Source organism: Leucopleurus acutus, assembly GCF_964270905.1.
Source record: "Leucopleurus acutus genome assembly, chromosome: 13".
NCBI classification, from domain to species: Eukaryota; Metazoa; Chordata; class Mammalia; order Artiodactyla; family Delphinidae; genus Leucopleurus; species Leucopleurus acutus.
Genome location: NC_139155.1, coordinates 1,166,331 through 1,308,495, shown reverse-complemented (window position 1 = coordinate 1,308,495; position 142,165 = coordinate 1,166,331). Strand labels below are relative to the sequence as shown.

The 142,165-nt window shown below is 52.9% G+C and overlaps 3 protein-coding genes across 5 annotated transcripts; 2 read left to right on the top strand and 1 right to left on the bottom strand.

Annotated features, from left to right (window-relative positions):
- Nucleotides 1-11,530: 11,530 nt before the first annotated feature.
- Nucleotides 11,531-67,490, top strand: KCNG2 (potassium voltage-gated channel modifier subfamily G member 2; the record flags this gene model as incomplete). Its single annotated transcript, XM_082853058.1, has 5 exons — nucleotides 11,531-11,610; nucleotides 20,583-20,748; nucleotides 23,700-23,918; nucleotides 35,101-35,814; nucleotides 66,690-67,490. The coding sequence occupies 5 exons, from the start codon at nucleotides 11,531-11,533 to the stop codon at nucleotides 67,488-67,490; spliced, it is 1,980 nt and encodes a 659-aa protein (XP_082709184.1).
- A 4,007-nt stretch (nucleotides 67,491-71,497) lies between these two features.
- On the bottom strand, nucleotides 71,498-119,614 carry SLC66A2 (solute carrier family 66 member 2). 3 transcript variants are annotated; one of them, XM_082853477.1, is made up of 5 exons: nucleotides 119,312-119,614; nucleotides 114,056-114,189; nucleotides 106,578-106,628; nucleotides 84,166-84,382; nucleotides 71,498-72,442 (listed from the first exon to the last, which is right to left on the bottom strand). In XM_082853477.1, exons 1-5 carry the CDS (start codon nucleotides 119,512-119,514, stop codon nucleotides 72,235-72,237), a joined length of 813 nt encoding a protein of 270 aa, XP_082709603.1. In that variant the 5' UTR covers nucleotides 119,515-119,614; the 3' UTR covers nucleotides 71,498-72,234. The 3 variants fall into 3 exon arrangements, with proteins under 3 accessions (XP_082709603.1, XP_082709604.1, XP_082709605.1); XM_082853478.1 differs by lacking the exon at nucleotides 106,578-106,628; XM_082853479.1 differs by lacking the exons at nucleotides 84,166-84,382; nucleotides 106,578-106,628 and having other exon boundaries at nucleotides 72,250-72,442.
- A 16,353-nt stretch (nucleotides 119,615-135,967) lies between these two features.
- HSBP1L1 (heat shock factor binding protein 1 like 1) lies at nucleotides 135,968-138,420 on the top strand. Its single transcript, XM_082853791.1, is given in 3 exon segments — nucleotides 135,968-136,069; nucleotides 137,038-137,115; nucleotides 138,119-138,420. Coding segments are annotated over 3 exon segments (231 nt in total). The 5' UTR covers nucleotides 135,968-136,018; the 3' UTR covers nucleotides 138,221-138,420.
- The last annotated feature ends 3,745 nt before the right edge of the window (nucleotides 138,421-142,165 follow it).

Sequence of the window (142,165 nt, the reverse complement as noted above, 5' to 3'; positions counted from 1 at the left end):
CGGCCGGGGGGGGGGGGGGGGGCGGGGCGCTGGCTTAGGCCCCGCCCCTTGCTAAGCAGGCACCTGCCGGACTCCCTGGTCCCGGAGTCCCACCCGCACAAGGGTGCCGCCGCCGGCCCCTGGGGCAGAGTCCCCGTGCGCTGTCTGAGCCCCCGACCTCCAGGCCAAGCTGATTTCAGATCGTCTCCCTGAACAAACAGCGGCCCAACCGGGTCTGGTAACAGCCAGGAAGAGGGTTCCCTTCCTTTCCGGGGGTCGAGGAGGCGTGTAGATTAACATGGGAAAAAGTGCATGACAAGTGTTAAATCCGTATGTTTTATGTAACATCATAGCAATTAATGCAATGGAGTGTAACGCTTCAGTGAAATAAAACGCATTAAAAATTAATGCCCGTTATGTAGATTAGCTACTTAGTCTTGGGAAGGGAACGGTCTTGCTTCTCAGCCTCTGATGTTTGATTGTGGTGCTGTACTGTTGTGAGGCCCCTTTCTGGAGAATTTAGCTAGTTCACAGTTACTTCAAGAAAAAATGACCGCTTCTGACTGTGAACAAATTTCCTTGATTTTTTTTTCCACCAAAAGAAAAAACAAAGACATATTTTAGATGAAGAAAGATAGGAAATATGTATCGTTGGCTTCTTGAATACTCACCAAATTGGAAGTAGAAAAATTCTAGAGTCTCAAGAAAACGCAGAGATGTGCGGGGCAACGAGCACGACGAACAAGGTGGCTTTTCATCTCCTGGAATCCTGACGTGTTGTTTTAACAAGAAACCTACAACTGGGGGGCGGAGGCCTGGCAAGTAAGAGGCTTCCGAGGGGCTGTCACTCCCGGCAAACACCTGCTGGCCGGCTGGGGGCCGCGACGCATCTGAGCCCACGCCTGGTCCCCGGGGAGGGGGGTGCCCGGTGCGTCCACCGGAGCAGAGCTGCAGGCGGACAGGCCGTTGGGAGGGAGAGGGGCCCGCTCTGCTCAGCGGCGTCATGGGTGGGTCACGTCTGGGCTGACGCCCTTTTATGTGAAGAGATTATTTCACACCGAAGGGAACGCGAGCAAAGAGAAGCTCGCTCCAAGCCCGAGGAGCAAGTGGAAAGGTGGCGCCTCGTGTTTCCAGATACGACAAATGCGACTAAAAATACCTGCTGTTTCACCATGAAAGAAGTACATTTTTATCATAGAGGAACTGGAAACATAGATTAAAGAGAAGCATAAGTTTAAGAAGAAGCTTGTGTAATTCCACTCCTGGAGGGACCGGCTACCGATTGTTAGGATATGTCCAAGCTTGTGTAATTCCACTCCTAGAGGAACGGCTACTGATTCGTTAGGATATGTCCTTTCAGGGTTTATATACAGAATTACCACCCACAGGCCCACGTACACACACTCTCACACAAGCATTTGGGATCATCTTATGTCTTCATGTTTTCACTTGTTAAAGTGAATATTTTTGGGTGGATTTGTCAAAATGTGTTTGTGTTTCCTTCTGTTGTTGGCCATGTGTGTTGTTTCTCATTTCTCAATATTCTATAATAGACATCTTTATCTTCGGAGGCGTTTCATTTGGTCACAGTGCATGAGCTCTCAGACTTTTCATACATGACGCCAGATGGTTTCTCGGGAAAGTTGTGCTGGAGTTCCCTGCACATCACCTTGACTCTCATCACATTTCGAATCTTAATCTCTGCGTTTCCAATGCCAAGGTCTTTCTGTTGGAAGGTACCACGGGGTCGTTACAAAACACTCGTGCAGGAGAAAGTGTGAATCGGGCCGTGTGTTGCCACCGAGCTGGCCGGCTCCTGGGCTGTTTGTCACGCATGTCCCTGCATGTCCCGCACCGGGAGACGCCTGGTTTCCTGCATGTGTTTTCAGGGGTCATTGCTGCCTCGGTTGTCCCGTCTGTCTCCCAGGAAGGCTGTGCTTCTTCCCCCGCTGCCTTTTCCTCCTGTCCTCTGTTTCTCTGTGGCGGCCTCGCTTCTCCCGTTTTTGGCGTGTGCTTCCTCCCGGACCACCGTTTGCCCACGCTGTTTGCATTTACTTCCAGCCCTGCAGTGGGCCACCAGCCGTGCGAGCACCAGCACTTGGGCGCCCACCCTCTGGCCTTGGCCACATGGCTGTGTCTGTGCTGCAGGGCCCAGCAGACGTCTCTGAGTGTTCACAGTGAGCTGGGTTCTGTGCTGAGCATCTGGAGTCCAGTTGTGGAGGAGGAGATGTGTACAGATACAGGAGGATGGACGCAGCTACACACACATGCACATCCATACACACGTGTACACACCCACATATACACCTACACGCATGCACATTGACACACACGCATACATGTATACACACATACATACCCACCCACATGTGTACACACCCACATATACACACATTCACACACACACGCATGCACAAGCCTGGCGGGCAGGGGAGACCCTTAGAGAAATCTCCAGGCAACACCCCGTGAGCCATGCGGCCTGGAGACCTGGAGTGGCGCCCGGGGTTGGGGGCTCTGAGCTGGGTGGCCCGTGTGCGCTTGCGTGGCTCACAGACCTCTTCTTGGTGTCGGTACGTGGGGGGAATGTAGGCGACTTTGAGACGTGTCCCCACTGAGTGGCGTGCGGCCGTCTTCAGGCCACACGCCTGCCCTGGGGCTGCCCCCCGTCCCCCTCCACTCCGCACCCCAGTGCAGGGAGGCTGCCCAGCGAGGCCCTTTGTCCGCGCTCGGTACTCAGTCGGCCTCTCACTGCACCTGCCCTGCAGCCCGTGCGGCCCTGGGCCAGGTGCGGCCTGCCCTCCCACCGCCGCGGCCCCGGGGAACAGGAATCATTCTGTCCGCACACACAACGCGCCGCCCAGCTCGGCCTGGAGAAGAAGGGCCCCAGAATCGGACGTCAGTTGGCGCCACTCACGGCTGCGGGGAGGAGGCCTTGGCGCGCGGCTCCCCCACCCCCGGCCTGTGAAGGGGCGTCCCGCTGCCCCTTTGGTGGTGAGACCAGAATAAGGGCTTACAAGCCCCGCTTCAGGCAGGTGAAGGCGATGTTAATGGAGGACAAACAGGACAGTGTGGGCATCTGTTTGCAAAACTGTCGTTGGCTCGGGGCCAGAATGAGAAGTTACTGATTTGAGCTCTGCAGCATTTCCTTCTTCACCCTCCCCACGGGTCTAGGCTCCGTGTAGAGTCTCAAGGCTGAACTCCCTCACCTTTTTTCACGTTTAAATATTAGAATTAGCCCCAAACCTGGGCCACTTGAGACTCCCAGGTGTTGAGCTGGAAAGAACTCGGGGAGACTCGCCCCAAGGACAAGGAAACTGACCTGCCCGCGATCAGTCACGGCCCTGGGCCCAGACCTTGAGTTTGGGTCGGCGCCTGGGGTCTGCAGGCGGCGGGCGGCCGTCCTCTGCTCCCCCAACAGCGGGGCCTCTGGGGGTGTGTTTTGAGAGGTCTGTGCCCCCGGGGCTTGTCTGTCCTCACTGTCCATGTGACTCCTGCGTCTCGGGGCTCCGTCTGCCTAGGGATGTCATCACCCAGATGTCCTCTCGCTGGGGGACAAGCCCTGCCACCAGAGGTCCTCGGGCGGGTCGTTTGCGCCATTGGATGACGAGAAACATCTGAGCGATGAGCTCAAGGCCACACAGCTCCCGACTGAGGGGCCATGGCTCACATTTTCGGACTCACAATCCTTTCTAGCCTCCGTGGTTGTGAGGCCCCAGACCCGGGCTGGAGTCTGCGCTTGAGAGCCTGGCGTGCGGCCCCAGCCCCACGCAGACACCCCGGCACACGGGCACCTGACGGGGCATCCCTGCCATCCCTCCCTCACAGCAGGGCGGGCACTCGGACCCACTGATGACACCTCCAGATGGTACCTCTAGGCGTCCCAGCCTAGAGCAGAAGACTTCACTTCTCCCAGGCACTGTTAACAGGAGTCTCGCCGAATGCCCGCCGACTTGGGGCCCAGCCTCCCTGCCTCTGTGACTCACTGCTGTGGTTTCCAACCCCTCCTCCTGCATCATGGGCGCCCAGCCTCCAGGGGTTGTGAGGTCGCTGAGCTGGCGGCCAGTGTCCATGTCACTCAGGCACCTGTTGCCGGGTTCAGTCTGGTCCCCCACTGCTCACACGACTGCTGTCCCTGTCTGTGGCGTGGAAACAACCCCCATGGCCTTGCAGGGAGGAGAGCAGGCAGGAAGCACTGTCGGCACCCAGGGTGGAGCTTCTTAGGTAAAAGGCCTTTCTGTCTTCGGGCAGAACCTAGTATTTCAAAAAGAGGAGGAACTTGGAAATAGTCTAAAAGAAAAAAATCAAAGTAAAGAGGGACAAAAAGAGAAACTTAGAAAGGAAGCGTTGGGAAAGAGACAGGAGAGGCTGGAGAAAGACGCCCGTGTCGGGAATGTGACAGTCGCGATGGGGCACAGGCTCTCCTGGGACATGGGGTGGGGCTCCATGGCACTGAGGGAGGCTCATCCTAGCACTCCAGAGAGCAGGGCAGGCTGACCAGGATGCCGGGGCCATGGCTCAACCAGTAAGAGGAGACCGACTTCAACACCATTCAATACCAGATACTGAGTAGAGGCAGTACATGCGGAAAGCAAACATTTTAAAACAAGCTAGAAAAATCTGGAAGTTACTATTTAAAGTCTCTGGAGGGACAGGACTTTCCAACCTCAGAAGTGGTGGGTGATATCCGTCAGCAATGACTGTTATAAAAACAAACCAGAACTTCAACAACACTCAAAAGCTGGTTGTGTTTCTATACACTAGCATTGAACAATCTGAAAAGGAAATTAAGAAAACAACTCCATTTATAACAGCATCAAAAAGAATAAAATACTTAGGAATACATTTAACCAAGGAAGTACTTGTACGCTGAAAAATACAAAGAAATTAAAGACCTGAATAAACGGAGAGACATCTTGTGTTCATGGATTGGAAGGCTTAATATTGTCAAAGTGTCAGTACTCCCCAAACTGCCCTACAGATTCAGTATGCTCCCTGTCAAAATCCCTACTTCCTGTTTGCAGAAATGGCTGGTCCTAAAATTCATATGGAATTGCAAAGGACCCAGGTAAGTAAAAAAAATCTTGAAAAAGAAGAACAAGGTTGGAGGACTCACACTTACTACTTATTGAAACTTACTTCAAAACAACAGTAATCAAAATGGTGTGGTCTTGGCATAAGAAGAGATGTATAGATTAATGGAATAGAGTGGGGAGTCTGGAAATGAACCCCAAAATCTGTGGAGGTTGATTTTCAACAGAGGAGCCAAGACCATTTAGTGGGGAAAGAATCATTTCTTCAACAAATGGAGCTGGAACAATAGGATTCAACATGCAAAAGAACGTCCAAAAGTATCTCTGATACAAAAAAAAAATCGCTCATCATACCAAGAACCAGAAATATCAAAACCTGACTGAAAAAGACCATCAGTAAATGCTGAGATGAATCAGATGTTGGAATTATCTGACTAGTCTTCTAAAGCAGCCTTCACAAAAATGCTTCACCAAGCAATTATGGGTTTTCCTGAAACAAACAAACAAAAAAAACCCAGAAAATTTCAGCAGAGAAATGCAAGTTATAAAAAAAATACAAAGAAATTATAGAAGTGAAAAATACAATAATTGAATTTAAAAACTTGCTGCATGGGGTCAAAAGTAGAGAGGACATAACAGAGGATAAAATCAGTGAAACTGAGACTAATCAAAACTGACCAGTCTCAACAACAGAGAGAAAAAAAAGACTGAAAATAAAAATGAACAGAGTCATAGGCACCTGTGGGAAAATAACAAAAATATCAACATTTTTATCATCAGGCCTCAGAAGGAGAGAAGAAAGGGAATGGGACTGAAAAAGTGTTTGAATAAAGAATGCCTGAAAACCTCTCAAACTTGACAAAAAATACAAACCTACAGACTCAAGGAGCAGAGCAGAAAAATGACAGAAAAATCTCTAAATTCTTGGGAATTAATAATACGCATAAACAATTCATATGTCAAAGAGGAAGTCTCAAATTTTAAAATATATAGCACTGAAAGGAAATGAAGACACAACAAATCAAAACATGTGGAATGCAGCCAAAGCAGTGCTGAGGAAAATTGATAGCACTAAAATGCTTATATTAGAAAAGAGGAAAGATCTCTATATATGATACTGTATCAATAGTATAACTTTTAAATTTGTGTTAATTCTTTAAGAACTCCTAAAGAAAAGAAATCTCCAGGTCCTGGGGGTTTCACTGGAAAATTCTACCAAACATTCAAAAAAGAATTAATCCTACCAGGGCTTCCCTGCTGGCGCAGTGGTTGCGAGTCCGCCTGCCAATGCTGGGGACACGGGTTCGTGCCCCGGTCCGGGAAGATCCCGCATGCCGCGGAGCGGCTGGGGCCGTGAGCCATGGCCGCTGAGCCTGTGCGTCCGGAGCCTGTGCTCCACAACGGGAGAGGCCACAAGAGTGAGAGGCCCGCGTACCACAAAAAAAAAAGAATTAATCCTACCAAACATTTAACAAAAAGGAGGGAACACTTTCTAAATCTCTTTGAGGTTAGCATTACCTGGAGACCACATTAGACAAAGACAACACACAAAAAAGAGAACTACAGATCAATATCATTCATGACCTAGGACACAAAATCCTAAACAAAATATTGGCACTTTGAATCTAGTGATGCATAAAGTTACTGGACCAAGTGAGATTTAATCCAGGTATGCAAGTGTGGTTCAACATTCAAAAATCAGTCAGTATAATTCACCTTATCAACAGAACAGATATATAATCACATCAACTGATGCAGAAAAAGCATTTGATAAAATACAACACCCACTAATAATGAAAACTCTCAGAAAAGTAGAAATAGATCCTCAACTTGATAAACAGCACCTGAAAAAAACATACAGCTAACATCATACTTAATGGTGAATGGCTGAATGTTTTCCCCCTCAGATCAGGAACAAGGCAAAGGCGTCTCCTCTCAACCTAGTACTGAAAGTTAAATAAAGCAAGAAAAGGAAATAAGAGGCACACAGTTCAGAAAGGAAGAAATATAACTACCCCTCTTTGCAGGTGCCATGATTATCTGTGTAGAAAATTCCAAGGAATGTACCAAGAAACCTCCTAGAACCAGTAAGTGAATACAGCAAGGTCACAGGGTAAGATATTAAGACACAAAAATCACTCACATTTCTGTATACCAACAATTCATGTGTGAAACCAGTTAAAAACACAAGACCATTACAGTCACTTGAAAGAAAATTAAATACTTAGGTATGAATGATGCAAAACACTTACAGGGTCCATATGCTGCAGTTTATAAAATGCGGATGAAAGATGTCAAAGAAGACCTGAACGATAGAACGGCATACCGTGTTCATGGACTAGAAGGCTCTGCACAGTACAGTTGAACAATAGAACGGCATACCATGTTCATGGACTAGAAGGCTCTGCACAGTACAGTTGTCTATTCTCCTCAAACTGATCTATGGGTTTAATACGATTTCTATCAAAACCCCAACAAGAATTTTTGTAGACATGTACAGCTTATTCTAAAATTCATATGGAAAGGCACAGACTCTAACATAGCTAAAACAATCTTGAAAAAGAAGGATAAAGTGGATAATTACTCTACCCAATATTAATGCTCACTATATAGCTCCAGTAATAAGACAATGTGATGCTGGCAGAGGGACAGACAGATGCATAGAACACAGAACCCAGTAGTGGACCCACACAGGTACACCTAACTGATCTTCAACGAAGTTACAAAACCAGTTCAGTGGAGGAAGCGTAGCCTTTTCAACAAATGGCAGTTCAGTTGGTCATCCACAGGAGAAAAAAAGAACTTATCCTTAACTTCACACCTTCTATAAAAATCAACTCAAACAGGGGCTTCCCTGGTGGCACAGTGGTGGAGAGTCCACCTGCCGATGCAGGGGACGCGGGTTCGTGCCCCGGTCCGGGGAGATCCCACATGCCGCGGAACGGCTGGGCCCGTGAGCCATGGCCGCTGAGCCTGTGCGTCCGGAGCCTGTGCTCCGCAACGGGAGAGGCCACAACAGTGAGAGGCCCGCGTACCGCAAAAAGGAAAAAAAAAAAAATCAACTCAAACACAACACTGTAACTTAGTTATATTTCAATAAAATACATGTTTTAAAAATTAACTCAAAAATGGATCACAGACTTTAACGTAAAACTGTAAGACTTTTAGAAAAAAATAGGAGAGAATCGTCTGGATTTAGGGTTAGGCAAAAAGTTATTAGACTTGACACCAAAAGCATGGTCTGTAGAAGGTAGACTTGATAAATTGGACCTCATCAGAATTAAAAACTGCTTTTCCAAAGACCCTTTGAAGAGCATGAAAGGAAAAGCTACAGAGTGGGAGACAATGTTTGTAAACCACACATCCAATAAAGGACCCAAATCTGTAGTATATAAAGGATTCTCAGAACTCAATAGCCAACAACAACAACAAAACCAAAAATATCCAATTAAAAATGAGCAAAATACATGAACAGTTATTTCACTGAAGAGGATATAAAGATGGTAAATAAGCACGTGAAAGGTGTTCACCATCGTTAGCCACTAGAGAAAAGCAAATTAAAGCCACAAAAGGGTTTCACTACACACTTATCAAAATAAATTAAAAATATACACCAAATGCTGACAAGGACGTGGAGAAATGATCTCTCGTACATCACTGGTGGGAATGTAAAATGGTACAATCACCGTGGAAATATACACCAAATGCCGACAAGGGCGTAGAGGAATGATCTCTCGTACATCGCTGGTGGGAAGGTAAAATGGTACAATCACCGTGGAAATTTGTTTGGCGATTTTTTATGAAATCGATTATGCAACTACAATATGACCCAGCGGTTGCACTCCTGGGCATTTATCCCAGAGAAATGACAACTTCTGTTCACATAGAAGCCTGTACACGACAGTTTATTGCAGTTCTGTTTGTAATAATCAAAAACTGGATACAACCCAGATTCTTTCTGTGGGTGAACGGTTAACTGTGGTCCGTCCACACCATGAGATACTACTTGCAATAAAATAGGAGTTGGCTATTGATACACGCGCTAGCTTGGATGAATCTCCGGGGAATTCGCTGAGTAAAAATGCTTTTTACAATGAAAAATCTATTTATGTGTTAGTTAGTAATATACTTTAATATATATTTCTATTGGGGGTAGGGAAGGCTTCTCAGAGAAAATGACTTTAATAGGCAAAGGGGTGTTCTCTGCAGCCTTCATACAAGTGTCTAGCTGTAAAGTACCAGTGAAATAGTGTCCAGTGATAGGGCAGTGCTGAGGGAGGGTAATGGCCCATTACCCCTCCCCAGTGTCCACCCACACGGTTACAGGCAGTCAGGAGAGCTTAGGTAGGACTTGGAGTGGCATCAAAGGAGAGCCAACGTCCTATTTCCATGGGGTTCCCGGTGCCAAGGAGAGAACCACGATTTAGCGAAAATGTGGGCATTTCCCTACAGCCCTCGCTGCCCACCGACCCCGTCCCACCAGCCAGACCCCTGCGTGGAAGCCTTGCTCAGCCTTCCTGTCTGACTGGGAGGGTGCAAAGAGGAGAACTGTGTAGTCTGAGGACGTGTGAGCTCCAGTGTTCCCCCGGGGGCTCTCTTGCCTCTCCTGCTGTGGACGCAGGGCCTGCAGGCACCCACCCGTCCATCTCCCTCCCCGCCGGGCACCATGCCCACCGCAGCTGCCAGCAGCCGGAGGTCAACTCAGCCACCTGTGTCAGAATACGGAAAGAACGTGGGGGCGGACCCCCAGCTCTACGACGGCTGTCAGTGGTGATGGGATTAAAGGTAGTTCTTCCTTCTATGTTATCGCACTGTCCAATTTTCCACTTTTCCCATGGCTTAGTTTTATACTTGGAACATTATTCTTTATGAAGATGAACTTCTAAGACTCATTTATGCAAATTAATGTAGAGATGAATAAGAAACATCAAAACATATCCTTCTTGTGGCTGAAAAGAAAAGTGTTGCGTCCGTGGTGGGAAGTCTCATCCCACGCCTTTCTGACAGACCTCCTCCTCTGTATCCAGCAGCTGACCAGTGACACCTGGGGCTTTTGCAGGGTGGACGAGGCACAGCTGCCTCCCTCATTGCTGGGAGCTGGGTCGCAGTGGGATCGTAGTGCTCTGTTTGGGCGAAATTAACCCTCTAGTCCCGTCGAAGCAGCTGGATCGCATGGGGCGGGTTGGGCGGGGGCTCAGGGGCGGAGCGTGTCGTCTCGGGGACTCGGGATGCTGGGAACCACGTACATTCACATCCTCCCGTGAAAAGTTCGGAACCTCCTTAGGACCCTGCGACGCTCAGGATACCACATACCCGAGACAGGGTCCGGCAGCCCTGCGTGTCCCCTGGAAGGCGGCCACTGGAAAGGCCCAGTGCTGGGAGGGCTGCCAGGAAGCTGCTAGGATCAGGCTGTGGGCTCTTCCCTGACGGAAGGTTCTGGCGGGAGCGGCGCACAGCCCCCTGCCCCCTCCTGACTGGGGCTGCTCCGAGAGACCTGCTCACTGCCTCTGCCGCACACCCCCAGGAAGACTTGGGCGCTGCTTGGCCGTCATCCCAGTCGTGAGTGCGAGGGGCAGTGGACCCCCATTTGTTCTCCCACCCCAGGTCCATCCGGGCCGCCCTACGGAGGTGCCGACGGAACCCGCTGGGTGGGACCCACAGGTGAGGCGCCCGGGTGGTGGAGTCCCCTCCCTCGGGGCTGCCCTGGGCCTGTTGAGCCGCGCCCTGCTTCCTCTTCATCCCCGCCCCCCCACCAGCTCTCCCGACCTCTTAGAACAAGTGTACGTTGGTAAGGTAAGAAACTATTTGGGGGCTTCCCTTCCCTGGTGGCGCAGTGGTTACGAATCCGCCTGTCAATGCAGGGGACATGGGTTCGAGCCCTGGTCTGGGAAGATCCCACATGCTGCGGAGCAACTAAGCCCGTGCGCCACAGCTACTGAGCCCGCGTGCCACAGGTACTGAAGCCCGCACGCCTAGAGCATGTGCTCCGCAACAAGAGAAGCCACCGCAATGAGAAGCCCGCGCACCACAACGAAGAGTAGCCCCCGCTCACCGCAACTAGAGAAAGCCCGCGTGCAGCAACGAAGACCCAACGCAGCCAAAAATAAATAAATTTTAAATATATATATATATATATATATATATAAAAAGAAACTATTTGAACCGAAGAGAAAATGTTCTTGAAGCAAGTGGCACAACTGTTTATTTTGGGGCCTCTGTTAACAGCAAGCTGTATAAAAATTAAATGATACCAGTTCACCCCAAGTAGATCGTCGTGTGCGGCAGCCCCTCCCCAGTCAACAGAGTTTCCTGCTGTGCTTCCACACAAGCCTCGCCTGATCTGGACGCCTCATTCAGAACTGGCCCTAGGGCCTGGGTACCCCTGGGCCATCGGAGAGCGGCTGCCCGTTGGCAGGACCTGCCTGCAGTCCCACAGGCAAACACGAGGGCTTTGTTGTCATCGTAGAAACGGTCACATCTGGGCTGCAGGAAGGTGATGGCACTGCCTGAAAGGAACAGCGATGGCCTCGCTGGTTCCCTACCCGGTGATACGGGCGCCGTCACTGCCACTCGCCGTCGCGGGTGGAGAAACGGACACAGGGTAGGCAGTCGCCTTGCGAATGTCACATAGCTCTCGAGGAACAGGCCTCGACCCTCGGACCCCAGGCTGGAGGCAAGAGCCCTTAAGTCTTTCTTGGCTGGGTTTCCGGAACCGAGCGGCAGGTGTTGACCTTGATGGGAGGAACAGCAGGTGTGACGCCTGCGGAGCTGTGGCGGCCCAGCTCTGGGAGCAGACGGAGGGTGGAGACTCGGGGCCTCTGGCCTCTGTGGCTTCATCAGCTGCGCTCCTTTATTATTTACCCTGAATAATTTCAGAAGAACAGGGTGCTTGTGGTCTTGTCACTGATTAGTTATTCAGACTGTAGGCATCGTGGTGAAGGGGCTGACACGTTCATCTGTGGATAATCCCACAGGTTAAAGCTCAAGTATCTGGACAGGTGCCCGACCCTGGCAATTCCCCAAGGGCCCCTGAGCACAGCCTCAGTGGGAGCAGGAGTGTGACCTGGGGAGGGGGACACAGCTGGGAGGGGAAGGAGGGGGTCTCGGGGTGCAGGCCAAGGAGGACCGGAGCTGAACCTGTCGGCAGGCGGACCCATGCGGGAGACCCTGAGGCCTCCCAGAATAGCCTCCTCTGTGCTGAGTCCAGGTCAGCCTCCAGCCCCGGTTCCCACCGCCTCCTGGGAGAAGTGGCACAGCTGCCAGCTGTGGTCCCACGGGGACACCCTCGCGCCCCTGAGACGCCGCAAGCTTGCGAGGCCCCCAGGAGAGCAGCTGGGGGTTCCCTTAGGAAGGGGGTAGTTGTCAGTTTCTGGGAAGGCTGAGAGTCCCTGCTTGTGACCTCACAACACAAGACAGCGGGTTTTTCCAGGAATCTTGTGCGCATCACTGCGAACGTGAACTGTGCAGTCTGCTCCGGGTGTTCCGAAGCAGTCTTCTGAGAGGGACATTTTAGCTGAGGAAAAAGAATGGAAATAGGAAAGCGTGAGGAACCACCGGGTGTACCAAAAGGAAAGTACAGATGCCACGGCCAGGGTTCCTTAAACATGACCAAAGTTTCATGTTTTGGGCGTCTAAACAGTGCTTTCTTCATGATCCCTGTAATCTGAAAACTAATCAGTGATAAGATCTAGGCAACTACATGGCTAATTGCAGTAAACTATACGTAACGTAAAATTTACCATTTTAACAATTTTTAAGTGTACAGTTCAGTGGCATTAGATGCATTTGAATTCTTGTGTAACCATCCCCATCTCTGTCTCCAGAGCTTCCTCATTTTCCAGGTGACGCTGTCCCCGTGAAGCACTCACTCCTCCTCCCCTCCCCCAGCCCCCCCTGCTTTCGGTCCCTGAATTTAACTCCTCAAGGGACCTCCTACAATGTTTGCCCTTTTGTGACTGGCTTCTCTCACTTAGCACGGTGTTCTCAAGGTTGGTCCACGTTGTAGCGGAATTTCTTTCCTTTTTATAACGTAACCTTATAACATTCCCTGTGTCTATCACCACCTGCTGCTGACCCACCCGTCGGCTGATGGACACCTGGGTTGCTTCCACCGTTGGCTGTTGTGAACCACGCTGCTGTGAATGTGGGCGCACAAGTATCTGTTTGAGTCCCTGCTTTCAATTCTTCTGGGTAGATACACAGAACTGGCATTATTGGATCATACAGTGACTCTATTTTTAATTTTTTTTTTTTTTTTTTTTTTGCATACAGATATCCAGTTTTCCCAACACCATTTGTTGCAGATGGTCTTCCGCATTGAACCGTCTTGGCACCACTTAAGCACGTATTCGAGGGTTGATTTCAGGGTTCTCGATTCGTTCTGTTGGTCATGAACCATCTTTGTGCCAGTGATGTACTGTTTTGTTGGCTACAGCTTTGTAGTAAGTTTTGAAATCAGGAAGGGTGAGGCCTCCACCTTTGTTCCTTTTCAAGATTGTTTTGTCTATTTCGGGGCCCTTGAGGTCCCGCATGAACTTCAGGATGGCTCTCCTATTTCTGCAAAAAACCTCATTGGGATTTGACAGGGATTGCACTGAAGCTGCAGATCGCTCTGGGTCGTGTAGATATCATAATCATATGAAGTCTTTCAGTCCATGAGCATGGGATGTGTTTCCCATGATCTGTGTCTTCTTTCACTCCCTCTAGCAGCCTTTTGTAGTTCTCCGGGAGCGGGCCTCTACCTCCTTGGTCGGGTGTATCCCTAAGTACCTTGTATGTGGAAGTTTCTTTCATTTACAACGGCCGGGCCTGGATACAGCCCAGCTTGTAAAGCAGGGGCCACACCAGCAGCCCTTTCAGGCACTGTGCCCCCGCCCGCGCCCCCATCCCCGGCCCTCCCCACACACGCCCCACCTCCTGGGGCCCTGCTGCTGAGCCTCCGCCCGCTGCTTCTGCCCGGAGGTCCTCTGGGCTTCCACTGAGGATGGAGCCCCGCTCCGCCTCTGGTCCAGCCGTGTCCCCGGTGAACCCTGTCCAGTGAGGTGGGACCACGACTGGGACACATCCTTACTGCTAGTGCCCTTTGCCTCTGAGGAACTGACTTCCCAGAGGAGAAAATGTAACCAGCACAGATGTTTCCCAGGAAGGGGTCTCCCATCACTGACTGATGCCTGGTCCCTTCAGGAGCCTCATGGCTGGTGTCCCATTGAAGGGGGGCGCACAGGGCCTCCACGTGGCAGGGGGCCCTCGTGACTGCAGGAGCAGGATGTCAGTTTTTACTTATTTTGACCCATTTTTATCTATAGCAGCTGTGGATAAAGGAGAAGGGGGAAAAAGTCGTCCCATTGCTGACAGGAAGCAGCATTTCTTCTAAAAATGTTGTTTTCTGAAGCCTGAAGTCACAGCGGGGGCTCCCCCTCAAAATCGCTTAAGGGCTGCGAAGGCGTCTCCTAAGGGGTCCTAATTACGGAGAATGTGGGCTGCTGCCAGAGCAGCTAAGTCATCACCTCTGGGGACGTGCGATGCTGACCCAGCCGGAACCTGCAGAGCCTCTGTGTCCCCAGACAGAACCTTGTCCTGGAGACTCCGGAGGGCTGGCGCGGTGCTCTGCGTGCCGCTTGCAGGGTAAGCCGCTCCCAGGGAGCAGAGGTGGGCGTCCAGCAGCCCGAGGTCTGGCCAGGCTGCTGGGATCACCTGTGACTCTCGGTCCAGCCCCTCGGAGCCCAGGGCCCAGCCCGGTGCCTGGCGATATAGCACCTCAGTGACCATGTGTCAAACAAGAAACTGAGGCATCTGCAAATACTCAAGAGATGAAAGAAGCAAAGTAAGAAGAGCAGAGAGCTCTGCCATGGCGGAGGGGGCGGTAGGTGAGACCCCCTTGACCCGAGCCCAGCGAGGGGCAGCGGCCACGTGGGGAGGCCAGCGGACGAGGCCACATGCCCACAGGGCACTGGCTATGGGAGGAGCCGGCAGAGGGACGCTGGGCAGGACAACGCAGGCAGGACCCCGCGGGCCATGGCCCCCTGGGACGGCTCCGCCGCCGGCACTGCCTGGCTGTCCCCGGCACCTGCCCTGGGGCAGGACACTCGGCCTCACTGTCCTGGGATCTTCCCTGGTGGCCGATCGGGTACAGCTGGGGCTCAGGCCGCAGCGTGTGAGTAGATGGGGAGGGCTCCTCCATGCACACCCCAGGCCCCGTCACTCACGGGTGTGGGTCCGCACCGGGTACCACGCTGAGCGCGCGGTCTACACGTCAATGTGCAGCTGGAGCCTGCTGTCTGCTCTGGCTGGGCCGCGTCGGGGCCGTGTCACCGGTCAGGGTCACGAGTCAGCTCAGGCCACAGCTGGAGGCTCCCCACCGTGTAAAGCGTAGAGTTGGCTGTTTCAACCATTTTACATTGTACTGTTGTGGCGTTAACTACACTCACCATGTTGTGTGACCATCACCACTATTTTCAGGATTTTTTCATCACCCCAAACAGACCCTGTGCCCATTAAGCAATAATTCCCTATTTCCCCTCTTCAGCCCCTGGTAACTTCTTTTTTTTTTAATTTATTTTTATTTTATTTATTTTTGGTTGCGTTGGGTCTTCGTTGCTGCGTGCAGTCTTTCTCTAGTTACGGTGCGCGGGCTTCTCATGGCGGTGGCTTCTCTTATTGCGGAGCACGGGCTCTAGGCCTGCAGGCTTCAGTAGTTGCGGCTCGTGGGCTCTAGAGCGCAGGCTCAGTAGTTGTGGCGCACAGGCTTAGTTGCTCCGCAGAACGTGGGATCTTCCCGGACCAGGGCTCGAACCCGTGTCCCCTGCGTTGGCAGGCAGATTCTTAACCACTGTGCCACGAGGGAAACCCCATCCCCTGGTAACTTCTAGTCTACTTTCTGTCTATACAAATTTGCCTCTTCTAGCTGTTTCATACAATATTGGTCCTTTTGTGTCTGCCTTATTTCGCTTAGCACAACGATTTCAGGACTTATCCATGTTGTAGCAGGTGTCGGTACTTCATGTCTTTCTGTGGCTGAGAAATATCCCCTTGCGTGGGTGGACCGCATTGTTTATTTGTTCATCTGTTGAGGGTTGCCCCCAATTTGGCTATTGGGAATAATGCTGCTGCAGACATTGGCTGACATATAACTGTTGGAGTCCCTTCTTTCGATTATTTTGGTATATACTTAGGAGTGGAATTGCCAGGTCATATGGTAATTCTGTGTTTACTTTTTTGAGAAACCATCAAACTGTTTTCCACCGAGGCTGCACCATTTTACATTCCCACCAGCGCTGTGTGGGCGTCCAGTTTCTCCACATTCCAGTCAGTGCTTGCCACTGTCTGTCTGTCTGACTAAAGTCATCCCCATAGAATCTCACTGTGGGTTTGGTTTGCATTTCCCCAGGGACTAAGGATGTGTGGCATCTTTTCATGTGCTTTTTGGCTGTTTGCCTTCTTTGGAGAAATGTCTATTCAAGTGCTTTACCCATTTTAAAACTGGGTTGTTTCTCTTTTTGTTGTTGAGTTGTAAGAACTCTTTATATATTCTCGATATTAAACCCTGATGAGGTATGTGATTTGCAAATATTTTCTCCTGTTCTGTGGGTTGTCTTTTCACTCTGCTGATAGAGTCTTTCAATGCACCAAAGTCTAATTTTAATCAAGTCCAGTTGATCTATTTTTAGATTTTGCTGTGTATGCTTTTTGTGTCATATTTAAGCATTGCCAGATGTAAGATCGTGAAGATTTGACCCCATTCTTATTTCATTTTTACAGTTTTAGCTCTTAAACTTAGATCACTGACCCATTTTGAGTGAAGTGTTACATGTGGTGTAAAGTAGGGGTTCAAGTTCATCCTTTTGCATGTGACTGTCCAGTGTTCCCAGCACCATTTGTTAACAAGACTGTCCTTTCCACATTGAGTGGACCCGGCACCTGTGTCTAGATCAACTGACTGTGATTGTGAGGCTTTGTCTTGGGCTCTCGATGATGCCCATGTGCCAGGACCACCCTCTTAGTTACTGCAGTTTTGTGGTATGTTCTGAAATCGGAGCGTGAGTCCTCCAACTTTGCTGTTCTTTCGTAAGATCGGCTGTTCGAGGCTCTGGTGTTTCGTGGGAATTTTGGACGGTTTCTGGTTTCTGCAGAAAGCGTCGGAGGCCACGCTGGAAGTGGGCTGAGTGTCTGGGGGTTTGGCCTTTGAGGAGATCCCAGCGCTGATACCTGGGGAGGGGGTGTGAAGGCTGAAGTGCAACTCATCAAGTTCAGACTCAAGGTGCTTTTCATTCCAGTGCCTCAGGGTTTAAACAGAAAAAAATAGATTAAAAAAAACCTTCTTATTTGAACTATTTTAAACTTCCAGAGCAGCTGAAAAATTAGCACAGAGTTCTCCTATATCCCCACCAAGCTTCCCCTCATGTTAAGATCTTCTGCAAAAACACAGTGAAACCAGGGAATCAACGCTGGTCCTGCACGGTGACCGCGCTGAAGCCCGTTCCGGGGTCTCCCGTTCTCACTTGTGCTCCAGGACGCTCGGATCCCTCCCCACGTCTGGGTTGTGTTTCTCCTTCATCTCCTGAGTCTGCAATTCCAGTTTTTCTTTGCATATCGCGTTGCTGACACTGCAGAAGGATGTTCTCAGCCTGAGAGTTTACCTGCTCGGCACAGCCTTGCACGCCCAGCTCTTTTGTCTGTGGCCTCACAGCCATCAATGCTGTTTCCCACGGCTTCTCGGGCGGGTTCTCTCTTCCTCCCACCCCTACGGTGAGGCTCGTACTGTTTTCTCTCCCACCTGGCTGTTGGTCGTTGGTGGCAAAGGGAACGTGGAGCGTGTGGCTCTGGGAGCTCAAGGGACGTCCCCGCCCTGTCCTCCCCACCTGCCCAGCCAGGGACCAGTCCCTGTGGTTTCTGCTTCTCCTTCCTAAATGTCTCCTGCACAGGCAGGCCCTGTGCATGTTATATGCCTCTGCCTCACTAGACTGTGCGTCTCCAGATGTGCCTCTGAACACACGTCCCGGAAGTCATCACGCCCGGCTGCAGACATCTTCCTCGTTCTCTTTGCAGCAGCTGGTCGCTCACTGTGTGGACCGTGGTAGTTACTCGGTCACTCTCCTCTGCGTGGGCAGTTAGTTGGGGTGTTTCTGATAAATTGCAGAGACACCGCGCCGAACTGGAGAGAGAATTTCTGGTGCGTGAGGTCTTCACAGTGAGGCAGTCGCTTCAGACTTGGATTGAAGACTTATTTCTGCAGAGAGTAGGCAGCACCCCCTCTCCTGAGGTGCGCTACTCCTTCCGTGAGGGGTTCGGAGTGCACAGGAGTCCCCTGCTGTCGGGACACCCTGGAGAAGGTGACAGCACAGCGGTGCCCCACAGCCTCGCAGGGGCTCACACGGAGGTCCAGTTACGTGCATCACATTCTGTTGCAGAAGGTGTGGCAATGATTACTTGTTTAATAAAATTGATTTGAAAAAGGAATTACCAATTAAGAATTGTCCTGACTAAAAAGTAAAAATTCAATTATCTAGAAACTTTGCTTTGTTCACTTCCGGCTCAGGGAGCTGAGATCTGATGTTTGGAGCCTGTGAGGAGGCCGCCTGCTCTTACTGGGATCACTGGGGGCCTCTGGTCTTTTATGGGATTGCAGTGGAAGCCTTGGGCCTCCTTCTGGGGACCAGCCTGGGGACCCTCACTTAAGGCCACAGAGAGTCCAGGGGCCCCGGAGCTGGAGTTGGAGGGTCTGGGGGCTGGTCTGGGCCAGCCCTGTGCCCTCAAGCTGCAGCCCCTCCTCTCAGGTGCCAGGGATACTGGACCACACAGGGACGCCCCCCCCCCCCGACCCCTGTGTGATGGGCAGAGAACGGTAGCGGGTAGCAGCCGTGACCCATGAGAATTTCAAACCATCATCTTTCCATTCACTGCAGTTTCAGTAGCTCCGTCCTGTACAAACGTCTGCTCTGGGGTTGGTGTCCAGGGCCAGGCTGGACCGCAGGCTCAGCCTCTTAGCTCAGGAAGCCCCCCGGGGCCCAGCGAGAGCTCAGGCCCCCACCAGCGGGGCAGGGCCAGGGGGCTCGCTAGCTCAGGACAGCGGCTCTCAAACTCCGCGGTCTATTTTAGACCATTCAAGAGCTTTCATTATGTGGGTTTAGAAATTGATAGGGGTGGGGACAAACCCACTGGGGGCCCCTTGACACACTGAGGGTGCTCAGGATGGATTTGGGAAATGCTGCAGAGAGACAGAATGCCAGTGTGAACCCCTCCCTCAGGGCGATGTTTCCTCCAAATCACAGACTGGAAACCAGGAATCCACGCGTAAGGGATGGGGCAACTCCCTTCCCCCTGCTGGTGCCGCAGCTCCGAGGCTGGGTGGAAGCCCCCCTCCTCTGGGCTCCAGAAGCAAAAGCACCTATGCAAATAGCTATTTCAGAGAAAACAATGGATGTAACAGACATCTGCATACAGATGTGCTAATTAGAATCCTCTCAGCTATACCCTGAAGCAGACTTAGCAGTTACAGTTGTCCTGGAACGCAAGATGCTCTTCCAGCCCCTAGGCTCACAGGCACAGGGAGACGCACTGAAGCCCATAAGGAGGTTCATGCTGAGGGTCCAGAGACCCTAACCCTGCTGAGGGTGAGGCCCAGGCGCCTCTGAAGTGATCGTTCGTCCTGTGAATCACGCAACAGTGCCCGGGGCCTGGGCGCGCCCAGAGGCCTGGGCCACGGGCAGGTGCTGCAGTGCACACACGGGTCAGCTGGGCTCCGGGCGGCTGACAGTGGTGCGCAGGTGGCCTGAGCCCTGGTGACCCCTGGGCTTCTGCCCCAGCGGCTCCTCCACTCGGGGACAGCTCACTTACAACGTGCAAGGGCATAGCTCACGGTCGTCCAGGAGGGCGTCGGGCCTGTGGGGGCAGCGGGGCGAGCCGGGGAGCCCCGGGTGGGCCCAGAGAGGGGAGGCTTCCAGAGGGACGCGCTGTTCATCCCCCGAGCGCTCTGTGGGGCCGGGGCGGGTGCGCGCAGTGGAGACTCTCACCCAGCAGGCAGGGCCGGAAGCGGCTAGCACTGGGGGCAGGGGTGTCCATCTGTGAATTGCTCTTCTGCTGATTAGAAAGAGCCCACGGGGGGCCTTGGAAGAGGGAATAATTGGGGAGGCGAGGCGGGATGAGGGCACAGGACACACACTGGCCTCCAGAAAGAATCCTCTCCCTGAAACAGGGAAGACGTGGTCAGGGGCCTTGCGTTTGAGCCTGGAGGTGACAGTTCTTACATTTATAGAGCGGTACGCCGACTGTCTGTCTGGGTCGCTGATGGGAGACCGAGAGGAGATAAGAAAAGAACAGGTTCTGAGAAGCTATTATGTTTCCATCTGTCTTGTCAAAGCCCTGCGCTCAGAGTATGTGCACACCTTGGAGATGCACGTGAGAACGTTGATTGGAGCGAAGTACAATGACCATCACGATGTCGTTAAGCAGGTAATTGGAATAAACATGAACATTCCCCCGGGACCGTGGGGCCCTGTGACCACGGCAGACTTCAGAGGGTCCTCAGACCCCCAGACCGACCGTGTGCTTTATGAGGCAGTGAACCGTGTTTCCCAGATTCTGTAAGAAGTCCGTGACCAACCAACATCCAGACACGGCGCCCCGAAGGAGGGCCGACCTGTCGTTTCAGGGGTTGGAGAAGCACCGGCAGACGGCCTGGGAGACAGCAGCTCTGGAAGAGGGCTCCCTGGGAGGAGCCCTGACGCGGGGAAACCAGCCAACGGTAAGAGGGTCCTACGTGTGGCCCAGACGCCCCCGGGGAGAACGGGCTCATCGAATTAAAACCATCGCCTGAAGAGTCTCAACATGTGGACACCTGAAAACAGCGATTTCCTCAGAGGTTAATGCCCAAGAGGGAGGAGGACAGAGATTTGGGGAAAGAACCAGCGGCATGGACTGGCCACTCGGACGCCTGTCCCCATCGGACAGCTCCCCGGAGCCTGAGGCTCTGCTGGGGAGGAAGGAGGGAGACAGAGACAGAGAGAGAAAGACAGAGACAGAGAAAGACAGAGACAGAGACAAAGACAAAGAGAGATGGCCACGAGGAGCTCTGAGTAGAGAAGAGTGGAGTGGTGGCAAAATGAAGAACTCGGGGCCCCCAGAGAGCCTGTGTCCACTGTCCCCTCCCATCCTTGTCCCCTGGGTGCCCCAGGCTCCAGCCGACCTCATTCTCCTCGGGGCTGCCTCACCCCAGGACACGGAGGCCACAGAGGAAACATCATTTCGTCCCAGGACCCGGACTGAAAGTTGGGCTGGTGGTCGAGGGTGCTAACCCCCCGGTGGAACTGTGTCTACCTGCCGCCAGGTGTCCCCCACCTGCCCAGGTCTCTCTCTTCTTCAGGCTTTGCTGCTACTGCCCCCCTCCATCCTCCCGCTCTCTTTTGCTTTTTTCCAAGAGGCTAGGCTTTCCATCTTTTCCACTCTTATCTGGTATTTATGGACCTTGAGTCTGGAAGAGGCCTAGGGATCATCTCATCCAATCCCTTGATTCACCGACCGGACCCTGAGACCCTGAGAGATTTTAAGTAACTTTTAAGTAACTGGCCCCGGCACCTGGCTTCTGGCTCCGTCCCGGGTTTTCCCGCCTACATGCGGGAATCTCGCTGTGCGCAGCACCTGGCAGGCTTACGAGGTGTTCACACATTTACGTGTGTTGTTTTCAAAGAAATACAGTCTTGGCTTTGTCCCCGCATTGCAGCACACGCCGGCCCTGCGAGAGCTGGGCCGCTTCCGCCTCACCTGCTCGCCTGCCAGCTGGCGCCTCCCCGTCGGTGTGGCAGGCAGAGGCCCGACTTCCCTTAAAAACTGGCCGGGAAGGATGTTGTATAACTTTTCTCAGTGTTTCTCAAGCTTATAATGAATGGAGGCTCTCTCGCCACGTAACCTAAATCTCTCCTGCTGCCGTTGGATGTGACTGTTATGGTCCTTGGGAATTTCCGTTGTGATTCTAATTGCTTTTCTTTCGACACCTACGGTGTGAGTGATGTTTGCAAAGTGAGAAATTAGTAAGGACGAGTTTATAGAACAAAACCCAAATCTGTGGCCACAGTATCTTAAAAGAAACAAACTTTTGCAGAACTCCCCGCGGACGGGCAGGAGCCACTGGGAGTAGGTCAAAGTGCGCTGAAAAGTGAATGAATGACGGACAAGCCAATATGTGTAGAAGGGTCGTCTGGCCCACGTGGTCAAGACCAGCGTGGTCGGTTCTGAGTGATGGTTCTGCCTGAAACAGCACAAAGGCAGATCGACACAAGCAAAGCTGAGTCCTTGACCGGGGCCTCTGTGTCGGAGGGTGTGCGGGCTCTGTCCTAGCACAGCTGGCAGACGCCAGGAAGGGAAAGGAAGGTGGGGTGACCCACAGCCGACGTAAGCTGCCAGCCCAGAAACGCCACCAGCAGCAGGAGCAGGGACCCGGCGTCGGGCGTCGGTGGAGGGGGGAGGGGGACCTTGCAGGGCCGAGAGGCAGCGGGCTCGGCTACATAGCAGGGTTTGTGTCTTTAAAAACCTTCATGCTAAGACATAAGATGTAAGACACCCACGTCAGGGAGGGCAGTCCGCTTTACTCTACAGATTAGATGTTAATCTCATTCAAAAACGCCTCGGCGGAAAAACCCAGAAAAGTGTTTGACCAAATATCTGGGCACCCCGTGGCCCAGCCCAGCTGACAGCATAACCATTATTAATGTTTCCTTCAATAAAAATGGAGGCGTGTGTTGCTCTGCATCCTGCTTTGTGAGGAGAAAAGTAATGTCATTAGAATCACGTTTAGTTGGTTTTGGCCGGGGGCTGCTTTTTCCTAGCTCCTTTTTAAAATTTATTTATTTTATTTTATTTTTGGCTGCGTTGGGTCTTCGTTGCTGCACGCGGGCTTTCTCTGGTTACCGTGAGCGGGGGCTACCGTTCGTTGCGGCGCGCGGGCTTCTCACTGCAGTGGCTTCTCTTGTTGCAGAGCACGGGCTCTAGGCGCGCAGGCTTCAGTAGTTGTGGCTAGCGGGCTCAGTAGTTGTGGCGCACGGGCTTAGTTGCTCCGCGGCATGTGGGATCTTCCCCGACCAGGTCTCGAACCCGTGTCCGCTGCATTGGCAGGCGGATTCTCAACCACTGCGCCACCAGGGAAGCCCCTTTCCTAGCTCTTTCTAAGTGAAAAATTTCAAGCATAAAAAGAAGTTGAAAGAGTAGTACAGTGAAAACCTAGCCATCTGTGTGGAAGTATATATATATATATATATATGTATGTATATATATATATATATATATATATATATATGAAATGTGTGTATATTTATGTGTGTGTGTCCATATATATATATGAAATGTATGAACCATTTGGAAGTAGTTTACAGAAACCAAGACAATTATCCCTGAATAGTTAAGCATGCATCTACTAAAAATAAGGTCATTCTCTTCTGTAACCAAATTCCACTGTAACACCTAAGAAAGTTAACAACAATGAATGTATCAGGTCCAAATTCAGATTTCCCCAGTTGTCCCAAAACTGTGTTTTGTAGGTTTTTTGGATAAAATCTAATCAAGGTTTATGTACTTCATTTGGTTATGTCTCTTGATCTCCTTTACCCCACATTCTAGAACATCCCTCCCACCTTTTATTTTCCCTGGTCATTGACTCTGAAGACCCCAGTTGTCTCTCCCTCTTCCCGTATCCCCCGGACACAGGGACTTGGGTCTGCACACCTGCTGGAGCTCGTCCTTGCCCAGGGCAGAGCCGGACGGCTGCTGGAGACTCTGACCGCTGCACCTTCACCACAGCCCAGACCCTTGGCACCAAGTTCGGCTACGGGATTAGGGGTGGACATGGTTCGCACCCGTCGTGAAGCCCGCCCCCCTCTCGATGACCCGGTAGCCAGCACCGTGCGGATGTCTTGTGTTCCGACGGTGAGTTGACTTTTCTCTTTCTTCCTCTCTTTGTCACTGTGTATACTGTATGTACCATAGACTTGAGGGCTTTACTTACTCGTGTGTTAAGTCCAGTCACTATGTATTTAGACTTTCAAAGTGTGCCTGAAGGAGCCCTTCTGGGCCACCCTCGACCTTTGACGCATGCCCTTTGACACTGGAGCTCTGCTTTGCTTTCTGGCACACGGTGTCTGACCTCACGTTGGGCCTGGCCTGCTCCCATCAGAAATGAGCCGCTTCTGGTGAGAAACGGTTCTTCAGTGGAAAGACGTGGCCCCAGGTGGTGAAGTGCGATTGCAGTAGAAAGAGAAAGCGCTCAGCTGTGCGAGCCCGCGAGCTATGCTGGGCGTGTTCATGCCCACGCTCCGAGCAGATCGGATACTTCTTTCCTATTGATTCAGCAGAACTATCTGAGCTTAATAAACACTTAGAGGTAAATTAACCCAGTCTAGGCTTATTGATTCCAAATCCCCAAAAGGCAGAGGTTGAACAGAGGGGTTTGAGAGAACTGGCACATTTCTGCCACCGGGTACGGGCACAAGGTGGGTGGCGGGTGTCACAGGCTGCTGGAACCAAGGCCAGATGTTCCCTCAGAATTGGGTGGAATGTGGGTGAAGATTGCTATTAAAATTCTGAGTCATCCTGGGGAGACTAGAGCCACTTTCAGTGACTGCTATTCTAAGAATAATTTTAGAAAAACTATTTGTTTAGAAATCAGAGTCAATGGGCACCTGAAACATCTGTTTACATATTTATATTTACACACAGCTTCCAAAGAATTTGTAAGATACTGAGCAGCTAGAACATGAAGACACACTAGATGCTCCAAGCATATCATTTAAGTAAATTGTAAAATTTTTAGAGGAGAAATTACATTGGTTTTATTTTATTGTAACTTGTTTCCAGAGCCGGCAGAATTTCTTGTAAATGACTCTATTATAAGTCACAAGATTAGCGAACATTTTATACCTTGCTTTCAAAATCTTTGGGGACTTCCACTTCCGGGAAGATGGTGTAGACGTATTTTCCTGCTGAGCACCTAAGTCCCACACCTTATACAAAAATTAAGTCCGACTTAAATGTAAAATGCAAAACTATTAACTTTAGAAAAGTAACAGTAGAAAATCTTTGGGATGTTGGATCGTACACATCATTCTTGATACCAAAAGCACAGTGAGGAAAAAAGAAATGTAAATTAGACTTTATCAAAAGTAAAAACTTTTGGGGCTTCCCTGGTGGCACAGTGGTTGGGAGTCCACCTGCCGATGCAGGGGACACGGGTTCGTGCCCCGGTCCGGGAGGATCCCACATGCCGCGGAGCAGCTGGTCCCGTGAGCCATGGCCGCTGAGCCTGCACGTCCGGAGCCTGTGCTCCACAACGGGAGAGGCCACAGCAGTGAGAGGCCCGCGTACCTCAAAAAAAAGAAAAAAAAAAAAAAGTAAAACCTTTTGCTCCACTGGCTATTAGAGAGGGGAAAAAACCTTTATGGAAATGTTTAGAGCAGCTTTGCTCGTAACAGCCAAATCGTAGAAGGAACCCAGCTGTCCTTCACCTCGTGGGCGGTTCAAGAGCTGTGAGCATCCACGCCACGAGAGCTCGTGGAGTGAACTGTTGATGCAGCAGCAACCCGGTGAGTCTTCAGAGAATTACGCTGAGTGAAAGAGCCAATCCTCAAGGTTACGTAACAGCGCAGGTCCTTCTATACACCATTCTCGGGATGACAGGAGTACGGGGACAGAGAACAGACCAGTGGTGGCCGGGTTAGGTTCGGGGGTGGGGCTGGGAGGGCTGGAGGTGGGTTGCGGGGGCCGTGGTGGTGATGGATGCTGTGTCTGGACTGTGTCAGTGTCTGCACCCTGCGGTTCTGCGAGATGCTACCACTGGACAAATTGGGTAAAAGGATCTCTTCAAGCTCAAAATTGAAAGTGTAATTGAAGAAAAATCTTCAGGGCCATTATATGCAGCTCTGCTGTATATATACATCATGCTTTGTGAATAAGAGTTATTAGTTACCAAATGTCAATGTGTCTTACAGATTTGGAGATTATATGTGGTTCTCATAAATCATAACTGAAAAATAATCATCAGTCTTTCTGTCAACAACATGGCTAAAAATTAGATCGATCTAATCAGCAAGTCTTGAGTTCTGTTCATATATACACTTTAGAAGCCTTTTGTAATTTGTGTAACTTTGACATATAGAATATAAATGCATTTTGAAACAAAATAGTTGAACACACTGGAGTTTAACAACTGGAAAGAAATGATAGGAATGATCCTAATAGTACGTATCTTTACGGCTGAAACTTCCTAAGAATCATGTTTTATTTAAAATTAGTTCTTTGCCTTTGGAGCTTTGTTTTTAACCCAGAGATGATTTTTATCTTAATTCATATGATGTTTGTCTTGGTAGGACAATAAGAATTGAAAAACAAAAAAGGCAGTGGCTCACGAAATATTAACCTCTGCTCTCTTTATCGTCAGGAGGTTAGATGCATTTTTATTTTAAACTAGCTCAGCCGCAGTCATCTGCTAGTCGGTTGGTTGGAGAAAAGCATTTCTTATTTAGATCACTTTTTCCATCCTGTCACATGGCCTGTTTTATGTGTTCGTTCTGGTGAACCTGTGTCAGCTCAGAGGTTAAGCATTTCAGCTGTAAAGCAAAGCAGTACCTGGAAGGAGAGACCAGCCGAGAGGCTGGAATGGTCTTTGTGGAAGGGCCGGGTCACGGCCCCCTTTTCCCGCAAACCACCGGGCGGCTGAGGGTGAGAAGAGGTGAGGGAGGAGGTGGCGTGTGAACTGAACTTGTAAAGATTCCGAGCCAGAACTGAGGCAGGGAACAGTCTATCAGAGCCTTTAATCACTGGATTAACTATCTGGCAACATTTACGGTGTGAAATAATGTTTTAGATCCTAAAGCCACTGGCTTTTCAGCTGAGATCAAACGCCCACCTTTTGGACGCATCTGGGGGCCTCCTGTGCCCTCGGGCGCCTGGTCCCCCCACCCTCCCCCCGTGCCTCACCCTACCCCAGTCCCCACCCCCCAGCCCCCAGCCCACCCCATGCCCCACCCCCTACCCCAAACCACCCCCCACCCCCACACCCCACCCCACCCCTACCCCCACCCACATGCCCCACCCCTACCCCCCACCCCCACCCCACGTCCCACCCCCTAACCCCGAGTCTGCACTGAGGCCCATCCGGGGACCGGGGGCTCAGGGGCTTCATGTCACCATGGCAAGAGCTGCCCCGGGAGCATGAAGGCTCAAGCATCTGTGGCCTGTCCGGCAAAGAGACAGGTGCTGACAGCTGGGAGTCCACCAGCGTGTGCACAGGCCGGGGACGTGGGGGCCACAGGGGGGTGCGGGGTGCCCAACAGCATGGATCCCTCGTCCCAGGTACAGCCAGGGGTCTCATTTTAAAGGTCACCTTCTCCAAGTAAGAAGCTGTCTGTTTTGTACAAGGAAAGAAATCTCTCCTAGAGAATACTTTGCTTGGTGACACCAAAAACTTTCTCTCTGCTAAAGAGGTTTTAGTCTGTTCCAGTTCATGTTTTTAAGCCTAAATTGGTAAATTCAGCTACAGAATAAATATTTCCTCCACTGTGGGTTGACCTGGTATTTGAGAACCTCTTCCTAATCATGTGTGTTTTTCCCCCTTTTCATTTTCATTCACACACGCCCCTCTGCTGCGCTCCCTTGCAGGCCCCCCAGGAGATGCATCCCTAACCGGCCCCCCTCCTGCCCGCAGCTCCAAGGGCCCAGGGACGGAATGCGGGGGTGCCAGGGGGGGCAGGACCCGATGGGCACACAGCATGATGGGCAGACGCTCCCTCTCCTCTGGCCACGGCTGCCTTGGAGGCAGTGGACCAGACCCCTGGCCCTTTCTGCGGTGACCACTGAGTGTGTCCAGCCCCAATTACAGTGTCACGGGGCTTTGAGCTGAGGGAGAGGGAGGGAGGCTGTGCCAGACACGGGGGCGTCTTTCCCCAGAGCAGCTACGAAGCCAAGTCCCACAGCACACATTCCTTTTGAGGATAAAGCCCCCAGGTCTCCCTGTGAAGCGCCAGGTGTGGAACCTCCTCGTCCTATTGTGCACTGAGCCTTTGCAGCTGGATGTCTTCCATCTTCACCACATTTTCATCACTTGGTTTATTTTCACGTCTTCTCCTGGGATTCCTAGTAAACAGAATTGATCATTTTCCTTTCTCCTTTGCTTGCTTTATGTGTCCTTGTCTGTGATGTCTGTCTTCCATTGACCCCTTTTGGAGGGTTCCTGGGAGAGAATGCCTCCACCTGACCCAGCCTGACCTCAAGCTGACCCAACCTGACCTCAAGCTGACCTAACCCGACCTCAACCTGACCCAACCTGACCTCAACCTGACCTCAAGCTGACCTAACCTGACCTAACCTGACCTAACCTGATCTCACCCTGACCCTAACCTGACAGACTCTACTTTCAGTCTCATCTGTTCACCTCTGGAAACTGTCTTTCTTATTCAGATCCTCCTGGACTTTGTGATAATGTCTTTCTTCCTCTGGGGTTTTAATTACTTCTTTGATGTCTGTGAAGATTTTTGATAATCCTGTCACCTCAAGTTCCCAGGAGCCTGATCCTCTTATTCCTGTGTCTGCTGGGGTTTGCTCGGGTGGGACTGTGCCCTGTGTATTTTATAATTTCGGTTTGTCAATTCATCTCGGTTGAGGCTTCATCAGCAGGAAGCGATGAGGCTTGAGTGGCGAGCCGTCCCTCTAGACCAGGGGTGCTGATGGCATTGGGCTGGGTCTGCCCTTGTTCTGGGGTGTCCTGCACGTGCGCTGTAGGGCTTCATGGCACCCCTGGCTCCTTCCCACCAATGCCAGTCACACCCAATCACGACAACCAAAAATGTCCCGGGCCTTGCCAGGTGTCCCGGGGGCAGAGTCACCCCAGTTGATTATGTGTGTCTCCAGGATATTGCCAACCTGGGACCACCTTTCACGGGGGATAATTTCCTAGCTTTGAGTTTCAGAGACGAAAGTCTCAACCTCAAATCCGCTGTGCAGGTAGGCTTTTCGACACATATTCTTGTAGAGCCAGGCAGAGAAATCTTGTAATCCTCCTATCCCATAGGCAGATTTTTTTCTAGTTTACCCTTTCACTAGGGTGTAGGGACAAACATCAGTGCTTCCTGTAGGATTAGTTCAAACCCTCCACCTCGTGTCATGATGGTTTACCAGTTTACTATCTATCAGAAATGAACACGTCCGAGAGACCCCACATCCTTGGCAATAAAGTGTGCCATCAAACCTTCCCACCTTACAACGTAGTAATTTGAGATGTTTATTTTTGCTATTAGAAATGAACTGGAGGGACTTCCCTGGTGGTCCAGGGGTCAAGAATCCACCTTCCAATGCAGGGGACGCGGGTTTGATCCCTGGTCGGGGAACTAAGATCCCACATGCCGTGGAGCAACTAAGCCCACGCGCCGCAACTACTGAGCCTGCGCTCCTCAACTGGAGAGAGAGAAAACCCATGAGCCACAACTAGAGAGCCCGTGCACCACAACAAAGCCCTCTTGCCACAACGAAAGATCCTGCATGCCGCAACTAACCCCCGAGGCAGCCAAATAAATTAATAAATTTAAAAAAAAAGAAATGAACTGGAGCATCTTTTCATATATTTAAAGTCTGTGTTTTCCCTTTCCTGTAAACTCTGTGACAATTTGCCCATTTTTTCTACTGAGCTGTCCGTTTTTTTCTTAAAATCCACGGCACCTGAATGCCTCTTATGCCCCACACAGCGGATAGGGACGCACTTCAGGGCTCTCAGCAGAGAGAACGTGACTTAACAACACTTAGTAACACGTAAGTTATGTTTATGTTTGTAAATGTATATTCCGGGGAAGAAAACCCTTTACAGGAAAGTTGTCGGGTCTGGCTGATTACCCAGTTACTTTAACGATCAGTCATCCCTACCTACAAAGAACTCGGAGCACACATTTGGTGTGGCTACAAAGGGACTTGATTAACCTGTGCTACGGATTTGTCACTGGCTCCACGGGGACAGGCAGACGTGGAGGACCCCAGCCTAGCGCAGGCAAGGTGGGCTTTCCCACTCCATACTTGTCTCTGCCCCTCACGGTATTCCAGGCAGAAGCTGCCGTCAGCTCTGGTTCTGACAGTTACGGGAAAAGGACGTGAGGTCACGTGGCGCTTTCCCTCGGGCACACCTCGGCCTCAGCCCAGAAACTTGTGAGCCTGCCCTGCAGGCTCCATCCTCCCCGGTGGCCTTGCGCGGCTCCAGAGAGTGGGGCGCCTCCCGTGAGGACCCCCGCCTGCCTCCTGGGCAGATGCTGAGTCCTCCTCCGAGCTGCCTGGGAAGGAGGTCGGCTGTGAGCCGCTGGCATCCTTGATGTGGAACTCGAGCCGCTGTCCCTGGGTCCTCGATGAGAAGCGGCAGCTTGGGGGATCTCTGCAACAAGTTTCCGCGACCTAAACAACTGACTGCGTTTGAGGAAAGTAGGATCTTCCTCCTCAGCATAACCTCCTCAGATTTCCCCAACCTCCTGCCGGAAAGCCCTCGGGGCAGCCTCTCCTCTGCGCAGACCCAGCCTCGCAGTGTTGGAAGTGCCTGTCGTCCTCGCGCCCCCGGCTCCGCCCCCCACCCCACCGCCATGAGCTCCAGCATCACGTGTCTAGCACCAGCCGATGTTACTGACATTTGCTGCATGAAACGCCGACCCCGAGGCGTCAGCAACACAGCTGAGCCCGGAGCGCCTTCGCCCTCAAATCCTGCAGTGACTGGGCAGGCACGCTGGCTCTCTCCCCACGGCCCCTTCTATTTGGTTTTCTCCCCCTCCCAAATCCCAGGGTCAGTGAGGCATCCGGGCTGCATGCCGAACACCCCTTGGGTGCCCCCCGCTTTACGGTTCGTGAGTCGCCCTGGTGGTAGGTTTGCCTGGCAGTGGTTAGAGCAGCAAATCCTTAACAACAACGAAAGGTCTGGATTTTGGCGGTTGAAGCGGTGGTTCCCGGGCTTTAGTGCGCTACACCTGCTCACTGACATGCACAGAACCGGATGTCAATTTTGTTTAATTGAAATGATAATGTCCATTTTAATGTGTACAATTCAGTGTTTCTAGTATTTTAACCCTCACCACTACCTAATGCCAGAGCATCCTCATGACCACAAAAAGAAACCCCGTCACCATTAGTCGGCCACTCCCCCACCCCAGCCCCCAGCCCCCAGCCCCCGGCAACCACTAACCTGCCTTCTGTCTCTGCAGATCTGCCTGCTCTGGACAGCTCCTTTCTGTCCGGCCTCTTCCACTTACACCATGTTCTCAACATCCATCCGTGCTGTGTCCTGTGTCCGCACTTCATTCCTTTTTGTGGTTGATGGTGTCCCGGTATGTAGATGGAGCATGTTTACTCATCCATTGGTCAGCTGACGGACAGTTGTGTTGTTCCCACATTTTGGCTGCTGTGAATGTTCACGTACACATTTTTGCGGGAACCTAGGCTTTCATTTCTCTTGGAGTAACATTGCTGGATCCCATTGTAAGTCTATGTTTAACTTTTTGAGGAACTTCCCAGCTGTTCTCCACAGCAGCTGCACTATTTCACATTCCCACCAGCAGCGGACGGGGGTCCTGAGTTCTCCACGCCCTTGCCGACACTCCTTTTTCCATTTGTTTGGTCGCAGCCAAGCTAATGGACGAAAAGTGGTACCAAGTCATTTTGATTAGCGTTTTCCTGATGACCGATCACACTGAGCATCTTTTCAAGTGTCTATTAGCCATTTTTGTATCTTTTTTGGAGAAGTCCTTCAAATCCTTTGCCCACGTTTTAATTGGGTTGTTTGTCTTTTTGTTTTTGAGTTGTAGGAGCTCTTTATATATTCTGGACACTAGACCCTTATCAGATATATGACTTGTACATTTTTTCTCATCCCATGAGCTATCATTTCATTTTCTTGATAAGGTCCTTTAATGCACAAAAGAGTTTAAGTATGACAAAGCCCAGTTTATTTATTTTTCTTTTGTTGCTTATGCTTCTGTTGTATTTCAGAAACCATTGCCTACTCCAAGGCCGTGAAGATTTACTCCTGTGTTCTTCTAATCAGATTCTTCCGCTCCCCAGGGTTTGTTGTAATTGCTGTTGTTTGTTTGACTTTTCTGGACGAATTAGGCAAAGTCTGTATGTTTTTGTCTTGTGTGGCCACTGATATCTCTGTCCCATTAGCTTAACGGTCAGCAAGTGACTGGGCAGAGATTCTCACATGCCTGGAACAAAAACAAACACAAACCAGTCTTTGCAGACGGGCCTGTGTGTCGGGCCCTCAACACCCAGGAGGCCTGCCCCTTGCCTCCCCCTTTCGCCTCCTGCTTGTGCGGAGCTGCAGGGCCGCTGGGGCGGGGCGGGGGGAGAGTGTGGGGCCTTCCCAGGTCTCTCCCGAGCGCGCACATGGCCCCAGGCGCGTGAGCAGCATTCTAGATTTCCAGCAGTGTGTTGGAGCGTTTCCAAAGCGTCTCACTCCCCAGCCTCTTCTCCCAAGCTTTCTGGTTAGTCTATTTTTTGCCCCAACAATAATATTCATCCATTGCCTCGGCAAACATTTTCGTGTAAGTGATTTCCACAGACTGCCCGGGTGGCCACTTTAGCCCTGGGAGAGTCCCGAGTTAGGGGAGGTACAGGCAAGCCTTCTGACGGGTCTTTCGGGGGAGCCACCAGAAGGGTCCAAACAGTTATGGTTCCTCCTGAATCGGGTCCACTCTCCTCTTCCAGTACCAGTCCTGGTACCAGGAACGCAGGCTGTCATCTTCAAGGCGAATGCTGAACTGGGAAGCAGGTTAAATAAAATGCTAAGAGCTCACTTTTCTTCTTTGCGGTACGCGGGCCTCTCGCTGTTGTGGCCTCTCCCGTTGCGGAGCACAGGCTCCGGACGCGCAGGCTCAGTGGCCGTGGCTCACGGGCCCAGCCGCTCCGCGGCATGTGGGATCCTCCCGGACCGGGGCACGAACCCGCATCCCCCACATCGGCAGGCGGACTCTCGACCACTGCGCCACCAGGGAAGCCCTCAGCTGTTTTTACTCAAGTGTTCCCCTGGCTGCTGCTACCCTTTGGTTACTGTCCAGAGTTCCAAAAAAAGTTGATTCTGATGGTTTTTGCCGGTTTTCTCATTGCTTTAATGGGGGGATATTTGGGGGTCCTTACTGTGCAGTTTTCCAGTCCCTCAGAATTTTAAGTGTAGAGCCAGGAATATACTTTTTTTTGCAGGTTCTTTTGATAATTTTGGTGCTGTTGGCCCTCAGTCTACACTTTGAGAACCAAACTGGAACTGTCCCTCCCCTGCAGATTACTGCCTAGCCAATGTCTAAGATATACTCCCTGGTAAATGGGACCTTTGGAGTTTATGTCCCCGGATTGGTATTTGCCTGTTTTCTCTGCTCTGTCACTGTTGCCACGGTGCAGAGAAGTGCGTGGTGCCCCGTTGTGTTAACAAGTCAAGGGGGGCCATCCTGAGCAGGATTTGGAGGAACAGAACCGCCCTCCAGCGGCGTGGAAAAGAACCCACGGGAGTCTCTGCAAAGGACACAGTCATCAGTGTTACTTATGGACCCTTTTTGATGTGGTTCCTGAGTCAGGGACCCTGTTTCCAAACAGATACATAGACGTTAAGGGGTGAGCCAGCTCTGGGCAGAGGAGGGAATGTCAGGTGCAACTGTGGGTAGATGCGCCACGAAACTTTAAAGCCACGAAACTTCAAATGTCCACATTCAGGGCAAAAGTGGTTTTGTCTCAGTAACATCTCATGACACGTCCTTTTAACAAGTGCCGAGTAAACCAACACATTTAGGAATTCTGCTTGCTGGTCTATGCACAAGCTATGAGGAGATACTCATTAAGAAGAATATGATTTCTTTTGTGAGTTTCTTGAACCCTGGTCAAAGAATAAAACAAGTAATCATTCATATAAGAAACTCACCTGGAATCTTACCTCTGCCCAAGCATTCTTAAGAAGGCATCCGACAACGAATGCCAAAGTGTACATGCCCACCAACTAGTCTGGGTGACCCATGTTCAAAATATTTTAAAGGGGACCCGGGCTAGCAATCCCCACACTACAGAGATATTTCCCTCCCTTATGTTTGGAGCTGTGAGCTTCATTAAGCTTTGAGGCCACAGATCCCTTGGAGAATCTGAGGATCCTCTATTAGAAACATGTGTACACAGGCAAGTTTGCATCTAATTTTAGAAGGCTCAGAGATCCCTGAAGAATTCCCATGGACAACACATAAAGAACCTCTGGCTTAGAGAATCAAGGCAACCGAAGCATCGTGAGTTTCTCTACATCAGCGCCTCCCAAACCCAGCTGTGCAGAATTATCTGGAAGCTTTTAAAAAGCAAGACAAACCTGTTTTTATTAGGGACGTTTGTAAATGTACGTAAAAGCAGAGAGAAAGTATAATGGCCCCAGTGTTCCCATCACCGGGCTCCAGCAGCAGGTGAAGCGTTTTGTCTGCACACCACCTTGAGAAAGATGTGCTTAACGAAGACCCAGACCTCATTGCACGTGAATACCTCACTGTGGGCCCCTAAGGAGCCGAAACGCCCTGTTTTTCACGAGTGCAGTACTCGTCTCATGCCTTCAAGAAGGCTTTAAAACCATAGGCAGTGCTGGGATTTTCTTATTTACTCTTACGTGTCTCTTTATAGTTGGTTCCCTCTAATCCGAATCCGAACAACGTCCACAGGCTGCTCCGGCAGCCTGGCTGACGCTTCTGAAGGATCAATACATCCGTAGCAGCCCCCACCCCCGGCCCCACTTGTTAACCAGCCGGAAACCCCCCAGGTCTGGCCTTGCCATCATCTCCTGAGGCAGCATCTCCAGGGCGGCCCGCCCTCCTCCCTCGTGCTGCCCCGCGTTTGCCCGTCCCTAGTCTCCAGGCAAGAAATTAAGGCGGGTCCCTTGTAAGCGGGGCCTGCTGGAAAGCTGAGGGGCGGGCTCCTGGGACCACCTGCAGGCGTCAGGGATGCAGGAGAGAAGAACCGAGCGGCTGGGCCGATGGAGCCCTTGGTTTGGTTCGCTCCCCAAGCCCCAAGGTCATGCGTGGGCGGGGGTGTCCCAGAGCTCCCGGCCGGTCTACGGCCTAACGCGCGCTCCCTTCCTTCGCAGGCCCAGCCTCCGGACCCTGGTGTGGCGCATGGGGCCATGGCCCTGCTCCCCGGGCCCGCGGAGCCCCCGGGCCCCGAGCCCCCGGTTGGCGGCGGCGGCGGCAGCGGCAGCGGCGGCGTTGGCGGGGCCCGCGCCCGGCACGTCATCATCAACGTGGGCGGCTGCAGGGTGCGCCTGGCCTGGGCCGCGCTGGCCCGCTGTCCCCTGGCGCGCCTCGAGCGCCTCCGCGCCTGCCGCGGCCACGACGAGCTGCTGCGCGTGTGCGACGACTACGACGTGAGCCGCGACGAGTTCTTCTTCGACCGCAGCCCGTGCGCCTTCCGCGCCATCGTGGCGCTGCTGCGCGCCGGGAAGCTGCGGCTGCTGCGCGGCGCGTGCGCCCTGGCCTTCCGCGACGAGCTGGCCTACTGGGGCATCGACGAGGCGCGCCTGGAGCGCTGCTGCCTGCGCCGCCTGCGCCGCCGCGAGGAGGAGGCCGCCGAGGCGCGCGCGGGGCCGGCGGAGCGCGGCGGCCCCGGCAGCCCGGCCTGCGCCCCTGGGGCCGGCGGCGGGCGGCTGGCGCGCGGCCGGCGGCGCCTGCGCGACGTGCTGGACGACCCGCGCTCGGGCCCGGCCGGCAAGCTCTTCGCCTGCGTGTCCGTGGCCTTCGTGGCCGTCACGGCGGTCGGCCTCTGCCTCAGCACCATGCCCGACATCCGCGCCGAGGAGGAGAGGGTGAGCGCGGGGCCGGGATGACGGGGCCGGGCAGGGCTGGGGGCGGCTGGGCCGGAGCTGGGGAGGGGCGGCGGCAGCTGGGCCGTGGGGCGCCCGCTGGGTGGTGGTCTTAGGCACCGCGACCCCGTTGGTCGCTGAAACCGCAGGCCCTGGGCCCCCCTGCACCCGCCCAGGGCAGGCTCGCTGGGAGTGAGCCCCCGGCGCGGCTGCCCCGTCAGGCCGCCCGCTGCGCTGCCGGCAGAGGCTCCCAATTCCAGCCGATTTCAAGAGCTCGGCGAGGCCGCCGGGCCAGCGGGCCTTCTCGCGGAGCCGCTCTGACGGCCAGGCCTTGAGGCTTGGACAGCTTGGAGTTAAAACACCCAGGCTAGAGAGTGCTGTGCTCTAAACTCAAGTCCCGTCGTCCTGGACCACAGGGACAGGACCTCTGAATTCTTCCAGGCGCCCAGCTCTGGCACACCCAGGGCCGGCTTTGTGGAGGTGCTGGGGCTCGTTTCCGAGCAGACAGTAGGCTTCCTGCCCCCTCTGTTGTCCCGTGAGGCAGCGGGCAGAAGTGTCATCCTGGGGTCAGGATGTCACCCAGAGCTCAGCAGCGTTTGTGCGATGTGCACACTGCGGAATGTCTCGGAAACACTCGGGGAAGGCCTGAGTGGGTGTCGTCCGGGTCGGGCTTAGACGAGAGGAGGTGCTGCAGTATTTGAAGGATGTGGCTTCGTGTTGCCCTCAAAGCATTGCCTGTGTTTTCTCACGGGGTGGCAGGGGCGTCCTGCCTTAACCTCCCCAGCTCCAGCTTCCAGGGGTGGCAGAGGCTCGGACTTGAACCCCACGGCCCCAGGCAGAGCAGGGCAGAGCTCATGTCAGCCTCTCAGTGAGAGCCCCTCCGCAGTCCGGGGTAGAGCCCGAGCTCCCTGCCGTCAGCTCATTATTCAGAGACACGGAGCTCTGTTCTCCTGGAACATTAGCTGTGAGCGGTCTTGACCGCGAGCCTGGTGATCCTGACTGCAGATTAGATTTAAATGTAAATTTTAGGAAATTGGTTTGGCTTCTCCTTCATCGTGTGGGTGTCTGACTCCTGAGCTGTCATTTCCAGTTGTCTTAACCAGGCCCCAGCTGGGGATTCTGCTTGGAAAGACACTTGACGTGTTTGGACTTCCTCAGTAGCAGTAACTCCATACAGTCCGAGGAGGGAAATCACTTACACAGGGATCAGGGAACAGAAGTTAGGGCTGTGCCAACCAATGACAGCGTCACCGGAGGTCGAGCTGACCCTGAGAATCCTCTAGGCGTCATCTGGTCCCGACGTCACCCGCCATTCACATCCGTCACCCACCTCTTCCCTATGTCCAGAAACACTGTTTCACACCACCCAGGTGCTGTCTCACCACATCAATCGTCAGATTAGGAAGTAAGGACCCCAGTGTTGGTGAGCACGTGGTGAGTGTGGCCATGTGCTCGTGAGGGGTGCTTACGAAGCCCCGGCCCACTGCACACAGTAGGTGCTGTCACTGCCACAGGAAGGAAGAAGTTTTATGTTTCATCAACTGTGTGTGTGGTAAAAAAACCCATAAAATTCACCGTCTTAGCCATTTTTATGTGCAGTTCAGTGGCGTTAATACATTCACAGTGTTGTGCAACCACCACCACCCTCTGTCCCTAGAAATCTTTCATCTTCCCAAACTGAAGCTTTGTCCCCATTAAACACTAACTCCCCAGCCCCTGGAACCCAGCCTGTACCTTCTGCCTCTGTGAATTCAGCTACTTCAGGGACTCATTTAAGTGGAATCCCACAGGCAGCATCTTTCTGTGACTGTCTTGTTTCACTGAGCACAGTGTCCTCTGGGTTCATCCGTGATGCAGCAGGTGTCAGACCCCTTCCTGTTTAGGGGCTGAGTACCTCTCCCGCGTATGTATCGCCTCACCTTGTTCATCCGTCATCCGCCCATGGACACTTGGGTCGCTTCCTCCTTTTGCTGTTGGGAATAACGCTGCTGTGGACGCGGCACAAACATCTGGTGAGTCCCTGCCCTCGGTTCTTTGGGGTTTATCCCAGGAGTGCACTAGCTGGATTCTGTGTTTACTTTTGCGGGGAGCCTCCCTGCTGTCCCCTGCAGCTGCACCCTTGACGGTCCGACCACGGAAGTTTCCAGGCACGAGGCATCAGGGATGGAGGGCATGGAATCCTTCATTATTTTCTTGTTTGTTGGGGTTTTTCCAGTAGAAATTTTTATTTTATTTACTTATTTATTGGCTGTATTGGGTCTTTGTTGCTACACATGGACTTTCTGTAGTTGCCGCGAGCAGGGGCTACTCTTCATTGCGGTGCGCAGGCTTCTCATTGTGGTGGCTTCTCTTGTAGTGCAGCACGGGCTTTAGAGCGCAGGCTCAGTAGTTGTGGTTCGCGGGCTCTAGAGCGCAGGCTCAGTAGTTGTGGCGCACGGGCTTAGTTGCTCTGCGGCATGTGGGATCTTCCCGGACCAGGGATCGAACCTGTGTCTCCTGCATTGGCAGGCGGATTCTTAACCGGTGCGCCACCAGGGAAGCCCTCCAGTAGAACTTAGCTTGAAAGTCGCAAGGCTGAAGTATTATCTCTGTGTGGTCTCTGATTTTAATTAAGTGGCTAAAGAACTTCTGTGTGAGATTTCAGGTCTTCTCTTGAAGGCTCCAGAAAGCATCCTCTGAGAGGCACAGCACCGACAGCTCCGTGGGCCTGAGGTCCTCATCCTCCATCAGTGACAAAGCAGGGACGCTTCCCCAACGCGCCCACATTCTAGTTAGCACTCCAGTTAAATGCACCCAATTCCCTCCTGAAAAATGATCTTGGGGGAGCAGGGAGTGTCATGAAGAATCAGGGGTGAGCTGGCGCGGCTCCCTTTTCATCAGTCTGTCTGGTGACAACTCTTGTCATCTCTGGCAACATTGGCGTCGGTGGTTATTTTTGTGTGTAGGTGCAGAAAAGCATCAAGGGAGAAAAAAGATTATTATCCTCCATTATTCAGGGACTCAGGAAAGTTGATTCCTGCTGCCGATCCATGAAATACCCCTTGAGGGGCCAGGCCCCCGCCTGGGCTGGAAGGAGGCCCCCACTGCACAGAAACCCCAGCCCCCGGCTCCAGTGTGGCCGGGACGTGGCCTTTGGGCATAGGGACCAGCTCCCTTTGCCATCTTGTCTTGGCCCCAGGACAGACTCTGCAGCCAGACGTCCAGGTCCCCTCTGGCTGGTGACGTGGCCTGAGCCCCAGGGTGGCTGGCAGAGCTGTGCAAAGTCCCCGTGCCCCCGAGGCCGCGCAGGCACCGTGTGCTTGTGGGTGGGCTCCCTGCGGTCCGCCCTCCCCTAGAATCCAGGCTCTTGCTGTCCAGCGCTGCCCCTGTGTCTCCTCGGTGCCCTGGTAGTCCCTGTGCCCGGTGGTGGCTCTGTCCAGAATTTGCTCTCACGCGCTGTAACTGAGTGAGAGCTAGGTCTCCGCTTTTCGCGGTTTATAGGAAGAAGGATGGTAAGAGCATGCCTGCGGGGCGAATCTTGAGGACGTTTTGCCGAATGAAACAAGCCAGCTGACAGTTCAGTAGGACAAATCCTGTCTGATTCCACTCATACGAGGCACTTAGAGCCATCATATCCGTGGAGTCGGAGCGTGGACGGGCCGGGTGGGGCCGCAGTGATCCGCGGGGCGCAGCCTGTCCCAAGTCAAAGCATCTGGGGCTCCGGTGCGTCCGACCGACTGAGGAGGCCCCGAGGACCCCCCCTCACGCTTAGCGAGAGCAGGGCAGCCCCGGGCCGAGCAGCCCCGGCATGGCTGCAGCAGGAGAGGCCACAGGGCCCACAGCCACACCGGGACTCGCTGCCTCTTGCACCCCCGTCGAGGTGCGGGGGGGGGGGGGGGCCCGGGCAGAGCCGCCCCTCCGACTCCATGGCCGTTCGGTGTCCAGGTCAGCGCGCAGGTGGGGGCCGGGTCCCCAGGAGCGTCTGTGGGGCAGCCCAGGGCTGGGCTCGGCCTCGGGGTGGGACCCGCGGGACCCTCACGGCCCGTCCTCTGGCTCCTGCCGTTCTGAAGGTGACACGGTGAGCAGTTAGGCCCGCTCCTTGTTCGCGGTGGGGCCTTGACGGCTACGGCTCCGCCGTGGACCGCGTGTGTCCCCTGCTGCCATGAAATAAACCACCACGACTGCCTCATGAAACGGCACGACTCGCCCTCGAGGTCCCGGTGGGACCCAGGCCTCACGTCCAGGGCTGGTTCCTGCGGAGGCTCCGCGGGGCCTGTCCCCTTCCCTCGGCCCTCGGCCCCTCCTCTGTCCTCCCAGCACGTCACCTGGTTCTCCTCTCCCACCACCGTGCCCTCCTCGTGATGGGCTGGAAGGACCCTGTGACGACACTGGCCCGTAAGCAGGATGCTCCCGGCTCCGGCCTCGCCATCATCCCACCCTCCATAGTCCCTTCTGCCATCAGAGGCGACGCAGCCATGGGCCCGAGGACCAGGACGTGGACGTCTTCCAGGCATTATGTGGCCGACCACCGTCATGAAAACACTCGAGGGTGAGACTCCTGAGCGTGTCCCCAGGTCCCTGCCCCGGTCGGGGCCACGCCGGCGCTGCCCGGGGAGCTGTCTCCCTCCTGCACTGAGGTCTCAGCCAGGAGCCCCTTCCAGCGCTCAGCTCTGCCCTCGTGGACGCCTGTCCTCACCCTTCCGTGTCGTGTTCATAACCTCAGGCCCAGCAGACGTAAGGATCCTGCCCCTGTCTGAGGGCTTCCGAGGGTTCGAAACCCCAGGTGACATCTGAGTTGTCCATGCAGAATCTCCAGGCCCAGACGCTGGTTTTGCTTTGGAGATGAAGACAGGTGTTTGCAGGGCGAGAAGCTGGCCGGCGGGAGAAAAGGAGACCGCCACCCGGAAGCCCCATGGAACGCACACCAGCCCTGAGTTCTCTTAGCACAGCGTTCGCTGTGTGTCGGCAACAGCTCTCAGGAGCGTTGCTGTGGCGTCTCGGGTGTTTACCGGGTCAGGAGCACAAAGAAGGACCGGGGGCCCCCCACTGCTGCACCGGTGTCCCCCCCAGACTTCTGGGGCTGTGGCTGCTCTTGCCTCCGCCTGCAGGACCCAGGGGCAGGGGCTGGGAGTGTGCACGCGGGACCCGCTCTGTCCTGCCCCGGGAGGGCCCCGCGGAGTGGGCTCAGTCCCCAGTGTCTGGTCCACGGCGGGACCATCCATGCAGGAAGGAAAGGCTCCCTGGCAACCAGCGGGTCTCGTGACCAGGCCTCAGGGCTGTCTGCTCAACAGTCCCTCCTTGTCTGCAGAGATGAGATTAGTAACACCAAACCCCTAAACACCGTGGCCACAGCAAGCTACCGTGCCTCCTCTGACCCCAAGAGTGCGTTCTGAGCTAGCGCACTGCCTGGTTCCTGGGAGAAACGATCACAGCGGCCTCCACCCCGAGTTGCCCCGTCTCATTACCGGGCTGGACAGCCTCCCCTTGGCACGCGAGCAGAAGTTTTAATGCCAGGCTCAGAGGGAGAGGGAGGGGTCTGTGCCCCCCGACCCGGTGAGGTGAGGCGGGGGGCCAGTGCTGGAGGGACGCCCCCCAGCTCCTGCGGACGGCGAGGCAGCCCCAGCTCCAGGGCTGACCCCAGACCCCACCTACAAGTCACTGTGGGAACCCCAAGCCAGACGGGAGGCGAGGCCCCCGACCCGCTGCCTCAGGGGGCTCCAGTGGGCCTCTGGCCTCACTCCTAGGGTACTGGGGGCTCTGTGAAGGAGACAGAGCGTTTCTCCAGCCCTCCCCACCCCACCCCCCCCGGGCACCATGCAGGCCCAGGGCCTGGGCACCAGGCCATGCCAGAGCCCACGATTGCTGCAGGATAATCCAACCTCCTGAGGCTGTGTCGGGCGTGGTTAGGTGACCACGGGGCCAGGTCATCCCATCGGGGCCCTCCCCATGCTGGAAGCCACCCCGTGGCGCCTGCCCAGCCATCAGATGCTGAGGACAGGCCTTTGGAACCGCTGGGAGGATGGGACAGGAGCCTTTGTTTCAGCAAACAGCTCGCAGATTCCTTCATGCGGTGGCGGCCGTCGTTGCCTGGAGACAGTGCAGAGCTTGGCGGCGTCGGGACGGGCTGCGAACCGGCCTGGGGGGAACAGCGCGTCCTCACGCAGGCTGCGCTCAGAGCCAGCACTTCCTTTCCACGGAGGCTGGTGTTTGGCTTGCGAGTCGATTTTTTCCTTTAAGCTCATATGATTAAATCAAGACCCACATAATTAGTTATGGATTTCATGACTGGGACTTCAAGTATTGAATTCACTAAGACATTTGGCAGCAGCATCGGAAGCTGGTGACAGAGCTTCTGCTGCGTGTGGGCACAGACACACACGTCGAGTTTGCCAGCCTGGAGCTGGGGTGAGAGCTTTGCTGCTTCCGACCTGTGTCAGTCAGGGTTCCCGGGAGAAACAAACGGAACCAGCGCAGCGGGCTGCCTCTCCTTGGCTCTCCCCTGTGGGACCCCTGGCCCACCGTGGTGTGTGGAAGCGCGGCACCGTCTGGTCGCAGGCTCACAGCTGGAGCGATTTTGCCTCCGGTGATTCGGCCTGGAGTCCCCCACCACCCGCCCCCGGCCTGCCTCGGATGATGTCAGGCCTCAGACTCTGGAGTGATTTAGACTTTGGGGGCTGTTGGATGGAATGCAGGGGAGAAGGACATGAACTGGCGGCGGTGGGGTGCAGTGCTACCGGCTGAATGTCATGTCCCCCAGATTCACATGCTGAATCCTAACACCCAGTGTGTCGGGGCCGGGAGGCCTCTGGGGGCGACGAGGTCATGAGGGTGGAGCCCTCGCGATGGGATTAGTGTCCCCGTAACAGAGACCGCAGAGCTCCCCTGCCCCTTCGCCACGTGAGGACACAATGAGAAGGTGCGTCCACGTACCAGGAGCAGGTCCTCAGCAGACACCGATTCTGCCTGGACCCCACGCGTCTGGCTCCAGAGCTGCGAAGGATGAACATCTGTTGTTTCAGCCCCGGCAGCAGCACAAACGGACTGCGCCGGCGGCAAAGGAGCCCCTGAGCCTGGGGACCTGGGCTTCTTTCCAGCTCCTGGCACAGCGTCTCCCGTCCACGACGTGTAAGAATGCTGCATTTGGGCCGCTGCCACAGGGCCGGACCATGGGGCTCTCCCACCAGCATCCGCTGGGCACGGGGGCTGCACGTGACCTCCACCTCGTCCCAGGAGGCTCCGGTCCTCACCCAGCAGGGGAAGGTGGCTTCCCTGTGGAAACGCGGCCCGTGACCCTCTGTGTCCCATCGTCACACGCATGCGAACGGACTGGTGGTGCTGTCCTGACCTGGTGGCCACAGGGCCCAGTGGAGCTGAAAGGAAAAAGGAAGGATGGAAACCGGCCAGCAGCCTCTGCTGACACAGCCGCCCTGGGGCTGCAGGGAGGGCCCCTGTGACCCCAGGGCCCCCAGGGACTGAGCTGGGAACAGAGGCTCCCAGGACCACTGAAAACGGGGAATAGGTTTGGCTGGTTTATTTTCTTGTTTGCAAAGATCTGATCCAGGAACCACCAAAATGTGGGGCAGATACTCTGCTGTGGGCAGAACCTCATCTGAGAGCCAGACGTTCCTGGGCCAGGTGCTAACCCTGATCGTCGTTCTCTTCTAAAATGAGGGTGGTGGCTTCAGGGCTGCTGGGAAAGGCGAGGCTTCAGCCCCTCCCCCTGACGCGTCCCTTCTCCCCCCACCATGCCCCCACCACGCCACCCAGAATTGTAGTCCAAGGCCCCTAGCAGTCATTGGCCGCCACGTTGGAGGGACCACTGCCTGTTTTCAAGGGAGACCCTCTTACGAGGCTCTTAGAGGCACTGGAAACCAAGCCAGATGTGCCAGGGGATAAACATGAAGCTCAGGAAACTTTCCTCTACTTTCCATGTACATTTGGCAGGAAAAACGGGGGATTTTTGTTTTGAATTTGTGCTTTAGTCTGCGGGGAAAAAAAGACTTGTGCTCAAATGCCTAGAATAGCAGCTACAAGACTCTTTTTTTTTTTAAAGACAATTTTTTAGAGCAGTTTCAAGTTCACAGCAAAATTGAGAGGAAGGTACTGAGATTTCCCATATGCCCCCTGCACCAGCACCCCCAGATGCACAGCCTCTCCCAGCATCAGCGTCCCCAGAGCGTGGACGTTTGTTACAAATGATGAACCTACGCCGACGTGTCATAATCACTCAAAGCCCAGAGTTCACATGAGCGTCATTCTGGGTAGTGTACGTTCTGTGGGTTTGGACAAATGTGAAATGACATGAATCCACCATAAGAGCATCACACAGAATCGTTCCACTGCCCTAAAAATCCCCTGTGCACCTCCCCCCCCCCCCCCCCCCCGCCGCCGTACTCATCCCTCCCTCCCCTTCCCCAGGCCCCGGCACCACTGATCTTTTTACTTTCTCCATAGTTTTGCCTTTTCCAGAATGTCCTATAGTTGAAATCCTCTTCAGGTTGGCTTCTTTGACTTAGTAATATGCATTTAAGGTTTCTGCATATTTTTTTCGTGGCTTGGTAGCGCATTTCTTTTTGGCCTTGAATGATGTTCCATTGTCTGAATGCGCCATAGTTTATTCATCACTGAAGGACTGAAGGGCATCTTTTGGTCGCTTCCATTTGGCAGTTATGAATAAAGCTGCTCTACGCATCTCTGTGCAGGTTTTTGTGTGAACATGAGTTTTCGTTTCCTCTGGATAAATACCAAGGAGTGCGATTGCCGGATCGTCTGGTAAAACTATGTTTAGTTTTTTAAGGAAGCCCCAAAATGTCTTCCAAAGTGGCTGCACCATTTTTGCGTTCCCGCCAGCAGTGATGAGCGTTCCTGTGGCTCCACATCCTCGCCAGCCTTTCATGCTGTCAGTGCTCTGGGTTTTGGCCATGCTAACAGGTGTGGAGCGGTGTCTCCCATGCTAACAGGTGTGGAGCGGTGTCTCCCATGCTAACAGGTGTGGAGCGGTGTCTCCCATGCTAACAGGTGTGGAGCGGTGTCTCCCATGCTAACAGGTGTGGAGCGGTGTCTCCCATGCTAACAGGTGTGGAGCGGTGTCTCCCATGCTAACAGGTGTGGAGCGGTGTCTCCCATGCTAACAGGTGTGGAGCGGTGTCTCCCATGCTAACAGGTGTGGAGCGGTGTCTCCCATGCTAACAGGTGTGGAGCGGTGTCTCCAAGGCTAACAGGTGTGGAGCGGTGTCTCGTTGTTTTACCTTGCATTTCCCTGATGACATAGGATGTGGAGCATCTTTTCACATGCTTATTTGCCATCTGTATGTTTTCTCTTTTTTTTGAATTTTATTTTATTTATTTTTTACACAGCAGGTTCTTATTATTTATCTATTTTATACACATCAGTGTATACATGTCAATCCCAATCTCCCAATTCGTCCCACCCCCCCACCCCCGCCCCCGCCACTTTCCCCCCTTGGTGTCCATACGTTTGGTCTTTACATCTGTGTCTCTACTTCTGCCCTGCAAACCGGTTCATCTGTGCCATTTTTCTAGGTTCCATATATATGCATTAATATACGATATTTGATTTTCTCTTTCTGACCTACTTCACTCTGTATGACAGTCTCTAGATCCATCCACATCTGTACAAATGACCCAGTTTCATTCCTTTTTATGGCTGAGTGATATTCCATTGTATATATGTACCCCAACTTCTTTATCCATTCGTCTGTCGATGGGCATTTAGGTTGCTTCCATGACCTGGCTATTGTAAATAGTGCTGCAATGAACATTGGGGTGCATGTGTCTTTTTGAATTATGGTTTTCTCTGGGTATGTGCCCAGTAGTGGGATTGCTGGGTCATATGGCAATTCTATATTTAGTTTTTTAAGGAACCTCCATACTGTTCTCCATAGTGGCTGTATCAATTTACATTCCCACCAACAGTGCAAGAGGGTTCCCTTTTCTCCACACCCTCTGCAGCATTTGTTGTGTGTAGATTTTCTGATGATGCCCATTCTAACTGGTGTGAGGTGGTACCTCATTGTAGTTTCGATTTGCATTTCTCTAATAATTAGTGATGTTGAGCAGCTTTTCATGTGCTTCCTGGCCATCTGTATGTCTTCTTTGGAGAAATGTCTGTTTAGATATTCTGCCCAGTTTTGGATTGGGTTATTTGTTTTGTTAATATTGAGCTGCATGAGCTGTTTATATATTTTGGAGATTAATCCGTTGTCTGTTGATTCGTTTGCAAATATTTTCTCCCATTCTGAGAGTTGTCTTTTCGTCTTGTTTGTAGTTTCCTTTCCTTTGCAAAAGCTTTTAAGTTTCATTAGGTCCCATTTGTTTATTTTTGTTTTTATTTCCATTACTCTAGGAGGTGGGTCAAAAAAGATCTTGCTGTGATTTATGTCAAAGAGTGTTCTTCCTATGTTTTCTTCTAAGAGTTTTATAGTGTCCAGTGTTACGTTTAGGTCTCTAATCCATTTTGAGTTTATTTTTGTGTATGGTGTTAGGGAGTGTTCTAATTTCATTCTCTTACATGTAGCTGTCCAGTTTTCCCAGCACCACTTATTGAAGAGACTGTCTTTTCTCCATTGTATATCCTTTCCTCCTTTGTCATAGATTAGTTGACCATAGGTGTGTGGGTTTACCTCTGGGCTTTCTATCCTGTTCCATTGATCTATATTTCTGTTTTTGTGCCAGTAGTACCATATTTTCTTGCTTACTGTAGCTTTGTAGTGTAGTCTGAAGTCAGGGAGTCTGATTCCTCCAGCTCCGTTTTTTCCCCTCAAAATTGCTTTGGCTATTTGGGGTCTTTTGTGTCTCCATACAAATTTTAAGATTTTTTGTTCTAGTTCTGTAAAGAATGCCACTGGTAATGTGATAGGGATTTCACTGAATCTGTAGATTGCTTTGGGTAGTATAGTCATTTTCACAATATTCATTCTTCCAGTCCAAGAACATGGTATATCTCTCCATCTGTTTGTGTCATCTTTGATTTCTGTCATCAGTGTCTTATTGTTTTCTGCATACACGTCTTTTACCTCCTTAGGTAGGTTTATTCCTAGGTATTTTATTCTTTTTGTTGCAATGGTGAATGGGATTGTTTCCTTAATTTTTCTTTCTGATCTTTCGTTGTTAGTATATAGGAATGCAAGAGATTTCTGTGCATTAATTTTGTATCCTGCAACTTTACCAAATTCATTGATTAGCTCTAGTAGTTTTCTGGTGGCATCTTTAGGATTCTCTATGTATAGTATCATGTCATCTGCAAATAGTGACAGTTTTACTTCTTCTTTTCCAATTTGGATTCCTTTTATCTCTTTTTCTTCTCTGATTGCCATGGCTAGGACTTCCAAAACTATGTTGAATAATAGTGGTAAGAGTGGACATCCTTGTCTCGTTCCTGATCTTAGAGGGAATGCTTTCAGTTTTTCACCGTTGAGAGTGATGTTTGCTCTGGATTTGTCATATATGGCCTTTATTATGTTGAGGTAGGTTCCCTCTCTGCCCACTTTCTGGAGAGTTTTTATCATAAATGGGTGTTGAATTTTGTCAAAAACTTTTTCTGCATCTGTTGAGATGATCATATGGTTTTTCTTCTTCAATTGGTTAATATGATGTATCACATTGATTGATTTGCATATATTGAAGAGTCCTTGCATCCCTGGGATAAATCCCACTTGATCATAGTGTATGATACTTTTAATGTGTTGGATTCTGTTTGCTAGGTTTTTTTGTTGTTGTTTTTGTTTTTTATGCAGTATGTGGGCCTCTCACTGTTGTGGCCTCTCCTGTTGCGGAGCACAGGCTCCGGACATGCAGGCCCAGCGGCCATGGCTCACGGGCCCAGCCGCTCCGCGGCATGTGGGATCTTCCTGGACCGGGGCATGAACCCGTGTCCCCTGCATCGGCAGGCAGACTCTCAACCACTGCGCCACCAGGGAAGCCCTGTTTGGTAGTACTTTCTTGAGGATTTTTGCATCTGTATTCATCAGTGATATTGGTGTGTAATTTTCTTTTTTTGTAGTATCTTTGTCTGGTTTTGGTATCAGGGTGATGGTGGCCTCATAGAATGAGTTTGGGAGTGTTCCTTCCTCTGCGATTTTTTGGAAGAGTTTGAGAAGGATGGGTGTTAGCTCTTCTCTAAATGTTTGATAGAATTCACCTGTGAAGCCGTCTGGTCCTGGACTTATGTTTGTTGGAAGATTTTTAATCACAGTTTCAATTTCATTACTTGTGATTGTTCTGTTCATATTTTCTATTCCTTCCTGGTTCAGTCTTGGAAGGTTATACCTTTCTAAGAATTTGTCCATTTCTTCCAGGTTGTCCATTTTATTGGCACAGACTTGCTTGCAGTAGTCTCTTATGATGCTTTGTATTTCAGCGGTGTCTGTTGTAACTTCTCCTTTTTCATTTCTAATTTTATTGACTTGAGTCCTCTCCCTCTTTTTCTTGATGAGTCTGGTTAAAGGTTTATCAATTTTGTTTATCTTCTCAAAGAACCAGCTTTTAGTTTTATTGATCTTTGCTGTTGTTTTCTTTGTTTCTGTTTCATTTATTTCTGCTCTGATCTTTATGATTTCTTTCCTTCTACTAACTTTGGGTTTTGTTTGTTCTTCTTTCTCTAGTCCCTTTAGGTGTAAGGTTAGATTGTTTATTGGAGATTTTTCTTGTTTCTTGAGGTAGGCTTGTATAGCTATAAACTTCCCTCTCAGAACTGCTTTTGCTGCATCCCATAGGTTTCGGATCATCATGTTTTCATTGTCATTTGTCTCTAGGTATTTTTTGATTTTCTCTTTGATTTCCTCAGTGATCTCTTGGTTATTTAGTAACGTATTGTTTAGCCTCCATGTGTTTGTGTTTTTTATGTTTTTTTCCCCCGTAATTGATTTCTAATCTCATAGTGTTGTGGTTGGAAAAGATGCTTGATATGATTTCAATTTTCTTAAATTTACTGAGGCTTGATTTGTGACCCAAGATGTGATCTATCCTAGAGAGTGTTCTGTGTGCACTTGAGAAGAAAGTGTAATCTGCTGTTTTTGGATGGAATGTCCTTTAAATATCAATTAAATCTATATGGTCTACTGTGTCATTTAAAGCTTGTGTTTCCTTATTCATTTTCTGGCTGGATGATCTGTCCATTGGTGTAAGTGAGGTGTTAAAGTCCCCCACTATTATTGTGTTACTGTCGATTTCCTCTTTTATAGCTGTTAGCAGTTGCCTTATGTATTGAGGTGCTCCTGTGTCGGATGCATATATATCTATAATTGTTATATCTTCTTGGATTGATCCCTTGATCGTTATGTAGTGTCCTTCCTTGTCTCTTGTAACATTCTTTATTTCAGAGTCTATTTGATCTGATATGAGTATTGCTACTCCAGCTTTCTTTTGATTTCCATTTGCATGGAATATCTTTTTCCTTCCCTTCACTTTCAGTCTGTATGTGTCCCTAGGTCTAAAGTGGGTTTCTTGTAGGCAGCATGTATATGGGTCTTGTTTTTGTATCCATTCAGCAAGCCTGTGTCTTTTGGTTGGAGCACTTAATCCATTCACGTTTAAGGTAATTATCGATATGTATGTTCCTATGACCATTTTCTTAATTGTTTTGGGTTTGTTTCTGTAGGTCCTTTTCTTCTCTTGTGTTTCCCACTTAGAGAAGTTCCTTTAGCATTTGTTGTAGAGCTGGTTTGGAGGTGCTGAATTCTCTTAGCTTTTGCTTGTCTGTAAAGCTTTTGATTTCTCCATCGAATCTGAATGAGATCCTTGCTGGGTAGAGTAATCTTGGTCGTAGTTTCTTCCCTTTCATCACTTTAAATATATCATGCCAGTTCCTTCTGGCTTGTAGAGCTTCTGCTGAGAAATCAGCTGTTAACCTTATGGGAGTTCCTTGTATGTTATTTGTCGTTTTTCCCTTGCTGCTTTCAATAATTTTTCTTTGTCTTTAATTTTTCTCAGTTTGATTACTAAGTGGCTCGGCGTGTTTCTCCTTGGGTTTATCCTGTATGGGACTTGCTGCGCTTCCTGAACTTGGGTGGCTACTTCCTTTCCCATGTTAGGGAAGTTTTCGACTATAATCTCTTCAAATATTTTCTCGGGCCCTTTCTCTCTCTCTTCTCCTTCTGGGACCCCTGTAATGCGAATGTTGTTGCGTTTAATGTTGTCCCAGAGGTCTGTTAGGCTGTCCTCATTTCTTTTCATTCTTTTTTCTTTATTCTGTTCCATTGCAGTGAACTCTACCGTTCTGTCTTCCAGGTCACTTATCCGTTCTTCTGCCTCAGTTATTCTGCTATTGATTCCTTCTAGTGTAGTTTTCATTTCAGTTACTGTATTGTTCTTCTCTGTTTGTTTGTTCTTTAATTCTTCTAGGCCTTTGTTAAATATTTCTTGCATCTTCTTGATCTTTGCCTCCGTTCTTTTTCTGAGGTTCTGGATCACCTTCACTATCGTTATTCTGAATTCTTTTTCTGGAAGGTTGCCTATCTCTACTTCATTCAGTTGTTTTTCTGGGGCTTTATCTTGTTCCTTCATCTGGTATGTAGCCTTCTGCCTTTTCATCTTGTCTATCTTTCTGTGAATGTGGTTTTCGTTCCACAGGCTGCAGGACTGTAGTTCTTGCTTCTTCTGTCTGCCCTCTGGTGGATGAGGCTGTCTAAGAGGCTTGTGTAAGTTTCCTGATGGGAGGGATTGGTGGCGGGTAGAGCTGACTGTTGCTCTGGTGGGCAGAGCTCAGTGAAACTTTAATCCGCTAGTCTGCTGATGAGTAGGGCTGGGTTCCTTCCCTGTTGGTTGTTTGGCCTGAGGCAACCCAGCACTGGAGCCTACCCAGCTCTTTGGTGGGGCTAATAACAGACTCTGGGAGAGCTCACGCCAAGGAGTACTTCCCAGAACTTCTGCTGCCAGTGTCCTTGTCCCTTGGTGAGCCACAGCCACCCCCCGCCTCTGCAGGAGACCCTCCAACACTGGCAGGTAGGTCTGGTTCAGTCTCCCCTGGGGTCACTGTTCCTTCCCCTGGGTCCCGATGCACACACTACTTTGTGTGTGCCCTCCAAGAGTGGAGTCTCTTTCCCCCAGTCCTGCTGAAGTCCTGCAGTCAATTCCCACTAGGCTTCAAAGTCTGATTCTCTAGGAATTCCTCCTGCCGTTGCCGGACCCCCAGGTTGGGAAGCCTGACGTGGGGCTCAGAACCTTCACTCCAGTGGGTGGACTTCTGTGGTATACGTGTTCTCCAGTCTATGAGACACCCACCCAGCACTTATGGGATTTGATCTTATTGTGATTGCGCCCCTCCTGCCGTCTCATTGTGGCTTCTCCTTTGTCTTGGACGTGGGGTATCTTTTTTGGTGAGTTCCAGTGTCTTCCTGTCAATCACTGTTCAGCAGGTAGTTGTGATTCCGGTGCTGTCGCAAGCGGGACTGAGCACACGTCCTTCTACTCCGCCATCTTGAACCAATGCCCTATATGTTTTCTCTTCTCCCATATTTACTGTGAGAACCTCATCGAGCTGCTGGTGGTTAATCTCACAGTATTGAGGGCCTCCCCTGACAGGGTCCCCTGGAGCTTCTAACTCTCAGACTTGTTCACCCTGAGCCTCCAGCAATTGGAAAGTCGCAGTCGGGTTTTCCTGCCTGGCACTGGTTCCCGCGGCAGCTTCGAGTCTCTGCCCCAGGAAGCGGGACTCCCTGCGTTCACCCGTCTGTCTCTCCAGTCCTCGGGGGGCAGTGATTTGCCCTGTGACCTCACCTCGCTTACAGCCCAAGAAGAGGTGCTGACTCTCCAGTCTGTTCAGATTTTCAGTTGTTGTTTGGAGGGAGCGGCGACTGCCAAGCTCTTGACGTGCAGAACTGGAAGCCGGTCCCAAGGTTCTCTGTGTCATAATCTAGCCAAGGCCTTTGGTTCACCTTCTCTGTCACCGGAAGAGGCAAAACTGGGTGTTGGTTAAGTTCTCAGACTTAAATGCAGACCAGGGCTCCCGCCCCAGCTCTTGTAACCCACTGCTGAAGACCTGACAACACTTCCATGTCCTTTCAGAGCCAAAGTTTCCTCGTCTGTGAAATGCAGATACTTCAGCGCTGCTGAGGTTAAATTGAATAATGCTTGGAACCTGCTGTGGACGGTGCTTTGCACACGGAATTCAGTGACAGCTTTTTACCCTTTTGCAAACAAGACTACAAACAAGTGCTAAAGCACGTGCGGGATACGGGGTGGGCGGCGGCGACGAGGCCGCGTCCAGGCACTGACTCTCCTTCTCCAGACACTGGTTTCTGTAAACGACACAGCGGGAGTTGTCGGTCCGCAGTGGGAGCAGAGGGGAAGCCAGGCCGAAGGGGCAGCTGGGGAATCAGACGACCGGCCCCTGCATGACTGTCAGCAGGTGCCTCATCGCACTCAGGATGTGACCCGGGCCCAGGGCGGGGGCCTCCGTCTCCCCAGCTGGTGTGGAGACCATGGGGCAGGGCGACTGGGAAGCCGCTGTGCCAAGAAACAGCCCTCTGGTCGCTTCCCCACCCTCCCTCCTGGTGCCACCGGGGGTCCCCATGCCATCCCCGCACCCCAAGTCTGCACTGACCCCCTCCGGCCTCCAGGGGCGAGACTGGCCACTGCCCTCGGCTTCAAGTGAGGAGGCCTGAGTCCTGGTCTCCCGACACAGCCACCTCGATCGGGCCCTCGGACAGTCTCTCGCTCCAGGACAGAGCGGAGAGAGAAGCAGACAGAGGAGAAAGCGGTGGAGCCCAGCGGGCCTCCCTGAGCCCGTTCCCACCCAGCCCGTCCCCACTGAGGCCCCTCCCTGGCCCCAGGCGGGGAGGACGGGCGTCACCTTGTGTTGCAGTCAGTGCCAGGGGACCCCGTGCCCTGCTCCTCCACGGCAGCCGGTGTCGGGGCAGCTGTGAGAACCTTGAACGTGCCTGGAAATGAGTGGCGATCAAGGGTGTCTCCCAGTGTACGCGAGGCCATGGCCTCAGCACTTTCCTCACGGGCTTGAGGTATTTTGCTTTTTAAAAGCTGCACGTTGAAGGCAGCAAAATTCATCCAGCACCAGCCAGTTAGCGGGAACAGACCCGAGCACATAACATGAAGGAATTTTTTAACGAGAAGACGTTAACTGTTGTAATTCAGCAAACTGGCTGTTCCCAGAACCCCAACTTCTAACTTATCAACGCCCATAAGATCTTTGGTGAGTGAGGGTCAGGGTTGCTCCAGTGGGTCGGCTTTGTTTGTGAAATCCCCACAGGGGCAGCTCCTAGGGAAGCGGGCTGTGCCCCAAGGAGCAAGGTCTCAGCGGAGACTGGGGGGACTGGGAGAGCTGCTGTTTTCTGATGTGACCTGGCAGTGAGCATCTTGGGAAATAAACCCTGCGCTCCTGTGAGAACGGCCACGTGGGCTCAGCTGGGTGCAGAGCTGGGAGAAAACAGCCACCGCACCGCAGATCCTGTCCTGGACGCGGTCAGCCAGGCCCCTCGCCCGCCCAGCGCGCCTGCCCAGACGGCCTGTCCCTCTGCTCCCACCAGCCTGACGCGTACCCACGCTTCAGAGTGTTTTCCTGGTTGTAAACGTGATGCTCCTTCTTTACGGAAGCGTGGCAGGTACAGAGCCGTGTACAGAACAAAGTGAAAATCAAATGAGAGGTGGTTGCTGAAGCCTGAGTGCATTTCACTGCCTCTGTTCCCGAAGCCTCTTCATGAAATTGTAAAAGTGGTGCAGCAGTGCATTGTGGCCACTTGGCTCCCGTAACAGTAACGTCAAAGCGGTCCGGTTATTTGGTAATTTTAAGCGCTCCCTCCCTGCAGCTCTCGTTTCCAGCCCTTCCTGTCACATCTGCTAACGGATCTTCCATGGCTCGACCACTCTGCTCATTAGGTCCTCAGCTGTACCTGTCGGGGGCGGGGCTGTGAGCCCACGCCCCGAACGCTGCCCCAAGGGGCCCTTGCGATGCCTTCGTGGGCTCCAGCCCCTGGACCCTGGGCCCGGCCAGTGCTGGGCGACCTGATAACAGTTTGCCTGGCTTTTTACGTTTGCATTCGCTCACTACAGGCTGTCCTCTTTTCGCATCTCCACCTGCATTTGCACTTCCGACGATTTCCTTCTTCATCCACCTGCCTTGGGTTGTTTGTTCTTGATTCGGTGTGTGCGTTGCGGACGTTTCCCCAGTGTGATGACACACATCTACTGCGCCCCTCCCGAGCGAGAGGGGCTGCCAGCCTCCGGCCGGGGTCCCCCGCCACGCACGCCCCCGCTCAGCCTTCCCTGCCCGCCTGACCCTCCGTCCTCTGCCCCAAGGATGTCCGTGCAGTGTTGGCACGGCCCTGGGTCCTGCAGAAAACCTTGGCTGGTCCTGTGGGTCCACAGCGCTGCCGCTGCTGCGGTGGCCGTGATGAGCAGGGCCCCTGCCCCTGGCCCCGTGCATTTGTGCCTTCAGCTGCCAGATGGACGTGCTGAGGTCGGCAGGGAGAGGGGGCTGCTTTCCCAGGAAAAATCACCTCCTGCTGAAGCCAGTCAGAAAGCGCACGGAAGCCAGGGCACGAGGGCCCTTCTGGTCGGCACCAGGAGCCGCCTCCTGCCCGGGTCACAGGAGCCGGAAAGCGTCGCGGGGCGAGCGCCCTGTGCGTAGCATCTCGGAGGGGCCGCGACTGAACCCAGCAGCCGGGAGGGTGCGATCAAGTCGCTGCCGCCAAGGGCTCTAAGGGGGATTCGCACAACTGTGCGTCAGGGGCGCCGCACGGACCGGTGGGACCAGGCCCGGCACAGGACAGAGAGGAGGAAGCACGCCTGTTTCCCTGGAAAGAGCACGCCCACCCCTGCGGGAGGGCTTCCCTAGGAACAAGGACTAAACTTGGCGAGCAAACGAAGAGCAGCGCCTGCCCACTTCGTGCCGTTGCCTGAGACTCGGACGGAATTCAGGTTCCTGGCTGGGAACTGTTCTCCCCTGAGACGGATGCCCTCTTCACTAATTCATGGGCGGCGGCGCTGTCTGTGATCATGTTGTTCGTCTGTGTCTGCGGCTCACGTGGGTCGCTCCCGCGAGGATGGCGGGGCCCTGGGAGCAGGGTGCCCAGCGCTCACATTCAGCGAGCTGGTGGAAAGGATGAGTGAACACCCTGTAGCTCAGACACGCTCGCAGCTGTGAGCACTGAGCGACCTCACTCCTCAGGGCACCGAGCGTGAAGATGCTGGTGGCTGCGGTTCTGTCTGGTTCTTGAACCCCTCCAGCATTTGGGCCGGCACATCGTTCCCAGGAGGGACCAGAAGATGCGGGTGGGTCCAACGGGAAGACAGGCTCATTCCAGCCAGGCAGAGGGTGGAGTACTCCGTAACCAAGGTGTCTTCATTTCTTTCCGTGTGACCCCACAAAACTGGTTTGTGGGCTGTGGCCAGGAAAGTGAACTGACAGCGCTGCTTCAGTGCAGACAGTTCGAAATGAGTACATTCATTATTTCTGTGTAAATGACTGTTTGATCTTTTTAACCATTTGTTCTCTTAAGTGGATTTAATATTCCTTCCCCTAATTATCCATTTGTACTACAAGAGCCTGTTACCATAGGTAACCGGAAAAAATAAACCTCAGTTCAGCTCAAACTATTGTAAATTTGGAGTTGGTGAAATGAGTTCATAAGTATTTTCCTTAAGGTACTTACGGGCGGCACAAAGGAGACCCGCACGCGAAGCTGTTAACGAGCGACCAGCTCAGTGAGTAAGGACGAGCCCTTTACTCTTCCAAGTGTCCCGTCTCTGACGGGGTGGCTTCGTGACCCTGCTGGTGCCCCAGCTGCAGGCCGCAGCTTGGCTTCGCTGTTTTGCCAGACACAAGGTCCGCGGTGGATGGATGGAGGGACGAGAATCTGTCCAGAGCACACACAGGCAGCGAAGGGACGTGAGCATTTTAAGGGTCTAATCACACCCTAGATAAACACAGGGAGAGCCCGCAAGCCTCGGGGTCTTCGGTGGAACGCTCCCTGGGGTCGGATCCCTCAGGCCGGCGACAGGCGTTCAGGCTGAGCTCAGCGCTGCCCTCGCAGTTACGAGTCCCGCCCCCCGCGGCCCGGCCCCTCTTCCTCTCCTCGCCCTCACACCTGGGTTTATCTACGAAGAGTGGTTGCACACAGTCTAATAGGGGCAGCAGGCGCCTCAGCAGGACGAATGCCGCTGAATCTTTGATGCTCTGAAATGAGAACGAAGCAGGGGCTGGAGGTGCAGCCAGACCAGGCCTCTGCTGCCCCCCCGCCGGCCCACCGAGCCACTGGCCACCCCTCAGCCTCTGTGACTGAGGAAACCCGGCCGGCTGTTTATTTTTACTAGGAAATCAAAGCAGGGTCGGTGTTGAGTGAGGGCCGGGCCGTGGAGGCCGCAACTTCCGAGAACAGTTCCAAAACCACTTGGTGTCCAGAAGGCCCTGGTGTGGAGCCAGGCTGGCCTGTCCCCTGTGCTCCCACTGTCCCGACGGGGCTGCTTCCGGCCGCCTGCCCCCAGGAGCCCTGAGCCCGGGAGCAGGCTTGGGGTGCAGCCACGTAGGGTGGGGGAGAGCCTGCCACGGCCGACCTCAGCCACCATGCACCCGCCGCGGGCACCTGGGCAACCCTCCTCTGGAGGCGCTTTCTCTCGACGGGGTGGAGTCCCACCGGCCGGCATCGGGACCCCGACGCAGCCGCCGCCCCAGCTTTTCACCTGCGAAGCCTGGCGGCCGACGGGCCCATGGTGCGGGCAGCTTCCACACGGTGCCTCGGCCTTCGGAGGAGGAGAGGCCTGTTGGGAAAGGAAGCCCACGGCAAAGACGGGCAAAGGTGGAGCTTGAAGGAAACAGGAGACCCCAAGGGGCCTCACTGGTCCCTGTGGAGGCCCGAGGGGAAGGGCCACGTCCACAGAGCCAACAGGGGTGAGAGCGGCCCTGAGATGTAATCGCAGCGCCTGGTTGGAAGGGTTGGCGCTCGTCTAGGGGGCGCTGAGAGACGACGTGGAGAGGCCGGGGGAGGGAAGGAGTCAGGTGTCGAGCCAGGAGGGCAGCCGTCACTGGGAGGGGATCATGATGAGCAGACAGAGAGGAGGACACGGGGACCCCGAGTCTCTGGGACCCGAGGGCCCGGGTCCTAGGTTGACCAGCCCTGAGAAGATAGCCGAGAACTTCCGCGAGACAGGGAATCGTGACGGGTGAACAGTCCCCACGGCGCCGGACCTCAGGGGAGGGAGCTTAGGGCAGACCTCGGGGTGGAGTGGGCCTGGGGGTGGCCCTCAGATGGACCTCGAGGAGGAACTCTGGGTGGCCTCGGGGTGGCAGGCTCGGGAGGCCCAGCTGGCCATGTTCGGGTTCCGACCTCTGCCAGCTACACGGTCCCTTCGGTTGGAAATGCATTGACTGAGGTTTAAGCGCTTCTCCCTGTCAGTGCTAAGCTTCACCAGCAGCACTGAAAGCTTGGACGTGATGGGGCAGCCCCGTCAAACTTCCGAGTGGAAATGGACTTTCTGCCCATCGCCTACATCAGGCCAGAGCATGGAGGTAGAGTCAGGACTCTCCAGACGTGCAAAGGCTCAAAGACGTACCCGCCGCGTACCTCCTCTCGGGGTGGGGGGTACCAGAGGATGCGCTTCGGCAGGAAAATGGAGTAAACTGAGGAGGAGACACCGCGTATCAAGGGGGACGGAGAGCCCCGAACAGAGAGGAGCTGAGAGCCGCTGTGGACCACAGGGCACAGCAGGAGGGCAGAGGCCCCTGCAAGGGGAGGCAGGCCTTGGAAAGGAAACAGGACCGTCCGGTGTGTTTTCAATCTGGAGAAAATACACCATGATTTACAGCAAGCTAAGCAACTTTAGAACGGGGCCATAAAACTTGAGGGAAAAAAGAAAACATTTTATGAGGGAAAAAAGATGTAATGCAGCGTAGCCCACAGCCTGGCTCGGCGGTGAGGCATCTCCACCTTATCTCAGTAGCTCCAGATTTCACCTCAAAGCGTGACAGCCCTGTTTCTAGAGGAAAGGGATCATGGGTGTGGTGGGGATGGTGTCAGAGAACCGAATCCTCAGCTGCACAGAGTCATAGAACCGTGTACAGTTACTACATCGGTAAGCCAGCTAAGCACGTTACCTAGAAGTATGGAAGTAACTGTAGCAGAAGGAACAGTTGAGAGCTCCTGCCCCTGGGAGATGGGTCGTGGTAGGAATACTGTTTCTTCCTTTATAAGTCTATCTTTTTTGTTTTGTAAAACAAAAATAATTAAAAACATGTTCAGTCACCAAAACTCATTCAAGAAGGAGTAGATAACCTTATGCTGATTACAGAAATGTAATTCATAGTTTAAAACCTTCCAAAAAGAAAACTCCAGTCCCAGATGGTTTCACTGGTGAATTCTACCAAAAGTTTAAGGAAGAAATGATACCAGTTCTGCACAATCTCTTGCAGAAAGTAGAACACGTCCAGTATTATCCTGGCACCAAGCCAGACAAAGACACTAAGGAAAGAAAAAAACCACAGACCAGTGTCTCACATGAACATAGATGCAAAACTCCAACGAAATGTTAATAAATCAAGTACGGCAATGTATAAAAAGGGGACACATCGTGACTAAGTGGAACTTTCTAGGAAAGCAAGCCTGGTTCAACTTTTGAAAATCAGTGTAATTCACAGTATTAACACAGCAAAGAAGAAGAGCCATCCGGGGCTTCCCTGGTGGGGTGGTGGTTGGGGGTCCGCCCGCCGATGCAGGGGACACGGATTCGTGCCCCGGTCCGGGCGGATCCCACGTGCCGCGGAGCGGCTGGGCCCGTGCGCCATGGCCACTGCGCCTGCGCGTCGGAGCCTGTGCTCCGCAGCGGGAGAGGCCACAGCAGGGAAGGCCCGCGCACCGCAAAACAAAAAATAAATAAATAAGCAGAGCCATCTGGTCACCTCAACAGATGTGGAGAAAGTGTTTGACAAAAGCCAACACCCAGTCACGATTAAGACAAAAGCGCTCAGTCCCAGAAATAGCGGGGGTTTCTGTAACCTGGTGGAGAACACCTATTAAACCCACAGCTGATGACACGCGGAACGAGAACGACAGATGGCGATGCTTTCTCCCTGCCATGCGGAATAAAGCCCGCTTATCCAGCATCGTTCTGTAAGTCCTCCCCTGTGCAATGAAGCAAGAAAAAGAAAGACAAGTGTATGACGGGAAAGGAAGCAGCAAAACTACGAACACACAAAACACCCCAGGAAGTCCACCGAAAGCTTGTGGAATGAGTGCGTCAGTTACACGGGGTCAGCACCCCCCAGGTGTATTTATCCAAGAGAATGAAGCCCCGCAGCCGCTTGCGTCAGCCCCAGGCTGGAAAGCACCGCCACGCACACCCACGGATGCAGCGGTAACTGGCGCGTCCGTGCAACAAGCCGTCAGCAAGAGAGCAAAGCAGCGCGAGTCTCAGGATACGACGTGGGAGAAGCAGACTCGAAAGTCCACACGCGGCGTGAGTCCGTCTATGAGGCGTCTGGAAAAGGCAGGGAGCCATGGTTACCAGGTCGGGGTGGGGACGGCCTGGCTGTGAAGAGGCGGCGCGGGGGCCTCGGGGTTGGTAGCGGTGGCTCCGCGGCTCCACCTGCGGCCTCACCGGAGCGCGTATCCTTCCACGTCAGCCTGTGGGCTCGTGTCTGACAGTCCCTGAGGACCCACTCCCCGAACGGGCTTTCCAGGTCGAAGGGTGCGCACCCTTGAAGGCTTTTCAGATGTATCTGTGAGCCGTTCGTGCCGATATATACTCTGCCCAGTGTTCTGGGCCCCCCTTGATCCTTGGCCTGGGGCAGGGGCCCCCGTGACCACGGCCTGGTGGGGAAGCGGGTGAATTACGGAGCTCCTGAGGGGAACAGCTCAGCAATTTCTGATAAACGTGAAAACGTTCTTGTCTGCCGGCCCGAGGCTGCCACAGCCCTGGAGGAACGCTAGCGGTTCCGTTTGGTTGGTTTTTCGGTGACGGTGGCTAGCAGCGTTCACGTAAGGTTTGCAGTCCGGCACGGAATCTGATGTGCGGCGTCGACATTTCTGGATGTGCGGGGACATGGACGGTGTGGCCACACAGCCCACTGCCCTGCGTCCCCGTCTGCGGTCAGCGCAGACTCGACGCCGCGGTGACAGAGCCGCTTCCTTGGGGGCAGCGGCCTTTGGTTCTTGAGCCGCAGGTAATTGAAGGACGCCCAGTGACCCCTCCGGAAGGAGAGGGGAGGGACCCAGCGCCCAGGGCAACGCCGGCTGGAGCATCACGCACAGACTCGCAGGCTGGTGCCGAGATCCCGTCCGGGGGAGGGGGCGGCGTCCTGCGGCCTTTCCCTGGGAAGGGAAGTCTCCCGTGGGACCAGGCAGGACCCAGGGCCCTGGGGGAGGTGGCGGTGCCTCACGGGAGCCCTGGCGGAGCCCGTGAGTGGCACCAGTGCAGGCTGTGCGGGGGGAGCTGCAGCCTGGGGAGAAGGCCCTGCCTCCAGTGCTGGGGGCCCTGCCCACCCCCATCCAGCTCCCACCTCAGCCCCACAGCCGTGCTTCTGGCCTCCTGCCCTAGAGGACGACCGGGCCACCCCAGGGCCCCGCAGCCGCCGAGGCCAGTTCTGGGCCACCCGCACCTCCCTGTCCCTTCTCCCCCCTCCTCAGGAACCCCCTTGCCTGTGCGGGACCCTCCCTCCCACCCCCAGCCCGGCTCTTGCACCCCCAGTGAGAACCCCCTGCACCTGGTCCCGGTGAGTGGCGGGCCTGTGATGGTTGCGCGTGGTCCAGCCTGCGGGGCCCAGGGGTTCCTTACAGCAGATGCTGCGCCCTCAGCTCCCCGCACCCACGGGTGGCCGGAGGTGGAGGGGCCGAGAGGGGGTCAGGGCTCCAGTGTGGTAGCGGCCCAGCCAGAGAAAGGGGCTCTGGGTCCTGGGATTCCCTTTGCTGCTCCTGTGTTTCCTCTGTGGAGCCGAAAGGTGCTTGTGATTCTGAAGGGGGAGCCCTTTCCCTGGGCTCTGGAGGTCGCTGGTCCATTTGAGTGGCTCTGGCACGTTCCAGGCCATCTTCCTGGGGTCAGAGGTGGCCCTGCGGTTCTCATGGGAACGCCCCCGGGGGACGCGAAGGGTGCTGTGGAGGTGAGACGGTCCCACCCACTGAGACCAGACACGGAGGTCCCCCACTGCCTGCGACCGTCCCAGGGTGTAGGGTCCACCTTCTCTCCCTCCAGAAACGACTGCTCCGGAGTCTCCGTGTCCCCTACAAGCCCCCGAGACCCGAGCCCTCCCTTCCCACCCCGACAGCTGGGGGGCGGCAGCCGTTAGCAGACGCCCCGTCCGGCCCCGATGGTCAGCCCCCGGGGGGAGCGGAGGGCACGAAGAGCGGACGACTGGGGCCCCCAGCCTCGAGCCAGGCAGGCGGGCTGTGAAAGGTCCTCTCGGCTCGGACCGGGGCCTCATCGCCCCGCGGCCGGCGCACAGCAGCCCGTGCGGGGCAGCTATGGCCTAATTACCGGCGTCAGTGAAAGTGCAGGCAGTGGGGCCTTCAGAAGTGGGTGAACCAGCGGAACATAATTTACCGCTGACCCAGTTTTGGCCAAACAGGCCAGATGTGTCAAATTATGATAAATCAGCATCATTTTCTGGACTCAAAGTTCCAGACATAGCTGCCTCCAGTGAACCTCCTGGCTGGTCCTTAAGGGGGTGAGGGGAGGCACTCACAGTACGCGCCTCTTCCCGGACCCACCGGATGGGTCTGGCTCCAGGCCAGAGTGCTGGGGTCGCTCCTCCAGCACGGGGCGGGCGGGCCGGGGGGCCTTTGTCCCTCCCCCCACCAGCACACGTGGCCGCAGCCCACCTGAAGGGGGGCCAGCGGCTGCACTTGGCCCAGGGATGACGGGGGACCCAGAGCCCCAGGTTGGCCCGGATGAGGGGGCGTTGTTGGGGGTGCTCCTGGGGTGGTGGGTCACGGGACCCCCAAGCACCCCTTGGGCTGAGGTCATCAGAGCCCCGAGCAGGTGAGGCAGGTACGACCTGGGGCTCCACCTTCCCCTCCCGCTCACTGACCAGCAGGTCCCCTTCCGCCGCCCAGGTTTCCAACCCTGTCAGTCCCCATGGCCCCAGCTGCGTCTTCCTGCCTAAATCCTGGAGCTGCTGTGTCCTAAGGCCCAAGGCCCAGCGGGACGCCCCGTGCCAGGTGGTCAGAGGCCCGGGGCATCAGCGCCGCCCGGGAGGTGCTGTAACCTCCCAGAGCCTGACAAGGGCGTGCCCCAGGCTCGCCCTCAGGGCTTGGAGCGCCCACCACCCCCTCGCTGCTCGGGAGTGGACTCGGCTTTTCCACCCGTGTGCCCCACGAGCGGGTCCGAGCCCGAGATGGGGTGGGAGCCCTTCATCCAGCTGGAGCCGCCAGCACCTGTTTGAGGATGGACCTGCCCAGTGACATTCAGGGCTTTATCCTAAAGCGGTGACCTTCCCCGGGGCCACGCGGGGAAGTAAGCACACGGCCGGGAGGGTGACTGATGAAGAGGCCGAGGCGCTGGGCTCAGACAGCTCATTAATGAGGACGCCAGGCTCCGCTCGATACACATAAAGCGCCCTGGGCACTGGGCGGCTGGCTCAGAAAGTGCCAATTGGAGAGGTTAGCGGGAGTCGGGGTGCCCCAGGTTCCCCATTGACACGTTGGTGTATGGCTTGGGGAGCAGCCCTGCCGGGTCCTGCCCACCTCTGCGCCCTCAGGGCACCGAGGCCAGCGCTGCAAATGTCTTCTGAACCACGACCTGCTCCCCGTTGGGAGCACCAGGCGGGTCCTCACTTCCGGTCCGCTTGGCGATGGAAGCTCACCACTTCTTGCTGGGCGGGGACTCAGGGGGACGTGAGCCGGGGGGGGCGGTGCAAGGCCCCGGGTCCCCTCACGCCCGGTGTGAGCCGCGCCGAGACTGACAGCAGAGAGCATCGGGGCGTCCGCTGAGTCTGGTGTGTCTCCTGACCTTTCCTTCTGTTCCTCAGCAGTGACAGAGGTAACCTGGGGAGGGGACTTGGGCTGGCTGGGGGCTCGGGGTCAAAGGTGAGACGTGGCCAGACGGGGGCAGCTGGGGAGGTCTGCACACTCTCTGGCTTCCGCTCTGGACGCCCCTGCACACGGAGCCCCGACACCGGGGTCCTCACTCACTGTCCACACCCAGCCAGCCACACTCTGTGAGATTAATAAGTTTTTTTAAAAATTAGCTTTGCTGGGCTTCCCTGGTGACACAGTGGTTGAGAGTCCACCTGCCGATGCAGGGGACACGGGTTTGTGCCCCGGTCCGGGAGGATCCCACATGCCGCGGAGCGGCTGGGCCCGTGAGCCATGGCCGCTGAGCCTGTGCGTCCGGAGCCTGTGCTCCGCAACGGGAGAGCCACAGCAGTGGGAGGCCCACGTACTGCAAAAACAAAACAAAAAAAAGCTTTGCTGATATATAATCCACACACTGTACAATTTGCCCAGTTTGAGTGTACGATTCAGCGGGTTTTCATATGTTCGCAGGTTGTGCTGCCATCACCACCGTCTGATTTTAGAGCATTTCCACCTCGCAAAAGAGACCCAGTGCCTTCAGTACTCACTGCCCGGCCCCATCTCTCCCCCCACCAGCCCCAAGCAACCACGCATCAACTTTGTCTTTATAGATTTCCTTGTTCTGGATCCGTGAGAACAGAACCACCCAGCACGTGTCTTGTGTAACTGGATCCTTTCACTCTGAACTATCTTCAGGGCTCGTCTGTGTTGTAACAGGAACGAGCGCTTCATCCCTTTCCGTGGCCCAATAATGTCCCATTGTATGGCGCTACCACGTTTTGTTGATCCATTAATCATCGGATGGACATTTGGGTTGTTTCCAGTTTCTGTGAGTCATGCGGCCACGAACATCCGTGTGCAGTTTCTTTGTGCACGTGCGTGTTGACTTCTCTGGGCTCACACCTAGGAGTGGAATTGCAGGGTCATGTGAGGAACTGTATGAGGAACAGCCAGGCTCTTGTCCAAAGTGACTGGACGGTTGCATGTTCCCATCAGCAGTGCACGAGGCCCTGATTTCTCCAGCACTTGTCGTCTGCTCTTTCATTCTGGCCGTGCTGGTGGGTGTGAAGTGGGACCTTCGAGTGGGTTTGATCTGCACTTCCCTGATGATTAACGGTGTTGAGCCCCATTTCATGTGCTTCTTGGCCACTTGTGTATCTTCTTCAGAGAAAGGTCTATTCAGATCCCTTGCCCATTTTTTTAATTGGGTTGTTTGTCTTTTTTATGGTTGAGTCGTAGGAATTCTTCCTGTATTCTAGATACAAGTCCCTATCGTATATGATTTGTAAATATATTCTCCCATTCTGCGATTGTCTTTAAAGACCTCATCTCCAAAAAGTCACCTTCTGAGGTACTAACAGTCAGGGCTTGAACAGAAGGGTTTTGAAGAGGAGCATTTCAGGCCTTTCAAGCGATTACGTTTTAAATTTGATTAAGTTTAATTCATCTATTTTATCTTGTTTGCTCCTGCTTTTGGTATCACATCTAAGAAGACTCTGGGGTCACTGGTTTTCAGCCTGAAGACCTTCCTTTCGAGTTCTTGTAAGGCAGCTCTCAGTCTTGTTTATCTGGGCAAGTCTTTATGTCACCCTCATTTTTTAATGACAGCGTTGCTGGATGTAGGATTCTCGGGTGTCTTCTGAGCACTTTGAACACACTGCCCACTGCTTTCTGCTGAGATGTGGGCGTAATCTCACCAGAGTGAGCTCTCAGGTGACCTGTCGCTGTCTCTGCTGCTTCCAAGGTTTCCTCCTTGTCTTTGGCGGTCAGCATTTTTCCTGTGATGTCTTTTCCCTGCTGGAGCTCAGTGAGCTTCCTGGGTGTGTAGGTCCTTGTTTTTCAATAGATTTGGAAGTTTTCAGCCACGGTTTCTCAAACACTCTTCTCCTCCTCTCCTCTCCCCTTCCTGCTGGTACCTGGATTCCCTGGTTCCAGCACGATCCTTGGTCTCTCTGTTCTCAGCCTGCGTAATCGTCACCAATCGATCTTCAAGTTCACCAAACCTTTTCTCTGACAGTTTACATCCACTGCTGAGCTCCTATAGTGAATTTTTTGTTATTGTACTTTTCAACTTCAAAATTCCCACTTGGTTCTTTTTAAAGTTTTCTTTATTGATCTTCTCCATCTGATGGAACGGATTGTCATCATACCTTCCACTACTTATTATTCTTTTTTTTTTTTTTGTGGTACGCGGGCCTCTCACTGTTGTGGCCTCTCCCATTGTGGCGCACAGGCTCCGGACGTGCAGGCTCAGCGGCCATGGCTCACGGGCCCAGCCGCTCCACGGCATGTGGGATCTTCCCGGAGCGGGGCACGAACCCGTGTCCCCTGCATCGGCAGGTGGACTCTTAACCACTGCGCCACCAGGGAAGCCCCCTCCACTACTTCTTTAATCAAGTTCTCCTTAGTTCTGTGAATGTATTTATAATGGCAGATTTGAAGCTTTTTGTTAAATCTGACGTTTGGTCACTGTCATTGGCAGTTTTTGTTGCCTGATTTCTGATGTGTGGGTCATACTTCACTGTTTCCTTGCCTGCACTATGATTTTTTATTGAAAACTAGACATTTTAGACAATACAATTTAGGAACACTGGATATTGCCTTCCCCTGTTCCCCAGTTCAGGGCACATTACTGTCATTTGCTTGTTTAGTGATTGGTTGGATTATTTTAGTGAAGTCTATTCCTGTCCTGCCCCCTGCCACACACACGCACGCACGCACGCACGCACACATGTTCAGCCCTTGGCGCTGCTCCTCTAAGAGGCCCAGTCACCCTGGGAGGACACTGCTTTTGGTAGCACTTGGGTCTCTTTCCCTGACGGAACTTTGAAAGTCCTCTAATTGCTGGCTGACTGCTCTATTATTTTCAGCTGCCCTTGGGCATAAATTCCTCTAGCAGCCAATCCAGCCGCGTCACGGCTCTCAGGATGGAACAGTTTCTGAGGTCAGCTGATACCCGTTCTGACTCCAGGAGGGCTCCTCCAGTTCTGCACCCCAGTTCTCTCCTGCAAACTGGGCACCCCACAGCCTAGGCTGTGTCTTCGTTAGGTCCACAAACGTCCTCTTGTTTTCCTTCACTGCAACCTCTACCACTCTTGAGAGCACCCTTGGGTTTGAACTTCACCACTTTCTGTTGCAAATGAAGTCGGTTCCTCTGGAAGTGATCAGGGGCATCTCACTTACAGTCCGCGTCTCCGCTACACAGCATCTCTGTGCCAGGGCTCTGGGCCTGGGGGTGGGGCAGTGGCAAGCTCCTTCCTTGGTGACCCCCATTCTCTGAGCTGAGTGCCCTGCAGAGAGACGGGGAGCCAGCGGGCTGAGGTCCTCTCTGTCGTCTCTCCTGGCGTGGAACCACCCTCACAAGCGGGGGCGAGGGCTCTGGGGGTCCCGGCGTTCTCAAGGTACAGCCTCCGTTCCACTGCAGGAGTGGGGGCTGTGTGGGAGCAGGTGCCCCTCTTCCCAGCCGCACTCCCCGGGGACTCAGCCCACGGGACCAGGGAGCCCCGCGTTGGTGGCTGCAGCCTCTGGACTGGAGCCCCCTCCTCGCTGAGCTGGGACGCTGGGGGAGTCTCGGTTCAAATACCAAAGACTCTCCTTTTTAAACCAATTTCCACAGATTTTCTTGAATACATTTTTCAATTTCTGTTGTCCTCAGGAGTGTTTCCAGAGACTCTAAGTGGTGGTTTTTTAACGATTTTCTCTGGTTTTGCTGGGGAGCTGGTCCGCCGAGCCCTGATTGCTCTCCTGTGCGAAGCCAACCTCCCAGTAAATTTTTGTGGTTTTTCTTTTTACAGGAATTGGGCTTTTTTGGTGTAAAACCCTTGCCCTTACAGTGGCACATGTGCACGGGTGGGCGTCAGGAGGAAGGGCAGCCCGGGAGGGACAGGCCTCCCTGCCCCCAACACGTGTCCCCTTCTCCCCCCCCAGGGCGAGTGCTCCCCCAAGTGCCGCAACCTATTTGTGCTGGAGACGGTGTGCGTGGCCTGGTTCTCCTTCGAGTTCCTGCTGCGCTCGCTGCAGGCTGAGAGCAAGTGTGCCTTCCTGCGGACACCGCTCAACATCATCGACATCCTGGCCATCCTGCCCTTCTACGTGTCGCTGCTCGTGGGCCTGGCGGCGCGGCCGGGCGCAGGCGGCAACAAGCTGCTGGAGCGCGCGGGGCTGGTGCTGCGGCTGCTGCGCGCGCTGCGCGTGCTCTACGTGATGCGCCTGGCGCGCCACTCGCTGGGGCTGCGCTCGCTCGGCCTGACCGTGCGCCGCTGCGCGCGCGAGTTCGGGCTGCTTCTGCTCTTCCTCTGCGTGGCCATGGCCCTCTTTGCGCCACTCGTGCACCTGGCCGAGCGCGAGCTGGGCGCGCGCCGCGACTTCTCCAGCGTGCCAGCCAGCTACTGGTGGGCCGTCATCTCCATGACCACCGTGGGCTACGGCGACATGGTGCCGCGCAGCCTCCCCGGGCAGGTGGTGGCGCTCAGCAGCATCCTCAGCGGCATCCTGCTCATGGCCTTCCCGGTCACCTCCATCTTCCACACCTTCTCGCGCTCCTACTCGGAGCTCAAGCAGCAGCAGCAGCGCGCCGCCAGCCCCGAGCCCGCCCTGCGCGAGGACAGCACGCACTCCGCCTCTGCCTGCGCCTCCGTCGCGGAGGACGACGGCTCGCAGGGCCCCGACGGTGCCGGCCCGACCGGGGACTCCGCGGCCGCGCTGTGGGCATCCGCGGGGCCGCCCTGACCCGGCGGGGACGCGGCACCGGCGAAGAGGCTGCTCCCCTGGAGCTCCAGGACCAGAACCGCATTCTCGCCTCCCGCTGCGCACGGAGGGACGGGGACGACTTTGGGGGCCCGGCTCCCTTTGCCGTGCATGTTGCTGGCTCCGCACAGCCCAGAACTTGGCCCGGGGCTGACCCCGGCCTGAATCGGGGGGTCACAGCCATCCTGTGCTTTGCAAGAGTTGAACTCCAAGGAGCGTCACCAGCCTGTCCTCCGCTTTCCTTCTGCCTCTGGACTTTTGACTCCGTGATGGCCAGCTAAAAGTAAATTCAGCGATCCCGGAAGCTCCAGGCCTGTAGCTCGTCCCCAGGCCTCACTTTGACCTTCCCCTGCGCGTCACTGGTGGGGGTGGGGCGCAGTGGGGCTGGGAGAGGGCACAGTCCCTTCCTGCGCCCGCCGTGTCACCCACAGTGGGCCATGCCCATCAGAGGGGGTCTCCTCATCACGCCTGCAGAAGCCCACATCGCTGCCAAGCGATGGGGACAGAGGCGTGACACTGATGCTCACAGCACGCCAGTTCCTTCGGGGGAGGGAGGTCCCAGCCCTGACCTCTGACCTCCCTTCCCCGGCACAAGCTCCGTGGGGATCTTCCGGGATCCCTCCTCATCTGTTCGCCCCTGAAAATGCCCGGCAAAGCTGAAGGCCTGCACGTCAGCCGGCCCCACCCTCCCCTCGGGCGCCCCGGCCCCGCCCGGGGTGACTGAGCTGCTTCTCTGGAGGCCAGAGGAATCGGTGCTCGTCACATCGCTCGTCACCCAGCACAGCTGGTCGTCCGGGAAGAACCGCTTCCTCCTGCGGGGCGGGGAGGCCTCGCCGATTTTCCCTCCAAGGGTTCGGTCAGCGGTGGAGTAACCCAAGGCAGCTGTCCTCTGTCCTCCCCCACCCCCACCCCGCTGCAGTGGCTCTGAGGGCACCCAGGCGCCCTGAAAGACCAGAGGCCACCTCGGGTCACGGGATGGGGTGCCCGTCGGCCATCCTGCTGGGAACCGCGGGTGTGTGGGGAGGGGCGGAGCACACCCACTGCCCACCACGCGGGCGGAGCGCCAGCCGCTGGCTTGTCTGTTTCGTCTCCCCACCGCCACCCCGACCCCCCCCCAACACCGTCCCTCCAGCTGCGCTCTGGAAGGCTCCGCTCGCTGTGGCCTCGGTTGCCCATCGGGCTTGGGGGCCGGGAACTGGCCAGGTCCCCGCCGGCCTGCTCCCTCATGCACGCCAAGGAAACCCAGACTGGAGACACTCCTATGGGACAGCTCTGTGCGTCTCCTGCAAGACGTGGTGTTGCCATCGCTGCCTCCTTGGTCACCTGCTGAAAACGCTCGAAAGCACTGCAGGAGGGAGGACAGGAGACTGAGTTTGCGAATGCAGCTGTCTCAACTCCCCAAGTGCTGTGCAGAGAGCAAAGGTCAGTTCCCGCCGACTCACGACTCGCTCACGCGGGGGCACTGGGTTTGCTCTGGCCACCAAACCAGTGGGCAGGCTGAGTGGGCCAGGCACACCCCTTTGCACCTGAGTTTCCCCATCGGTACAACCAGAGTGATCCGGAAGAGCCCTCTGGCTCCACAGCCCCAAGATGCAGGATCCTGGTCCCCGCCAGAGCTGTCTGGTTGACCCCAAAACGTCTGCAAAGCGTTTAGGGGGTGACTTGCGTCTGTGACATCCCAGGAATCAGCCAGCGCTCCCCTTCCCCTCAGGGCTGCTTTCTGCACAGGCTGTGCATCCTCCCTTGGGCCCTGACGGGCCCTCCCCCACCCCCAGCTGACCCGTGTGTGCCACTCAGACTGAACAGGGCAGCTCCAGGGCTGAACATGCTCCACTGTCAATGTTGAGGGTTGGAAACCCCCATATTTGCTTCCAAAATAGCCCCAATTCCTGTACTCCTTATCTTTGGGGAAAATGCATCCCCCGCCTCTGTGCGCGCACGCGCGCGCACACACACACACAGACACACACACGGTTTCTTCCTGGCCAGCTGGATACCGGGGCTGGGGTGGTGAGGGCAGCTCGAGAGCTGTGGGCAGGGTGCCGGCACCGTTTGCAGCTCTTTATCTGCTCAGAGCTTTCAGAAGCTCAACTGAACGAGATGAACTTTCTCACGCACCCCAGGAGCTGGGGCAACAGCACCATTTTGTTCCCATTTCCAAAATGCTATCCTCGTTGAGAGGAAGAGCTATAAAAATAAACAGGACATTTAGGGTTTGGGGGAAAAAGTGACCTTCATATATTTTTTTCACTAGAAGCCCCGCTTCTCGCGGGGCTATTAACGTCTGCCCTTTCCGCGGTGGATGGCTGTGCCCAGAGCTCGGGGTCAGCGCTCTCTCGGCCGGGGCAGCAGCTGGGCCTGTGAAACAGCTCTCGCTTCTGTGTCTGAAGGGCAGCTCCAGGGCTCGCTCCCCAGAGGAACACAGGAGCCTGTTCGGTGCCGTTCCCGGCTCAGCAGTGAAGTCCCCAAAAGGTACCTTCATGTTTTTTGTTTTTTTTTAGTATTTGAACTTCTACGGCATTAATTTTTTAATTAAAATAGTTATTTTCAATTAACACATTATCAGAAGGAAAACAAAATCTACCCCCAGAGCAGGACCCCTGTCCTGCGTGACTCAGTACATGGGCTCCAGGGTCCACACCGAGGCTCCCTGCTGCCTGGGGCGGCCGCATCGGAGTCACCACCTTTGATCAGCTCACTCAGACTTTCCGAGGCCAGCGCTACAGGCTGGGGTGACTCACTGAGAAAACGTAAAATATATCACTTCCATGTATTTCGACTTTGTTGATTTTTTGGTCTTGCCCTCAGCAGAAATACTCTCCACGAAAAAAGAACTGCTCGGTACAAAGGGATCCAACCCTACTTGCTATACGGAATTACCGGTTTTCCTCGAAACACTTCTTCTGGCCTTGAAAGGAGACACTCCCCAACCTTTTGAGGCATCCCCTTGTTAAGGGAACTGTGTGAACTGGCGGAGACCAGGGCGCCACCACCTCCCCCCGCCTGGCCCTGCTGGCACAGGACGGTCACTGTCCCCGGGGGCCTGGGGGAGCAGCCCCGGTCTCACAGGGGCCACAACTGTCCCCCACGGAGGAGACGCTGGCCCAGCCCTTCCCTGGGGTCCCCTGAGGTGAATGAGGACGAGACCGGCCCTTTACTCTGCCCTGGACCCCCCCACTCCGAAGCCACTCACAAGGCCACGCTGGATCCACGAGCAGTTTATTGAATTCAAGCCGCCCTGACAGAATCAGCAGTGCTCCCACACGTGGCATGTAGGTCACCCCTGCACTGGTAACGTTTTAATCTGGAGGCAATGACTGCTACAGACATCTCCTTTCATTTTTAAAAAGTAAACGTTTTCAAAGCATCTTGCAGGCCAGAGAACTAAGCAGGATCCTCAAACATTCAGGAGTTTTTGAGGAAAACTCAGGAGGAGGAAACGGCTCCGCACGCCTTGCACTGGCCACGGCAGACGCTGCAGCTTTGGCACCAGCCCCGGGACCGTGGACGCTACAGAGCCACCCCTCTGCCTGGGGGAAGGAAAAGCGCCTGCGGGAGCCGTGTGGAAGCATCTGAACACTTGCCCTGCGGGGCCCGGAGGTGGAGCAGGGCCGCTGGGCACGGCTGAGATGCTCGTGTAAACCGAAGGGGGACCAGTGTCAGACCAGCACCCCACTACCACCAGGCACAGCGGATGCGGAGGGCTGCACAGGAGGAGGGTGGCGGCAGGGATGCCCTGCACAGCATGGGGGAACACCTGCCTCGCTGTCCCCTGCCCTGACCCGCAGGCATCTCCAGGCCTGGAAGACAGATACCTAAGGCCATATCTGCAAGCACACGGTTCCCAGAGGAAAGGGATGCCTGTGCAGTAGCCTTCCGTGGGGATGGCCAGTGGGTCTGCCCGGCCCCAGGCCCGGGCCCTCGGCCTTCCCAGGCAGCCCCGGGGGCTGCTGCACCCGCCATGCCCCAGCACCCGCAGAGAACCCAGGCCCCGCTCCCAACACCCCGGGGCTCACACTGGCCAGAGTCCGGCTGGAGACGGTGGGTCCACAGCGGCCTGCCCAGGAGGGGCCGGCGGAGCAGCGAGGCCACTGGGGGCCCTGGAAAGGGACCTACCTAGGGTTTCACAGCCAGAGCCCTGTGATGCTTTGGTACCTCACCCCCACGTGTCCCGGGCCCGACCCTGCCGGGAGTCACCCCCAGCCAGTCTGAGGCTGCGGGCTCCGTGGGCTGGGACCTGGGCTCTCCTGGTGCCGTTTCTCACTCCTGCCCCCCGTCTCTCCCATCTTGGGGCTCCCCAGCCCAGCTGCAGGCCCCCTCGGCCCCATCAGCCACGTCGAGGCCACGGGGGCTGAGATGTGGAGGTTTCCTGAGCTCCTCGGTCCTGCAGGGCCCAGGGTGGCCTCCTCCTGGTATGTGAACATGACTCAGGCTCCAGCCAGCAGTATTTTGAGCCAAAGTGGGAGAGGAGACCTGCTTTTCCGTCACCTTGAGAGCAGCAGGCGCCCAGCCTGGGGGAAAACCTGCTCACACGAGTCCCGGATAACAGAGCACAACATCGGCACCCAGGCCCCATCACCCCCCGAGAGCCACAGAAGCTAAGCAAGACCCAATGGCTGGGACCCTGTCTCGGGGCCGCAGCACCCACCTGCCCCACTCGGGGAGGACAGGTGGCCTGGCCGGAGCCCACGGCCCGTGGTCCCGCATCCTCATCCTCCCAGCTGCCTCAGAGGGCCTTGGCGCTGGCGGGGTGCGCTGCGTGGGGGGCCGGCTTTAGGGGGTGGCGGGTGAACACGTAGGCCTGCCCCAGGATGGCCAGGTCCACCAGCACCTGCAGCAGCCCGCACGCTGAGAACTGCAGGGGCGCGCCGTTCAGCAGGAAGTAGGCCGTCTTGAAGGTGTCGCCGCTCGTCCACATGAGGACCATCTTGATGCTGTGGAGACATGAACGGTGGTCAGGGCTCACAGACCATGGATCAGGGGTCACGACCCCTGGGTCGGGGGACATAATCCAGGGGTCAGGGGCCAAAATCTAGGGGTCAGGGGACATAACCCAGTGCTTAGGGGACATAACCCAGGGTCAGGAGACATAACCCAGTGGTCAGGGGTCATAATCCAGGGGCCAGGGGACATGCCAGGCCTCCTGTCCTGGCCATGAAGCCACTGCGTGCATGGCCGCAAGGACAGGAAGGCCCTTCGGCAGGAGCAGCCTCAGCTCTCCAGAGCAGGGGAGGGGCTGGCACAGGGGCCGAGCCCACACGGCCTCACAAACGTCCCATCCTTCCTGGCTGCAGGCACATCAGGTGTGTGTCCCTCGGGAGACACGCTGTGGCCTCAGACGGGAGAGGGAAGACCACCACCTCCTCATGCCGCGTCCCACAGGCTGACCCTGCAGCACGAGAACTGGGCTGGGAGGGGCGGCCCTCTGCCCCCCACACCTGCACCCAGGGGTGCTAAGCAGGAAAGCAGAGGCTGCCGGGCGAAGCAGGGTGATGCGGGCTTCTCCTGGGAATCCCCTCCAGGCCAGGCCCCTCACTCAAAAGACAGCCTGAGGGCGATTCCATTCCTGGTCATCGGTGCCGCTCCCAAAGTCTGAGATCGGTCCGTGTGGCACAGAGCGGCCCCGTGTCATCTATCGCTCACGTCTGCACACACCTCTCCACACACAGCATCTAACGCCTGGTTGCCAGGTAACGGGCATGAGCACCATCATGTTTTCCTGCATAAAGTGTTTAAATCAGACCCACTCCCACAGCAGGCACACACTGCGTGGCTCACTAAACCAGACCACGGCTTGAGGGGGGACCGCCTGTCACAGGGAGGAGGTGAGGACCCTCAGGGACAGGATGACACCAGGCTGGAAGCCGTCTGTGCCCCAGGCAGGGCGGGCACTTTGCGCCCCTGAGGTGGCCCCGGTTCACCCCAGAGCTGGGCGACCTCCGACCCCAGGTCAGCTCTTATCAGTAAAACCAGGCGAGGAGCCCGTGGCCCAGTGCAGGGATGTCCATGTCCCCTGCTCTGCCCACAGGAGTGTCAGCCCGACCGTGCAGAACTGGGACAGGAAGTGGACAGCTCCCCTGACCTGCACCCACAGCGTCTGGAGGCTCCCATGATCCTTAATCAGGAGAATGACTCAGGGCACGGGGAGGCCCAGCAGGTTGGCTCCCGTCGACCCTGCAGCCGGCCCACCCATCTGAACAGCCCAGCGCGTCTCGCTTGGCTTGTTGCGTTGACTCACGTGGCGTTTGAAGACTTTTGTTTTTAATTAGCTGATACTTAACTCTGCATTTAAAACTCCAGGTTGTTATATATCATCAGTCCTTTTTCTCTGGCTTTCCACATTTATTTGACTTTGGTTTTTAGCAGTTTGTGATGTAATGCATGTTTGGGACTTGCTGAACATCTTAAAGCTGTACGGTGGTCTTGCATCACATTTGGGAGGTCTTCAGCCGTTATTTCTCCAGCATTCTCTTCTGCACCAGTCTTTCCCCTCTCCTGTGGTCTCAGGTGACACGAATGTTAGATTTCATGGTGCTGTCCCTGAGTCTATCCTCTTTTTTCCCCCGATTTTTTTTTCTGTTTTCAGACTTTCATTGATCTTCAAGTTCATTCATTCGTCCTCTGTCGTCACCATTCTACTACTGAACTACTGAAGTGTAGTTTTTATTTAGCTACTGTATTTTCAATTTAAAAATTTCGGGCTGGCCTTCTTACAGCTTTTGTTTCTCTCCTGAGATGGTCCGTCTTTGCATTGATTTAAAGAGCGTCTGCTGTTGCCCTTTAGAGCAGTTACACTAGTGCCTTGAAAATCTGATAATTCCAGTATCTGTGTCACCGTAGTTGACTGTTTCTCGATTCTTTGTTGTCTGTTGATTGTCTTTTGAGAGTTGCTGAGATTTTCCTATTCTTCGTGGTGAGTAACTTGGGTTTATATCCTAGACGTTTTTACCGTTCCGTAAGGAGACTGTCTTGCTTCAGTCCTGTGGAGAACGTCGTGTTTTATGTTCTACCAGGGAACCGACACGGTTACATTGAGTTCAAGCTGCAAGTTCTGGGTGGTTTTCAGGGGCTACGGCTCAATTTCAGCTCAGTTTTCAAAACCACTGCGGCGCTATTCGTATCTGCACTGTGTGGGCAGCCCTCGGTGGCCAGGCGGGGACTTGGGTGGTGGTGTGCCCCGCAGGTCCTGGAGGAGAGCCCTTCCTGCCCCTCAGACCAGGCAGAGCGGCTTCTCTCGGAGCTTTCTACCCAGCACACCGTTCTGGACTTGGGGCTGTGCTGGGGTCCAGGCTGGCAGATGTGAAAAAACAAAACGTCAGTCCGTCTGCTCCAGCACCCAGAGCTGCTCCACCCGTCCTGTCCGGATTTGTAGCTGCACCCGAGGGGAAAGACGGGCCCTTCGTGGAAAAGATCTGAGATTAGCAGCATTCCATCACTGGCCACCCTGTGCCCCGTCCCAAGTTCTGCTGGCCTTCGCTGGCTGGTCCCTGTGGACACCTGACCTAGTAGACCCTGGACGATGGCTGAGGAGCAGCAGGGAGAATGCCTCACTGCTGTCATCTCTTCTCCGTGGCATCTGTCGCCGCAAAGTTGTGCCTCTCTCTCCGTCTGAATTCTGTCCTGCTCTGGTGCACCAACTCGGAATTTTAGAGTGAACTAGTGGTGTGAAAAATGACCTGTAGGTGACTCTGCATCACGGTCCGGGGACACAGGGGACTGGACAGGGGCCGCCCACAGCGGTATCTGGAAAGAGCAGCAGGTGGGAGCACAGGGGCTGCCCAGCAGTGGCTCGGGTCAACCTGCACACATAGAACCCCGGGGGGATTGCAGAGGCTGGGCGGAAGGGAGATGCACATGACACGGTGGAGAAACGCACCAGAGTGAGCTGTGGCGGGAGCGGTGTGCGCCGGGGGACTGGGCACCAGTGTGGCCGGGTGGCACCAGGAGGCTGCGGGCACCTGGGCAGACCGGAGCCACCCATCTGAGCTACAGAGATGCCCAGCCTGCCAGCGAGGCTGCTCACAGCTTTCCACAGCTCGGAGCACCTCCATTTCAAAGGAAAACCCACACCCACAGAGCATTTCAAGGAGAAGCTCCCACAAGCAACCGCTACTTCTGCAAAAGGCCATGAAGACAGGAAGAGAACCAACGAGTCATAAATGAGTCTAGTTCCATTTTACAGAATTAAGAGCTGAGGCCCAGTCTCCCCCAGAGGTACCCGAACTTCATAGGAGACCCAAAGACCCCCCCTCCAAAACCAAACAACACGGAGTGGCCTGTGCGGCCCCTTTCACGGAGGAGAGGCTGAGGCATAGAGAAGTCGGGTGGCTTGCCCAAGGGCACACAGCGAGTGCCTTACACTGTGGGAAGGGCTGGGGAGGGGGCGGCAGAAGGCACCGCTGGAGCCTGTCCCGGGCTGGTGTCCGCCTGGGCCCTGGAGGCACAGGTGCACCTTCACCCCGCAAGTGGAGACGTGAGGTCACTGCAGAGAGCTGGGCCCTGCCTGACGCACACGAACATTTTTAGCTGCCCAGGCGTCTCCCCGGGCCCCGGCCCGCAGTCAGCTCTCGCCCCGGGGGCAGGAATCCGACAGGCCCCACCACCAGCCCCACGTGTCGAGGACTCGGGGCAAATACTAATCAGGCTGCTCCCGGCCCGTCTAAGCAGCAGACCAGTGCCAGCCTGAGCGACGTGAGCCCTCGTGCAGGGCGCTCTGGACATACAAGCTTGTGCCTCGCACCCTCTGGTCACCCCAGACCCTGCGGTGCCCTGTGGACATGTGCCGAGCCCAGGCCCATCCTCCCCACACGGGTGTTAGGTCATCCTTTACCCTCAACAGCTATCGGGCAGGGCGAGCCCCGAGGCTTGGCTACCACTGGCCAGCAGGCCAGGGACGTCCTCGTGGACACCACGTCCGGAGCTCGCCTGCTGCGCACGGCTGGGTCTCCAGGAAGACCCCTCCTCGAAAGAGGGCTCAGCTGGCCCAGGGCTCCAGTGATGCGGGGGGCGCAGGGCTCAGAGAACCTTGCAGAAGTCGGTCTGGGTGGGAGGGGAGACTGTCCCCAGGCTGCATTCCTCCAGCTCAGGGGGCGCCGGGAAGCTGGATTCCTTTTTCTAGGTCCCCCCTCACACCGGGCCCCACCCCAGCTGCTGCCTCAAATGCCTGGCCCTCCCCGCCCTCGTGCTATTTTAATCCGGGCCCCCGGTACCTCATTCTTGGCTCCAGCATGTTTCCTCCCCAAGTGAGCAGGCAGATGACTGTTCCTAAAATACCTCTCACCTCATCCTCGCCCCATCCGGCCGTCCAGAAAGCCTCCGCCCGGCCAGTGCCCACGAGGTGAGAGCCTCACCCCTGCGCCTACCCCGGCCCCGCCAGCAGCCCACACACCTCCCCGGCCGCGCCTCATTCCCACCTCCCGGCCCGGGCCACACCTACCCTCCTGTCCGCCTATCCAAAGCTCCCTGAAATTCAAACCCTACCCAGAACACATCCCACAGGAGTAGGTCTTTGTGACCGTGGGTCACAAGAAACAATGGTTTCTTGGGTATGACATCCAAAGCATAGCAGTTTTTTAAAAAGATCCGTTGGACTCCATCAAAGTCAAATCTTGTGCTGCAGCGTGAAAAGCCAGCACACAGCGGGAGAGGATATCTGCAAATCATGTATCTGTAAGAACAGTTAAAGATCTCTACAACTCAACAATGAAAGACAGCTAACCAAATTTTTAAATGGGCAAAGAATCTGGATAGACCTTTCTCTAAAGAAGACGCATAAATGGCCAATAATCACAGGAAAAGGTGTTTGATGTCATTAGTCACCAGAGAAACGCAAATCAAAGCCACAGGAGATCCCACTTCACACCCACGAGGATGGCTACAATCAAGGGGTCAGAGGGTAACAAGCGTTGGTGAGGGTGTGGAAAAGCCAGAACCCCCGAACACCCCTGGTGGGAACGGAAGATGGTGCAGCCACCAACTCAGCAATTCCACTGCTAGGTGTATTCCAAGACAAAGGAAAACATACGTCCACACAGAAACTGGTACACAAATGTTCACAGAAGCACTGTTCACAACAGCCAAAAAGATGTCAAACCCAAATGTCTACCAGCTGAAGAAGACATAAGCAAAACTTGATCTGTCCGTACACTGAAATATTATCCAACCTTAGAAAAGACGGACACTGACAGATCGTACGTGGACGGACCTTGGGAACATTATGCAGAGTGAACGCAGCGAAGGACCTCGCATCACCTGATTCCATTTACATGACGTGCCCCGAGCACAGAGCCGCAGAGACGGAAAGCAGACCAGTGGTTGCCCAGGCCTGGCAGCGAGGGTGGGGGAAACGGGGAGTACTGATGGGTGTGAGGCTGCTTCCTGGGTGACGAAAATGTCCTAAAATTAGATTGTGGTGACGGCTGCGCAACTCTTTGGAAGTCCTAAGATCCACTGAATTGCGTACTTCAAATGGCGATGGTGTGACAGGTTACGTCTCAATGAAGTTTTTTTGTTTTTTAAGTTCCAGGGCTTTTGCTGAATTCTAATTCCAGCCCTCCTCGTCCATCGACTGGACCCTGGGTGTGGCGTGTGCGCACATGTGCAGGGGTGTGTGGTGTGTGCGTGTGTGTACTGTGGCGGAGAAGCGTGTGTGGGAGCCCAGGCGTGCGCTGTTACCACGTGCATGGCATTCTCCGCTCACACCACTGTGGGCTGATTACGTGTCAAGGACGACAGAGGAAGATGAGTGGGGGGCTGAGAAGTGACGTACGTGCGGCCCCCGGGGGAGACGCCACCCTGATTCCCGAGCAGCCAAGGCAAGGCTCCAGGCGCCCAGCTCCAGGTTCAAGGGCAACGCCGGAGCCGGACCAGGTGGACACTTCCCGGACGCTTCCCGTCAAGGCAGGAAGTGTCCCCGCTGGGACAAGGCAGCGGGCTGGGGCGGCCCCCCCACACCACGGGGGCCGCGCACGCACACACGCACGGGCGTACACACGACCTCCTCTCGTGGCCCCTGCTCGCTCCCGGGCTTCCCGCCTGCCCCTCCCCCTCCTCAATCGTAACCGGTTCCCCGGATGGTTTTCCCCACAGCTGGCCTCCTCTTCCAGTCCCACCCGCCCCCAGGCTCTCCAGTAATTACTTGTTGGGGAACATCTTCCGATCCGGCCAAAACGCGGAGGAAGGAGGAGGGAACTTCTGCACTAATTAGTAACATGATTTCAAAAGCCACAGCACTTTCTAGTACTGGTTCAGAAGCAACAGTCATTTAACATTTTGTAAAGGGAAATCATCAAGTATCTCTTGCATTTCCTCCAAGAAATGTACGTGTGTGAAAATGAGTGTGTGCATGAGCATATGTGCATGTGTGTGTTTGAGAATCTGTGCGTTTGTGCGAGTGTGTGCATGTGAGCGTGTGCACACGTGTGTGTGTGCACACACCTGTGCACGTGGGCTCACACCCTCTAAAGGGGTCCATGGGTAGGCCCTTCCAAGCAGGTCCGCAGGAGACGAAGCTGGCCCTCAGATAGGACCTCACAGCCCCTTCCCTTCTTACACCTCCTGACGGTCTTCTGTCTGAAGCAAGTTGAGGCTGAGTGTCCTGCAGCAGATCTGTGGTGGCCCTGACCACAGGGCTCTGAGAATCCCAAATCCCAGCGGGTCCAGGGCTTCTCCATCAGAGAAGGTCGGGGGGTGAAGCAGCCCTCCCGGCGGGCTCCCTGGATGGACACCTGAGGACACTGGGTCAGGCCACGCAGAGCGTCTGCTGGGAAGTGGGGACGAGGGGCAGAGGCAGCCCTGAGACCAAGTCCTGAGTCCGGGCCTGGGTGCAGGAGAGGGAGGAAGGCCTCTGGTCCTCTGCTTGGGACGGGAGCAGCCAACCTCAGGAGGCTCCTGTGTCCATGCCGAGGGGGGCTGACCACGCGGCCGGCCGGAGGGTCCCGTGTCGGGGCAAGTTCTGGTCTGAACCTGGGCTGAACCGACCCCGCTAAGTGCACACAGGGAGCCCCAGCCTCTCTCTTCCAGGCCGGGATGTGGAAAGCGCAAGGGGCGCTTTCCTCACAGCCCCACCCTCCTCGCCCCACCCAGGAGCCCGCGATCCGCCCCGTAGGAATCAGGCTACAACGTGACAGGCTGGACACTCGGGGGCAACCATGCTCGCCACAGCTCAGGCTCCAGCGGGCATCCAGGCTCCCTGAACACACGGGTGGCATCGTGCTGGCCCTGGGGACGAGGGAAGGGTCAGACGCAGGTCAGACCAGCCCGGCCTGCACAGGGAAACCTAAGAGTCTCATTTTCAGGATCGTGGAATCGGATTTATTGACGTGTGACAGCCAAGCTGTTCTGAAGACACGTCACTGAGCAAGGAAAGAAGGCCCCACCCCGGGGACAAAGCGACAAAACGGAGCTTGGCAGGGATGGAGCAGAGACCGCAGTGGGGCTGAGGGAAGACCCAGCAGAGGGACGCGCGGAGGCCCGGGTGCCCGTGAGCTGCGCTGGGAGAAGCCCGTGCCGGCGTTGCACTGTTTACGCACCTGCTTCAGGTTTAATCCATCACTGCGTGAAAATTCCTTTACCTTAGAGTTTCTCTTACGCAGACTTCTTCGAAGAAGCACAAATTTTACAGGAAACAAAACTGTAACCAGGCTCCAGCCCTGTACTCACTCTCTCTCTCAGCACTCAGTCTGTGCTCACCGCTAAGAAAAAGGGTGTTGGCCCTTTAAATACACACAGAGCAAGGTCACCTCTCTGTTAACTCCAGCTGAGCAGAGAACCTGTGACCCTCCCGTCACCTCCGCTCCCCTGTAGGACAGCCACCCCACACCACACGCAGAGGCCCCCAGCGGCCTGGGCCTGTAGACCCAGCCACGGAGCCCTGCCACGACAGCACCGCTGAACAGGCCCCTAACCTAATCACACCTCCACCCAGAGCCGGCTCTGCGCTGAGCGGCAGGGCCCACGATTAGGTTAGTCTTCTTAACGAGGACGAGTGGGGCTCTTGAGAGGACCCTGCACTCCAAGCTGATTGAATTAGCGGCCCGTGCCCATGTCCGTGACAGAGACTGCCCCCCTCCGCTGGCTCCGGGCCCTGCTCGGGCCCCGCCGGCTGGCATGGAGCGGGTCTTCGTCCCCGCGCAGCCGGGCCTTCTCGCGACCTGCTCGCGGCACTGACCGCAGTCTCCTTCCCTTCCCTTCCGCCTTTGCCTTCTGTCTCCTTTACCCAGTGCCACCAGGCAGGCGGGTGGTCTGCTGGGGGGAGGGCACTGGGGGAGAGGGGCTGCGGTCACCAAAGGCTGATGACCACACGCATCCTTTCCGCCCTAAAGTCAGAACCTCAGGAGCACGTGCACCACCCGGGCTTCCTCCTTTCAGGTCCAACGCCCCAGGTACCAGGGCCTTCCGCGCATCCTGTCACTCCCGAGGTCACCCTGAGACAGGAAGGGGGATGGCCACGCCCACGGCGCCCTTCTGCAGAGCAGCACAGACCTCCGTGGTCCAGCCTGGCGTCTTTCCACTGCCTTTGCTGGCTGAGTCACCGCAGCCCCACCAGGGACAATTCCCACTGGAGCCTTCTGCAACTTTTGCTATTGTGCACAAATTCTCCAAGAATTAGCCCGATCAGCTAGGTACCCACACTGGTAAATCTTCCACATTCATACCTGCTTCCCCAAGTGTTCTCACTTTCCCGAAAGTGATTTTGAGAATCAACTATTTTAGTCCTTCATGAGTTCATTCAATAAATATTTACTGAGCTGAACTGCTGTAATTTTCCAAGCACACTGTCAGGTGCTGGGGAAAGAAAGAAACAGGATACAGTCCTTGCCTTCAAGGCTGTCAGTCAAGTAGATGAGCTGGGCAAATTAAAACATCCGTGCATCACTGTCAGATGGCAAGGATGTTTCTGGAGAAACATGGAGACGGTGGTCAGATAAAAGGAGGCTTAGAAGGTCAGCCTTTTAAAAGACAGCTGCAGTCGTGTGTCCCATACCCAAGATAAGAGGATCGAACACAAAAACAAAGGGTTAGTTAAAATCAGGTGTGACACAAACTTCAGCTTCTTGGAAGACAGAATCGTCTCCCTGTTCCTCCCCTATACACCCTGGACATTACACAGAAACACAAGACTCTCAAAGGTGGGGAAAAGGCCACAGGAATGCCAGACTTGGAGCTGAAGAAGCAGGAAATGCCAGGAGGCCCCAGGAACAGGCTGTTCTCTGTGCAAAAGACCAGGAAGGGTGCAGCCTGGCAGAGCAGGCAACTTTAGCCAATAACTGCCCTACTCCAAACAAAACAGGAAAACGGCAGCCCCACCCCCACCCGTGAGAGCAGAGGAGGGTGGAAATCCTGCCAGGCGTCCCAATCCCACCGCCAGGGTAGTGTCAAGAAAGCCAGCTAAAACCAAAGGTCTAAGTAAGACCCAGAGTCTTATAAATAACGTGGAAATGTCCAGGTTTAAACTGGAAATCATCTGTCATATCAAGAACCAAGAAGATCTCAAACAAAATTTTAAAAAGACAGTGTTTAGATGCCGAAACTGTGAGAAAAAGCAAAGATTTTCAAACAGCCACTTTAAAACTGCTTCAATGAGCAATTATGAATATGCTTGAAACAAATGAAAAAAGAGAGTTTCAGCAAAGAAACAAAAAGCTTCACAAAAGAAACAAATATGTAAAGAAGAACGAAATGTAAGTTTTACTGTATTGAAAAATACAATAACCAAAGGAAACAGTCAGTAAATGGGCTCTCAGAGCACAGTGGCTGGAACACCGGAAAGAACCAGTGAACCATAACAAAAAAAGAAACGATCTTAACAAAAGAATCATAGCAAATGACCTAACGTTCCACATCATCAGAGTCCTAGAGAACAGGGGTAAAGGGCAGGACTGAAAAAGTACTCAAAGACATAACAGCTGAAAACTTCCCCAAATTAGCAGGAAGTATAACCCTAGGGATTCAAGAAGCTGAGTGAATCCCAAACAGGACAGATCCACACCAAGACACACGTCACAGTCAAGCTTCTGAAAACTAAAGACCAAAAAAAAAATCTCAAAAGCAGCTAGAGCAAAACAACACCTTACTTACAGGGGAAACAAACATCACAGTGGGTTTCTCCTCAGAAGCCACAGAGGCCAGAAGGAAGTGGCACATTTCTCAAGGGCTAAAAGAAATGAACTATCAACCTAGTTCAACCTGTGTCAGCAAAAATATCCTTCAGAGATAAAAGGGATATCAAGACATTCGCAGGTGAAGGAAAAGTAAAAAAATCTGCCACCACCTGAAATACCCTTAAAGGCTAGTTACAGGAGTTTCTCAAAACAGGAAAAACAAAAACGAAAACAAGAAAAGAAGACACCTTGGAACAGCAGGAAGGAAGGAAGAACATCATAAGCAAAAATAAGAGTAAACACAATAGACATTCCTGTCCTCTTCAGTTTTGTGCATTATGTTGACTGAAGCAAAAATTATAGTATTATCTGATGTGGTTCTAAATATGAATAGAGGAAATGTTTAAGAAAATTATAAGTGGAGGGAAACATCACATATATAAAATATACTACATTAAAAATATCATAAAGGTAGGTAGAGTTTCTACACTTCACTAAAAAAATCTATACAGAGAGATACCCACTCAAAAACACCACAGATAAATACTCATTAAACAATAACTCCCCATCCTCCCCTCTTCCTAGCCCCTGGCAACCACCATTTGACTTTCTGTCTATGAATCTGATGACCCTCAGTCCCTCGTATAAGTGGAACCATACGGTATTTGTCCTTTTGTGACTGAGCACGTCCTCACGACTCCACGAAGTAACCTGTGTCAGAACTTCCTTCCTGTTAAGACTGAATAATATTCCATTGTATGGACAGACCACATTTTGTTTATCTATTCATCCACTGATGGACACTTGGGTTGCTTCCGTGTTTTATCTGTTATGAATAATGCTATTATGTTATGAACGTGGGTGTACAATATCTCTTCAAGACCCTGCTTTCAATTCTCTTGGTTATATGCCCAGAAGTAGAATTGCTGGGTCACACTGTAATTCTATTTTTAATATTTTGAGGAAATGCCATATTGCTTTCCACAGCAGCTGGACCACTTTGCATTCCCACCAACAGAACACAAGAATTCCAATCTTTGCACATCCTTTACCAACACTTGCTGTTCTGTTTTTCTGACAGTCACCATCCAAACGGGTGAGAGGTGGCATCTCACCGTAGCTTTCATTGTACAGGTCTTCCACCTCCTTGGTTAAGTTAATTCCTAAGCATTTTTTGCTTTTTGATGTTCTCATAAATGGAACTGTGCCTGAGGGAGGCAGGGAGCGCCTGAGACCCGCTCTTGGTGGTGCTAAGGGGGAGGAGGCTGCCGCGTCGTTTCCTACATTAAAGGGCTTGAACCTTCTGCCTTCGGGAGACATCTGTGGACCCCGCCTCCCGTCCATGGCCCGCAGTGAGCTGCTTCACGGGAGGGTCTCGGCTTCCCCTCACCTGTTGCACAGGAACACACCTGCTTGTACGTCAAGAGGTCAGAAGACCAGCGTCCTAACCCGAAGCTGCTCTTGAACTGAAAGTGAAGCAGCAGATGTGTGCACGGGTCCCTGCCGCGCCCCTACCTCATGCCCTCCGTGGACACGGGTCCCTGCCGCGCCCCTACCTCATGCCCTCCGTGGACTGGTGGCGGTGGTTGCGGCAGAGCTGCGGCATGCCCAGCATGGCCTCGGTCAGCACGGCCAGGAAGCCCAGGCTCTCCACGAAAAGGGCCGAGTCGATGGACAGGTAGGTGACACAGCCCGCCACACCGGTGAAGGCCAGGACACACTGCACGTAGTCCCCAAAGCTGTCCCAGTGCCAAAAGTGCTGGGGGTCGAGGTCTAGGGCAAAAGGGAGAGAAACGTGAACGAGGTGTGCAGGCCAAGGTCAGTGTGGGGAGGACGGGACAGAGGGAGGAGGCCAAGGTCAGTGTGGGGAGGACAGGACTGAGTGAGGAGGTCAAGGTCAGTGTGGGGGAGGACAGGACCGAGTGAGGAGGCCAAGGTCAGTGTGGGGGAGGACGGGACCAAGTGAGGAGGCCAAGGTCAGTGGGGGAGGACGGGACCGAGTGAGGAGGCCAAGGTCAGTGTGGTGGAGGACGGGACCGAGTGAGGAGGCCAAGGTCAATGTGGGGAGGACGGGACCGAGTGGGGAGGCCAAGGTCAGTGTGGGAGGACGGGACCGAGTGAGGAGGACAAGGTCAGTGGGGGAGGACGGGACCGAGTGAGGAGGCCAAGGTCAGTGTGGGGGAGGACGGGACCGAGTGGGGAGGCCAAGGTCAGTGCTGGGGAGGACGGGACCGAGTGAGGAGGACAAGGTCAGTGGGGGGAGGACGGGACCGAGTGGGGAGGTCAAGGTCAGTGAGAGGAGGACGTAAACTGTGGGCTCCATCTGCCTCCATTACGGCATTTCTGAAGGAGCCTTGATACAGATATTAGCTCCACATAAAAGACACTAAAATCCTTAAATTCTTCCTAAGTAGTCTGAGAGTGTACTGCGGGCTGGTCCAGAGCCTCTGGAACCTCTCTCCTGGTTAGAATCCCCATTCCTTCCCTCTACAACTTTGGATTAATTTTGTTTCTCCATTTCCTCAGATGTAATAGAGGAACAATAGTTCCTACCTCCTAGGGTTGTTTTATTGGTTAAATGAGTTTATCTTATGAATCTCAAAAGTACCCAGCCCATAGTAAGGGCCCAGTAAAAATGTACGATATCACCACACACTCAGCTGGTACGATGTTATCGTTTGCCGCACAGACGTGTCCTGCCGACACCAAGTTCACAAGCACTCACACAATGAGCAGTCCACACGAGCTTCCTGGGCTCGGGCAGAGACACGCGGGGGTCCTGGGCACAGACGTGGTGGCTGGGAAGGTCAGGGAACGGGGATAAACACGGAGGGAGTCGGGGAGGGCGTGACGTGCCGAGCCTGACCCCGTCCTTAGACTGGTAAGGTCCAGAGCCCGGCACCCCTTCGGGAAAAGGCCCAGCAAGGGCCGCCAGCACAGGCGAGGCCACCAGGAGTCGGCCGTCCAGGGGGCCGGGAGGCGCCGTGGGGGAGGGTCCAGGCTGCACCACACGCCCTGTCCCCCACATCCAGGTCTCCCACTACCTAACCCCACGTGAGGACACTGTGGGCATCGGAGCTGGGAAGGGGGAGGGCAGGCAGGGGCGCCAGAGGCGGAATGGACACGGCCTGCGGCTCTGAGGTCCCCTCCCCGAGGACCTCAGGGTCCTGAGCCTGGCTGCTCCCTGAAGAGGCCCCGGCTGCAGTGTGTTGCCCTGCGTGTGTGGGGGCAGGGCACGGAACAGCGGGCCCACGCGCAGGCGTCCCAGACAGAGGGCCCGAGAGGGTGTGGCAGGGCAGGACGCGCAGGCCTGCCGAATTAGGTCCTGTCTTTGTGCCCGAGGAGCAGGGAGAACACGGTCAGGGCTGAGAGCTCGGGCAGGACAGGGACGGCTGAGGACACCAGGTGAGTGTGCGGGGACTTCAGAAAGCTGGGTCTGTGGTCAATCGATCGGAAGCCTTTCTATCTTAGGTTCTCGGGGGAGCAAGTCAGTTGGCAAATGACTACCAGAAAACCTGTGTCAAAAAGTTTCTGAGAAGAGACCGAGGTTGGGCCCCTACCTTCAAGTGCAAAAATTAACTCAAAATGGACCAAAGCTAAACATACCAGATAAAACTAGAAAACTCTGAGAAGAAGACACAGGGAGAAGCATCATGACACTGAGTGTGTTAGCGATTTCTTAGATATACCAAAAGCACAGGCAACAAATGCAAAAACAGGTAAATTGGACTACATCAAAATCTTAAACTTCTGTGCTTCTAGGCAAAAAGCTCCTTCATATGGGTCTTGGCAACGATTTCTTGGATGTGATTCCAAAAGCACAAGCAACGAAAGCAAAAATAAACAAGTGAAATTACATCAAACTAAAAAGCCTCTGCAACTCATAGATATAAAGAACAAACCAGTAGTTATGGTGGGGGGGTGCGTCCAATACAGGGGTGGGAGGGTGCAAGGTACAAACTACTGGGTGTAAGATCAGCTACAGGGGTGTACTGTACAACACAGGGAATACAGCCAATACTTTGTAAATGGAGTGCAACCTTTAAAACTTTAATGGAAAAAGAAACAAAGAAAAAGCTTCTGCAGAGCAGAAGAAACAATCGGCAACACAAAAAGGCAAACTGTGGAATCGGAGGAAATATTTACTATCTTATAAGGGGTTAATATCCAAAATATATACAGAACCAGACCACTCAACATCCAAAAACAAACAACCCCTTAAAAATGGGCAGAATGGGACTTCCCTGGTGTCGCAGTCGTTGGGAATCCACCTGCCAGTGCAGGGGATACGGGTTCGAGCCCTGGTCCGGGATGATCCCACATGCCATGGAGCAACTAAGCCCGTGCGCCACAACTACCGAGCCTGTGCTCTAGAGCCCGCGAGCCACAACTACTGAAGCCCGTGCGCCACAACTACCGAGGCTGCGCTCTAGAGCCTGCAAGCCACAACTACTGAGCCCACGAGCCACAACTACTGAAGCCTGTGTGCTAGAGCCCGTGCTCCGCAACAAAAGAAGGCACTGCAATGAGAATACCGTGCACTGCAACAGAGTAGCCCCGCTCGCCACAACTAGAGAAAACCCGCACAGCAACGGAGACCCAACACAGCCAAAAATAAATAAATGAATGAATAAATTTATTAAAAAATTAAAAAGTAAAAATGAAAGTGGGCAGAGGAATTGAATAAACGTTTTTCCATAGAAGACATACAAGTGGGCGACAGGTACATGAAAAGATGTCCAATATCACTAATCATCAGGGAAATGCAAATCAGAACCACAATGAGATGTCACCTCACACCTGTCAGAATGGCCATCATCAAAAAGACAAGGAATAACAAGTGTTGGCGAGGAGGTGGGAAGAGGGAGCCTGTGCACTGCTGGTGGGGATGTAAATTGGCGCAGCCGCTGTGGAAAACAGGTCGGCAGTTTCTCAACAAATTAAACACAGAATTACTGTATGATCCAGCAATTCCACTTCCGGGCATACACCCAAAAGAACTGAAAACAGGTACTCGAAAAGATATTTGTACACCCAGTCCTGAGGCTACAGGACGTCAGCGCGAGCTTGGACAGAAGAATGGTGCCCAGAGAGGGGCCATGCCAGAGCCACGGCATCTCTGCCCGCCCCCCACCCGCAGGGAGGGTCAGGCCTGGGGCTTCACCTTGGTTTCAGGGAGGCCGCAGGGGGCCCACCTGGCCACCTCCGACTTCTCGCTAGCTCTCTTCAGGCCATCCCGGGCCCCTGGTCTGCCGGTCCACATCCCGCTGTGTCACAGGCAGGTTCTACAAAGCCGTTGTAGCCAAAAAACCATCCACACAAATGCCAGAAACAGCACAGCGAAGGTCGAGGTCACCCCACGGGCGCTCGGGGGAGTCCGCATCCTGTCAGCCCCCTGCTCCACTGACGCTGAGGACAGCACCCCTGCCTGCGTTCACCACGACGGACTCCCAGGAGGGACACGAGGACCAGAAGCGGGTCAAGACGAGGGGGGACGGTGTCCGTGGGAGCGCGGAGGGGCCGGGAGCCCCGCTGCCACCTCCAGAGAGCTCGCTCACATGGCTGCCGTTCGCCAGAGCGCGTGGCTGTATTAAGTCTGTCGCGCAATCTGCGTTTACGCTCGAAAACACAAAGCTGCATTTTATGGAATTAAGCTCATCTGTGGCAGAAAACACAGCCTCTTGGATACATTTGTAAAGAATTCCTTTTGAAAGCAAGGACTATGTACCGGCACATGAGCCCCCAGCATGACGGACGGATCGGCCTCCTCCCATCAGCCTGGCACCAGCCAGGGGGCCCTGGGCGGGCGAGCCGGCAGGACGCACAGCGCGCGCCAGCTCCCGGGACTCGATGCTCAGGAAACCGCCCCCTCCGAAGGATTAGGCGCCAACAATTCACTTCGAGAACCCAGGAGCCACGGCCCTTGTCACCGTGACTCACTGTGGTGACCTGTGGAAATGAGCGTAATTCCTGCCGTTCAGGTTTACAGAACTTCAACCACGTGGGTCAGAGTCCAACAGCAGCGCTCAGGCATCACAGCTGTCAAATTCTCATCCGACAGCCCCTCGCGCGAGCATCCACTGCTGTGGTGGTGACGAGGGTCCGGGCTGCCCACCACAGCCACTGCAGTCGCTGGGACGCGCCCCTTCAGGAAACCCGACCTGAGACCCGCACCCACCTGCTGCAGCTGAAGTGCTGTCCCCGCGCAAGGACCCCACTCGGAACCAGCCGGCAGCCCGGGCGAGTGGGTGAGTGACGCGGGCGGGCGCAGAGGCGTGCGGGGGGGGGGGGGGGACGTGAGGGCGGCCCAGCAGCACCACCGGGCCCCGCGTCTGAGCGCGGGGGGCTTGGAAACAAAAGCTCATGCAGCTCGCTCCCAGGTCTATGCTCAGGAAGAGGTGGGCCCAAGTAAGCATGTTCTGAACGAGTAACTCAAGGTGTCTCCTCAAAAGGCCCGAATGACTGTAACAGGCAGCATCACCAATAAGCATGAGTTCCGAACGAGGTGGAAAGCTGCCCAATTCAACGCTCACTTGGCAAACAGCACTTGGTCGCCTCAGAGAACAAGATCCAAGAGGTCGATGCCTCCAAGGCCACTGCCGCACGGGGACCACCGCACGGGGACCGCCACACGGGGACTGCCGCACGGGGACCAACGCACGGGGACCGCCGCACGGGGACCGCCGCACGCCCTCCGGGGGGTGAGGACAAAGGTCCCTGAGAACGGGAAAGGGCAGCAGGAAGTGTGGCTCAGAGGAGGTGGGATAGGAGCTAGTCATCGGGGACAGAGGACCTGTCATGATCGATGCCCACTTCCCAGAAGTCTGTCTCTGCCTGTATCACAGGCAGGGGAATTGTCTCTTCCAGGAGCTGCATTGACCACTGTTTCTGAAGTTCCAGGGAAATGTGCCAGCACCCGGGAGCACCTGGCCCTTTACGAGATATAGCAGTGAACTGCCAGAGGAAGGAAAAAGGACCCTCACGTGCATTTTCACAAAAGTTACCATGTATCTGAGACGAAAGAGGAAGGCAAAGTGTGATGAGATCAAGAAGATGAGAGCTGGGCTTCCCTGGCGGCGCAGTGGTTAAGAATCCGCCTGCCAATGCAGGGGAGACGGGTTCGAGCCCTGGTCCGGGAAGATCCCACACGGTGCGGAGCAACTAAGCCCGTGCGCCACAGCTACTGAGCTGCACTCTAGAGCCTGTGAGCCACAACTACTGAGCCCACGTGCCACAACTACTGAAACCCGCACGCCTAGAGCCAGTGCTCTGCAAAAGAGAAGCCACTGCAGTGAGAAGCCTGTGCACTGCAACGAAGAGTAGCCCCCCGGTTGCCGCAACTAGAGAAAACCCACGCGCAGCAACAAAGACCCAACGCAGCCAAAAATAAATAAAATTAATTAATTTAAAAAAAAAGAAGACGACGAGAGCCCCACAGATGCCCAGTTGTGTTTCCATGGCAACAGCGTGACTTGATGCGCGTGGGCTTCAGATGCGGTCACTGTCCCTCTCTGTGGCCCATCCAACCCCATCCAAGCCTGTCAACTCACTCAGCCTATGATGATCCCTGAAAATCAAGGCACAGGGCCTTCCTAAAAAATAGGCACCGGTAAGCCGAGCACACCCTCAGCCGTTTACCACAAACGGAGCCATCTAAGGGGGGCCCCCCAGAGCAGCAGGGGGACAGCTGGTGCCCCTAGCGGGGAGGGCGTGGGGATTCCCTGGGACACCCACAGTGGCAGCTCACACCAGAGCAAAGGAGCGGAGGGAACAGCCCGTCACAGTCACCACCGCCCTGAGAAGAAAGGTTAATCATCCTTCCACTCTGGCAAATTCCAGGCTGTAGGACAGGAACAAAAACCCATACTAGCTGGGCATTTACACCTAAGTGGCTAGCGGTGCTCAGAAGAATACAAAGGCCGGAAAAGTGAGAACTGAGCTGCCACTTCTCTTTCCAGCCAAGACGGGGCAAAGGGGCCACATTTACTCTCCCAAACAACCAAAACACGGTCAAAATACACGGAGTTTTGGACCAAAAATGGGCAAAATACATCCTTGTAAGACCCTGGACACTGGGCGTGAAGGACAGTGACCTCTGAGATGGGAAGCAGGCGTGGTGCGCCCCAACCTGTCCCAGTTGTACCCTGCGAGTTCCCAGTAAGACCCTGGACATTGGGCAGCGAAGGACAGTGACCTCTGAGATGGGAAGCAGGCGTGGTGCGCCCCAACCTGTCCCAGTTGTACCCTGCGAGTTCCCAGTAAGACCCTGGACATTGGGCAGCGAAGGACAGTGACCTCTGAGATGGGAAGCAGGCGTGGTGCGCCCCAACCTGTCCCAGTTGTACCCTGCGAGTTCCCAGTAAGACCCTGGACATTGGGCAGCGAAGGACAGTGACCTCTGAGATGGGAAGCAGGCGTGGTGCGCCCCAACCTGTCCCAGTTGTACCCTGCGAGTTCCCAGTAAGACCCTGGACATTGGGCAGCGAAGGACAGTGACCTCTGAGATGGGAAGCAGGCGTGGTGCGCCCCAACCTGTCCCAGTTGTACCCTGCGAGTTCCCAGTAAGACCCTGGACATTGGGCAGCGAAGGACAGTGACCTCTGAGATGGGAAGCAGGCGTGGTGCGCCCCAAACTGTCCCAGTTGTACCCTGCGAGTTCCCAGGACACGGGACAGGAAGTGGGCCCCTCACAGCCAAGCCGGCAGACAGCCTGGGTGAACGAGCTGGTCTGGGAATGAAGAGGTCTCGGAGCTGGAGGGAGGGCCGTGTGGGGGCCAAGGGCCTGCAGAATGGCCCTCAAGGACTCGGCGGGGCCCCCACCAGCGAGGGAACCAAGAGGGCTCACATTAGCATCCCTCCCCCCAGCCAGCCTGGGAAACCTCAAAACACACAGGCGTCAGGCCGAGCACAGGGGTAACTTGCCCCAGCAGTAGGGAGCAGACTGCGCACTGCTTTGGTTCCACTGAACTAATCTTAAAAGCAAGATCTAAGAAGATCAAACTGGGACGTCGCTGGAGGTCCAGAGGTAAAGAATCTGCCTTACAGTGCAGGGGACGCACGTTCGATCCCTGGTCAGGGAACTAAGACCCCACATGCCACGGGGCAACTAAGCCCGCGTGCCACAACTACTGAGCTCACCCGCCTCAACTTAGAGCCCGTGAGCTGCACGCACTACAGAGCCCACACACTCTGGAACCCATGCACCACGACTACAGAGCCCACAGGCCCCGGAGCCTGCGTGCCACAACTAGAGAAGAGAAAACCCACATGCCACAACTAGAGAGAAGCCCATGCACCACAACGAAACATCCCGCCTGCCTCAACGAAGATCCTGCGTGCTGCAGCTAAGACCTGATGCAGCCAAAAATAAACAAGATAAATAAATAAATAAATTTTTAAAAATAAAAAGATCAAACTGTTTCCAAGTTACTTAACTGCACCCTAGAACAAAGCTCAAGAAAATCTATAGGCCCACAAAAATATCCATCACTCGGCAAAGTAAAATTCACAATGTCTGGCATCCAATCAAAAAGGACCATTGGGGGCTTCCCTGGTGGAGCAGTGGTTAAGAATCCGCCTGCCAGTGCAGGGGACACGGGTTCCAGCCCTGGTCCGGGAAGATCCCACGTGCCACAGAGCAACTAAGCCCGTGCGCCACAACTACTGAGCCTGCGCTCTAGAGCCCATGAGCCACAACTACTGAGCCCACGTGCCACAACTACTGAAGCCTGCATGCCTAGAGCCCGTGCTCTGCTACAAGATAAGCCACCGCAATGAGAAGCCCGCGCATCACAACGAAGAGTAGCCCCCGCTCGCTGCAACTAGAGAAAGCCCGTGTGCAGCAACGAAGACCCAACGCAGCCGAAAATAAAATAAATAAATAAATCAATTTAAAACAATGGCCATTGGAAATGGTAAATAAGTGGGTGAATATATATGACTTTCTTCTTATCATTTAAATCTTATTAATAGATAAGTGACTATTTAAACAAAGTAAGAGCAAGGTAGCATGGGGCTTCAGCACATGTAAAGTTAACTGTATGACAATTACACTAAGGTAGGCAGGGGACAAACAAAAGTATGCTTTTCCCTGAGATCAAGAACAAAGCAAGTATGCTCACTCTTACCACTTCTGATCAACACTGCTGGAGTTTCTATCCAGAGCAACCAGGCAAAAAAAAGAAAGAAAGAAATAGAAGGCATCCAGGTGGGAAAGGAAGAAGTAAAACTGTCCCTTTTTGCAGATGACATGATCTTATTTATTATGTCTCTAAGGAACCCACTAAAATCCATTAGAATGTATAAATGAGTTCAGCAAGGTTGCAGGCTATCAGATCAATACACAAAAGTAAATTGCATTTCTACATACTAGCAATGAACAATCAGAAACTGAGATTTAATAAACAATACCATACATGATACGGTGATAAAAAATATGAAATACTTAGGGATAAATCTGACACTGTGCAAGATGGGCACACTGAAAACTACAAAACACTGCTGAGGGAAGTGAAAGCAGACATAGGTGGAGAGCTACACGGTGTTTCTGCGCTGGCGTCTCAACACTGCTGTGTCGGGAGTCTCCAAGACCATCCCCAGGTCCGATGATCTTTCAGGAGGAGTCACCCAGCATGTCTCCAGAGCCACAGCCGTGATGATTATACCACAGGATATAAAGCAAAATCCACAAAGGGAAGGGCAGATGGGGCGGCGTCTGGAGGACTCCAGGTGTGAGCTCCCAGGAGCCTCTCCCAGGACCCTCCCTTGCATGAGCTTGATTCCTCCAGCAATGGACGATGACCAGGGAAGCTCATTAAGGACTCGGTGCCCAGAGCTTTTACTGGGGGCTGGTCACGTAGACACCCTCTGCCTAGCACACACCAAAATCCCAGACTTCCAGAAGGAAAGCAGGTGTCCAGACAGCTGAAGCACAGAAAGCCCCTCTCATCAGTTGAGAATGACGGGAAGTATGCCAAACTCCAAGTTCCCAGACATCAGCCAGGGGCCAACTTGGCAAGCAGGCTTTCCTAAGGACAGCAGTCCCAGGCCTCCTGTGTTAACACTTTCGGCACAATCATAAAGATGTCAATTCTCCCCAAATTAATCTATAGATGCAAGATAATCCCAATCAAAACCCTACCACGCTTTTTGTAGAAAATGACAAATGGATTCTAAACTTCATATAGAAACGCAAAGCACGTAGAACAGAGAACAAGTTGGAGGACTGACACTACCTGATTCCAAGACTCAGCACCAAAAAGCCACAGCGATCAGGACAGTGCGCTGCTGGCGCGGGAATCGGGAAATGAATCAATGCGACAGAGCAGAGTCCGGAAACGGGCCCCACACACAGACAGCTGACTTCTGACAAGATGCAGAGGTGATTCAGTGGGGAAAGGACGGTCTTTGGCATCCATGTGCAAACCAGTAACGCTGGGGCCACACCTCACACTGTGAACAAAAATTAACTCACAGATAATTAGGTCACAGATCCAAATGTAAAACCTAAAACTGCAAAACCACCAGGAAAAAAAATAGGGAGAAACCTTTGTGCCCTTGAGTTTGACAAAGATGCCTTAAACCTGACACTAAAAGCACAACTGATAAAAGAACAAACTGATAAACTGGGCTTCATAAAAATTTAAAACTTCTGCTTGTCAAAAGAAACCACTAAAAGAATGAAAAGACAAGCCACAGACGGGGAGAAAATACTGCAAACCATGTACCTGATAAAAACACCTGTATCCAAACATTAAAAACTCAAAATTCAATAAGAACAATTTTTAAATTGACACAAGATTTGGGTACTTCACCAATGAAGATATAAGGATGACAAACAAGCACACGAAAAGATGCTCGACATCATTAGTGAAATGCAAGTTAAGACAACGATGAAATGCCACCACATACCTATCTGAATGGCTAAAAGTTTTTTTTTAAAAAGGTCCATACAAAGTATTGATGAGGATGCAAAGCAACTGGGATTCACACACTGCTGGTGGGAATGCAAAATGGTACAGAACTTTGGAAGACAGTGCAACAGTTTCTTAAAAAATTAAACATACACTTACCATATGATCCAGCCAGTCCACTCCTAGGTATACACCCAAGAGAAAAGAAAGCATATGTTCATATAGAGACCTGTACGCAAGGGTTCATTCACAGCAGTTTCATTTGTAACAGTAAAAAACTGGAAACGACCCAAATTTCCATCAACCAGTTAATAAACACACAAATTGTAGTGCAACCATATAACTCAACAGTAAAAAGGAATGAACTGTTGATATACTCTACAACCTGGACAAATTTTAAAACAATGACGCTGAGTGAAAGGAACCAGACAAAATACTACATACTGTATAGTTCCAGTTCTGTCAAATCCTAGTAAACGCAAACGAATGTCTAGTGAGAGAAAGCAGATTAGGGCCTGGGGGTGAAGAGGAAAATTTGGGGGTGACGGTCATGTTCACTGTCCTAATTTGGGTGAAGGCTGTATAATGCCCAACCTGACCAAAACTGCACACCAAGTGCGCCCATCACGTGCTCATCAGACCTCAGTAAAGCTGCTAAAAGAAAACGGAGCTGCTTAAACGGGGCGGGAGTTCAGAGGGGCGCGAGGAGCGAGGCACGCGGCAGGGGGACAGGCCCTCCGTCCCAGGAAGCCCACCCCGATGGCTCAGCGTTCGGAGCTGCACACGGGGTCGATGAGAACTAGCGCAGTTTCACCTGCTGTTCTGCTTGCATGAGGGAGGGGGTCTGCTTCCCAGTTCAGAGGTTAAGACCGAGGCCCCTCCCAGGTCCCGGACCGACTGTCACTGTCACTCGTGCTCCCTCGGATGCGAGGAGGGGTCCGCGCATCCTCACATGAGGGAACTGCCAGTGTCCGGACCCCACCCGGGCTGCAGCCCCGGCGCACAGGGCCTCACCGACCCTCTGAGGGGCTCCTCCCACCACAAGCCAGCCCTCGGCCACTTCCCACACAGGCTTCGTCCAGGTCACGCAGCCACGAGAGAACAGCTGGAGCCCGTCCACTCCTCTGCCTTCTGATCTTGCCGCAAGTTAAGGAAACCCTCAGGGGCTGTGCTCTCAGCACATCCTCGGTGCGACGGTCGAGGACCAGGCAACCCCGGAGGGCAGCGCCCAGGAGGCTCCTGTGGACCTGACTCTTCTAACCGCTGGCCGTTACGCAGGGGCCAGGAGAGGAAGCATGGGGACAGCTGCAGGGAGGACACACGCGTCCCGGGTCACCTCCCGCGACGGCAGGGCCAAGAGAAGCTCTGAGAGACACTAAACCAGAGAAATCTACAAAACAAGCATCACTCAGCTCCCGGGAGAGGCCAACAAGCACATGAAAAGATGCTCAGCGTCACTAATCGCAAGGGGAACGCAAGTCAAAGCCACAGTGAGATGTCAGGTCACAGTTACTATGGTGGCAAAAATAAACAAGACAAAAGTTTTGGTGAGAACGTGGAGAAACTGGAACCTTCATACACAGCTGATGGGGATGTAACATGGTGCAGCCACTTTGAGAAGCAGCCTGGCAGCTCCTCAAATGATTCCACATGGAGTTCCCACAGACCCAGCAACTCTACTCCTACGTAAATGCCCAAAAGAACTGAAAACATATGGCTACATGAAGCCTTCCTATGAATGTTCACAGCAGGACTATTCACGACAGCCAAAAGGTAGAAACAACCCAAATGTCCATCAATGGACGAACGGATGAACAACATGTGGTCCAGCCATACAGTGGAATATTACTCAGCCTTAAAAGGGAAATTAAGTACTGACACATGCTCCAAACTGGACAAATCTTGAAAATATTATGCTCAGTGAAAGAATCCAGACACAAAGGCACATGTTGTATTATTCCCTGATGTGAAGTGTCCAAAACGGGCAAAACAGTTGAGTGGTTGGCAGGGCTTGGCCTAAGGAAATTGGGAGGTGTGGGGTCTCGTTTTGGGGTGACAGAAATGTTCTGTAGCTAGGCAGTGGTGATGATTGCGCAACATTGTGAGTGTGCGAAAAACCCTGAATTGTACACTACATTGTGAGTGTGCGAAAAACCCTGAATTGTACACTTTCAAATGGTTAAAATGGGTTACCTTGCGCCACTTTTACCTCAACTTTAAAAGTCTTCAGGGTAAGTTTTATGGTATGTAAATTATATCTTAAAAATAAATTTTAATGTGTAATAAAGTTTTTCATATATATGATTTGCTTTTCATAGAGAGATACAGATGTAAATACCCACTTTAGTAAATATATTTTCTAATGCTGAAATTAAAAATAGTTCTTTTAAACTTCAAGTTTTAGGTGCTGTCGTTGGAATCCTGGACAACTTAAAATCCATTCAGCAACCCATCTACCCATCAACTGTAACTGATGTGTTGCGGTGAATTAAATCAAGCAGTAGGGAGAAAAAAGTAGGAATTATATAAGGAAAAATGTCAGCTGAAGATACCACTGGGTAGATATAGAAAGCATGAAATGAAATTTGCAGAGTTTAGTCAGAAAAAGTTAGAGGAACACAGAAGCTGCTTAATAAAAAGTAGATTCCTGATCTGCAATCAGATGTGACCAAACATTTTTTCTACTTCTTTAGAGATTTCCATGTCAGAAGATTTTCTCATTAATAATTAAAAAAACTAAGCTAACAAAGAAGAGAGGTCTGGATTCCCTTTCAGAAAAACTGGTGCTGGCCCAGGCACAGGGGAGGGCGGGCACCCCGACTCCTCAAAAGGAGCCACACCTTCCTCCCCTGGGGCCCCCGCGCCCTGCTGTGCCGGGACTGTCAAGTGCAGGTGCAGGCGTGAGCAGACGGTGCTCAGAGAACAGGAACACGGGCAGAACACTGCCAGGAGGAGGCCCGAGGAACTGGAGGTGTTAACATAAACTGCACCCCGTCACCATTTCCGCAGCGAGCCCCAAACTCAGGCAGGATATGCTTCCTCCCGGGATGTGGGGATGTCCCGGGATGTGGTTTCCGTACAAGAAGGCAAGACTTGAAGACAAGGCGTTGAGAGCGGAAGGGAGGTGCCCAGGACTGGGGGCCGAGCCGCGTGTGGCCTCAGACGCATCCAGCTCACCTGCTCCCTACCTGCCTCTGAAGACACCTGATGGTGAAGAGCACATCCCTGAAGCTTCCCAATTATTGAAATGTTACTCAGAAGGTCTGAGGCTTCCCTGGATCCACAAATCCATCCCTTCCTTGTTCAGTCCCATCACTTCTGGGTTAAGACGTGATTTACCATTTGGAGAATCTGCACCAGGAGACTGTGTCCTAGTGGCAAGCAAGACTCGGTTTCTTAACGGATTGTGTTTTTATGCTCCAAACGAATATGGAAAACATCTGGCCTAAGAGGGTGTAGACCGGCCACCGGTGAGAAGAGCAGAGACCCAGGGGAGGTTTCTGAATGCGGCTCCAGACACAGAAGCCGCTGCGCCACGGAGCCGACCTGGGTCGCCGCACTCAGCCTGGTGCTTTTCTTAGTGAGAGAAAACCAGGAACAGCGCGCAGACACCCCAGGTACCGCCACACGCAACCTGCAGCCGTGTCCGGGCAGCCCTTCCTGGGCCTCTGCTCCGGCCGGCACACGGGGCCCTCCCCAGGCAGGATCGCGGGTCCTCACCGGGTACCTGCGAGGGACACGCACCAGCCGGCCGGCCCAGGAGCCCCCTGCGCCCCCAGCGACTTTTCGAGAGCGCACTCCCTCCAAGTGGGGCTCCGCTGTATGTAAACTGCACCTCCACGGAGTTGATTTTTTAAAATACACAAACCGCTCACCTATCTCAATGCAACAACTTGGTCCTCTCAAATCGTGAGGTCACATTTCAAAGAGGAAGGAGGCTTCTGGGGACGCTGTGGGCACTGCCCTCTGACCCCAGACGCCTGGGCCTGGCCCGCAGCACGGCTGATGCCGAGGCCGGTTTGCTGCCACCGGACTGGGCTGTCGGGTCCGCTCCTCGCGTCGCCGTCCAAGGCCATGGAAAACAGGCACAACCGGCACCACCGCCTCCCGGGCCCGCCACGGGGGCCCGGACCCGTCCCGCCCACAGCCCGGGGCCCGCCCCTCCATTAAAGCCGAGACCCTATTAACCACGGGCAGTTACGGCTCCGCAGCAACTGACGCTCAATCCTGGCCTGGCGGCCCGCGCGCGCCCCCGTGCGACCCGCTGCCGGGAAGACACGAGTGACCGCCGGAGGGCCCCGTGCGCTCCGGCCCCGGCCCCGTGGGGAGCGCGCGCGAGCCCCGGGGCGGGGACACCACCAAGGGGGCTCCCCACGCGCCCCACTCCCGGGGGCAAGGCCACCCTCGGGATGGCCCCGTTCTCAGAAGACCCTCACGTGCCAACCTTCCATCCCTTCAAAGCCCTGGTTCAAACTGAAACCCGGCTCTTAACCCCACCGCTGTCTCATTCACCCGTTTATACGCCTCTGAAGTGCCCGCTGGGCCCTGGGACACAGCCCTGACCTCCGAGCCCATGTCCAGGGCTCACCCTCCAGCAAAGAACGAGGGAGCACAGGGCCATCTGAGAAGGCCCAGGGCATGGCCCGGCTGGGCTCCAGATAGGTGATGCGGACCCTTCCTGGCCCCCAGCTTCACTTTATCCAAATGACCAGGGACGACACAGGACTCAGCGAGGGTAGCCAGCGAGCTGGTGCACGAGTATAAATGCCCTCTCAGCCTACAGAGCCTGGCTCACGTTTCGAACCCACCTTTCATCCCATATGCGCCCGTCCAAAGCAGGCAGGCCACGGCCCAGAGACTCAGAGACCCAGCCGAAGGCCCCACCGACCCCCTAGCTGGGCAGGACTGACCACTGAGAGGGGACACACCCCCCATTCAAAAGTGCTACCTGGGAGGTGAGCTCGTCACGTCCCAAGGCGGCCCCGGGCAGGGTGAGCCTCCCCGTGGGTGCTGGTTGGTTGGCTTTCCTGGCTCCTGGCTGCAAGAGGCTTTTCGTCGTGTCCCGTCACACCTCCAGGCCCCACTGCTAGCTTCTGCTCGGACAACGAGAGAGGCCAGAGGCTGACGGCCTGTGCTCCCTGCTCTGCCAGTCTGCCCAGCGAGCCGGTCACTGGTTGACCGAACCAGCTCTGTGCTGAACCACGGCACCCACATGGCTGTACCCAGCTGGATGAGCGCCAGAAAGGCCCTGACCCAGGCAGACTGGGATAAATCGTTTTCCCCAAATCAAGATAGCAGCTTCACTTTAAAAGTGAAGCTTTAAGGCTACTGCTCAAAACGGAAGGGAGGACATGGCCTTCCGGTAAGGCGGACCTTCCAGGGCGCCCACGTGACGGTAAACCCACAGAGATGCTCAAGTGCCCTGAGTTCCCCGTAAGTAAAGAAACACGGAAAAGCTCGTGCCCTCCTGGCCCGAAACACCCTCTGTAATTCAGCAGCAGGGCTTCCGCCGGGTGAAACGCAGCCGAGGGGACGGGCTGTCCAGGACAGGGGCGTGAGGTTCTCCACCCCCTGGTGTGAGTCTCTGGAACCGAGAGGCAACTATTTGGGAAAAGAGCCTGGATGTGGCCTGCTTCCTGCCCTGCCTCCGAGTGATGACAGCATCACCCCCGGTGGGGGCAGCCCAGAGGGGCCCCTCCCCGCAGCCCCCAGGAGCAGCAGGTACAGAATACCCCTCCTGCCTCAGTGCGCTCATGGGGTGGAGGTCCCACAACTGGAGGGGAAGCCGGGAATACCAGGGGCTACAACCCCCAGTGCGTGCACTTAGAGCACTGCAGTCACCCCAACAAGGGCCACCGCTGCCCCGCCTCCAGCTCCAGAGCAAGGGTTCACAGGGTCCGCCCTGGAGGTGGAGGGGTGAGAACGGAGCGCTCCACAGCTCCCCCCAGAGGGGCACCTTGCTTGGAACAGGCTCAAGCCTAAGGGCACAGACACAACAGGTAACCTGCGGAGGGGCACAGACAAACACAACAGGTAACCTGCCGAGGGCAACTGAGGGGAAGCTGGCCATTTATCAGAGAGAGGCAGCAAGAGCCGCCCTCCTGGACACAGCAACTGTCAAAGGCGGGCCTCAGGCCACCCCCGCCTGCCTTTAACTGGATCAGACTTTGGGGCGCTGCGGCCTAGGGCCTAGGCCGTTATCAAAACCAACAGAGCAATCAGTTGTTAATCAGTGGTGGCAGACCCCGGAGCAGCTTAACAGGGGGGCCAAGGACAGTCAAAGTCAGCAGGTCCACAGCCAGCCTGGCGGGGGAGGGGGGGAGGCACTCTAAGAGGGCAGCCATCCAGCCAAGTCACTAAACACACAGACACCAAACAGGCCCCCAAGCAAGGTGGGGTCAGCGTCCAGAGTTGCTACAGTATTTTACCTCAAACAGCCAGTTTTCAACAAAGTATGTATGGAAAGTGGCCCATACACAGAAGAAGAAAGAAAAGAAAAAGAAGGAAACATTGCTTTTGAAGGGACAGAACCATTGGACTCAGCAGAAAAGACTTCAAAGCAGCCATTACAAATATGTCCAAAGAACTAAAGGAAACCATACATGAAGAATGAAAGGAAGAAGTATACTGACAATGTCTCATCAAACAGAGAACAGCAATAAAGAGGTAGAAATTACTAAAAAGAGCCAAATGAAAATTCTGGAGTTGTAAAGTCCAGTAACTGAGGTTAAAAAAAAAAAAAAAAGCACAATAAGGGGCTCAACAATAGAGCTGAGCTGGTGGAAGATTCAGCAAACTTGAACACAGATCAATAAAGATCATGCATGTGAAGAAGAATGAGAAAATGGAATTCAGAAAACTGAACAGAGCCTCAGAGACACACAGAACAATAGTCAGTGCACCAACGTGTGTGTGACGGGTGCACTGAAGAGAGGAGAAAGGAGAGGAAAACAGCCTAAGAAATAATGACCGAAAACTTCCCAGATTTGATGAAAATATCAGTCTACACACCCAAGAAGCTTAACAAGTTCCAAAAAGGATAAGTACAAAGAGAACTACACCCTCACAGAATACCACAGTCTAAATGTTGAATGCCAAAGAAAAAGACAGCAAGAGAGGGAATTCCCTGGCGGTCCAGTGGGTAGGACTCCATGCTTTCACTGCCAAGGGCCTGGGTTCAATCCCTGGCCAGGGAACTAAGATCCCGCAAGCTGAGTGGCACAGCCAAAAAATAAAAAAAGAAGAAAGAAATCAGGGACTTCCCTGGTGGTGCAGCGGTTAAGCATCGCCTGCCAATGCAGGGGACAAGGGTTCCGGCCCTGGTCTGGGAAGGTCCCGCATGCTGCAGAGCAACTAAGGCTGTGCACCACAACTACTGAGCCCACGCTCTGGAACACTCGAGCCACAACTACTGAGCCCGTGTGCCACAACTACTGAAGCCCGCGTGCCTAGAGCCCGTGCTCTGCATCAAGAGAAGACACCACAATGAGAAGCCCACGTACCGCAACTGAGAATAGCCCCTGCTCACCGCAACTAGAGAAAGCCCATGTGTACCAACGAAGACCCAATGCAGCCCAAAATTTAAAAAATGAATTAACTTAAAAAAAAAAAGAAAGAAATCAGCAAGAGATAATGAGTAACATATTTGAAATGCAGCAAAGAAACTGTCAACCAAGATTCTTACATCCAGCAAAACTTTATTTTTTTATCCTGGCTGCACAGCTTGTGGGATCTTAGTTCCCCAACCAGGGACTGAACCCGGGCCCTCAACAACGAGATCGTGGAGTCCTAACCACTGGACCACCAGGAAATTCCTGCAAAAATTTTTTTTTAAAACAAGGGCAAAATAGAGACATTTCCAGATAAAAAAGAACTGGGAGAATTTCTTGTTAGCAGACCCATCTTACAGGGAATACAAAAAATAAGTTTTTCATGATGAAAGAAAGAGACATCAGGCAATAATTATAATCCACTTGAGAAAAACAAAAAGTATAGGTAAAGGTAATTATGTAGGTAATTATAAAAGACAGTATATGTGCGTAGTTCTTCTCCTTTCCTCTCTTAACTGATTAAATAATTAAGTTAGTATAAGTCTGAAGTAGATTCTGGTAAGATGCATATCATAAGCCTTAGAGCAACCACCAAGAAAATAACATGATATAATGTGATATAATGTGATATAATGTGATATAACGTGATATAACGTGATATAACGTGATATAACGTGATATAACGTGATATAACGTGATATAATGTGATATGTGATATAACGTGATATAACGTGATATAATGTGATATGTGATATAATGTGATATAATGTGATATAATGTGATATAATGTGATATAATGTAGTACACACACACACACACATACATATATATGTGTGTCTATATATATATATATTTAAGGCTCATTAAAGGAATTAAAATATTACACTAGAAAATGTTCACTTAATACAAAAGAAAGCAGTAAAGAAGGAACAGTTGGGGGTTAGGGTAGACATGAGGATAGAAAACAGAAATTGAAATGGCAGGTGTGAATCTAAACATATCACAATAACATTAAATGTGAATGAATTAAACAATCCAATCAAAGGGCAGAATTGCCAGAATGAGTTTTTTTAAACGATCCACTATATGCTGTCCACAGGAGACGTACTTTAGATTCAAAGATACAAAGAAGTCAAAAGCAAAGTGGAAAAAGATATGCCATACAAACAGCAATCATAGGAGATCTTCAGTAGCTACACTACTGTCAGAAAAAAATTGACTTTAAAACAAAAACGTCCCTAGAAATGAAGGAAAATTTTATAATGATAAAAGGGCCAATCTATCAGTATGATAAAACGATAAACATATGCACCTAACAACAGTGCCCCAAAATATAAAAAGCAAAAACTGACAGAAGTGAAAAGAGAAACAAATAATCTAAAGGTAGCTGAAGATTTCAATACACACTTTTAGTAACGGACATTAACAACTAGACAGAGGAAAAAGGGAAGAGGAGACCTGACCACACTACAAACCTAACAGACACCCCTCCACCTCCACCTGACAACAGCAGAATATACATCGTCCTGAAGTGCACATGGAACGTTCTCTAAGAGAGACCATCAGCCAGGCCATCAAACAAGCCTCAATTTTAAATGACTGGAATAGGGACTTCCCTGGTGGTGCAGTGGTTAAGAATCCACCTGCCAATGCAGGGGACACAGGTTCGATCCCTGGTCCAGGAAGATCCCACATGCTGAGGAGCAACTAAGCCCGTGCGCCACAACTACTGAGCCCACACTCTAGAGCCCGCAAGCCACAACTACTGAGCCCGCGTGCCACAACTACTGAAGCCCACATGTCTAGAGCCTGTGCTTCACAAAAAGAGAAGCCACTGCAATGAGAAGCCCGCGTGCCACAACAAAGAGTAGCCCACGCTCGCCCCAACTAGAGAAAGCCCGCAAGCAGCAACAAAGACCCAATCCGGCCAAAAATAAATAAATAAATACATTTTTTTTTAATATAAAATAAAATAAAATGACTGGAATAATACAAAATATGTTCTCCAACTACAATGGAATTAAATTAAAAATCAGTAACAGAAGGAAATCTGGGGGATTCACAAATACGTGGAAATTAAACAACAAACTCAAAAATAACAAATGAGTCAAAGAAGAAATCCTGAAGGAAATTTAAAAATATTTTAAGACCAAAATGCAAACACACAACATACCAAAACTTACAGGACGCAGCTAATGCATTCCTTCCAAGGAAATTACGGCTGTAGATGCTATATTTAAAAAGAAGATCAACTATACGTCAACTTAGAAAAAGAAGAAATACCTCATCAATAAATTAATTCTATCTTAAACTAAAGAAAAAAAGCAAACTAAACCCAAAATAAGCAGAAGGAAAGAAATAATAAATACTAAAGTGGAAATAAATAGGGACTAGAAAAACAATGGAGAAAAATCAACAAAACCAAAGGTTGGCTCTTTGGGAAAAACAATTAAACGGACAAACCTTGAGCTGGAAGAGCCAAAACAAGAAGGAGAGAGAAAGGGGGGAGAGTCAAATTACTAAAGTCAAGAACTAAAGAAAGATCATTACCACCAACTTTACAGAAGTCAAAAAGATTATAAGGGAATACCAAGAACAATTATATGCCAACAAATTAAATAACAGATTAAATGGACAAATTCCAAGAAAGAACTTCTATTGGAACTAACTCAGGAAGAAATAGAAAATCAGAATAGATCTATAGCAAGTAAAAGACTGAATTAGTACTTTTAAAACTTCCCACAAAACGCCCAGGCCCAGAGAGTTTCACTGGATAATTGTACCAAACATTTAAAAGAATTGGTGAACTTGCAACAAGCAGTAAATAAGCCCCACAGATCTAATGCACAGTAGAGTGAATACAGATAACAACACTGAATTATAATCATCAAACTTGCTAAGAGACTAAAAATAATTATTCCAACTACTAAAAAAAAAAGATAATTATGTAACATGATAGAGGTGTTCATTATCACTCCATGGCTATCATATCACAGTATATACATGTATCAAATTAACATATACACATTTAACTTACATAATGTTATATGTCAAATATATTTCAATTAAAACATTTTAATTAATGAGGAATTGATAGCAAAGTCTTAAAATTAAAAAAAATAGAAGAGGAAGGAACACGTCCCATTCCTAACTTACTTTATAAAGCCAGTTCTATCCTGATACTAAAACCAGTCATCACAAGAAGAAGGAAAAAAAGAGACCAATATTTCTTACGAATATGGACACAAAAATCCTCCACCTAATACTAGCAAACAGAATCTAGCAACTTATAAAAAGCATTATACATCATGATCAGATGAGATGTATCCCGAGAAGGCAAGGTTGGCTCAGCATACAAAAATCCATCAATGTAACACACTGTAAAAGCGGAATAAAGGACAAAACCACACGATCACCTCAACAGACACAAAAAGCATCTGACAAACTTAAATATCCTTTCATGATGGAAAAACTCAACAAACTCAGAACAGAAGGGCACTTGCTTAACCTCATAAAGGGCGTCTCTGTAAAATCCACAGCTGGCATCATACTTAATGGTCAAGGACTAAATGCCCTCTCATTACAATCAGGAACAAGACAAGCACACCTGCTCTCCCACTTCTGGCCACAGGGCTATTAGGCAAGAAAGAGAAATGAAACGCATCCAGATCGGAGAAGAAGGAGTAACACTACCTCTATCTGCGGGTAACAGAATCTTGCATATAGAAAAGCCTCAAATATCCACTAAAAAACGATTAGAATAAATGAGTTCTGCAAAGTTGCAGGACACAAGATCAATATGTGAAAATCAATTTTATTTCTACAAAGAAACAATGAGCAAACCAAAGTGAAATCAAGAAAACAATTCCATTTACCACAGAATCAAAAAGAATAAAATACTCTGGAATAAATTTAACGGAAGAATTCCAAAACTTGTGTTCTGATCATTTCTCTTTCTTTCTACCTCTCCATGCCCCTCCCTCCCTCTCCATGCCCCTCCCACACACGCAGGAAATGGGCAGGTTTCTAGGAGCTACTTCATGCTCGAAAACAGCAGGTGTGGCTGGTTAGCTGGCTGCAGCCTCGGCCACACTGGGTGGATGATGTGCATGCAAGGTGAGGATGCGGCACAGGTGGGAGCAGAGACAGAGAGGGACGAGCTGCAGAGGAGGAAGCTCATGCAGCGTGGTACCTACCCAGATGTGACCGCCTGGGGGGGGGCTCATGCAATGTGGTACCTACCCAGATGTGACCGCCTGGGGGGCTCATGCAGCGTGGTACCTACCCAGATGTGACCCCCTGGGGGGGCTCATGCAGCGTGGTACCTACCCAGATGTGACCACCTGGGGGGGGCTCATGCAGCGTGGTACCTACCCAGATGTGACCACCTGGGGGGGCTCATGCAGCGTGGTACCTACCCAGATGTGACCACCTGGGGGGGCTCATGCAGCGTGGTACCTACCCAGATGTGACCACCTGGGGGGGCTCATGCAGCGTGGTACCTACCCAGATATGACCGCCTGGGGGGGGCTCTGGCTTCATCTTTATTATCTGCAGCTACATTTAAAGACAGAGAGAGAGAAAACAGGAAGGAAGAAGAGACAAAAACAGACTGGTTTTAACACTGGTAAGTCCTTGTTGTATTTCTTTTAAAAAAACCCAAAAAACAATGGAACAGGAAGACAGCAAGCTTTTGGTTTCTGTGCATTAGGAAATACACTTTCTGAACCATTTTTCTCCAAACCTACCCTCCTCCAAATAAGTGCTTGGGACAGAGGGAAAAAAATGAAAAGCCACCTCATTTTCATTTAATTTCTAAGGTCAGAGGTGCTGACAGAGATACAGCAGACCCTTCTACTTTCCCCTGGGAACTCATCTGTACGCAAGCCCTGGTTGCAAGACAGTTGTCTCAGGGTCCAAACTCTCCGGAAGGTTGCTCAATAGAGCTGTTTTCAGAGGACACTCAACAGGACTCCCGCCGTAAACGGAGAGCTAGCTCAGCACGTGAACTTGACCGCCCTCCGACATCACACCCAGTCAGGGAGCAGGTCTGGCAGCTGTCTCCACTGTGGCCCAGGAAGGAGTACCTGAGCCAGTGTGCGACAATTCGACTGCCAGGTACCTTGCCCTCTGAGCACCCCACCCCACCTGAGACCTCCCTAGTCTGGGCCACCCCAGGACAATGACCGACTGACCTACCGACCAGAGGCCCTGAAGACAGAGCGCCTCCAGCTGGGTTCCACCTGCAGGTGGGGCCTGGGATGGACGTAGTTAAAGAGAAGAGTCACTGAGGTCAGAAAGCAGAGGCAAGACCAAAGGTCGTGTGTCACCTGCCCCAGGCCATGTTCACTCTACCCCAAAATGGAAACTTTGCATGTAATCAACTAAAAGAAAACACCAGACTTGCTGCCTAGAAGGGGAGGAGCTGGGGGGTCGGGGCAGGGGGAGTGGTTTATAAACCAACACAAATTGCAGTCTCCTCTCCTCACCCCACCCCTCTCCCCAACACCCCCTCCTGGACCTTCTGGGTTCTGACCCCTCCGAGTTGGTCAGATTCTCTCAGCTTTTTGCTTCTATTTCTTTGATTCAGACCAATTTCACCATTCATGGGCACCTCCTCTACAGATCAAAATCCCGAAAGAGGGAAGGAGGGGAGAGGAAGGAGGGAGGCTGTAGGAGAGAGCGCTCAACTCAGTTACTTGTGCGTTTCAGACACCGTTTCCCTTCTCCTCTCCAGGCCTGATCACACTGAGCTGACAAGCAGAGCTTCACACATGCAGAAGCACCGGGCATGGCTGCGAGACGCACAGAGTGCGCGGGTGCAGAGCTGGGGGTCGGCAAGCAGAGGGCTGGGTAAGTTGGGTGGGAAGGTCACATCCCCGTGTACTGCGCCAAGCTGCCTAAGGTTCCTTGGCTGGAAAGCAACATGATCAGATCTACGTTTTAGAAAAGACACCTTTGCATAGGACAGATGGAGGAAAGTGGGCTCTGAAGCTGAGAGACACTAGAAGTGTTTTCAACAATCATGTGCTTCCACAGAGCTGTACTGAGGACACACTCCAGGCCAGGCACGAAGGTTCCAAAACAACTGCACTGGGACTTCCCTGGTGGTCCAGCAGTAAAGAATCCGCCTTACAGTGCAGGGGATACGGGTTCAATCCCTGGTCAGGGAACTAAGATCCCACATGCCACAGGGCAACTAAGCCCACATGCCACAACTGGAGAGCCTGCATGCTGCAAACCACAGAGCCCATAAGCCCTGGAGCCTGCGTGTCACAACTAGAGAAGAGAAAATCCACACGCCACAACTAGAGAGAAGCCCGCACACTGCAACGAAAGATCCCGCGTGCCTCAACGAAGATCCTGCGTGCCGCAACTAAGACCCGACGCAGCCAAAAATAAATAAATAATAACTGAATCTTTAAAAAAACACACAACCACACTGTCCTCAGAACCTCCCCTCCCCCACCAGGAGGCGGGTCTTTGCCCCCTTGACTATGGGTGGGCCTGAGACTGCAGGTCTTCAGAAGTGATTCTGTGTGAGTTCCAAGACTAGATCTTTAAAAAGATACAGCGTCCACCCGGTTCTCCCCTTGAAACTCAGCGCCACCTTGTAAGGAAGCCCAGGCCACATGAGGAGGCCACGCAGGGATGTTCCAGCAGAGCCCGGCTGAGGTCCAGCCAACAGCCAGCACCAACCCAGACACATGAGAGAGGAGTGAAAGAGAGAGACAGAGACACAGAGAGAGACAGAGACAGAGCAAGAGAGAGGAGTGAAAGAGACACAGAGAGAGACAGAGACAGAGGGAGAGACAGAGCAAGAGACAGAGAGCTGGACAGAGAAAGAGAGGGTAAGGGGGAGAGACAGTGAGAGGGAGAGACAGAGAGAGAAAGGGGGGCCGGGAGAGAGTGAATGAGACGGTGGGAAAGGAGCTCGAGCAAACAGCCGAACTGTGGAGCCCGACGCAAAAATGTCCTTTCACGTCATCAAGTTTCGGGGTCACTCGTCGAGCAGCCCCAGAGACAGGAACCAGAGATGACAAGGCAGAAGTTCCAGCAGAGCTGAGACGGGAGAGTCAGCCTCTGGTGGCCGGCAGGAGGCTGGGGGGTGGACCAGAGGCAGGCCCTCAACTGCCCCAGGGGCTTTAGTCCTGTCACACTTTGAGACTCACTGCTGGGGGCACCTTGGAGAGACCACGCGGGGCAACGGTGCCTGCGTGTGGTGGAAGGGATGATGGCTACAGGGGGACCGGGGGACCGGGGGACCAGGAGGAGTACTATCATGGTGGTCCAGGCAACACGGGAACAGGAGACCCTGTGTCAGCTCCAGGGCAGTGAGCTGAACTGAAGCAGGATCGTAGCCTGATGTCCGAGGACACAACGGAGCCCTTGAAAATGCAGGACGGTCTGTGGATAAACATCTTCCTGGGGAAGGGGGTGTCCTCAGCTTTCAATCTCAGGATGGTACGTGACCTCCCCACCCAACGTGTTTTTACAGCTTTACTGAGCTGTAACTACACACCATAAAAAGTCGCTCTCCCAGTGGTGTGGAGGATGCCCCCAGGTGTGTGGTGCAGCCACCGCCGCTACGGTATTTTAGAACTTGCATCACCTCACAGGAAACCTGTCCCCTTCAGCAGTCACCCCTCCCGTCCACCTCCCAGCCAATGCCACCCCAGTGCTGAGATGTGGGGCGAACCTCAGGTGAATTCACGCCTGCAGCCAGTTGGTGACGCACCCATCGGGAGGCACTATTCTTAGTGACAGTACAACACGGGAATCTGGCGGGAGGAACGTGTGGCCCTGAGGATCCCCGAGGGAACAACTTCTCAGCAGCCTCGCTGTCGGCGGCCTCATGACGGAACCTGGCCAGGAGCCATGAGGGAGGCGCCTGGTGGAGACGCCACGCTCTGTTATTCTTGGGTCCCTGGGCTGCAGTGGGAAGATCAGAGCCGACCAGGGCCCCGTGAAGGGCCAGCCTGGGAGGGGGCACTCTGTCTCCTGGGAAACCTCCAGACCAGGCTCCTCGGACACCTGGCTGACTGCAGGTCTGGGGCAAGAAACTGGACAGCAAGCTCAGAGCATCCTGTCGCACCAGTGTCCAGGGTCCACAGGACCAAAGGCCAAAGATCAAGAGCCGGCGGCAGGGCTTCCCTGGTGGCGCAGTGGTTGAGAATCTGCCTGCCAATGCAGGGGACACGGGTTCGAGCCCTGGTCTGGGAAGATCCCACATGCCGCGGAGCAACTAAGCCCGTGCGCCACAGCTACTGAGCCTGCGCGACTGGAGCCTGTGCTCCGCAACAAGAGAAGGCCGCGACAGTGAGAGGCCCGCGCACCATGATGAAGAGTGGCCCCCGCTCGCCGCAACTAGAGAAAGCCCTCGCACAGAAACGAAGACCCAACACAGCCAAAAATAAATAAATAAATAAAATTAAAAAAAAAAAAGAGCCGGCGGCAGAGGCTCCCACTGGCCAGAGGGGGGTAAAGGGGCTTCTACCTCATGAAACACAGGATAACGTACAAACAAACGTGCTCATCGCTGCAAGGTGCTGGGAACCAATTTTGAAAAGAGGCAAATATAGGCCTTCACCTGCCTTCCTTTACAAATCAAACCGTCGGAAGACCAAGTAGCGTTTGTGGGGAAGTTTCTCTACAGAAGCTGAGACGGCGGAGCCTCGGGGCTGGTGGCCCGGGGCTGACTGTCAAGACTGGGCCCTGGGCCCCCGTGGCTGCCACCACCCAGAGGGGCCAGCTGACAGCCACACCTCCCAGAGGAAGGACGCAACAGTCCTGCAAAGACAAAGGGCCAGACCTGGGTCCAGTTATCTTTTAAAATGTTCTCTGCAGGGCGTCCCAGACAGACCTGGTTCAGCAGCCCGATTCCGTCCAGATCCCGTGGGCCTGACTCGCTCTGAACACTGCTGCTGGTCTGCTGACCCTGTGCTGGGCGTGCAACGCTCAGCTCACAGCAAATGACCTGTTTCAACAACAGATAAGTTCCAAGGAGAAAGGGGAGTTAGGGAGAACCTATAGATTAAAAAGACAAATCAACAACAAAAAGACACCAGCCAATCACAGTGTGTGCTGCATCCTGATTTAAGGAAACAAACTGGCCAGAAAGTCAGGAAACGGACAAGACAGCTGGAAAGTCACACACAGATGTTGGTTTCATGATAAGGAACCATTGATTTCTTATGGGTGACGATTTCTTTAGAGATACATTACAGACTATCTATAAAGAGGCTACATCTCGGATTTGCTTCAGAAACTGCAGGAAAAAGACGTGAACGGGGTCTGGAGGTGGTTATGGTGCCACACGGAGCTCCGTTATGCTACTCTCCCTACTTCTACGTGCTTGAAATTCTCTACAATAAAAAGCGAAAAAGGAAAAACACAGCACCTTCGAGACGGACGCCACACTTCACTCCTAGTTCACAGTTAAACATCGGCGCATATTAGTGTCTCCAGCCAATTCCTCCCTGAAACACGTGGTCTCGGTGGATGCCATTTCACCTGGGACAACCCGAGGAGGGGGACCCACACCCCTGGCCCTGCCCCCACTACACACAAGGGCATGGAAAAGCCGCCAGTGGAACGAGAGGTTTGAAAACGTTTGATCCTAATTTTGAAAATGATCCCAATTTTGTGATAGGAGACTAACAAAGAGAAAAGAAAAAAATGGAAAACTATAGCAAAATGTTCAAAGCAGTCACCGCTGGGTGGTGGGACGGAAGGCTTTTTACCCTTACTGTATATCCTGTCTTCCCTAAAATGTCTACAATGAGCACATGCTGCTCTTCAGATAACAAATTAGATATTTAATTTTCTAAGTAACCTGCTTTTTCTCCTCACCACCATCTATGTTTCTTTAACCTTAACTTTCAAGTTGAATTAGTGACCTTCAAAACTGCAAACTTCTATAAAAGATAGCTGGAAAATATTTAAGCTTTTTTTTAGGCTGCCTGGCCATCCTATGAGAACCGTGAAACAAAGCTCCCCAGACTCTCCTGGAGAGTTACTGTAATGTGCATGGTCAGCTCCCCAAGAAGTCTGTGTCCCGAGGCCTCGGCTGACACGTCGGGAAGCGGAGGCCAGCCACCTGCCACGGAGGGTTGGGGGAGAGACGGGGGCCGCGGCACAGTGGCCCACGGGCTCTCAGAGCTTCCAGGCCCGAACCGCTTGGCTTTTTCACAGCCCACCCGCCTACTTCTGGCAAATGAGAGGAAATAAACCCACACATTCATTAAAAGCTTCCCATAGTGGGGTGGTGAGACCTGTGTGTCTCATAAACAGTAGACACGGAAACATGTAAACCGATCTGGATTCAAGTGTTGAATGCTCAGACGCTCAGCCAGTGTGGGCGGAGCTTAGGAGATGACTCTCCCTGAGGCCGCAGGGGACCCAGTGGGGGAGGGCCGGGGTCAGGAGGGGGCCCAGAGGTCAGGAGGCACAGTCCTCCCTCCACCAGGGCCGGCGTGCACCAGCAGACCGGCCATCACCGTGAGCTGCTATCAAATGTCCAACGTTAAACCCTAAGTTTGCCGCGTGACCCAGAGGCCTCAACACCTGCTGTATCTGGCACCCTCCGCCTTCACGACCCACGCACAGTTTCAAACAAGGTCACAAGCCTGGTCTCCCGCTGCAGAGCCTGAGGGGCAGAACCACTACGCCACCAGGGCACCGGGTGTCCTCTCCAGGCCTTCCGCCCGCCCTGGGTGAAGACGCACAGTGACCACCCCACGCGGCCCACTCTGCACCCGGCTGTGAGGGGAGGCTCGAAAGGGCACAGACCACAGAGGGCAGGGGCAGAAGCCGCTTGGGCAGAAAGCCCTCGACTCAGAGAAAGTTAAGAGCCAGCTCCTCAACTCATGAGGGGTCCAGGGTCCAGAAGCCCTGCTTTCTAGGCAAGAGCAGCGGTACAAGCGGCACCACCTCTGGTGGATCTCCTGAGTCACAGCTGGGAGGATGGCGTTAACGGGAGAGAAGAAGCAAAAACACACCGGAAACAGACAGTGGCGGGTGATCCTCTTCATCATCTCAGTGACCCTGACTGACCCAGGCTCCTCATCGGAGCTGAGGCTGACCCACTTCTACAAAGACTGGAGTTAGCACACACTCACTCTCACTCTAGAAACAGAAGCTACACAAGAGGAGAGGAGTCGCTCGAAGGGAGAGAAAATAACCACCAGGGAAAAAATAGCTGGGCAAGACCTCAAGTCTGCAGGAGTCCCAGAACTAAACAAACTCCAGAGAAAACGCTTCTCTAAGCAGTAGCTGAGATCGCACACCCACATTCTCAGACAAAGTCGAAGGGGAGAGTGGTCTTAGACCTAGTCATTAGAAAAACCGGAAGTACGGCATCAACCCTCCTGCACAGAGAAGCCCACAGCCCGCGCGGTCGGATACAGGACGTCGGCTTGAAGAAACATTTTCAAAGGAGAAGGCAAGACCAGGAGGGGCGCCTTCTGTCCTCTGAGCCAGCAAGAAGCTGGAGGGGCCGGGCGTGGGCCCCGCTGCCCACCCGAGGCCCACAGAGCATGGCGCCGGCTGAGTGTTTAACAAGGTATGTGAGAAAGATGCCGGTTGACTCAGCCACAGGGAATGGGAAAAACAGAGGCTGTGTTTGGTGCACAAGCCACACACAAGGTCAGAGATAAAACCGCCTCTGCAGGAAACATCTGGCTCCGGCCTGATCAGAAACAGACCAGCAGTGTCGCCCTCCTGCCCCAGCTGAGGGGCCGCGTGACGACGGCCACGGCGAGGGACACGGCAAGAACAGGTCGTAACTCGCCCGAGTTCCAGTTTCACCCGATACGGTGTCACTTGGCTGACTGCGAACACCGGTGTCGCGCCAGACACCGCGCCACCTGGCGACGCCAGCGCTGCTGGGGTGGCACTGGTGGAGGCCCCCCACCCCGAGAGCTCCAGCCGAGCCTTGCTCGTCGAGTCGCTGGGCTTCACCCCCACAGCTGCGGGTCACCAACCTGCAAAGACCCGGCGCTTCAGGTTCAGCTCGTTGGCCACGCGGACCTCGGTGCAGAGCTTCAGCATCAGCAGCATGGTCAGGATCATGACAACGCTCTGCCAGAGCAGCGGCGCCTCGAAGCGCCTCCCGAACCTGCGGGGGAAGGGCCGCGGCGTCAGGGGGCGCAGGCCGGGCCTCCGACGCCACGCCACGGAGGCACGGAGCCGGCCTCCCGGACCTGCGGGGGAAGGGGCCGCGGCGTCAGGGGGCGCTGGCCGGGCCTCCAGACGCCACGGTGGCATGGAGCCGGGATGCGCAGGGGCCAGGCGCCCCCCCGACGGCCAGACCGGGCCTCCACCGCCCCCCAGAGCCGAGTCAAACTGCAGGCTGCTCCACGTGCTGCAGGCCCCCCCGGGAGCCGCTGCGACCCTCCCAGGGCCGAGGGCCGGTGGGAGTGGGTCTCCTGCCCTCGCCCCCCACCCCCGGTCCGGCCAGCTGACCGTCGCCCTCCTGCAGAGGCCCAGCCGCCGCCAGGTGAGAAGCCCAGGTGCTGGAACACCTGCCTCCCCAGGGCTCGTTCCAGCGTCTGGAGACCGACGGCAGCCCTGGCCCCTGGCCGTGGGGAGTGGGGTCTGCAGGCCAGCACGGCCCCCAGTGTGAGCAGAGAAGTGGGGGGCCGGGCCACCCAGCCCTCACTGGAGAAGAGGAGACGGCAGGCAGGGCACGGTCCGCACTGCCAGCCTCAGGCCCTGATGCCCGACCAGGACTGGCTGGCCCACACGGACGCCTCCACGTCCACTCTCTTCTCCGAGCCCCAGCCTGCCCAGCCCTCCCAGCCACAGGCCCCGAGGCCTTCCTGCTGACTTTCCTTCAGTGTGTTGAGCATTTCAGCAGCTCGGCCAAGAGTTCCTGGAGGCCACAGCCACAGTCCAGTGAGTGGCACTGCTGGGCCCATCAGAAGACCCCGGCCCAGGGGCTGGTCACAGCACTGCCCTCCACACACCAGCTGGGGTCTCAAACGTGGCCACCAGCATCACAGGACTGGCCTGCAGAACTGTCACCTCTAAGGCGAGGCCCGGGCAGAGTACCCTCAAAGCCCAGGCCCCCATTCTAGCCTGGCTGCTCCGGAGCAGAGATCCCACTGGCACCAGCGGCAGCGCGGCCTGACGGGGCCTCCCCAACCCGAGTTAGTGGCCGACAGGTCACAGTCGGGAGGTCCTGGATGGCAGTCTGACCTCCAGCTTCTCCTGGAAACTAGGAGACACGGCCCGGCCCACCTCCCCTGGCCTCGCTCTCACACCCGCCCCTACAAGGAGAGGGTCACTGACAGCTGGCTGATGCGGCCACACACGTGCTCCGCCACAGGCTGGCTCTGGGGACCACGCTGCCCCCCGGCCTTCTCACTGTGCCCCACCACCTCTGGGCTTCACCTCTTCCATAAAGTGCGGACACAACCCTACAGCTGCTTGAGGACGTTTCTAGCAGTTCTAGGAACTAGTCCCCACTGGTTACCTGACTGACCGCGGGGGGCTGACTAATCAACAGATAGTCCAGAGGAGAAGACAGAGAAGGTTCTGCGCCAGGCTGGGGAGACTGGAGCGGGCGGGCATCACAAAAAGTCAGTCAGTCTAGGGACCAAGCTCCTTTCCAGTTAGTGACAAGGCTGAGGACGCGGGATGCGGGCCTTTATGTAGTAAAGGCTACTTCCATTGTTTTCAACAGAAACAACGAGCGACTAGAAAAATGGGGGGGGGGGGGGATGAAGGTTTGTGCTTCCCCTTATACCACACACCGAAAATCCAATCTAGGTACATTCGGTATTTACAGTGAAGTAAGGGGGGCAGAGTGAGCATTAAACTGCTTTTAGGGTGAAGACAGGCTGAACAAGACAGAAAATTTCAAAAAGCACAACTTTCCACAGAAGATACACAAGGGACAAAACAAATATGAAACAAAGTTCAACATCATTAGTAATTTTTAAAAGTCAATTAAAATAGAAAGACACTATTTTTTAACTTATCAAGTTACTTAAACTTCTGCCTTTAATGCTAATAGTCTGTGCCGGCAGAGGTGTCACGGGGCACCTCTCCCTCCCCCGCCCTGAGAATGCAGTTGGCAAAGCCTGGTCTGCAGCAGAGGACAGGACAGCCCAGCAGACGAGCGTGTGGCCTGCTGCTTGGAGCAGCCAGTGGAAGCGCCGTCCCCCGGTGCAGTGCACATGTCTCGCTCCCAGGGAGACGCACGCGGCAGAGAACGTGCACTGCCTCACCGAGCCTGAGCAAAAGCTCCCACAAGGAACACCTTCCACGCGTGTTCAAAGTAGCAGAGAAAAGCTCGATTGGAAGAAAAGCTGTGTATCTTCTTCCCTGACTGGCTTCTCGAGTAGCGGATTGTCACTAGCCCTCTGGTGCAGCGTCACCACATCTCCGATACCATTTTACTACACCTACAATACAATGTCACCACGTCTCTCCGTCTCCGGTACAGTGTCACCGTATCTCTGATCAGATAGGGACGGGGCTGGAGAACTAGCTCTGTGAATGCCTCAGGCCCTGGGTCAGATGGCCCTGCAGCAGCGTCCTTGCACCCTGGCCCCCTCCCTCCCCTTCTCATTTACAGAATCACTCCACCCTCTGGCTTCCAACACCACAAAGGCCAAATTCTGCACGTCACCATTTTGTATGATCTGCTCAATGCTGGTTCTGCAAAAGGATGGGAAGAATCACAAGAAATAAAGGCATTAGAGTTCCGTGAGTTACAGAAACGCCGGGTTTCTACAGCTTGGTCAGCCTTCCCCCACCCCACCCCCGACCCCCAGGACTGCAGAGCTTCTCACATGCCTCACACCACACATTTCCCTGGGCGGCTTCCCAGGCAGACTGGAGTTCCGGAGACTGCATTCCCAGCCAGCTTTGGGAAACGTACTCTTCACTTCCTCCAAGTCCATCACTGCTCTCGTCCCACCCGGAGCCCACCACAGCTCCCAGCCGGTGCTCTCCCCCTCCCCACCACCCATCACCCATATACACGTGTCTGGCACGTTCCATACAGCACTTCTGCTGAAGCGTTAACACTGCAGCACCTGCCCAGTGTCTGGCTCATGGGAAACCCTCAAAAACCTATTAAATCAAATGGGCTGCTAGGGGACCCAGGAGTAGGGGCTTTGGAGGATCCAGAGAAAGGAAGGAAAGGGAGCACAGGCATCACCCTCAGAGCAGTGGGGCCTTGGGACCACGTGGGAGGAGACGCGTGTATTTGTTACAAGTCGTAGACGGAGCCCGGCCTGTCTGCTGGGCTTCACCACGTGAACTACAAAGTACTGCCAGGTGTGAAACACAGAGAAAGCACAACCCCAGGTCAGAGGGATCCTGGAGGAGAGACCTCTGCCAGCCCTCCCTTCTTCCCATAGGGTCCCACAGTCTTCTGGAATCCAGGCTGAGGGCAGCCCTGTGTGTTCACACAGCAGCCACTGAACTCACGGAGGGACCCAGGACAGCTCACGCAGCTGATGCTGTGGGCAAGGGGCAATCAGATGTGCAGAAATAGACGTGCCAGTGCACAAAGTTCAGAATTCCACCAAAGACTCTTTCTTTCTCAAAGGCTCAGGCCCTACAATGGAGAGAGAACTCCCAGTCCCAACGCATCAAATGCTTGCTTGTTAAACCCAGAAACACTGACGAGATGGCATTCAAGAAACTGGTTTAATTTCTGATTTCTCCAAAACAGATAGTTAGAGGTAGATTAGATATCCTGTTTTCTTTTTGCAATTCTGAATGATAAGCATAGCTGGGGGGAAGCCCTCTCAAAGGAACTATTTCCCGTAAGAAATGCAACCTCAGCCACTCCTCCGAGAAAACTTGCCACTGCCTAAAGGAAATGCTGCTTCCCGACCTAAGGCCCGGGCCTGGGCTGGGAGCTCCGGGGGCCACACCCAGGGTGCTCAGGGTTGACAGCAGTGTCACGCACGATTACAGTTTGGGACCTGCTTCTGTGCAACCTTAGACCTAGTGAGGGGCAGCTGAGAGAGGGAAGGGGAGAGTCTTGCTGCAGCGGGCGAGTGCTGTCCTCAGCCACCGGGAAAGGAGGAGTCGTCAAATGCAGTGTTTCAACTTGTGCTAAACAAGTTAAAAGATAAGCACCCTCTGACTCCTCCTTCAGAAGCGGACTGGCCCAGAGACAGGGCTCATGGTGTGACAAATTCTTCCAGGAGAAGGGGTCGACTCACCAGCTCACCTTTTAAAACCTCAGACTGAGCAAAAACACGGTGAGAGTGACCAAGGGCTGCCTTAGGCCAGGTGGACAGAAGGTGAAGGAGCAGAGAACTTCTGGACTCAGGGGACTCACACCCTGATGACCGCAGAGGGGACATCTGCCAAAACTCATCGAACTGCACAACGGGTGATTTTCTTCCCTGTAAATCGTGCCTCGGTAAGGCTGACTTAAACTCCATTAGCAAGAAAGCACGATTACTCCAAAAAGTCAAAAGAAGGAGCCAGCTGCCCGGTCCCAGGCTGTCCTGTCTGTGCTCACAGAGGGGCCTGGGACCGTCTAGAAGGAAGGAAAGTTGCGGGCTTTTCTGGCCTTACAGTGAGGCCGCGAGACCTCTTATCACTTCCTCTGAAAGTGTCCCCTCCCAATTACGTCTGGCTTCAACAACTGTTAAAATTAACTTCAAGTTCCTGACCAGAATGCAAATGATAATAAGAGGAAGCTGGTCTGAGAGGAGCAAGAAAACATAGTCTCTTAAGTATTCTCCAGAAAGTTGACTTTACTGTTAAAACAAACAAAAAAAAACCCGCACACACAAGGCGGAAGGCAGGAAGGGACCACCTTCAAGGCAGACCACCCCCACAGCACTCCTTCCTGTCTGGTTCCCTCCAGAGAGCCTTTACTGGCCAGTGGTTTGTCCTTCCTATGCTGACCACCTTCTGTTACTGGTATTCATTAATTCCCTTCGTTTTCTCTCCACTACCCCCAAACCTCACCCAAATTCCTAAGGGCATGGACCCAGTCCTAGGACACAGCTCCACAGAAAAGGCCCTGGGCAAGCATCCAGTACATGTACGAGCCACCGAAAATGAAGACGCAGATCCGAGATTATGTGAGCTTCTCCACTTCAATCCCACCATTTTCCCTGGGAAAAAGTCTCATCCATTTCACCAGCTCCTTCCCAGGAAGTGCAAACACTTCCGCCCCCCCCACCCCCGGCCTCACCCAGAAAAGGAGAAAGCCATCTCCCTGGGAGCACCCCACAGTAAGAAAGCCCTCAACCTACCAGAAGAGGATTCGTAAGATATTGGCCACCAGGAGCACCAGACAGACGTAGGTCGAGAAGCCCTCGGCGTTCTGAGTCCTCCGGATGTCCCTGTACTGCGGGATGTACGGCACCACCCCTCCGAAGACCATGGCCCCAGCTGCCCCCCAGGAAACCAGCTGCTGCAGCGGGACCAAAAGCCAACCCAAGCCTTCGGCGTCCATCCCGAGCGCCCGGCGGCCCCGCCGGCAGGCTGACGTCCACCTGGCCCACGCGCGCTCCGCGCTCTCGGGCTCCTGGCGCGCGCGCTGTCACCCTCACATGCCGCCGCTGCCCTGAGCCGTCCTCCGTCGCGGGGCCTGGCGAGAGAGGAAAAGCGGTAAAGCACTCGGGCCGGGCCTCCACGCCCAATGGGGGGCGCACCGCCGGGCTGGCGGCTGGGGCACGAACCCCTCCTCCGGGGCGCCGGCTCGGGGTGGACTTTCAGTTCGGGGTGGAGGCTCAGTTCCGGGCGAGGGGGTCGCACAGCCTGGGGGTCGGCGGGATGGGAGGAGGGGGGAAGAGGGTAGACACTGCCCAGGGGGCCCGGCCCGGGGTGGACGCTCAGCCCAGCGCGGCGCTCGCGTCACGCACACTGCTGACCCCGCCGGGCTCACCCGCGCCGGCGGCTCCCAGCGGTCAGTCCACCCTCCTTCTGTCTGTCCAAGCGCCGGGCCCCGCCTCGGCGTGACGTCACAATACGTGGCCCCGCCCGCGCCGGGCGGAGGGGCGGGCGCCGCTGGGTCCTAGAGCGCGCCGGTGGGCGTGGAGGTGGGGGCGGGACCCGGGGCGAAGCCGGGTGTCGTGGGTCGTGGCCAGGGCGCTCCGTGGGCCCACCCGGCCCTGGTTAGGAAATCGCTGCCTGGCGGGGCCTCTCCTTCTGGGCCAGGGGCCCACATGGACCCGGCGCCATCTGTCCCACGGCGCGTTGCCTTGTAGACGCGGCGCGCCGCCAACGGGAGCAGAGGACCGGGTCCTGTCGCCGCCCCGAGGGTCAGCGCGAGACCTGGGGACGCCCCCCTCGTGGGGACTCGGGCAGGGTCTGAGCGCACCGTGATTCCAGGGGTCCTTCCACCGTTCATGGTCTGCCCGGGTCTGTGGGGCTCCGCATCCTGAGCCGGGGCGTGTCCCTGAGGAGCGGCGTTCGGAAGTTTGCAGAGGGCCGGGGCGGTTTCGGCCAGGCGGGGGGGCCGGGGGCGCGACTCCTCGGGGAAGCGAAGGCCCACCCGCAGCCTGAAGCCCCTGAAGGTCCACTTCGAGGCCCAGGGCGGCAGCAGCCAGGACTGCCGTCCACAAGTGCGTTAGGTACCTTGTCACTGAAGACAGTGCTGGCCGGTGGAGCTCGGATCCGCGAAGGGTACGTGCTTCATCTCGAGCGCACAACTCTAGCACTCACCGAGAGAGAAAACAGGAATTCCTGAGTGTGTCACCTGACCAAGGTGAGCCCTCGGAAGCTCGAGGGAGGTAGGTGCTCAGAACCCAGATGCTGGTGGGTGAGGGAGGCGTGGGGGTCAGGGAGGGCCCTGTGAGAAGCCAGCCAGCCTGCCCAGGACCCTGTGCTGGCGGGCTCAGAGCAGAGAAGACCGCCTGCAGGCCCCCAGGATTCTGTCTACAGAGGAGCTCCCCCAGGGCTCCCACCTCCACCACAGCAAGCACAAATCACCCCAAAAGGGAAGGCCTGGTGGGTGAGAGAGGGGGGCCCCAGGGGCACACACCGGCCAGCCAGCTTCCTACCTGGTACGCTTCGTGGGAAATCCTAAGAACAGGTACAACCTCACTTAGAGCAACTCCCAACGAGCCTGGCTGTAAGGAGAGCTCTCCGTGAAGCACAGGTTGCTCTCATCCTCTCCAGCCTCTGAGGCCAGTGGACTTCTGGGTATCCACCAAAGAAGGCTGAGAACACAGCACCAGAAACGTACAAGGAAATGAAACACAGACGGAGAAGGAAGTCCTGGAGGGGCTGGAGAAGAAAAGTGGTGTTCCTCCTTAGCCAGATCCTCCCCCGAGCTCTGGAGCTCCAGAATGTTCTGTCCTCTTTATGGTGGAGGTTGGAGTAGGGATATAGTCTTCCCTCCCCACGCACTGGAGCATCTGAGGCCACTGCATCTGGCCCTGTTTGTCCTGGAGCACGTGGGCAAAGTGGTGCCCGTCCATAGCCAGCTGCTGCCCTGGACCCATCAGCTGTGCCAGGTGGAGCGTGGACAGCAAACGCCTCCAGAGTCCTGCGAAGTGCATACAATCTTGCATTCTTGACCCAAGATTTTGCCCCACAGAAGGGGCCTGTAATCCTTGTGAACCCCACCTGTCTGGAGTAGAGGGGCACCCACTGGTCCAGAACCATCGCTCAAGCAGAAGGAGAGAGCTCATGTCGGCTGCTGCACATTACCTGGCTTCCTGTGTTACAAACAAAAGAAGCCGGCCAAACTGTGCAGTCTGAAAAATGATACCCAGAACTAGCACATCCTAGTTCCCGGAACCTGTGAACATTACCTTCTGTGAAAAGAAAGAAATTGCAGATGTGATTACGTTAAGGACCTTGCGATGCAGAGATTATCCTGCATTACCCAGGTGGGCCCTAAATGCCATCACGTGTATCTTTATAAGCGAGAGGCAGAAGGAGACTTGAGACACACAGAGGCCATGTGGTGACGGAGCAGAGAGAGGTCTGAAGATGCGGCCTTGAAGGCTGGAGTAATGCAGCGCAGTAATGCTGGCAGCCACCAGCAGCTGGCAGAGGCGGGGAGCGGATCCTCCCAGGAGCCTCTGGAAGGAGCAGAGCCCTGCCAACGCCTTGATTTTGACCCAGTTAAACTGATTTCAGATTTTTGGCTTCCAGAACCATGAGAGAACAAATCTCTGCAGTTTTATGCCGCCCAGCTTGTGGCAGTTTGTCACAGCAAACCACTGGGAACTAGTATAGAATCCATAAAGCGAAGGAGAAACACCTTCTCAGAAAAACGTGGCCCCAAGGAATTCATTGCCCGCAGACCAGCCCTGTAAGGAATGTTCTGTTTTGGCCGCGTTGGGTCTTCGTTGCTGCGCGTGGGCTTTCTCTAGTTGCAGCGAGCGGGGCTACTCTTCCTTGTGGTGCGCGGGCTTCTCGTTGTGGTGTCTTCTCTTGTTGCAGAGCACGGGCTCTAGGCACACGGGCTCAGTAGTTGTGGCGCACGGGCTTAGCTGCTCCGTGGCATGTGGGATCTTCCTGGACCAGGGCTCGAACCCATGCCCTCTGCATTGGCAGGCGGATTCTTAACCACTGCGCCACCAGCGAAATCCCCAACCCTGGAGGAAATGTTGAAATAAGTTATTTAGTCAGAAGGAAAATTGGATCTCCATAAAGAAACGAAGACCCTCAGAGAAAGAATAAATGAAGGTAAATCTTTTTTTTTCTCTTATTCTTAATCTAAAAGATTATTGTTAAAGATTATTGTTTATTTAAAGCAACAGTGTATTGGGTGATTATAGCATGTGGATAAATGAAATGAATGACAAGGGATGTAAGGGAGGAATTGGGGAATATTCTCATATAAGGTACCAGCACTACACATAAAGCAGTATATGTTATTTGAAGGTGAACTTAGATAATTTTAGAATATATATTGTAAACCCTAGGGCAACCACTAGAAAAGTTTTTTTAAACCATAAATAATACACCAAGAGATGAGATAAAAATGGAATTGTATAAAATGCACAGTTAAAACCAGAGAAGGCAGGAAATGAGGAGGAAAAGGAAACAATAAATGCAATGAATAGAAAACAATTACAAAGTGCTAATCAGCTATATCAATAATCACTTTAAATGTGAGTGGTCTAAACACACCAATTAAAAGACAGAGATTGTCAGGCTGGGTGAGGTTCAGAAATAAGCCTCCGCAAGCGACACTGTCCCTGGGGTATGTGGTGTCCTGTGCAGCAGAAATACAGGGAAGAGGACCACGGAGGTCTGTGAGCAGATGGGTGACAGGGACAACTGTCCCAGGCAATGCTGCTGGCCCTTCGCCCTCCCAAGGGAATTGCTTCTACACTGCAAAAAAGACGGAGCGTCAGCAAGACCATTAGTAATTTATTCACGTATATGAGTAAGTGCGTGAGAAACAAGTCTGAGCAGATAAAGCCTCAGTTCTTAATACTTATCTCTCATGTGACTATTTTATACCTTTCTGTGTGGTTTAAATTTTTTTAACTAATTAATTTGTTTTATGTTTGGCTGCATTGGGACTTTGTTGCTTTGCTGTGCGGGCTTTCTCTAGTTGCAGCGAGCAGGGGCTACTCTTTGCTGCAGTGCGTGGGCTTCTCATTGCAGTGGCTTCCCTTGTTGTGGAGCACGGGCTCTAGGCGCGCGGGCTTCAGTAGTTGTGGCACGCAGGCTCAGCAGTTGTGGCTTGCGGGCTCAGTAGTTGTGGCTCATGGGCTCAGTAGTTGTGGCTCAGGGGCTCTAGAGCACAGGCTCAGTAGTTGTGGTGCACGGGCTTAGCTGCTCCGCGGCACGCGGGATCTTCCTGGACCAGGGCTCCAACCCATGTCCCCTGCATTGGCAGAATCCCCGATTCTTAACCACTGAGCCACCAGGGAAATCCCTGGCTTAAATTTTTTACAGTGAGTATATATGATTTTTGAGGGGGAATATTTATTTTTTGGCTGCAACACAGCATGTGGGATCTTAGTTCCCCAACCAGGGATCGAACCCGTGCCCCCTTCAGTGGAAGCTCGGAGTCCTAACCACTGGACCAGCAGGGAAGTCCCTGTATGACTTTTCTAATTGAAAAAAATACATGGCTCCACTTTACCAGAAGAAAAGGCGAGTTTCTGCATTGCTACCTCTCCCCAGAAGTGAAAGCATGTCCCACACTTGGGTCGTGTGGCACCCAAACGTGTCCCCCGTTTGCCCTTGAGCCAAGCACATGCCACTTGTTGGATGCCTGTGGGCTCCATTGCAAGGCTCTAGCTGAGACAGATGGGCTCCAGGTGTGAGCTCTTACGTTCTCCTCAGCTCACAGGTGCTATTTTTGGAACTAGTCGAGAATATGGAAATGGCACCGAGAAGGGTAAGCTCTCGCCGAAGTCACTGAGCCCACCAAGCTGAGGGCTTGTGCTGAGGCGGCACGATGAGGACGCGCGGGCTGAGAGTCACCCGAGGGTCCATGCATCCCGTTGCCGGAGGATGTGCTTACCGGTTGTTTCTGAGAACTCCATTCTGCCTCTGAATGTAGACAAAATAGAATCCGGGGGCTGTGGACAAAGCACCCAGCTGAGGTTTGTAGAAGGCTGCAGAGCTGGACGGTTGGGAAGGGCAGCTCCAGGGCATCATGGACCCGGCCTTGGCTTCTGCCTGGCGAATGACTATTTTCATGTATCCTGAGCTCGTACCTTTACCATGTGAGGCCGGGCTCACTGCTGGCCCCCAGGCCCACCCCTTGCCTCGGGGTGGCCGTGTGGCTGACCTCTGGCCAGTGACATGGGTGGAAGTACCTGGCCCCGCCAGTCTCCACCCCACCCTCCTTGCTCGCCCTCTCCTGCTGGCCAGGTGCGAACAGGTAGTAGAGAGCTCCACTAGGGCGTGGCCCAGTCCCTGCCTGCCAATGAGAATGTCGCCCGGCCCAACCACTGGAACAGGGATTGCTCATTGCAGAGGAGCATCACTTCCCCTCACACGCACACGAATTCTGAAGTGCCCACAACTTTAGCACTTCCCGAATGGCATCTAACAACAGTCAACCATACTACACAAACCCCCAGCCCAGTGACCCCTAACAGCCCACATCAGCCCACTTCTGACTTTCCAGACTGACACCTGTGTTTCCACGTAGTGGAGCCACTGCAGGCCCACCCGAGTTGCCGCTCGGCCCCACACAGAGCAGGCGGTAGACATAAACGGCACCTCTCATTAGCATCAATATTCAGTGAAAGCACGGCGGCTCTGCAATTGTTCCATAAACAATGGTTCTGCAGGCAAAGAACACCTGCAGAGAGCACAGAACTGTGCTCCCGCCCCTGCACCCGCCGCATGTCCCATCTCCGCAGGCCTTGGGACAGGCCATCACCCTTCCAGGTCTCCTCTGGCCTCTACTGGACTCAGCTCAGGCCCTGGACATCCTCGAAGGTCGAGGATATGACCACCCTTCTCAGCCTTGCCTCTGCCTTCCAGAGCCCCGTGCTGGAGGGCCCCCCACCTCAGCCTTTGTGCGGGAGTGTCATGTAGCCGATGGACTGCTAGGACCTTACACAAGAACACTGTCACCTCCATAGATTGTAAATGACAAACACACAAAAGTAAGATAAAAGGACAACAAAGGGGAGAGAATATTCTTTTAAAAGCAGGAAAGGAAAGATGTGCATCCTCAGAGGTGTCCTGTCCGGCTCCTGGTTGTGAAGCCCCGAGGTTTCCCTGGTGAGATGGAGACAGAGCTCCTGGGCCACAGGCCCGACCAGACGGAGCACCAGCCTAGATGCACATGTCCCTCCCCCAAAGCAGTGAGGAGCCCCTACACGGAAATGCAGACTCCACCTGCAGTGAAATCAGGAGGGCGGCAGAAACACCAAAGAGCACACAGCACGTGGGGCGGCTGCCTGAGCACAGAGGTGGGACACCACCTGAGCAAAGTGAACGGGGCGGGGGTGTCCCGCAGCCGGAAGACCACTGGCTGGGCCCCGAATTACAGGGCAAGCCCCCAGCTTGAGAGGCGGGTGGTAGGAAGGTTGGGAACTAGTTAGAACCCCGTCGGCCTCCAAGAGACGAGTAGGAAGCAAGGGTGCAGAGGCTGGTGTCGGAGACCTTTGAGAATCACGAGTGGAGCAGCGCCCGGGGGCCCTGGCAGTGCTGCCCACGGGGGTCTGAGCCTGGTTTTCATGAAGTACCTGGGCGCCCAGCACCCTCACTGCTTTGTCAGGAATCGATTGCTTTGCCACTTTTCTTCCGGGAACTTCACTTTCCAGAAAGTGCAGAAGACGCCAGCGACTGAACAGCAGAGTGTGCGAACGTTTTTAAATATCTTCAGAGAAATAGATGCAATTCTTAAAATTTGTCGGGTGATGGTAGCATTATGCACCAAAAGTAAGTGAATAAGCAAACGTGCCTGTGAAACTGGACAGATCTAACGTCTGCAGTTTAGCCAGTAGCATTGTGGCAACGATGTCATATCCCCTAGTTAAGTGAGCCATCCTTGCGGGAGGCCGGAAGTGTGTACAGAACAAGATGCTCTCTGAAAAAGAGGCTGAGCTGGGGGGTAAAACTGCAGTTTGAAGAAACTAAACAAATGCTAGTGGGAAATTTGCTCATAGGTTGAAGACTAGAGCAAGGCTAGAAGGCTATGGAACTACATAGTTACAAGTTTTATCAAGGAATTATTTTGTAAAACATGCAGAGAAAAAGCCCATAGTGAAATTAAACCGAGTAAAGATGAGGTCTGAATCTGATCACGTCGAAAAAGAAAAGACCAGAATAAGCGTGTGCAGTTACCAGACAAAGAACCGTCCAGATGTGAACAACGTGCAGAGCTCAAAGGACCGATGGGGTCACATCAGAAGTCTCAAAAGACCCAGAAAAGGTTTCGCTTATTTTAAAAAGTGACATGGAAGTTCCGTGCAGTTGGTTTATCCAGCAGACTAGCTGGCCAGTGAGCACAGGGAAAGTAAGAGAAGGCAAATGAAGGCGTCTCATGCTCAAAATTCTTTGTTAATAGTTGGAATAGAAACCATTTCAAGTTCAAACCAGGTAATTAGATCTCAGCTACCTGTGAGATGAAAAATAAAAACAGAGAAGTTGGAATGTGACCTTTGTTCACTGTGTTTGGCTGAAAATCCACTGGAAATGAATGCGAGATCTTGTAGCACAAAAGCAAACAAAAAGCAGTGGTTTGCAACGAGCTCTAATAGCAGAAGTTCATGACTCTGCAAAGGGGACTGACTCAGGAAGGGAAAGACGAGGACGGAGCTGGAGGCGGCAGCAGAGGGCGTGAAGGCTGACAGCAGAAATGGAGGAGGCGTCCAGAGGCAGCATCGCCTGTGAATTCGAGGTGGCTTCTCGGAGAGAAAGGCCGCGTCATCGGGGTTCACCACTCACTCATTCAGCCAAAGGAACTCTTGCTGGAAAGAAGATGCAGAATGCAGGCTCGAGGTGCAGATTACTACCAGTCAGCCGAGAACAGCAGTGCTTACGCTGAGGGGTGCCCTCAGGAGCACACAGCACGCACGCACGATCCCGTCTCCAGAAGCGCACGCTTTTGCCTGTGAACCTTCCTCTTCTTTGTTTTTAATTGAGGCAAAATTCATGCAACAGAAAATTAGCTCTGTTAAATGAACACCTCAGTGGCATATAGTACATTCACAGTGTGGTGGGAGCACCATTTCCATCTGGTTCCGGAACATTTTCATCCCCCAATAAAACCTCACGCCTCTTAGGCAGTTCCTCCCCAGCCCCTGCCCCCTCCAGCCCTGGAAACCTGCAGTCTGCTCTCTGTCTTTATGCCTTTGCCTGTTCTGGACGTTTCAGAAAATGGACTCACACGATGCTGGCCTTGTGTCTGCTGCTTCTACCAGCATCATGTTTACACCAAGGAAGCAGGGGTGCAGGATGCTCATTCCCTCCAGGGGCCCCCGGAGCCCCCTTCTGCTCACCTGCCTGGTGGCCTGCTTTTTAAATGATAATTAATGTGCTTGAGCTCCAGAAACGTTTCAGGCGACTTAAGTTTTCTGTCATTCACATTTCCTCAAGTATCTTACCTCTTAAGACTGTGACCTGACCAGTAGCAAAAAGCACAATTTTTTATTTGAAAAGTCATACAGTAAAGGGAAAATAGACTGTACTAAACAGAATTTTTAAATACAAAGTGTGCATTAACTTGCAACCAATCACCCAGAGGCTTCTTGAATGTTTCCTCCCTCCCTCCTTCCCTCTCTCCCTCCCCGCACCTTGCCTGAGAATTTCCTGGGCCCTCACTCCTCGCTGGGGCTGGAACAAGCACCCGAGGCTCCCCAGAGAGCTGGACACTTTCGTCCAGCTGGACACATTCTCTAAAGCTCATGCAAGTGTTTCCTTGAGGTCCCTCATTGAGACTGTGATGTGACAGGGAATTCCCTGGCATCCCAGTGGTTAGGACTCAGCGCTTTCACTACGGGGGGTGGGGAGGGTGGGGAGGGGGTGCTTGGGTTTGATCCCTGGCTGGGGAACAAGGTCCCACAAGCCACGTGGTGCGGCAGAAAAAAACGGAAGATTGTGACGTGATAAAATTGTTTACCTGGAAAAGAAGCAACTTCATTTTTAACTCAGACTTTGGATTTTCTTTTCTTCCCAAGGCAACTGTGGGCCACAGACAGGTGCCCACTGAGAGGCTCAGAAGTACCTGTGAATGCTAACATGGGGTGGGGGGTGGCCAGGAGCCAGCCCCCAGCCCCAGAGTTTCTACCTCTGAGGGGCTGACAGCAAGACACTGATTTTCCTGAAGTGGAAAAAGGCGAGCTGATTTTATTTCTACTCAGCAAAGAAAGCTGTTTCTTCATTGTGTATTTTCCTTGGGGTGGCCTTTGAGAGGAGTTGTTGGAGTGGTGGGAACACCAACACTGACACTGACCAATGCAGAATAAAAACCAGATGCTGGGCTAGTCAGAGCAAGAGTTGGGGCAACCTTGGAAGTAAGTATTTAAAAGCTTTTAAAGAAGTTTATAGGTTGGAGAGGATTCTGGGATGATGGCAGAGCAAGAAGCACCGGGAATGGCCCCCACCTGGGCCACAACTGCAGGGACAACAGCCGTCTGATGTAACTAACTTGGAATCCAGAGCTGGTTAAGGCTTGCAAGTTCCAGGGGAAGCGCTGGATGGTTACTGCAGTCAATTGTGGTGACTTTCAGGTCTTAGCACGTAGCACCTACCCGTCCCGCCCTCAGCCACATGGCAGGAGGCCATACACGTGTTTCTAGAGCAGCTTGCAGAAGCCAGCCAGGGTGGACCAAAGGACCTTGTCCTCCAATATCAGGAATCTGTGCTCTGATGCTGCTTAAGATGGCAGAGATGCAGCCAAAGAGGCAGGTGGCCATTGTTGCCACACCTCCCCCCTTGTTGCAAACCCCTCCCCCACCAAGTGGATTTCAAGGGCGAGTGCCCCGTTTATCCCCCTTTGATTTTCTCTTTTCCCCCTTTTCAAGCCAGACATTAAAGACTAGGGCACTGAAAAACAATTGCATAGGGGAGAAAATTACAAAGTGACTGCACATGCCCAAGGAAAGGCTCAGGAAAGACCTGAGCAGACATTAAGTTTCCACCTCAGGCTGAGCCTCAGCTCAGACAACCTACAACAAGCAAAGAACAAAAACAATAACAAAAAGCATCAGACCTTGAGGAAGGGGGAGAATCCGATTTCCAGAGTTACCACATTATTGGATTCAAATGTCCAATTTTCAGCAACAACAAAATAAAAATCACAAGGCATACAAAGAAACAGGAGAGTATGACCTGTTCAAAGGGAACAATTAATTAATAGAAATTGGCCCTAAAGAAGACCTGATGACAGATCTACTCGATGAAGACTTTAAAACAACTGCCTTAAAGATGCTCAAAGAACTAAAGGAACATAGAACATTGAGAAAGCAATGTGTGAGCAAAGTGGAGCTATCAGTAACGAGGGAGAAAACCTAAAAGAAACCAAAAAGAAATTCTGGAGCTGAAAAGTACAATAGCTGTAATGAAAAACTCACTAGAGAAATCAAAGGCAGATTTGAACAGGCAGAAGAAAGAATCTTTCGAAAATCTATCTTATTTCAAGTTCTAAACAGCTGGCAGTAAGACATTGGTCTATGTCCAAATTTGAGAAAATGAAGACCCTTTCTGCCTTTGGGGAGGTTTAAGCCATTTCCTTCTTTTCTGTTTTCCTCAATCTGTTCATTCTGCAGTTTTGACTGCTTGTTCACACACCGAAACCCCTGGAGGGCTTTAAAACCACAAATGCCAAGGCGTCCAGAGTGCTGACAAATGTTACGTGGCTCTATCGTGCAGCCAGGTCTGAGAGCCACTGTTTTAAAATTCACAACTAGTACCGGAGGGCCTCATGACTCAGGATAATTGTTTCTGGGAAAGGCAACTTACTGTAAATGGGGCCAGAATTGCATAATAAATAGTGCGTTAAAAAAATAGTTAATTATGTTGCATTAAAAATAAAAGTTAAGGGCTTCCATGGTGGTGCAGTGGTTGAGAGTCTGCCTGCCGATGCAGGGGACACGGGTTCGTGCCCCGGTCCAGGAAGATCCCACATGCCGCAGAGTGGCTGGGCCCGTGAGCCATGGCCGCTGAGCCTGCGCGTCTGGAGCCTGTGCTCCGCAACGGGAGAGGCCACAACAGTGAGAGACCCACGTACCCCAAAAAAAAAAAACACACAAAAAGTTAAAATTATGAAAACATTGCAACAATTTTAGAATCAATAAAAGGAAGCAAAAAATTCTATGCTCAAATCTGTATGTCCAAATCAGTACCCTGAAAGAACCCTTCTTTGCTTACAGAATTTTTAAGTGAGAATTTCAAACATACACAAAAGTAGAGATTATAGCACAGTGAATTCCATGTATCCATCACCCAGCACCAATAACTATAAAAAAGCTCTTTTAATGAATATAAAATAAAGAACAGCACCGTCTAATCAGCAGCATTCCTCCCTTTCTTGCAGTAATGGTGCATCTTAAAATCAGCAGCGTCTTAGGTTTAAGGCTTAGAAATGAAGCCATTCACATGGAATCAAAGGAGCATCTGGGCGCTTCCACCTGCATTCACGCCTCACAGGATAGAACTTCCTCTTACATTCGGTCACCCTATAATCTCATCTATCAAAGTTAAAATTTTACTTTTCTAATTTGAAGTTTTGTTTCATATTTAGCTGCTGCTCTTGTGGTCTGTGTCTTTGATTCCATTATGTACTTCTTACCTAGACTCTATTTTCCTCCCCAAACTATCTTTGCACCATTAAAAACATCATCTAATTTCTGCAGCTTCACAGCACACTTGAATACTCTCCTATTGTAGATTTGCAAGATGAATTGCATTCGAGAATTTTTCCCCTGAACCCAGTTCCTGAAATTTAATCTCCTTAACAAAATGAATATTTGTTGAGTGATTCTTGCTTCCATATTAATGATTTTGTCCCCCACGGATGCAGAACTAAGAATTTGATCCCTAATTAGGCAGCATAGGTGAAAAACCATTCAGGTACTAGATGTAGAATGACAGATTCTATTTCTCCATTAGAGATTGGGTTCTCAGGGTTATCAGAGAATGTCTAGTAGGTTTCCACTAGACCACAGAGATTACAGTTCAGAAAGATAGACACATACTAAAAAACACAAAGGGGTAGGGAAAGAGAGTCACAGGTTTCCTAGCTCCTGGAATTCTTAGCCTAGGCCTTGAAGCTGGGGTGATGTACTTAAAATATATGTATATTGTGGTAGAATATACATAACATCAAATTTATCATCTTTATTGTTTTTTATTGAAGCACAGTTGATTTGCAACATTGTGTTAGTTTCAGGTGTAATCTTAACCATTTTTAAGTGTACAGTTCGCTGGCATTAAGTACATTCATACTTGTGCAGCCATCACCACCGTCCACCTGCAGAATTTTTCATCTTTCCCAACGGAAACTCTGCGCTCACTAAACACTAATGCATTACCCCCTCTCCCCAGCCCCTGGCACCCACCGTCTACTTTCTATCTCTGTGGATTTGACTGCTCTGGGGACCTCATATAAGTGGAATCATACGAAATTGATCCCTTTTATGATTAGGTTCTTTCACTTAGCATAATTCCTCAAGGCTCATCCATTTTGTAGCATGTGTCAGAATTTTCTTCCTTTTTAAAAATAAATTATATATTATTTTATTTATCCATTCACTCATCCATCGATAGACACGGGTTGCTTCCTCCTTTTGGCTATTGTGAATGATGCTGCTATAAACATGGTGTACAAATATTTGTTCAAGTCCCTGTTTTCACTTCTTGGGGGTTTATACCCAGAAGTGGAATCGATTCATATGGTAACTGTATGTTTGATTTCTTGAGGAATTGCTGTAGCATCCTGACTCCCGCTCTTAGGGAGCCCTCCAGGCTTCAGCCTCAGGCGTTCCCGAGGCTGTGCCTCCCCGAGGGTGGACCTGGGCCATCTCCGCCAGATCCACCTGGGGAGACCCCTGTCACCCACCCCTACCTCCACCCACTCTGGGCGAGGGCCTGGGGCTTTGTTTCCACAGGTGAATCCACCTCCCCAGTGGCCCGCTGTGCACACCTGATGCTAGTCGCCCTGGTCAAGCTGTTCTGGAAGCTTGAACTGAAAGAACCTCAGGCCAGGCGGTGGCCACACAGAGAGGCCCCTCCAGGGAAGGGGCAGCCCTCACGGCTCTTTTTAGCATCTTGCCACACAGAAAAGTGGCAAGACGGCCATGCTTTTGAAAAGTTATTGTATTTCTCCAAAGAAGACATGCAGATGGCCAACAGACACATGAAAAGATGCTCTACATCGTTAATTATTAGAGAAATGCAAATCAAAACCACAATGAGTTATCACCTCACACTGTCTACAAATAATAAATGCTGGAGAAGGTGTGGAGAAAAGGGAACCCTCCTACACTGTTGGCGGGAATGTAAATGAGTGCAGCCAGCCACTATGATAAACAGTATGGAGGTTCCTTAAAAAAAAAACTGAAAATAGATCCAACAATCCCACTCCTGGGCATATATCCAGAAAAGATGAAAACTCTAATTTGTAAAGATACAGGCACACCCATGTTCATAACAGCACTATTTACAATAGCCAAGACATGGAAACAACCTAAGTGTCCATCAACAGATGACTGGTTTAAGAAAATGTGAGATCTATATAGAGAGACATAGATATACAGAGGTATAGATACTCAGCCATAAAAAGAATGAAATATTGCCATTTGCAGCAACATGGATGGAGCTAGAGATTATTATACTAAGTGAAGTAAGTCAGAGAAAGACAAATATTATATGCCATCACTTATATGTGGAATCTAAAAAATAATACAAATGAATGTATATACAAAACAGAAACAGACTCACAGACATATAATACAAAATTATGGTTACCAAAGGGGAAAGGGAAGGAGGGATAAATTAGGAGTACAGGATTAACAGATACACACGACAATACATAAAACAGATAAGCAACAAGGATTCACTGTATAACACAGGGAACTATATTCAGTATCTTGAATAACCTATAATGGAAAAGAATCTGAATATAGATCTAGATCTAGGATAGAGATAGAGGTAGATATCTGAAGCCTTTTGCTGTACACCTGAAAACTAACACGATATTGTATACTTCAACTATACTTCAATAAAAAAGTTACAATTTTAACAACCCTATTGAGATGTAATTCACATATATATGCAATACAATCCACCCATTTAAAGTATACAATTCAGTGATTTTTTTTTTTTTTTGCGGTACGCGGGCCTCTCACCGTTGTGGCCTCTCCCGTTGCGGAGCACAGGCTCCGGACGCGCAGGCTCAGCGGCCACGGCTCACGGGCCCAGCAGCTCCGCAGCATGTGGGATCTTCCCAGACCGGGGCACGAACCGCTGTCCCCTGCATCGGCAGGCGGACTCTCAATCACTGCGCCACCAGGGAAGCCCCAATTCAATGATTTTTAATATATTCACAGGGTTGTGCAACCGTCGCCACAATTTGACCTTAAATATTTATTTATTTATTTATTTTGGCTGAGCCAGGTCTTAATTGTGGCACGTGGGATCTTTAGTTGCGGCATGCGGACTTCTTAGTTGCAGCATGCGGCATCTAGTTCCCCAACCAGGGATCGAACCTGGGCCTCCTGCAGTGGAAGCGCAGTCTTACCCACTGGACCACCAAGGAAGTCCCCCCACGATTTGATCTTAGAATATTTTTGCCCCCAAGAAGAAACCCCTTAACTATGGCACAGTCTCTCCCCTTCCCCCTCAACTTCCTGTCTCCATGGATTTGCCAATCTGGACACGTCACATGAGTGGAATCCAACCACGTGTCCTCTTGTGATTGGCTTCTCTCACTGAGCATCATGTTCCCAAGGTTCATCCATGTTGTGTCATGTGTCAGGGCTTCATTCCTTCTTATGCCTGAATTATATTCCATCGAGGGGAGGGACCACATTTTGTTTATCCATTCGTCTGTTGATGGACATTTGGGTTGTTTCTACCTTTTGACTAGTGTTAATAATGCTGCTATAGACATCTGTGTACATATTTTTGTGTGGACATATGCTGTCATTTCCCTTGGGTACATACCTAGAGGTAGAACTGAGATTCTATGGTAACTCTATGTTTAAGTTTTTATGGACCTGCCAGACTAGCTGCACGACTTTACATTCCCACCAGCGTGTGACGTTCCGACTTTGCCACACCCTCGTCCACACTTGTTATTGTCTCTTTTGATTTTAGCCATCACAGTGCATGTGAAGTGGATCTTGTGGTGGTTTTGATTTGCATTCTCATGATGACTAAGGATGTTGGGTTTCTCTGCATGCAAGGCTGTGTTTCACACACATTCAGCAACCAGGTGTCCCCACGTAGTCACTTGGCTGGGCTCCCGGGATGTTGGCAGGACCCAGACAGACACAGCCCTGCCCCACAGAGGGGTACAGACATGTAAACAAAGCAGGTACTTGCTAAGAACAGGGTCCTGGGACATCACCCACAAAATGCCCCATGAGCCACAATCCAGACAGGCCTAAAGGGCATCTGAGGGAGGGAAAGTCACAGTGAGGCCTTCCTTCCAGATCTTCGATAAAATCAGAGCAGAGATGCCAGTGTTGGCAGCCTGTTGGAGTTGGTCACAGAACATAACTATTCTTTTTTTTTTTTTTAACCATGCAGCGTGTTGCTTGTGGGATCTGAATTCCCCCAACTGGGGACTGAACCTGGGCCTTTGGCAGTGAGAGCTTGGAGTCCTAACCACTGGACCATCAGGGGAGTCCCAGAGCATAAATATTCTTAATCTTAAAGTTGACAGCAGGCATGGCAGGGGTCCGGAGAGATGGCCGAGCCTCCTGGATGGATGGTCACAGGTCCCAGGACCGCGGTGCGAACTTGGGCTGTGTGGTGACTGCAGCCACATTCCATCCCCACCCCTGCCTCCAGGATCCCCCATTAGACAGGCGACAGCCTTGCAAAAACACGACGGGACACAGGGGAAGGTCGAGTGCTGGGGGCTGGTGAGGCTGGGGAGCCGGTGTCTCCTGGATGCAGAGCTTGGTGTGGGAAGGTTAGGAAGTCGCGGGGTGGGGGGGCGGGTGGTGGTTTGCACAACAGTGTGAACGTACCTAACGCCACCGCACTGCGCCCTGAAAAACAGCGAGAACGGCAACTTGTAGGTTGTGTGTTCTTTGCCACAATGATAATGAAAAGGTCGTGCTCACTCTGGGCTCTGACGCAATGAAAACGAAGCCAACAGCGTAGCCGGGATCGGCTGGTCCGGCGAGGTCCCGCCCCGCCCGGACGGCCACCTGCGCCCCGATACGGCCTCACCTCCGTGCCAGGCTGCTCGGCCCGGTTCGGGCGCACAGCCCGGGCCGCGCGGGTGGATCCACGGCCATCGCTGCGGGAGCCGCGGGCGGCGGAGCGGAGCCGACAGAGCCACCGGCCCCGGGACCAGCCGACCCACCTGGACACCCTGCACCCCGGACCCGGGGGACACCCCCATGGCCGCGCGGGGCCCCGAAGCCCCCAGCGGGCGCGCGCTGCGGGACGCGGTAAGTCGGACCCCGCGCGCGCCAAGCTTCGCTCCCGGGCTGGACACCCTCCCCTCCCCTACCTCCCTCCCCTCCCCCCTCCTCCTCCCTCCCCTCCTCCTTCCCTCCCCCTCCCCCTCCCTCCCTTCCCTCCCCTCCCCCCCCCCACCCCGCCCAGCGCCGGGAGGCCAGCGGTCCTGCTTCCCGTTCGCTGAAGGAGCCGCAGCGCCGAGAGGAGACAACCAGTGGTCAGGACTGATCAGTTTGCCTCATTAAAAAGAATTGGTTAGCTGTGCACACTCGAATCCACGTTTTCCTGACATGACTGAGGGGAAGAGCTCCTGACAGAGGGCCTTCTTCATACGTAAACGCAGGCTCCAGGTGGAGATCCGCCTCCATATCCTGGGCTCTAAAATGGAGATAATACACGGGTGCCAGGAGTGAATTGTGTCGTAAATGGTATGAAATTTAAATCTGTAAACTGTAGGGCGACTTACAATACCGCCTGCTGTCAGTCACCATAGATGATATATCCGTACGGGCTGGTAAACAATTTCTGCAACCCCAGTCCCAGCTAATAAATCCCCACAAGTGTGGGCGAGCAAGAGGCCCGCGGTGGGTGCGTCTGGTGATTGTCTCAGGCCTTCCCAAGAAGTCCTTGAGGAGCCCAAGGTTAATAAGACTTTCTCCTACGTTATCTTCTAGACGTCTGATAGTTTATCGCTTATATTTAAGTGTATGATCATTTTGAGTTACTTGTTGTGAATGGTGTGCGGTAAAGGTCGGTCCTGCTTATTTAGTGAGTTACGCATTTGGCTAGCACTGTTCAGTGCTGTTGGTTGCATAGACCTTCCTTACCCTTCGAGTGGGAAGGCCTTAACACCTGGTCAGGAATCAACTAATGGAATATATAGATGGTTCTCTTCCATGGTGCTTAGAATGCTCTACATCACAGGTAAATACATATTCACTTGTGGTTCATTTTTCAGGCAGAAAATCTATTTCAGGAACTTCAAGAACACTTTCAAGCTCTGACTGCAACGTTAAACCTGAGAAATATCCTTTTCTGTCTCATAACAAACACTGCGGTTGCTTTTGGCCTATTGAACTGTCGTGGACTGTCTTGTTGTTTTCTGTATTAGTGGATAATTGTTGACCTAAGACTTCTTGGTGTTTACGTCTGTGCCTTTACATGGCATCCTGATGTATTAATTACCGCTCACAGGTAATTACTTCCTGCTTGACCAGCAATACAGGACATTTCATGAGGCAAGGATAAAACACAAGGACACACGAACAATACATACTACCCAGTGGGGCCTCCCAGCAAGCCCTAAAGAAATCTGGTTAGTCTGCTAAATAGCACTTATACTCCCCCAAACAGTCAACCCTGCACAGGTACTGGTTAGGTGTCCAGCGCAGGGTACGCTATCTGGCTCTCCTTGCCTTGTTTTGTTTTGTAACTTCAGCAGCTCGCCATTTGGTAAGCCATGGATTCAAACAGAGTTAGGTGGAATGTTTGTTTCCGGTTTAAGAAAATCCAGAAAAGGGGACACTTGCCCTAAGACTTGCCCAAGTGAACTCACTTCACACAATTAAACTCCTGCCTTAAAATATGTACAAATTGTTTGCAGAGAGATCCTGTAGATGGGATCCCACAGGGAAAAAGAGATTCTGAAACAGGATAAAATTATAAACAGTAGGAAAGTTTGTTTTAAACACAGTTAATTTTCATTGTATTTACATACTGATTAGAGTTTGGTTAAAACATAGTTAAACATACCAGACAACCTCATATCCCTGAATCCATGTCCACGGAAAGGGAGCCAAGGTTTCAGAACCGGGCTCACAGTGCGAAGATTAAAGGCACGTATAGACCCTCAGGGATGTGATTAACGTGCACTGACTTAAGGTGTTAGTACACATCTGCTGCCATTGATTCCCTCATTTTAGATGCACCACAGGGCATTTTTATCAGCCCTGGTGATGCAGTTTACGTGGAGGCTTTGAGGGACCTGGGTAGGTGCCCGTATTCCATGTGCTGTTCTCCTTAACCTCGTACTGGAAGAAATGGGAGGCCGCATTGAAGACTTGCAGAAGAATGTGAACGACTTGATGGTGCAAGCTGGGATTGAAAGTTCTGCTCAAGAGCAAATGGCGAGGCCTTATTAAGGCACTCAGGTGTTCACCGTTTACATATCTTCTGCTTTCATCTTGAAACATTTAAGCCCATATTTGTTCACTAAGGGAACTACTACTTCTGCACTACATGAAAAACCTTCAGGAATAATAAAAAAAATTCACAAATGCTCTTTTCTAAATAGAACAGAAACACTCTTTGTCATTGTTCCTTAAAAAGTGCACATTTTAAAGGAAAACTATTATTTAAAAATTGGATTTTGTTAAAGTACTTTTCACCCTCACCCTCAAATTAGTTTTCAATCAAAACACAAGTCATGATGAATGAGTGCTTGGGGATGACAACTAGTGGCTTCTGTTTGAGACGTTCATGGAAGGATTTAAAGAAGACACATGTGCATTAGGTTCTCACCCCATTTCATGAGTGGTCCCTGAGGATCCCACCCCGCCCCCCAGAATGCAAATATTTCTTTTCCAGTGGAATTTTGCACTTAATCTTTTTTCTTTTACTATTTTATTTTTAGTCTTAGTTTTATTTTTTAATTGAAGGTTTTATTGTAGTTGACGTACAATAGTGTATAAGTTATAGGTATACAATGTAGTGATTCACAATTTTTAAATGTTATACTCCATTTATAGTTATTAGAAAATATTGGCTGTATTACCCATGTTGTACAATGTATCCTTGTAGCTTATTTTATACATAATGGTTTGTACCTCTTAATCCCCTACCCCTAGTTGCCTCTCCCCCTTCCCTCTCCCCAATGGTAACCACTAATTTGTTCTCTATATCTGTGAGTCTGCTTCTTTTTTTTTTTTTTTTGTGGTACGCGGGCCTCTCACTGTTGTGGCCTCTCCCGTTGCGGAGCACAGGCTCCGGACGCGCAGGTTCAGCGGCCATGGCTCACGGGCCCAGCCGCTCCACGGCATGTGGGATCTTCCTGGACCGGGGCACGAACCCGTGTCCCCTGCATCGGCAGGCGGACTCTCAACCACTGCGCCACCAGGGAAGCCCTGTGAGTCTGCTTCTTTTCTGTTATATTCACTAGTTTGTTATATTTTTTAGATTTCCTACATATAAGTGAAATCATACAGTATTTGGCTTTCTCTGTCTGACTTATTTCACTTAGCATGATGCCCTCCAAGTCCATCCATGTTGCTGCAAATGGCAAATTTCATTCTTTGTTTATGGCTGAGAAGTATTCCATTGTATATACACACCACATCTTCTTTATCCGTCATCTGTTGATGGACACTTGGGTTGCTTCCATATCTTGGCAATTGTAAATAATGCTGCAATGAACATTGGGGTGCATGTATCTTTTCGAATTAGTGTTTTTGGGTTTTTTTCTGCACTTCATCTTGAAGATGCAGATAAATGCCTGGCTTCGGGTCTTGGACCGAATATGTATCTGTGTGACATACCTGGAGACACAAACCTTTTGTCTTTTGTGAAGATACTCAAGCATGTTTCACTGACATAATCTTCTGATTCTATGAGTACATTCTAATTTTAGTTGAACAATTAGATGCTGTTGTTTTCCTTGCTTTCCTATTTCTCTGTCAATTGTTATCCCAAGTCAGCTGGCAGATCATCCGTGCTCATCCTGCTGAATCAGAGTGAGCTCACCTGTCAGTGACTTATTTATCAATTTCTACATCCGCTGTTCTGGTAGAAGGGGTAATTGGAATCTGTGTCCTGCACACACGAGCTGCAGATCTCGGGGAGGGCGCTCCAGTTCTGTCTGCAGGATGAATACTTAGCTCTACCCAGGGAGGTTGCGTCAGACGGGTCCACCTGCCCTGGAGCCTTGTCCTGCCTCCACCCTCTGGGTGCTGAGGACCAGGTTCTGCAGGGCACCAAGCCCAGCTCTGGGCACGCTGCCAGGAAGGGGATGGCGGCCAGTAACTTAGTTCCTTCCTGTCATCACCCAGACTCCAGCTGGCTGTTTTAAATTTGGTCAAAACCCACCATATATTAGGCATCAAATTAAATGGATGAGTAGGTATCAAAACTTCACTTTTTTTTTTTTGCGGTATGCGGGCCTCTCACTGTTGCGGCCTCTCCCGTTGCGGAGCACAGGCTCCGGATGCGCAGGCTCAGCGGCCATGGCTCACGGGCCCAGCCGCTCCGCGGCATGTGGGGTCTTCCCGGACCGGGGCACGAACCCGTGTCCCCTGCATCGGCAGGCGGACTCTCAACCACTGCGCCACCAGGGAAGCCCCAAAACTTCACTTTTTTGATGCACGTACAGCCATTATTTAAAGCAGCATGAGAGAAGGTCAGATATCTAAAAGCGTGTTTAAAAGCTGATAATGCCTTTTAAATTAAAAGAAGGACCTGAGTGAGTCTAAATCTGTTTGGCTAAATCTGTGCTTGTTGGTTTTGCTGGGTCAAGGATTCCTAGCACAGTGCTGTGGATTTCAGGGGATTCGGCAAACCCCCTAAACTTGCTGTGCTCCTGCTGTGGGGAGGGGAGTCCATGACCCCCAGATGGTAGGAGCTACTGTTCCGTATGCCAGCGGATTTGGCCCGCCGCCCCGACATCTGAACACCTTTCCTGCTGCGAGGAAGCAGGCACGCTGTTGTCTGAGGAGAACCTCTCCACACTGTTGATGCAAAGTGATGCTTTGTCACTTGAAGAACACACCCCTTAAGCTGTGAATCCACAGACTCCATCTGACTAAAATGAACATCATTTAACATTTAGGGTTTTCTATATTCCGAATTTTTCCTGTACAAAACTGTTCTAGTAATTACGGGAAAGTAAGCTAATTTTATTGATAGCTTTGGATTCCAGTTTACGTAACTGTACATTAATTGATATATAAAATCAATCGTTACTTCTTTCCACTTTTTTCTTACAGACTTGAGGACAGTAGACCAGTCATTTGAAAATGTGAGTGAAAACTGTACTTTTTGAGTAATAGTCTACATAACACGAGTTCTTATTTTTAGTATTAAGAATTCACTTTAGTAAAATAAAGCATTAAAAGAACAAAGGCAATGCAATAAGAGTGTAACTAAGAAGGTGATTAACCACTTAACAAAGATGGTTGTAAAATGGCAGAACACTTTTCAATGCACACCTAACATTTGTAAATCATGGAGGAAAAGCACGAGTTACATTAGGTCAATTTTTTTTCCAGAATTAAGTTCTATACAGATCCTTCTTTAAAATACCACAAGAAGCTTTCTGATAGAAGTTGCTTTTTTTTTTTTTTTTTTTTTGTCCACTGCAGCATGTGGGATCTTAGTTCCCCAACCAGGGATCGAACCCACACCCCCTGTATTGGAAGTGCAGAGTCTTAACCACTGGACTGCCAGGGAAATCCCAGAAGTTGCTTTTTTAATAACTGCATTCCAATTCAATAATTCCAGTCACACAGTTTTGGGGAAGACTTGGTTTAATCTGCCCAGTCCAAGCAAATTCTAACAGTATGTTCTCCAAATCAAAGGAAACCAATCAAAGGACAGCCAAAGAAACAGGTGATGCAGGAGCTCCATGATTGCTTCCTGGGACACCCTCACCCGCTCCAGCCCCCACAGAGGTAGTTACCAAGGAGATGCACAAAGATTGCACCTAAGTTTAATTTGTCAGTTAGAGATGCTTTCAAACAATTGTTCAATTCACCTGTCTCTGAGCCAAAGTACGAATAGAGCTATGATCACCTAAAAAGGCTCTCATTGTAAAGAATAACATTATTCCTGCATATAAAATAAATCATACTCTTTATACAAAAGTCAAAATCACTCATAATTCTACAACTTAGAATTAACCACTGTCAATACTTTTTTCTATGCAGGGACTTTTATATAGCTGATCATATTGTTTATAACCTAATATCCTGCTCTCACGTCATAAACACTTTTCCCCAGGTGAGAGTTTCGTACCCACTTTTTATGGCTACTAATATTCCATTACGTGGCGAAATAATTTAACCATCCCCTTAACTATTCCTTGGGCTTTGAGGTTA

Excerpts from the sequence above, each read along its gene's own strand:
- SLC66A2 (XM_082853477.1), bottom strand. The coding sequence starts at position 119,514 with ATGGACGCCGAAGGCTTGGGTTGGCTTTTGGTCCCGCTGCAGCAGCTG. Across the intron at positions 114,190-119,311 it reads ATCTTACGAATCCTCTTCTG|GTTCGGGAGGCGCTTCGAGG; the intron begins GTAGGTTGAGGG and ends CTTCCCCCGCAG. Across the intron at positions 84,383-106,577 it reads CCCCAGGCGGTCATATCTGG|ACCTCGACCCCCAGCACTTT; the intron begins GTAGGTACCACG and ends CTTTTGCCCTAG.